The 121,210-nt window shown below is 41.2% G+C and overlaps 2 protein-coding genes across 3 annotated transcripts; one reads left to right on the forward strand and one right to left on the reverse strand.

The window, feature by feature from the left end:
- Positions 1 to 8,981: 8,981 nt before the first annotated feature.
- LOC124290764 (elongation of very long chain fatty acids protein 4-like) lies at positions 8,982 to 34,436 on the forward strand. Its single transcript, XM_046727588.1, has 8 exons — positions 8,982 to 9,146; positions 22,028 to 22,105; positions 23,118 to 23,305; positions 26,727 to 26,807; positions 28,076 to 28,132; positions 30,699 to 30,813; positions 31,401 to 31,528; positions 33,974 to 34,436. Exons 2-8 carry the CDS (start codon positions 22,042 to 22,044, stop codon positions 34,166 to 34,168), a joined length of 828 nt encoding a protein of 275 aa, XP_046583544.1. The 5' UTR covers positions 8,982 to 9,146; positions 22,028 to 22,041; the 3' UTR covers positions 34,169 to 34,436.
- A 10,657-nt stretch (positions 34,437 to 45,093) lies between these two features.
- On the reverse strand, positions 45,094 to 115,524 carry LOC124290769 (potassium voltage-gated channel subfamily C member 2-like). Of its 2 annotated transcripts, XM_046727594.1 has the most exons (4): positions 114,607 to 115,524; positions 68,543 to 68,808; positions 46,593 to 47,713; positions 45,094 to 46,419 (listed from the first exon to the last, which is right to left on the reverse strand). In XM_046727594.1, exons 1-3 carry the CDS (start codon positions 114,923 to 114,925, stop codon positions 46,640 to 46,642), a joined length of 1,659 nt encoding a protein of 552 aa, XP_046583550.1. In that variant the 5' UTR covers positions 114,926 to 115,524; the 3' UTR covers positions 45,094 to 46,419; positions 46,593 to 46,639. The 2 variants fall into 2 exon arrangements, with proteins under 2 accessions (XP_046583550.1, XP_046583548.1); XM_046727592.1 differs by having other exon boundaries at positions 45,094 to 47,713.
- Positions 115,525 to 121,210: the final 5,686 nt, after the last annotated feature.

Below are 121,210 nucleotides of genomic sequence, written 5' to 3' on the forward strand. Positions count from 1 at the left end.
ATACACGACAGATATTATCATCATATAGAACAGTTATTCCTCAGTATACACGACAGATATTATCATCATATAGAACAGTTATTCCTCAGTATACACGACAGATATTATCATCATATAGAACAGTTATTCCTCAGTATACACGACAGATATTATCATCATATAGAACAGTTATTCCTCAGTATACACGACAGATATTATCATCATATAGAACAGTTATTCCTCAGTATACACGACAGATATTATCATCATATAGAACAGTTATTCCTCAGTATACACGACAGATATTATCATCATATAGAACAGTTATTCCTCAGTATACACGACAGATATTATCATCATATAGAACAGTTATTCCTCAGTATACACGACAGATATTATCATCATATAGAACAGTTATTCCTCTCAGTATACACGACAGATATTATCATCATATAGAACAGTTATTCCTCAGTATACACGACAGATATTATCATCATATAGAACAGTTATTCCTCAGTATACACGACAGATATTATCATCATATAGAACAGTTATTCCTCAGTATACACGACAGATATTATCATCATATAGAACAGTTATTCCTCAGTATACACGACAGATATTATCATCATATAGAACAGTTATTCCTCAGTATACACGACAGATATTATCATCATATAGAACAGTTATTCCTCAGTATACACGACAGATATTATCATCATATAGAACAGTTATTCCTCAGTATACACGACAGATATTATCATCATATAGAACAGTTATTCCTCAGTATACACGACAGATATTATCATCATATAGAACAGTTATTCCTCAGTATACACGACAGATATTATCATCATATAGAACAGTTATTCCTCAGTATACACGACAGATATTATCATCATATAGAACAGTTATTCCCTCAGTATACACGACAGATATTATCATCATATAGAACAGTTATTCCTCAGTATACACGACAGATATTATCATCATATAGAACAGTTATTCCTCAGTATACACGACAGATATTATCATCATATAGAACAGTTATTCCTCAGTATACACGACAGATATTATCATCATATAGAACAGTTATTCCTCAGTATACACGACAGATATTATCATCATATAGAACAGTTATTCCTCAGTATACACGACAGATATTATCATCATATAGAACAGTTATTCCTCAGTATACACGACAGATATTATCATCATATAGAACAGTTATTCCTCAGTATACACGACAGATATTATCATCATATAGAACAGTTATTCCTCAGTATACACGACAGATATTATCATCATATAGAACAGTTATTCCTCAGTATACACGACAGATATTATCATCATATAGAACAGTTATTCCTCAGTATACACGACAGATATTATCATCATATAGAACAGTTATTCCTCAGTATACACGACAGTTATTATCATCATATAGAACAGTTATTCCTCAGTATACACGACAGATATTATCATCATATAGAACAGTTATTCCTCAGTATACACGACAGATATTATCATCATATAGAACAGTTATTCCTCAGTATACGACAGATATTATCATCATATAGAACAGTTATTCCTCAGCATACACGACAGATATTATCATCATATAGAACAGTTATTCCTCAGTATACACGACAGATATTATCATCATATAGAACAGTTATTCCTCAGTATACACGACAGATATTATCATCATATAGAACAGTTATTCCTCAGTATACACGACAGATATTATCATCATATAGAACAGTTATTCCTCAGTATACACGACAGATATTATCATCATATAGAACAGTTATTCCTAGACGACAGATATTATCATCATATAGAACAGTTATTCCTCAGTATACACGACAGATATTATCATCATATAGAACAGTTATTCCTCAGTATACACGACAGATATTATCATCATATAGAACAGTTATTCCTCAGCATACACGACAGATATTATCATCATATAGAACAGTTATTCCTCAGTATACACGACAGATATTATCATCATATAGAACAGTTATTCCTCAGTATACACGACAGATATTATCATCATATAGAACAGTTATTCCTCAGTATACACGACAGATATTATCATCATATAGAACAGTTATTCCTCAGTATACACGACAGATATTATCATCATATAGAACAGTTATTCCTCAGTATACACGACAGATATTATCATCATATAGAACAGTTATTCCTCAGTATACACGACAGATATTATCATCATTAACAGTTATTCCTCCATGTAGAACAGTTATCATCATATCAGTTATTACAGTATACAGATATTATCGTCATATAGAACAGTTATTCCTCAGTATACACGACAGATATTATCATCATATAGAACAGTTATTCCTCAGCATACACGACACATATTATCAGCATATAGAACAGTTATTCCTCAGTATACACGACAGATATTATCGGAATACAGAACAGATGCAGGTAATAGATACATCTATATGTCGCATCATATATACTACCCATCAAACGTTTAGATTCACTTACAGCACTCACTATATGTTATGCATATACCAATGGTTACAACGAAGATGAATTTCTCCACTAACTTGGGGGAACCACTGCAAACCTTATGCAAATACATGTAAATTGCACGAGGATCATGCATCAAACTGCTGAAAAGCATGTGCAAATATTGTGGGTGTAAAGTTTTGTTAAGAATTAGCCAATTTTTACTGAGTTTCTTCATTTATTGAACTCATGACAATAATCTTTTCAACGTTGCGAATTTGTTCATTTGTACAGTTTATGTGTAAACAGTGCCTTTAAACAGTATGGAATATTCTGCAAAGTCTCGTTTAGAACAGTTGACTGAGGTATGTGGCTACATTCACACTAGTGAGTCTAAACTTTTGATGGATAGTATGTAACAAATAACACCAAGTATAAAGGGCACGAATATCGCTGTATATAGGACAAATAACACCAAGTATAAAGGACATGTATGTCGCTGTATGTAGGACATATAACACCAAGTATAAAGGGCATGTATGTGGCTGTATGTAGGACATATAACACCAAGTATAAAGGGCATGTATGTCGCTGTATATAGGACATATAACGCCAAGTATAAATGGCATGTATGTCGCTGTATGTAGGACAACTAACACCAAGTATAAAGGGCACGTATGTCGCTGTATGTAGGACAACTAACACCAAGTATAAAGGGCACGTATGTCGCTGTATGTAGGACAACTAACACCAAGTATAAACGGCACGTATGTCGCTGTATGTAGGACAAATAACACCAAGTATAAAGGGCATGTATGTCGCTGTATGTAGGACAACTAACACCAAGTATAAAGGGCACGTATGTCGCTGTATGTAGGACAACTAACACCAAGTATAAAGGGCACGTATGTCGCTGTATGTAGGACAACTAACACCAAGTATAAACGGCACGTATGTCGCTGTATGTAGGACAAATAACACCAAGTATAAAGGGCACGTATGTCGCTGTAGGACAAATATCGGCAAGTATAAAGGGCATGTATGTCGCTGTATATAGGACAAATATCGGCAAGTATAAAGGGCATGTATGTCGCTGTATATAGGACCATTAACGCAAAGTATAAAGGGCATGTATGACGGTGTATATAGGACAAATATCGGCAAGTATAAAGGGCATGTATTCCGCTGTATATAGGACAAATATCGGCAAGTATAAAGGGCATGTATGTCGCTGTATATAGGACAAATATCGGCAAGTATAAAGGGCATGTATGTCGCTGTATATAGGACCATTAGCGCAAAGTATAAAGGGCATGTATGACGGTGTATATAGGACAAATATCGGCAAGTATAAAGGGCATGTATTCCGCTGTATATAGGACAAATATCGGCAAGTATAAAGGGCATGTATGTCGCTGTATATAGGACCATTAACGCAAAGTATAAAGGGCATGTATGCCGCTATATATAGGACAAATAACACCAAGTATAAAGGGCATGTATTCCGCTGTATATAGGACAAATATCGGCAAGTATAAAGGGCATGTATGTCGCTGTATATAGGACAATTAACGCAAAGTATAAAGGGCACGTATGTCGCAGTATATAGGACAAATAACGACAAGTATAAAGTGCAAATAAACCGCTTTATATAGGACAAATAACACCAAGTATAAAGGGCACGTATGTCGCTGTATGCATGTATAAGACAATTAACGCCAAGTATAAAGGGCAACTATGCCGCTGTATATAGGACAAATATCGGCAAGTATATAGGGCATGTATGCCGCTGTATATAGGACAAATATCGGCAAGTATAAAAGGCATGTATGTCGCTGTATATAGGACGATTAACGCAACTAACACAAAGTATAAAGGGCACGTATATCGCGCAGTATATGGGACAAATATCGGCAAGTATAAAGGGCATGTATGTCGCTGTATATAGGACAATTAACGACAAGTATAAAGGGCATGTATCGCTGTATATGGGACAAATAACGACAGGACAGGGCAATACCAAGTATATGGGGGGGCACGTATATGTATCGCTGTATGCATGTATAGGACAATTAACGCCAAGTATAAAGAGCATTTATGTCGCTGTATATAGTACAAATATCGGCAAGTATAAAGGGCATGTATGCCGCTGTCTATAGGACAAATATCGGCAAGTATAAAGGGCATGTATGTCGCTGTATATAGGACAAATATCGCTAAGTATAAAGGGCATGTATGTCGCTGTATATAGGACAAATATCGGCAAGTGCAAATAAACCGCTTTATATATAGGGGACAAATGCAAGTATAAAGGGCATGTATGTTGCTGTATATAGGACAAATATCGGCAAGTTTAAAGGCCATGTATGTCGCTGTATATAGGACCATTAACGCAAAGTATAAAGGGCATGTATGCCGCTATATATAGGACAAATAACACCAAGTATAAAGGGCAGGTATGTCGCTGTATATAGGACAATTAACGCAAAGTATAAAGGGCACGTATGTCGCTGTATATAGGACAATTAACGACAAGTATAAAGTGCAAATAAACCGCTTTATATAGGACAAATAACACCAAGTATAAAGGGCACGTATGTCGCTGTATGCATGTATAAGACAATTAAAGCCAAGTATAAAGGGCAACTATGCCGCTGTATATAGGACAAATGTCGGCAAGTATATAGGGCATGTATGCCGCTGTCTATAGGACAAATATCGGCAAGTATAAAGGGCATGTATGTCGCTGTATATAGGACGATTAACGCAAAGTATAAAGGGCACGTATATCGCAGTATATAGGACAAATATCGGCAAGTATAAAGGGCATGTATGTCGCTGTATATAGGACAAATATCGGCAAGTATAAAGGACATGTATGCCGCTGTATATAGGACAAATAACACCAAGTATAAAGGGCATGTATTCCGCTGTCTATAGGACAAATATCGGCAAGTATAAAGGGCATGTATGTCGCTGTATAGAGGACAATTAACGCAAAGTATAAAGAGAACGTATGTCGCAGTATATAGGACAAATAACGCCAAGTATAAAGTGCAAATATACCGCTTTATATAGGACAAATAACACCAAGTATAAAGGGCACGTATGTCGCTGTATGCATGTATAGGACAATTAACGCGAAGTATAAAGTGCAAATATGCCGCTGTATATAGGACAAATATAGCCAAGTATAAAGAGCACGTATATCGCTATATATCAAACAAATAACGCCAAGTATAAAGGACACGAATGTCGCTGTATTTAGGACAAATAATGCCAAGTATAAAGGACACGTATGTGGCAGTATATAGGACAATTAACGCCAAGTATAGAGGGTACGTATGTCGCAGTATATAGGACACGCATGTCGCAGTATATAGGATACTCATGTCGCAGTATATAGGACAAATATCGGCAAGTATAAAGGACACGTATGTGACAGTATATAGGATAATTAACGCCAAGTATAAAGGGCACGTATGTCGCAGTATATAGGACACACATGTAGTATATAGGACACACATGTCCCTGTATATAGGACAATTAATGCCAAGTATATAGGACACGCATGTCACAGTATATGAGTCACGCATGTCGCAGTATATACGACATAACGCCACAGTATATAGGACACACATGTCCCTGTATATAGGACAATTAATGCCAAGTATAAGGGGCACGTATGTCGCAGTATATAGGATAATTAATGCCAAATATAAAGGGCACGTATGTCGCAGTATATAGGACACGCATGTCACAGTATATAAGACATGCATGTCGCAGTATATAAGACACGCATGTCGCAATATGTAGGACACGTATGTCGCAGTATATAGGACACGCATGTCGCAGTTTATAGGACAAATAACGCCAAGTATAATGGACACGTATGTCGCAGTATATAGGACAATTAATGCCAAGTATAAAGGGCACGTATGTTGCAGTATATAAGACACGCATGTCGCAGTATATTGGACACGCATGTCGCAGTATTTAGGACACGTATGTCGCAGTATATAGGACACGCATGTCGCAGTATATAGGACAAATAACGCCAAGTATGATGGACACGTATGTGGCAGTATATAGAACAATTAACGCCAAGGACAAAGGGCACGTATGTTGCAGTATATAGGACAAATAACGCCAAGTATGAAGGGCACGCATGTCTCTGTATATAGGACAAATAACGCCAAGAATAAAGGACACGTATGTCGCTGTATATAGAACACATAACGCCAAGTATGAAGGGCGCGTATGTCGCTGTATATAGGACAAGTAACGCCAAGTATGTCGAAGTATGAAGGGCACGTATGTATGAAGGGCACGTATGTTGCAGTATGTTGGACCTTTGCTTAACACATTAGACAGATATGGCCTTGCGAATACTGTACGAGGTTATTGATTTAGAGTGGATCAATGCCTTTGTAAAACCAAACCCAAGAAAAAGCTGGTGCATTCTGCGCTGTAACATATGGACGATTAAGTATTGATGTCGGTTTGATTCTTTAAAGTTGTGGAAGCAAAGGCCGACAATCTACAAGTTACAGTATCATGATAAATGGGTAGGAAATACAAGAGAAATAGCATAATTATTCTAAAAGTGATTTTATTCCAGCCGTTACCAGAGAGGGACAGGAGAACAGCCGGAGAGTCATCTTTACCTTGATCATAACAGCAGTGTCATATTTACCCTCATCACAACAACAGTGTCATATTTACCCTCAACACAACAAGGGCGGTAGCCTAGTGGTTAAAGCGTTGGCTCGTCACGCCGAAGACCCCGGTTCGAATCCCCACATGGGTACAATGTGTGAAGCCCATTTCTGGTGTCCCCCGCCGTGATGTTGCTGGAATATTGCTAAAAGCAGCGTAAAACCAAATTCAGTCAGTAAGTCAGTCAAAACAACAACAGTGTCATATTTACCCTCATCACAACAACAGTGTAATATTTACCCTCATCACAACAACAGTGTCATATTTACCCTCATCACAACAACAGTGTCATATTTACCCTCATCACAACAACAGTGTCATATTTACCCTCATCACAACAACAGTGTCATATTTACACTTAACGCAACAACAGTGTCATATTCACCCTCAACACACCAACAGTGTCATATTTCCCCTCGTCACTAATACGGTGTAATATTTACCCTCATCACAACAGTGTGATATTTACCCTCATCACTAATACGGTGTAATATTTACCCTCATCACAACAACAGTGTGATATTTACCCTCATCACAACAACAGTGTCATATTTAGCTTGATCACAACAACAGTGTCATATTTACCCTAATCACAACAACAGTGTCATATTTACTCTCATCACAACAACAGTGTCATATTTACCCTCATCACAACAACAGTGTCATATTTACCCTCATTACTAATACAGTGTCATATTTACCCTCAACACATCAACAGTGTCATATTTACCCTCATCACAACAACAGTGTCATATTTACCCTCATCACAACAACCGTGTCATATTTACTCTCATCAAAACAACAGTGTCATATTTACCCTCAACACATCAACAGTGTCATATTTACCCTCATCACAACAGTGTCATATTTACCCTCATCACAACAACCGTGTCATATTTACCCTCATCAAAACAACAGTGTGATATTTACCCTCATCACAACAACAGTGTCATATTTACCCTCATCACAACAACAGTGTCATATTTACCCTCATCACAACAACGGTGTCATATTTACCCTCATCACAACAACAGTGTCATATTTACCCTCATCACAACAACCGTGTCATATTTACCCTCATCACAACAACAGTCTCATATTTACGTCATCACCACAAGTCTCATATTTACCCTCATCACTAATACGCTGTCATATTTACCCTCAACACATCAACAGTGTCAGCTTTACACCCAACACATCAACAGTGTCGTCTTTACACTTAACGCAACAACAGTGTCATATTTAACCTCAACACAACAACAGTGTCAAATTTACCCTCATTACAAACTTAGTGTCATCTTTACCCTCAAAACAACACAGTGTCCAGGGCTGAAAACCGTTCATACATCTTCACAGACAGGCAACACTTACTCTAGACTAACGCTATAAGTCTCTGAATATATATAATATATAACAAATAATCCCATTTAATTATAAATTGAAGAGAAGTCCAAGTGAGGTGGGAGATTCACAACCTACCAAAATCTAGACTTTTTGAGCTTTAGCATAACAGGGAACATAATGTGGTTCAGGGACTGTGAGACTGACTACACCTACTCCAGCAACAGAATTGTTTAGCGTGATCAGCATCGATGAACAACGCATCCCGACAGAGCGCGTCGGTCTCTCTTCGCTATTGACTAGTTAGACAGGCTGACATTCGCCAGTGGCGACACGTTGTTAGGAGCTGCGGGCGACACACACAACCAACAGCATCCTGGCCTCTGACCTCTGCCTAACCTGTCGGACTACCTCCAACCAGGTAAAACTTCATTGATTGCGACTGTAGTTTCTACGCGTGTTCGTAGTATTGATTGAAGCCAGACATGGAAGCATTTGTATCCAACGGCTACCGTCTGTAGTGAAGCATGTGCGGTATTTCCATCACGTTCATTATGCGCTAGAGATAGAAAGCGCCAGTACTGGTGTCACCACAGCTTGGAGTTCGACATCAGGTAGGCGATAGCTAGTATGGAGGATACATTGCTTAGCCGTGAAAACACAATGCGCGCCCATGTTAAATGTTCATGATATTTGTTTACCTGCTCTATGTGTTATCACCAATGTGAACAACTGAAAATGGCTGTTTTTCTAGAGGGGTGCTGTGCAAATATGTTTGTTACTAAATTTCCATTGTTTCATTGTTTGGGTTTAGTAACAGTTGTGTTTCATTGTTTGGGTTTAGTAACAGTCGTGTATTCATTGTGAACAGCCTGCAGCAGCAGTATCGTCCACAATTCACCATTAGCATCAACGTTATAAACACATAATTAGCATCATCGTCATCCTTGATTAATCATAAGTATTATAATCATCATTATTAGTACCACTATCATCGTTATCATCGATATTATTACTACTAGTATCATCATCATCATCATCATTTTCATCATCATCGCCATTTTCATCAACATATCTCCTTCAACACTTCATGTACATTGCGGCCATTTACACAGCACACTTGTGTGTTGACATCACTCAGTAACCTAGATATGTGAGTCAGTGTGCATTAACCCGTCGCTGTAGTCCGACATCAGCACAGATGTTGAGTGTCGTGCATAACGCTACGTTGTGGGGATTACGAACATATATATAGCCCACATCTCCCGTATTTGTCGGGAGAAACTAAAAATATCCCCCATGGCCTCCGGTCGCTAATTGGGCAGTAATTATCCCCCTTGACATGTGTTTGTACATTGTGTTGACCGAACCGAGCAACACACATTGCAAGAATGTGGACACGCCCCCAGATGCACCTTAATTTCTATTTCAATAAGCAATTAGTCTTTACAGAAATGTCCATGTTCTCGACGTGTTCTATGTCAGAGGTGATGGTTGACACAGAGCCCAAGATGAGGCAGTCATTGCAGAAATATCGATAATGGTATTGATATACTGTACAGCATCTCTACCGTGTCACAATTGTGTGGCGTTTATACTCAGTCTGTCATGCTTTGAACGGTGTCAGTAAGGGCTATCGAACTGCAGTTATTGATAAAACAACATGTGAAACTCAGACAGACAGACAGACAGACAGACACTTATTTATGCACGTCTCACGTCTGTACACAGAGAGTATTACACGAGCAAGTGTGTTATACGACTTATACGAAACGAGTGTGAAATTTTGTATGTACATTTGTGCAGTAAAACATGGTAAGCAAGTGTGACGGCTCTCTTCATTAATGTCGTTTAATTGTTTTATGGCACAGACAACAAAAGGCAGAAACAATGGTTGCTAAGCAAAAGTGATATGTGCACATGTGATATGTGATATATATGACACTGGTTATGTTTCACCATATAGGTAATAAAACATAATATATCATACATATAAACATAGAACATAAGTAAAAGTCCAGAACCACTCAATATGCCTTATGAGAGATAATGGTCGTTTCAAAATCTTATATCATATTTAACCGTACAAGCATATATATAAAGGAGTAAAGGCATAAAACTGGTAATAATTTATGTAATTTCTGTAAGCAGGTTTTGAAAAAATAGTAAAAAATATCAGCACTTGACACAACAAATTATTTGGTTGACTTTATCATATTTTTATTCCATTTTCATTCTGACGAGGAGTATTGTGTCATTTTGGCGAGCAGAGAAAACTGTTTGTTCGACTCATACCTTTAATGTCATTAAACGTTTACTATTACTTTACTAATGGGTTCGCATGTAGTAATTGTTGTCACGGTTATTACTTCGAGCGTCCCTCCCACTGCAATAACTCCAACACGTGGCGAACACCAAATCCACCTTCCACTCTAACCCCTATTTTGACTTCATAGGGCTGTGTGGTAGCCTAGTGGTTAAAGCGTTCGCTCGTCACCCTGAAGACCTGGGTTCGATTTCCCACATGGTGCAGTGTGTGAAGCCCATTTCTGGTGTCCCCCGCCGTGATATTGATGGAACAGCCGCGTAAAACCGAACCCAATCATTTATAGGACGGTGTGGTCCTAGTGTAAAAACGCCCGGGTTCGATACTCTAAATGGGTACAATGTGTTAAACCTGCTTCTGGTGTGCCCTGCCATGATATTACTCACCGCAGTATAAATTCACTCTCTGCTCATTTTCTATGATTTGCTCACAGTGATATTTATTTGTATATTAAAAAACGATTTGTATACAACATACGTGAAACACGACACGTCGACTAGTTGACAGTGATGTAGTGGACGGTGTCTGTAACGGAGTCACGTACGCTTGTCCATGCGTGCGGTAAACATGTCTGTGAACGAGGTACGGCGTTTCCATGGAGACGGAATACGCGAGAAACTAGATTTGAGCTCATTAGTAATTTTGCATTATAAGACATGGCGGTGACACAAGAAATAGGCGTTACATATTATACATGGAAACAAAATAGGACCGCCATCTTGACTAGCGAACGCTTGCTCCATTACACCTCTTGTCACCGGCGACCAGTACGTGATGGTGAGTGAGTAATTATGGTTTTACGCCGCTTTTAGCACTATTCCAGCCATATTCAGCCAGGGGACACCACAAATTACATGACACAAAATACAAGATGGTAGTAAACATTAAAACATGGGACGGAAAACACAAACACTGCTGTTTCCATTTTAGTGTTGTTTATAACAAGCAATCCCTGGATTGCAACTGTATCAATTGGATAGATTTATAACTAGCAATCTCTTGTTTAGCGTGGTAGATATTGGGTAGGTTTATAACTAGCAATCTCTTGTTTAGCGTGGTAGATATTGGGTAGGTTTATAACAAACAATACCTTTATAGCCATGGTAGATATTGGGTAGGTTTATAACTAGCAATCTCTTGTTTAGCGTGGTAGATATTGGGTAGGTTTATAACTAGCAATCTCTTGCTTAGCGTGGTAGATATTGGGTAGGTTTATAACAAGCAATCCCTTATTTGCATGGTAGATAAAGGTAGGTTTATTGATTGACATGGTAGATATTAGGTAGGTTTATAACAAACAATTCCTTGATTGGCATGGTGGATATTAGGTAGGTTTATAACAAACAATTCCTTGATTGGCATGGTGGATATTAGGTAGGTTTATAACAAGCAACATCTTGTTTGGCGTAGTAGATATTGGGTAGGTTTATAACAATCAATACCTTTATAGGCATGGTAGATATTGGGTAGGTTTATAACAAACAATTCCTTGATTGACATGGTAGATATTAGGTAGGTTTATAACAAACAATTCCTTGATTGTGATGGTAGATATAAGGTAGGTTATAACAAGTAATTCCTTGATTGGCATGGTAGATATTAGGTAGGTTTATAACAATCAATACCTTTATAGGCATGGTAGATATTAGGTAGGTTTATAACAAACAATTCTCTGATTGGCATGGTGGATATTAGGTAGGTTTATAACAAGCAACATCTTGTTTAGCGTGGTAGATATTGGGTAGGTTTATAACAATCAATATCTTGATTGGCGTGGTAGATATTGGGTAGGTTTATAACAAGCAATCCCTTATTGGCATGGTAGATATTAGGTAGGTTTATAACAAGGAAGTCCTTGATTGACATGGTAAATATTAGGTAGGTTTATAACAAACAAACAATTGACATGGTAAATTGGTACGTTTATAACAGGCAATTCCTCCTTGATTGGCATCGTAGATATTGGGTAGGTTTATAACAAACAATTCCTTGATTGGCATGGTAGATATTAGGTAGGTTTATAACAAACAATTCCTTGATTGGCATGGTAGATATTAGGTAGGTTTATAACAAGCAAGTCCTTGATTGGCATGGAATATTTTAGGAAGGTTTATAGCAACCAATTCCTTGATTGACATGGTAGATATTAGGTAGGTTTATAACAATCAAGTCCTTGATTGGCATGGTAGATATTAGGTAGGTTTATAACAAGCAAGTCCTTGATTGGCATGGTACATATTAGGTAGGTTTATAACAAGCAAGTCCTTGATTGGCATGGTAGATATTAGGTAGGTCTATAACAAACAATCCCTTGATTGGCATGGTAATGATTAGGTAGGTTTATAACAAGCAAGTCCTTGATTGGCATGGTAGATATTAGGTAGGTTTATAACAAACAATCCCTTGATTGGCATGGTAGATATTAGGTAGGTTTATAACAAGCAAGTCCTTGATTGGCATGGTAGATATTAGGTAGGTTTATAACAAACAATCCCTTGATTGGTATGGTAATGATTAGGTAGGTTTATAACAAGGAAGTCCTTGATTGGCATGGTAGATATTAGGTAGGTTATAACAAGCAAGTCCTTGTTTGGCATGGTAGATATTAGGTAGGTTTATATTGGCATGGTAGATATTAGGGTCGGTTTAACAAACAATTCCCTGGATTCATAGTGGATATTAGGTGGTTTTATAACAAACAACTCCTTTGATTGGCGGTAGATATTAGGTAGGTTTATAACAATCAATACCTTTATAGGCATGGTAGATGTCGGTATTTATAAGAAGCAATCCCTTCTGGCATGGTAGATATTGGTAGGTTTATAACAAGCAATTCCTTGATTGGCTTGGTAGATATTAGGTGGGTTTATAACAATCAATAAGCAAGTCCTTGATTGGCATGGTAGATATTAGGTAGGTTTATAACAAGCAAGTCCTTGATTGGCATGGTAGATATTGGGTAGGTTTATAACAAACAATCCCTTGATTGGCATGGTAGATATTAGGTAGGTTTATAACAAGCAAGTCCTTGATTGACATGGTAGATATTAGGTAGGTTTATAACAAGCAAGTCCTTGTTTGGCATGGTAGATATTAGGTAGGTTTATAACAAGCAAGTCCTTGATTGGCATGGTAGATATTGGGTAGGTTTATAACAAACAATTCCTTGATTGGCATGGTAGATATTAGGTAGGTTTATAACAAACAATCCCTTGATTGGCATGGTAGATATTAGGTAGGTTTATAACAATCAATACCTTTATAGGCATGGTAGATGTCGGGTAGGTTTATAACAAGCAATCCCTTTCTTGGCATGGTAGATATTGGGTAGGTTTATAACAAGTAATTCCTTGATTGGCTTGGTAGATATTAGGTAGGTTTATAACAATCAATATCTTTATAGGCATGGTAGATATTAGGTAGGTTTATAACAAGCAAGTCCTTGATTGGCTTGGTAGATATTAGGTAGGTTTATAACAATCAATATCTTTATAGGCATGGTAGATATTAGGTAGGTTTATAACAAGCAAGTCCTTGATTGGCATGGTAGATATTAGGTAGGTTTATAACAAGCAAGTCCTTGATTGGCATGGTAGATATTAGGTAGGTTTATAACAAGCAACATCTTGTTGGGCGTAGTAGATATTGGTAGGTATATAACAAGATATCCCTTGAGTAGCATGGTAGATATTGGTAGGTATATAACAAGATATCCCTTGAGTGACGTGATAGATATTGGTAGATATATAACAATATATCCCTTGATTGGCATGGTAGATATTGGTAGGTATGTAACAAGATATCCCTTGAATGACGTGGTAAATATATAACAAGATATCCCTTGAGTGGCATGGTAGATATTTGTAGGTATTTAACAAGATATCCCTTGAGTGGCATGGTAGATGTTTGTAGGTATATAACAAGATATCCCTTGATTGACATGGTAGATATTGGTAGGTATATAACAAGATATCCCTTGATTGGCATCGTAGATATTGGTAGGTATATAACAAGATATCCCTTGAATGACGTGGTAGATATATAACAAGATATCCCTTGAGTGGCATGGGAGATATTGGTAGGTACTAGAACAAGATATCCCTTGAGTGGCATGGTATTTGTAGGTATATAACAAGATATCCCTTGAATGGGAGATATTGGTAGGTATATAACAAGATATCCCTTGAGTGGCATGGTAGATATTTGTAGGTATATAACAAGATATCCCTTGAATGACGTGGTAGATATATAACAAGATATCCCTTGAGTGGCATGGGAGATATTGGTAGGTACTAGTATATAACAAGATATCCCTTGAGTGGCATGGTAGATATTGGTAGGTATATAACAAGATATCCCTTGATTGGCATGGCAGATTTTGGTGGGTATATAACAAGATATCCCTTGATGGGCATGGCCTATTTTGGTAGGTATATAACAATAGACCACTAGACGGGACCACTTGTTGCTCAGATAATAAAAATCACTCGGCCGTACAATTCTTGCACAAAAGGTGATTAGATTATAGTCTGTTTCAGCTATTTATAGTCCAGGACCCGGTTGTATCAAACTTTAATGAAGCATTAACGAGCCATTAAACGTTCATTAAGTAATGTGTCATTAAATACTGTTGTACTATGGTTTTAATGACGTCGTGTTGTCATTAGCGCGTCATTAACTTAATGAAGGTGATGGGGTATCATTAGAGCGTCATTAACAGAATTTCGTTTGCGCAGCACTGGATCTACCTACAGCTATGAAATTACACAGAAATGTAGAGTATTAAATGTCCTATTTCATAGTATAAACTCAGTTTGAAAAGTAGACACTGCTAAATGTTACCCCTAATTTTGTTGTGCGTTATAAACAGTAAATTCCTCTGCTTTTTATCGTGCACTGATAAAAAAGTACTGTGCTACTATATTTTCAATTAGGCATCTTTACGGAAAGTGTGAGCGAACAAAATACCCGATACCTTTAGTTTGTGTGCTTATGTTTAACGTTATACACTCAATCTTAAAAATGACTCGCAATATATGTGTTGAAAATGGATTTTCCCCTATGACGTCAAATGGCTACAAAAAGGTCATACGCTTATAAAGATAAGGGGGCATCACTCCGCTATGCTTAATACTAAGTCATTGTAACTCAGATCACTTGGAGAGAATTTCTGTGTATAAGGACACTACATGTTCGTGATGTTTTGATTACGGAAATATCGATAACAATTATGCTCAAAGTATTTGTGACAAACGCGGACCTGGCCAATGATTATACGCCATTGTTTTGTCTATAACACAACATAAACAAATTCAATGCACAAGACATATCCTTTAACAACGTGTGCATATATAAATTTCATGAAATAAATAAACAATTTTTATTTATTATGTCAAATTTACTTAGGTTTAAAATATTAAATGCTGATAGTGAAATTAGTTTCATGAAACCATATGTGAACGATACGCAAAGTATACATAATACCGAAACATGTGAAATGTAATCCGCAGGACAGTGTGTTTATTCTTATTCAACCGACCTTCACCTACAAGGAAATTGCCAACAATGTTGACGTATGACATCACTACCGATGACCGATTTCTCATAAAATGGCGGCTTTGTGGATATGGGTGCCCACGATTTTACGAGGAAACCTTTGCCCATAAATGTATGATGTAAGTAATCGAAAACATTCTGACTATCTGAGTATGGTTATTTGTTTTTATTGTTTTCATTGAAAGAGTCAGAAATGCCGATAATTGCCTATGTCGTTCTCCATGATTTTGCGTCTGGCATGGCATATCGCTGCACATGAATATATCAATTTTTTGTATTGTATCTGTTTTAAATTTTCTAGTTCTTGCTACGATACTCTTTACGTGCATATTCTAAAAGTATTGAGCTAATGCATGCTACGAATAGACAAACTGATGTCCAAAAACTTGAGAAAATGCTGCCCAGTATAAAATCTGATTTTGCTTTGTTTACATTTCTAGCAAGCGCTGTGGTATGAGCACAACGTTCCGTTTTCACACCCAATATGTTTCGGGTTTTTTCTAGACACTTGGTTTTAGTGACAAAGACCAATTGTAATTTGATTCTAAGATGTATGAGGAATTCAGCGATGCATTTTTCACAACTGAATATGAAATATACGTGATGTAACATGACCGGCCTTAGCGAAACCTGTTTTTGTAAACCCTATCCAATATGGTAGAAAGCTCACTTCGGCGTTTGTGTTCGTGTATTTTCCAAAACATCCGAACCGATTCTAGGTTTATCAGCGACGTTTCAGAATTATTTAGATGTGTTTCTCCTCAGCAGTCGAAATGTTTGTTTTTGTTCCGAGGTTTAGCTGTAAAGATGCCATTTTGACAGACGACAGAGAGTAACGCTTTTGTGTTTACGTCGCGGTGGTGGAAAATATTTAGGGGAATCCCCGAATTTAATGAAAATATTTACATTAGGACGTCATTAGATAATGATACGCTAATAAGTGTTTCATACAACCGTTTTTTAACGTTGCCATTAACTAATGATGCTTTAAGGATTTAATGTATCATTAGGCTTTAAGGTTGACATTAGTTAATGAAGCAATGATACAACCGGATCTAGGGCCTAGATTTTCGAAGCTGTCTTAGCGCTAAGATAGTCGTAACTTAATGTTAATGTATGGCACTTACGACTATCTTAGCGCTAAGAGAGCTTCAAAAATCTAGGCCCAGGCATAAGTTAGGTGAAGCTTGTAATTGAAATGCAAGCACAATACAACACTGAACATCTTGTAACAGTCGTTTCCACTCGTGAGAATTCAAGCAACTATTTCAGATTTTATTACAGAATGACATGACTGATATCACCCAGTGTTCATATTTTATTCACAAATGCAGCAGCAAGCTAATCAATATGCACATCACAACAAAACTCATTTATTATTCGTATCAGCTTATCATGTGCACACATTTTACTCTGGTACAGTAACAGGAATGGTGGAAAACACCTGTCTACATTGGCAGAACATGTCCCCAGGTGTAGAGTGGTTTCAGGACACTCGTGGCACCAACATTTTCTTTCGAACATTTTCTTTTTACGAGTACAAGCTAGTTATAGCAAGCAATCCCATGATTGACGTACGTGTACAAGCTAGTTATAGCAAGCAACCCCATGATTGACATACGTGTACAAGCTAGTTATAGCAAGCAATCCCATGATTGACATACGTGTACAAGCTAGTTATAGCAAGCAATCCCATGATTGACTTTTGTGTACAAGCTAGTTATAGCAAGCAATCCCATGACTGACATACGTGTACAAGCTAGTTATAGCAAGCAATCCCATGATTGACATACGTGTACAAGCTAGTTATAGCAAGCAATCCCATGATTGACGTACGTGTACAAGCTAGTTATAGCAAGCAATCCCATGATTGACATACGTGTACAAGCTAGTTATAGCAAGCAATCCCATGACTGACATACGCATACAAGCTAGTTATAGCAAGCAATCCCATGATTGACATACGCGTACAAGCTAGTTATAGCAAGCAATCCCATGATTGACATACGTGTACAAACTAGTTATAGCAAGTGTACAAAGTAGTTATAGCAAGCATTCCCACGATTGACATACGTGTACAAGCTAGTTATAGCAAGCAATCCCATGACTGACATACGTGTACAAGCTAGTTATAGCAAGCAATCCCATGACTGACATACACGTACAAGCTAGTTATAGCAAGCAATCCCATGATTGACGTACGTGTACAAACTAGTTATAGCAAGCAATCCCATGATTGACATACGTGTACAAACTAGTTATAGCAAGCAATCCCATGACTGGCATACGTTTACAAACTAGTTATAGCAAGTGTACAAACTAGTTATAGCAAGCAATCCCATGATTGACATACGTGTACAAGCTAGTTATAGCAAGCAATCCCATGACTGACATACGCGTACAAGTTAGTTATAGCAAGCAATCCTATGATAGACATATGTGTACAAACTAGTTATAGCAAGCAATCCCATGATTGACATACGTGTACAAGCTAGTTATAGCAAGCAATCCCATGACCGACATACGCGTACAAGGTAGTTATAGCAAGCAATCCCACGATTGACATACGTGTACAAGCTAGTTATAGCAAGCAATCCCATGACTGGCATACGTGTACAAACTAGTTATAGTAAGTGTACAAACTAGTTATAGCAAGCAATCCCATGATTGACATACGTGTACAAGCTAGTTATAGCAAGCAATCCCATGACTGACATACGCGTACAAGCTAGTTATAGCAAGCAATCCCATGATTGACATTCGTGTACAAGCTAGTTATAGCAAGCAATCCCATGATTGACGTACGTGTACAAGCTAGTTATAGCAAGCAATCCCATTATTGACATACGTGTACAAGCTAGTTATAGCAAGCAATCCCATGATTGACATACGTGTACAAGCTAGTTATAGCAAGCAATCACATGACTGACATACGTGTACAAGCTAGTTATAGCAAGCAATCCAATGATTGACATACGTGTACAAGCTAGTTATAGCAAGCAATCCCATGATTGACATACGTGTCTAAGCTATCTATAGCAAGCAATCCATTGACTGGTGTACGTGCACAAGCTAGTTATAGCAAGAATTCTCTTGACTGGCGTACGTGTACAAGCTAATTATAGCAAGCAATCCCATGATTGACGTACGGGTACTAGCTACCTAGAGCAAGCAATCCGATGATTGACTTACGTGTACTAGTTAGTTATAGCAAGCATTCCCATGATTGACGTACGTGTACTAACTAGTTAAGTCAAGTCAAGTTTAATTCTGAAGTGGGTAGGCCTTAGGCCCATGTCACTGTTACATACATGGGAGACGTCAGCATTTCATACACTGAGGATATTTTGTCTGACAAGCATTGCTTTGTATACATACATAGCTAAGTTGATCAAAATAGATTCATTATTTGTTGACATCAATGTTGCAAATTTGTGATATATAGGATGGGCAAAGTATTTTTCAGGTATAAATTTGGTTCTAATTTCTTCATAGGCACTACAAATACAAATGAAATGATATTCATCCTCAATATAAAGCTTTTTACAAACTAAACAACTACTAGCTGGTTATAGCAAGCAAGGCCTCGAATGGCGTACTTGTATTAACAAGTTATAGCAAGCAATGCCTTGATTGGTATGGTAGCTAGTTATAGCAGGCAACCTGTTGATTGGTATGGTAAATTATTGAACAGGTTTTCAACAAACAGTCTGAACATTGGCGTGATAGATATTGGGAGGTTTATAGCAAGAAACCAGTTGAAACAGGCCGATATTCTGAAATGCTAACAAGCATTGTCTTGTTAAGGGTGATAGATTATTGGTGAAATAATAACAAACAGATCCTTGGCATGACATAGTGTAAGCTGAGAACAAATTATCAGCTAAGATGAACCTGTTTCTTTATTTGCATCTCAACAACATGGAAAACCCTGAAACCTACTTCAGTTCTGGTGTTCATCCTCTGTTAACCTGGCACCCCATCAACCTCTTCAGAAAGGTCTCACTAGATCACTAGAATCGCTGTGTAAAATGGTTCCTTTTGTATATGTCGAGATGCGATTTTAAGATAAGTTATATTTAAATGCGCTTGCTGAATTATAAAGGATTGATCGCACAGAATGACCCATGTTCAAGCCCTCAACGAGTGACACCATTAAATGTTTATTATATCCGTTGACCTTGAGAGAAGGGCAGGGGTCACAGCGTGGTCCGAGCAACAGGTCCGGTTCAAACAAAGGTGTTCATTCGACTGTGAACAGTGTGGCCATCACGCTTCACTGATTCAGTGTACACGAGGCAGAATGGTTGTCAGCAACACGTTCACATATGCTGAAGAGTGTCATCGTATAATTTTATTAAATAAGTGCATAAAAGTTCAATCTAGTTCAAGATTGTATAAAATTTATATAGTGAAGCTCGTGTCATCGATTTCATTTAATTAGATTTTTATGTGACACTGCACTGCGGATATAGTCAAATATTTAGTCCTGGAACCATATTAAGCACAACCAATCAATTTTGTTTTGAAAAATAAAGCGCAGATCCTGGTGCAACAAAGGGACATAATTCTTCAAAACAATATGTCGTTCACGATTGTGTTTCACTTATGTACCACATATCATGTATTACATTGTATCCCACCTGCTAGCAGATATATTATATTGCGGAATCAATCAGCAACTGTATCTATTTTTCCGGTTGACATAGGGGCCGGGGAGGTGTAGCCTAGTGGTTAAAGCGTTCGGTCGTCACGCCGAAGACCCGGGTTAGATTCCCCACATGGGTGTGGTGTGGTGGATAGCAGTAGTTGTAAGTGCTGCAATTCATACTTCTGTTCAGGGTTGCGTCTCTAAGAAAACTGCTTCAATTCTCCCAGCTTCGCCTTAATTCTGTGCCTGTTTTGGGTGGGATTCCCCAAATGGGTACAATGTGTTAAGCCCATTTCTGGTGTCCCTCGTCGTGATATTGCTGGAATATTGCTAAAATCGGCGTAAAACTAAACTCACTCACTCATTTTAACATATATCCTAAACCCATTCGACACTCAAGCTATGTTTGGAAAATGACGTCATCACATCTATCTCCCCTATAGCTAATTTCGCACAGAATTTCTCTCGCTTGTGAGAGCAATCTGATTAGACGACGCAGGACATTCCAATCAGGCTAAAAACAAAGAACTGTTAGTAACTAGTCCAGGGGTATTTAATAATAATAATAATAACATGGAGACCTTATTCCCTGCATAACGAGGATGACTCACACTTTCAATATTGTACATTTGGAAAACAATATGTTGTTATTTATAAGTTATGGTAAAAAAACATAGTGTGTTTCACTGAACTGGTAAGATCGTGTTAATAAACGAGGTGAATAATGATATACTTACGTTCAGAAAGCAATGTCAACTGCCGTAAAGAAGTGTTTTCAAGAACGTTCAAAAAACATATTTTGCGACTCACTCACTCACTCAGGTGAAGGTTCTATATTTGTTCCCTAATATGTCACTTCCATCTTGCTTGTACTCTTTTCACGCAATATGAATATAGATAAGAATGCTTCTTCAAATGTTATTGTTGGTAAGAATTATACACTCAGCACCTGTGTTCTTCAGTGCCAAACTTCATCATGCTGGTCCAGCAGCTGCTCGAGGACGTGCAGGGATGGTACAACGACTCCATGGGCAAAGCAGGTACGTCGATGTTGTCTGGAAGCACCACGGGGACGACATAGAAGTGGTGAAGTGGGGTGAAATGCTCGATGTACAAGATACTGATAGGATAAAAACAGAAGCGTTATGGGATATTGCTGTTGTTGTTGTTGTTGTTGTGAAGCGTTATGGGATGTTGTTGTTGTTGTTGTTGTTGTTGTTGTTACGAGAATTCAGAGCTAAGATGTCTTTATACATGACGTCTTTTACATGCGTTGTGGGGTGAAATCAAAACACAATCTGGTGAGATTCTGTTCGTCTCGGTATATCGGTATAAAGACTGTCGGTCTGCCCATTAACGTATATTGAAACCTTCGCCAATTTTCAAAATTTCTGGAACCTTTCAGATTATTTTGTACAGTTATTGAAAACATTATTTGATTTCTTTAATATCATGAAAAAGATTTCTGTGCAACTGGGATACGATGACATGCAGTCAGGAACAGCGCGAAAAGCGAGATGCACGTGCGTTAACGGGTTCTCAAGAAAATTTTGAGCTGGCGAGATGACACGTACCCCAGCTGCACAGGCAGTGCGCTGTATGTACCTAGTAATTGCATACTTCCTGCCCCCATGTCATTTTCATTGTTGAAGAAATCATAGAGTTGTAAATTATAGACTTAAAATTATCATTTTCTCTCACTTTGTCAATCAGCAGTAATCATCGATCCAATCCCGTTGGTCGCCTCTTGAGACAAGCATGGGGTGCTGAAGATCAGTTCTAACCCGGAATCTTCTCGGGGAGAGAATTTTAATATATATTTTTTTTACACACTAACACGTATCTCTAACATCATTCCTAACTCTTTGAAGGATACTGATATCTCTGATATCTTTTGATATCAAATAATAAGCTAAAACTGATATAACAAAACACTATCTTTCTTTCTATACCTTTGACACAGCTATATATGGCTAAAAAGTCAGACAGGTTGCTTCGGTAATTATTAAGTCCATGATTGTAACTTAACCAGATTCTCCTTTACTCTGACAGACCCCCGGGCTGTTGATCTCCCCCTCGCCCAGACCCCCGGGCCCATCCTCTCCATCCTCCTCCTGTACATCCTGATCGTCCTCCACGGGCCTCGGATGATGGAGCAGCATAAACCTCTCCAGATAAGATGGCTCCTCGTCGGCTACAACTTCTCAATGGTGGCCTTGTCGTTCTGGATATTTGCAAAGGTAGGACTGAAAGTGAGTGAGTGAGTGAGTTGGGTTCGACGCCGCTTTTAACAATATTCTTGATGTATCGCGGCGTGTGAGGAAAGACCGATGCAGATCTTATGTTGGTTGGTTGGTTCACTGACTGTTTACAAGTTTACACTTTCAAGAAATGATTCCAAGAGCTTTTAAAGAGGAGTGTACATAATTTTCGATTGTTTGCTCTGTAACGCCGCATTCAGCAATATTCCAGGTATATGGTGGCGGTCTGTAAAGAATCGAGTCTGGACCAGACAATCCAGTGATCAACATCAAAATCTTCGTAATTGAGATGCGATGATATATGTCTACCGAGTCAGCGAGTCTGACCACCCGATCCCGTTAGTCGTTCTTACGACATGTATGGGTTACTGAAGATCAATTCTAACCCGGATCTTTAAATGGGCTTATTTGTTACTGTCAAATTTATAGTGATATATATCCAGTGGCTAAAGATTAGTCTATAGAGTGATGTGACTTATCCTAGAACTGAAACACTCTAGTGTAAAATTACCGAGGGATGAAATCACTCCTCTCTCTGGATGAGTGAGTGGTATTAACACGTAGTCGAATTATAGTTTCCTCGTATGAAATACACTGTTTTATAGTCTTGATTTTCAAAGACAACGTGCATAATTGTCGGCATCCACAACTGGAAAAACCGATTTACATAATTTTAAGAGTGAGTGAGTGAGTTTAGTTTTACACCGCATTAGGCAATATTCCAGCTATATGGCGGCGGTCTGTAAATAATCGTGTCTGGACCAGACAAACCAGAGATCAACAGCATGAGCATGGATCATGTGTCAACCAAGTCAGCGAGCCTGACCGCCCGATCCCGTTAGTCGCCTCTTACGACAAGCATGGGTTACTGAAGATCAATATTCTAACCCAGACCTTCACGGGTTCATTATTTCAAGCTAACCATTTAATGATTAATGTATGAATGGGCAAATCCATATTCAACATTCTTTGGAATTATGTTATCTATAACTCACCTGAAATAATTAGGTATTACCTAAGGGAGACAACGTTTACATTCTGTCAATACAGGTAAATAACGACTCATGCTTCTTTCGTTTTCAATCTGATGTTCACATCCAGACACTACACGGACACATACTATGGCAATCGGTTAAAGCGTTCGCTCGTCAGCCGATGTCCGAGGTTCGATTCCAGCATGGGTACAATGTGTGAAGCCCATTTCTGGTATACCCCCACGGTGATATTGCTGTAATATTGCTAAAACCGGCGTAAAACAATACTCACTCACTATGACAATCTGATATTATAGTCCGTTTGGCTCAAAAGCGGACCGATGAATTGCAATCTAACTCGAAAACTAATAAACATAAAATACTCAATGAAACGCTGATCATAATCAAAACATCAGACCAACTCTGTGAGGTTTTTGCAGAATTTTTGTCCTAAAAATAAAAAAGGTTGTTTAGCAATCTATCATTAAAATATTGACACAGTTCACTATTTGTTACGAGGGAGGAGTGCAGAGAAAGGGACAGCCAGGTGTTCGAGAAGCACGTTCACAGACAAAGTTATTTATTCATTAACCTGTGCTGTGCCGTCTCCATCCGTTCTCGAACACCTGGCTGTCCCTTTCGCTGCACTCCTCCCTCGTAACAAATAGTGAACTGTGTCAATATTTTAATGATAGTTTGTTAAACAACTTTATTATTTTTAGGACAAAAATTCTGCAAAAACCTCACAGTTGGTATGATGTTTTGATTAAGATCAGCGTTTCATTGAGTATCCTATGTTTATTAGTTTTCGAGTTGGGATGCAATTCATCGGTCCGCTTTTCAGCCAAACGGACTATAGTTTGTTGCCGTCAGTCAGCTGGAATATTGCTGTGCGGCCGACATGTGTACTATAGGCTCTGTATTCACATTATTGTCAGAGTGAACTATTAAATCTGTGTATATACAGATGCTGATGGAGGATGCTGACACAGGTATAGTATGGCCAATAACAACAGACACTAATACCGCTTGTCCTATACAGGTAGCATTGCCAGTATTAACCATCTGTGAAACGTCAATGCCAGAGACTAACCAGTCTCGATTATCCGCCATGACAAGCCCTTAAACCAGCGTCACAGCCAAAAGCGCTTACTTATCACTTCAAAATCATTGCTTCAATTATATACGCTATTTAATGCTTACACAGCAATTGAGACACATACATGTACATCGTACACAGCAGCATTGTAATCCATTTTCTAACTGCATCTCATATTCACTTACATCTCATTTTGGACCACCTAAAGCTTGTGGGTTCGAATCCCAATTCGTTCACATACGTATACTGTTTCTAGTTTTGTCTGAACAATATTCGTTCACGTGTCTTTCGCACAACAACTTTAAGGTCTATGACCGCCATAAAGTATTGTTTCATGATATACTACTAGGGGGGTAGGGTAGCCTAGTGGTTAAAGTGTTCGCTCCTAACGCTGAAGACTCGGGTTCGATTCCCCACATGGGTAGAATGTGTGAATCCCATGTCTGGTGTCCTCCGCCATGATATGTCAGGAATATTGCTAAAAGCGGCGTAAAATTAAACTCACTCACGTCTGACACTGACAGTCACCAGCCTTGTACATCAGTCTATGATTGAACATGCATATTCCACACACAATCACACCAAATATCGACCCCTGAAGATCCGGGTTAGAATTGATCTTCTTGATGCTTGTCGGAAGAGGCGACTAACGGGATCGGGTGGTCAGACACGCCGACTTGCATTTATGTTTGCACATGTCATCGTATCCCAATTGCGTAGATCGATGTTCATGCTGTTGATCACTGGAATGTCTAGTCCAGGCTCGATTCTTTACAGACCGCCGCCATAAAGCTGGAATATTGCTGAGTGTGGTGTAACACTAAACTCACTCACTCACACCACACATCAGCCAGTCAATGATGACCACTAACACCGAGTCGCCACAGGTTCATTGACATCATTTGAAACCTCGTTGACGGTTACGTTGTCAGCCATTTTGTCATGCTGTACTTGACATACACAAGTCTTGCAGTGCAGCGTCACTGTGACTTTGGGAGTATTCTGTTTCCATGGAGAACTTATTGGATGTTTAAATAAACAATTTGTTCCGTTGGCAATGGTAAAACAGTAAAACAGTAAAACTTCTTTGTAGAATAAACTGTAGATTGTTCGATGGCTTAGTAAATATATGTTTGAGGCACGCCAAAGTGAATACCGCGTTGGCAATGGTGAAAAACATAGAATAGTTTGTTTCATGGAAAACGTCACAAAATCAAAATTGTTTTGTATAAATTATAGATTGTTCGATGGTGCTTACTAATAAATGTCTTGAGGATTTTACCTTGAAAAAAACATAAACTGTTAAACATGCGTAATTATATTTCAGACACTGCAAATGGCGGTCCGAGGTCGATTTAGTTTGGTTTGCCAGCCAGTGGACTACACAGATAAACCTGATGCTGTAGAGGTGGGTGTGGTCCGACCAAATCAGGTTGGAATGACATGAAACGTAGCGTTCATTTACGTCACGATCTGCATGCAAGTGTGTATGTGCGTGTATGTATGTGTGTATGTGAGCCTCTGTGTATGTGCGTGCATGTGTCTAATTACTAGTCTGGACGAAAGCCTTTTATGTGGTACTACCCATTAAGATACGATGTCGCAGTTTAACTTTAATGACCTGCTCAGACACAGTGTGCCAACACAGGCCGTCTTTGACCCATCCTCTTTGTGCCGAGCGCCAGGCAGGGTAACAACAAATACCTTCTTTAAACGTGTGGATGTATCATACCAACGGGGATCGAACCCCCGACTTGAGAAATGGAACGGCTTGTGGGCGGTGTGTTTGTATTGACGATGAGGTACAATGACAAATACACTTCTTGCATGAACCCAACGAGCACTGCGGCACACTCCATCGTGGCCCGGCGTCAGTGGAATGGACTCTTCCTTTGCACGTGGACGTCGGCGATCCCAAAAGGAGGTGAACACCTGCGCCAGGAATGATGTTGTGTTCAAAGTCAGAATATTCATTCAAATCATTCAGTTTTACATAGGACACGTGGCACACGTCCATAATTAAGAACGTGGTTGTGATCTCCATGTCAGTTTACACTAGCTTCGCTAGCACACATCTGCATACAGATTTATTCGAATAATCTAATTCAGGTGGAGTCATTTAAAACAGTTTGCGTCATAGGCGGTGTGTGTGTGTGGGGTGTGTGTTCGAAGAACCCGCTGACACCCCCACCGACCCAACCCCCTCTGGATCCGCCGCTGTGCGTGCATGCGTGCGTGTATGCTTGCTAGGGGGATGCATAAACAAGTGACAGCGAAAGAGCACTGGTCGGAAACAGTTTTGCCAACTAAATGTCTTAGTGGGGGAAAAATACTTATTTATTTTAATTCATTTCAGATGGAATATTATATGTGGATTGTTTGTGAAATGAGGGAGGTTTGATGGTTTGGGGCGGTGCACAGAAAAATTTGTACATAACACGGTGAAATGGAAGATCAGAAAATGTGTTGTTTGGATCACTCTCACCCTCGGGTAAAATTGGACTCTTCCTCTCAAACATATTCATTGATTCAGTTGTCTGGGCTTTCTATTTGTGTCTAGACTTTTGTACCAGGAATTGCAGCCATTCTGTTCTTTCAGACTTTTCATAGACGTTTTTGTAAACACTCGTCCGATGCTGCTAAAACTACGTCTCATCCTATCAATCTTACTTTCAGGCGCTGTATACAGGATGGCTGTTTTTCTTTTCGAAGATTCTAGAACTAGCAGATACGGTAAGACAAATATATCAAGAGTGAGTGAGTGAGTTAAGATTTAAAGTCACATCGGCAATATTTGAGCCATATCGTGACTAAAATATATCAAGAGGGACCGTGGGTAGTTTAGTGGGTAAAGAGTTCGCTAATCACGCCAGAGGCCGGATTCGATTCCCCAAATGAGTACAATATTTGAAACTCGCAAACGATGCTCAATGCATAATTATGATGTTTTGTTTTGTTGGTTTGGCTTGTTGTTGTTTTGCTTTGTTGTTGTTGTTGTTGTTCGGGGGGTTGTTGTTGTTGTTGTTGTTGTGTGTGTGTGTGTAGGTTATTTCTGTTTTAATGACACACTATTCTAATCACATCAATATTCCCACTAACTGACAGCGGCAAATGTCGGTGTCAGTGTAGGCAGTTCGTGTGTGAAATTTAATTTTCAGGATCTAGATTAATCATCCATATTGTTCTATTCGGACACAGTTCATCAAATTTTCTTTACTATTTGTTTTTAAACTGAAAAACAAAAGAAACTATGTCTGTTGATTTTATCATGTATTTGATTTTCAAATATAAGTATTTTAAGTGAATGACATTACACATATAGGGGTAACTGTGCTGGTGACTGATCAGTACTCGAAACATACTTCTACATGGTTGCTAGTTTTTTAATACAATTCTATCGAAACTTCTAAATTTTCTAAAATCGCATACCAAGAAGTAATGATAAAACTGGTGTTTTCGGCACATATTTATCAGATCAATTTTCAAAAATGGTAGGTGAGGTGAGGTGAAATTGGGTTTTACGTCTTGCTTGAGAATATTCCGCTCATATGACGACGTGCATGCGTGTGTATGTGTATGTGCGGCTGTTTGTACTAGCCCAGACAAGCTGGTTTTATAGTGTTAGCCCACTGAGATACCATGCCGCAGTGAAGCATGAATACCCCACTCAGACACATTATACTAACTGCGAGCCGACCAGTCCTTGTTGTACCCATCAATGCCGAGCGCCAGGCTGGGACCAACAAGTACCATATTTTAACGTCTTTTGGTATGACGCGGTTGGGGTTCGAACCCGCGACCTTCGGCTCTCCGGGCGGACCAAAAATGGTAGGGGTTATGTGTTTGCACATTCATTTTTCCATAGTATTTTCCGAACCAATGCATTTTTTTTTCGATATTACCCTTTCGCAGATTCATATTTACAAACTGTCGAAAAAAAGATTGATGGCTGAACTAATATGAAAAACAACAACGGTTGTTTCGATCTTCAGTTGCATTAAAAGCAAGGTTCTTTCTCGCCTTACTTTATTCGTTTGTGTACATCCGGAGTAGACTAGGGTCCGGCTAATGAAATGAGTATCGGTCTAATTTTGCTGCTCATGCCGTTAACCACTGGTTTGAGTGACACGGAGTTGTTTAGTACAAGTTGGTGTTTGATATGACTGTTGCTCCTGTGGTAAATAGAAATAATATTGATTCACTCATCCATCCACAACTTTTAAAGGGGAACTATCAATTGGCATACGTGTATCAACATTTATAATTTAATCTCAACTTATATTTTGTTGTACGTATTAATCTAGAGGTTGATTTTTACCAAAATTAAACCAACACACAGTCTCATTTTGACTCAGTACACAGATTACAAAGCATTTACTCCGTCCAAAATGGTAAGAACGCATCTGAGAACATGGCCAGTCTTTAAATACATACAGTGAGAGATTAGTGGGATTTTCGCCACTTTAACGATATTCAAGAAACGGGCCGTAGAACGCCAAATATGAAATTACGGCACAATATTTAGGACAAGCGAACGCTTCAACCACTAAGCTAACCAACCTGACCTTAATTGTAATACGCCCCTATATGGCAGAAAAGTGCCTAATTTACGTTAAATTTTATTTTATTTGTAATACTTTCGTGACCATTTCATTATCAACGTTTCTTTAATCTCCGAAAGTTAATATACGAGAAACTATGGCAACAAGAATTCAGTTTCTCTTCTGTGACAGCTGTCACCGTTGTCAAAGGCGTAAAAAACGCCATTAATGCCGGTCCTTGCTCATCGACGTATAGCGAGAGCAGACCCACCTCGCCTGTTCCACCCTGACATCCAATCATACGGCGTTGGGCTACATTTCAATTGTATACATTTATGATTAATAAAACACACGTGTCGACAAGAATAGCATGTCATAGAAGCAATAATTGGAATGATATTGTGTCGCACTCGTTGCCTTAATATAGCAGACCATGCATCCTTAATGAAATATGGACTAGGTCGTTGTGTTTCGTTGTGTTGTTGTGGTTTTGATCAGTACTTTTTTCGCTTTTTTGTTAATACACATTTTTCATATCGAATACATTTGACAATAAGCCTACAAGAAACCTGATGCTCGGTAATGAAAAAAAGAAGGCCGTTTGTTTAAAAAAACTGTTTTTTAGTTTAATTTGATTTACTTGTGTAAACTATTACAAAAATGCATTTAAATATATTTCTGCAATTTACATTTTTTCATCAATCGTTTTCCTATCGCTTATGCGTATTAATTACATGTTCATGTTTTTTGCTTTACAGGTATTTTTCATTCTAAGAAAGAAAAACTCCCAGGTGTCGTTTCTACATGTGTATCATCATACAACTATAGTTGTGGTCACGTGGTCAGGGATGAAATTTGTATCAGGAGGGCAAAGTGAGTAGTTGCTTCGCGGAAAAAGACAATCATAAATTATTTATTTTGCTTCAGGGTCATAATGACGTTAGAATTTATATTCAGTGTTTTGAAAAACATTCCTTCTGGACGTCCTAAAAAGATTTAAATCTAAATCTGAAGTTTATAAAACACACTGAAGTTGAAGCTTCGGTTTAAGCCTATTTAAATACCACTACACTAATAATGGAAGATACAAACACAATAATGAGCCATAGAAATTCCATGCAAAGTAATTCATCAATGTAAATCTGGAGTAGCGAGTGGCCAATGGTAACCATGAGGCGTAAAGGTGCGGTGGGGTAGCCTAGCGGTTAAAGCGTTGGCTCGTCACGCTGAAGACCCGGGTTCGATTCCCCACATGGGTGCAATGTGTGAAGCCCATTCCCGGTTTCCGCCGCCGGAATATTGCTGGAATATTGCTAAAAGTGGCGTAAAAAAGCGGCCTCCAACATTAACACTGGCGAATGGGCCCGAGGTGTATATCCTCATAGAGTGGAGATAAAATTCCCTGCATGATCGAGGATGATGGTGTTTTTCTGTAAGTCTGTTTCACTTCTCTGTAACAGGTTTTGTGTACCCGTTGCTCAACTCGCTGGTACATGTCATAATGTACCTTTACTATGGCCTGTCAGCCATCGGGCCAGGCATGCAGAAGTACCTCTGGTGGAAACGCTACCTCACTATATTCCAGCTGGTAAGTATCACATCATCACGTGCTGCAGTCGTCACTCCTCGCCTATTCCTATTCCGCAAAGTCTTCTCAATTCGAAGATTAATCGGTCCCCCGATCTAGAGAATACCTAGAAGAATGTATAAAAACACGAAACAAGAATGATTTGTAAGAAAAAGTAAAAAACTTTATGGTCTAACTATATTCTTGGTTCCTTTTAAATCTTTTTTGATTGTTTTAGGTATATATTTTGAAATAGGATAACTTCATTTTTGGTCAAAATATCAATCTACTTGAATATTTGAATACTTTGATTCATGGCGACATTGCGACCAGCTTGAACGAACCATGAATTGTTGAGAAAATGTAAGGATTTCAGTCTTCAGTCTTTGGCCGCCTTCTTGACCTGTTGATCAAACGTATGTGGCGCAGATTTCGATGGCTTCCAAAAGTTTCTGATTCTTGGTGGATAGGATTTCAGCTTTGTCAAACTGGGATAGATGACTGGGGAATGTTTGTTGGTGGTCTGAGAGGGATGATTTGTTGTCTGCCTTGGCTGTTGAGGTTTATCTTCTTTTATTTGGTTATCTAAGAGACGGGAGATTTCACCTATAGAAGTGTCACCACATTCACAGAGTATGTTGTTGATAGCGCCTTTGTGCTTTATGGAACAATGGTTACCACTGTTATTGTTGAGGATGGTTCTGACGGATGAAGAGCCTGTGAAAAACGTTTAATTTATTTGACTCTAACAAAAAGTATCCATTCTCTAACAGTGTGTATTCAGCTGCAACAACATACATCTTATATTAAAACGGTTTGAATTGAGATGTCCTACTGAAATTACCCCCGATTCGCTCAGATTGCCTTTCCATGTATTACATTTAAATACAATGACATAAGACAAAATTATGAACTCTGATGTGTCCATACATACACAAGTCGTCACGTGTCTGTGCGTACAGTTTTCAAATCCCTTAACTATCACAAACTGCTGTAGACGAAGAAACTCAAAGCCCCTTGCTCGCCTTTATCGAAATATTGATTAATGTCCGCGCAATATCCGCTGGGAGTTGACCTTCACTTGGCAGTGGCTGAAAGTATGACACGTTTAGCATCAGTATAACCTTCCTCGTCTCGACAGGGGGGAATAACAGCAGGGTATAACAGGATTCGCCTTGAAAGGCGACTTTCGTGATCAAAGTTTCTTCACAAGTTATAAGCAAGTTTAATTAGCTCAACCTTCAGGGGGTTAACAAAAAATACACTTGATCACAGTACGACTGACTTAAGTGCATCGCTTTAACAGCGTGATGTCACGAACACTTCTTTGGTCGATTTTGAAAAGTGCGTGCCTTTAAAGAATTCTGGTAGTTTTTAATAACATTAATATTAAAAACATACGTGGTTTTGGCACTGGGAGCTGAGAAATACCATTCTTATCCATTTAAATATGGGGATGTTTCAGGAACAATTTGTTTGAGTGAGTAAGTGAGGGAATGAATACCATAAGTCGGACACTTGGTTTCGCTCGCGTTCGGGAAATATATTCTGGCACTGGTTTCGTAAAATTAGTATGACATACATGCGTGCGTAATAATTTCGTTTCTACGCCATCTTAGAAAAACATAATTTTCGAAAGACGTCAACAATCTGTAGCTAAGACGTCATATTTCGGATTTCGTCATTCGAACTCGGCGCCACAATAAGTTTCGAATGACATATGTCGTCCTGATGACGTAAACAATGCACTGGTGTGTGTTTGAGGGTGTGGTGTGTGTTTGAGGGTGTGGTGTGGTGTGGTGGGTAGCAGTAGTTGTAAGTGCTGCAATTCATACTTCTGTTCAGGGTTGCGTCTCTTAGAAAACTGGTTCAATTCTCCCAACTTCGCCTTAATTCTGTGCCTGTTTTAGGCGGGATTCCCCCAAATGGGTACAATGTGTGAAGCCTATTTCTGGTGTACCCGCCTTGAAAATAGAAGCCGTGATATTATTGGAATATTGGTAAAAGCGGCGTAAAACTATTATACTCACTCACTCGTCCTGACTATGTCTTTAGGTTTAACTGCACCAACACATGCTCTTGGATTTCACCAACGTGGTAAACGTCCAGCTTTCGTCCCATATTAAGCTTACACAGCGTGATGTAACTGAAATATTGTGCTAAATGAACAAGTTGTTCTAACTGTCGAAAACACAACCCATTCTCTTTATCGACCAGACTTGGTTACCTGTTTTAATGGGGTATCGTTGTGACACAACTGCATGGGTCGATGTCAGTCATGATGCCAGTCACGGGATTGCGTTGTCCAGATTACTGACAGAAAGACGTCATATAGCAGGGAATATTACTCAAGATGGCGTCAAACACAACCCCTCATGTAGAATTGAAAACAAATATTTCATGTATATTTTGTAAATTTTATGTAATTGTAATATGTATTTTACAGTTGTGTTTTTTCTATTCCAGACCCAGTTTGTACTCATGCTTACCCACGCAGCCGTGAACTTCTTCGTAGAATGCGACTTTCCTAAGTTGTTCGATAAGCTGCTCTTTACATATGCTGCCTCCATCATGGCGCTGTTCCTTAACTTTTACTTCAGAGCATATATACAGGGCAAAAGGCCAGCTCCCACCGTCAGTAAAACCCACAAAGACAAATAACAACGAATTCTTCATAGCAGCCATGTTGTCTGGAAATTACTGAAGAAAGTCAAGTGTTTGGGTTTTTAATTTTTTAAAATATTTTTTTCCTTTTTTTTATGCCCAGGGAACATGCAAATGTTAGTGTTATGCTCAAAAAAATATTCTTCCATGAGACAAGAACGGCGTTTTCCAGTGAGTCTTGAAGTGTTATCTCATTTGGGTTTACAGAAGAGTGAACGGAACTGTGTTCACCCTTGCGCACCACTATGTTCCACCAGTGTTACTTGATATACTCAAGCCAATAATGGTTGTCACCCCCTCCCCACCCCCAACCCCCACACACCTACCCACACCCCTCTCCAATTAAAAAAAAGAGGGGTGTGACAACCATTATTGGCATGAGTATATAACAGCAATGATATAAACGAATGACATCATTTGTCCCAGATAACGGTAACAATAACCGTAGTCAGTGAATTCCCGTTATTCTGAGCGCCGTTAATTAGATCACCGTGCCGATATTAGAACTTTGTGCCGATATTAGACCATCGTGTCCGATATCGAACTGTTATGCCGATATTGAATCATATTTGCATAAAGAAACCCAAACCGTATGAGAAAAGAAGCAATTCCTATTGTGGCATTTCGATTTGGTTGTAGAAGACATGGCGCTCAGAAATGACAGGGTGTGAAAAAATATCCAGAGCAATATGATAAGGCGACCTTATTTTTTAACATTCGGAACTGGTCGTTTAAGTTCGTTTTCAACAGACATCAGTCTGATGGTCTGAATGCTTCGATCTCTTGTACCGAAATCTCAGAAGCTTCAACGCTGGTAGGAGATAAAAAGAGAGGAATGGTTGTCATGTCAGCAGAGAATTATCCGGTATGTGTGAAAACCCTTCATGAAATGAGATTAAATTCCTTGTGACTTTTTTTCCTTTTCCAAGTGCTTGAACTGGACGGTATTAGAACGTCGTCACGCCAAAGGGGTATTTCAGGTATTCTACGGTATCTATGTAATCTGTATTAACGTTTTACATTTTAAATCTGCACAGCCTACAACTGTCGCACACAAAATACTTCTCCCTTTAAAGGACTCTCTATGTACATTGTAATGAGAATATGAACGGTGTTAAGTGTTTAGCGTCTTTAAAGACGCTTCGATCACGTATGGGTATTTTTTTTATATTTTCTCACTTTTCCTTTGTCATATTTATTGCCATCTGTGACCTTCACAAAGCTGTGTGCATGAACACAGTGAGTGTGTTGCGAGAAAGAAATCTATAACGATCACCTGTGTGTCAAAAGTCTGTATGGATGTTTCTATCAATCAGGTTGTGAATGACATATATAAGCGATATCTGCCTCGAGGCAGCCTGTATGAATGTGTATCGCCATAGTAGTGAAGATTATGTATTTATTAGCATTCGGTTGTGTATATTTATGAATAAAGATATTCCAAGTGATTCAGTTACTTTCTTTTCGAAGAAAAACCAGGTCCCACACCACAAAGGAGTTAGTGAGTTAAGTTTTACGCCACTCTCAGCAATATTCCAGCTATATACGCCGGAACGTAAATTATCGAGTCTGGACCAGAAAATCCAGTGATCAACAGCGAGAGCATCAACCTACGCTTCTGGGATACGATGACATGAGTTAACCAAGTCATCGAGCCTGTCCAACCGGTCCCGTTAGTCGCCCTTACGATAAGCACGGGTTGCTGAAGATCAGTTCCAACCCGGATCTTCACGGGTTTGATAAATTTGTACTTTAACAGATACTGTACCATACGTCGATGACCTTCATCTGTACTGAATAAAGAGTGTTAAGTTGAAACATTCCGACTGAGCCTTTTAGTCTTTATTTATGAGGGAGGTAGTGTGTTTAGTTTTTCGCCGCACTCAGCAATATTCCATCTATATGGCGGCGGTCTGTAAATAATCGAGTCTGGACCAGACAATCCAGTGATCAACAGCATGAGCATCGATCTGCGCAATTGGGAACCGATGACATGTGTCAACCAAGCCTGTGAGCCTGACCACCCGATCCTGCTAGTCACCTCTTACGACAAGCATGGGTTACTGAAGGTTCATTCTAACCCGGATCTTCACGGGTCTCTTTATTTATGACATACGTATGGTACACCTATTAATACACGAAAATATGTATACCCTAATATCATATCATTCCTTCGTTATAACTTAAACATTCTCTTGAAATTATTGAATAATATCTCTTCTTTCTAGCACAAACATGACTATTTTTAATTATGTGTATGTGATAGGTTCGGGTGATGAGGTAGCCCAGTTGTTAAAGAGGTCGCCCGTCACGCTGAATACCTGGTTCGATTCCAAATATCAATATCATTCGTGAAAGTAATTCATAGTGTAACGGCTGCGATGCTGCTGAAAGCTTACTCTGTTATCGAACATATACACGTCGATCAAATGTGCTCAGCGAACGTTTCACTATGTTCCACATGTGTGTACTGACGGCGACAACCAACAATGGCGAAAATTGGGTTTTGTTCGATTTAGTGTGTGTGCATGCATGCGTGCACTTGCATGCCAAGGTTTTATCGTAACACGTTTATTGCGATAAGCCCTTTCTGATCACTGAACTGGAACGTTCAACGATATTAAAACGCTAGTGGCGTTAAACCAGGTACTTGTGTCGTAATTCTGTGAAAACTGATGTGGAGGCGGAGGTTGAAGCAACTTTATCTTTTCTTGTGTAATGACTGGTGAGGCTCTGGGGCAGGCCTGCGGTTAAAGCCTTCGCTCTTGGCGCCATTTCCATTCATCGGTGAAGACCCAGATTCGATTCCCCACATGGACAAAACTAGACTTACAACTAGTCTCTGAAATGAACATATTTTACTGAAAAAAACGTTCATAGTAAAAACATATATATATTATGAAAAGGAGCCCTGAGACATTTTCCTGAAGCTGAGGAAATCTAGACTTGCCACGTTTTCTAGACTTGCGTGGGCTTTCTTGGATATATTTGCTTCAGGGTCTGTACGAGAGACTAGGGCATAACGTTTGAAGTTCATTTCTGTGTTTCTATTGCTAGAATTGTGCCAAGAGCGGCGTAAAACAATACCCACTAACAGGCTGTTATCTTACATCATCTTAATCATATATGGAGTGAGTGAGTAAGGTTTCACGCCGCTTTAGCAATATTCCAGCAATATCACGGCAGGGGACGCCAGAAATTGGCTTCACACATTGTACCCATTTGGGGAATCGAACCCAGGTCTTCGGCGTGGCGAGCGGACGCCTTAACCACTCGGCTACTCCACCGCCCATATATGGAGTGAGTGAGTGAGTTTAGTTTTATGCCGCTTTTAGCAATATTCAAGCAATATTACGGCGGAGGACACCAGAAATGGGCTTCACACATTGTACCTATTCGGGGAATCGAACCCGGGTCTTCGGCGTGACGATCATATATGGAGAGAGTTGAGTTTGATGCCCGGCAGCCTGTGTGTGCGGAAAGCAAGAAGTGATACCTCTCTCCGATGTGAAACAGCCACTGGTGCTGACAAACCTAGAAACACAATCGGCGGATTCGAATCCATAAATATAACATTCGGTTGCCATTAATAATCTTCACGTATTTAAATCAATAAAAATTTGTGATGTCAATTACACCTGAAATTAGATCTACCACGAACAGCAGCTGTTCTTACTGTAAAAGAGACTTGAACTCATGCGTGACCGGTGTCACCAAAACACGCTGGATCAATGACACCTGCCAGCTGGCCTACCGCCATTCTTTCCAAGACACAAAAACTTAACAGCCATAATGATTTTACCCACGTTGTTTCATCCCAATCCGGGGCGGTGGGGTAGCCTAGTGGTTAAAGCGTTGGCTCGTCACGCCGAAGACCCGGGTTCGAATCCCCAATGGGTACAATGTGTGATGCCCATTTCTGGTGTTCTGGTATTGCTAAAAGCGGCGTAAAGCCATACTCAGTCAGTCAGTCATCCCAATCCAGTCGCTCGCAATATACAACCTTGGCCTTGATCTTGTCCGGACTGAAAATAGCCAGCGATATGATATGGCTGTAAATAAAATACGGAAATAAAACTGGTGGTTATTTAGCGTGTATTTGTGCGTGATACTCGTATGTGTGTAAAATAAACAAGAAATTATGTGATAGGAGGACATTTTCAGATTCTGGCTCGGAATCGCTGTTACGTTTAAAGCTTCCCAAGGTTCAGTCACCTGACAGTGACCTGTCTCGTTTTGTAGCGTTATCTGTTGGCGTGGAATACGTGACACTGTCTAGTTTTAAAGCGGTATTAACAGTCCTAGAACGGAACGTGTGTTGACTTCGTTACATCCTCTTTCCCTTTGTATTGAGCTACGACCCCGACACTAACAACACTAGGTTATGTCCTGGCGTTATGTTGACACTACAAGCACCGGTGGTTTTGTCGTATTGTTAATTTATTTGAAGTTACCTATTTTTTACGACAATCGCTTGACATCCACGCATCTAATTAGTATCCAAACGCAATGTAATAACAATTCAAGTAGAATGTACCAGATGGTTTCTGCTCCAGGTGACAGATGATGCAGTGAAGCTGCCTCGCGAACGATGATAATGGGTTTTACGGACTTGGACCTAGTTCATGAAGCGAGTGTAAATTGTCACGGAAGTAGTATATGGGGCGAGCGTAAAAACTGTCACGGAAGTAGTGTACGGGGCGGATGTAAGCTATCACGAAAGTAGAGTATGGAGCGAGTTAACTGTTGCCGCATACAACTGATTTCATCTTCGTGTATGAAATACGTTGGGTAGAGTTAGTCTCACATATCATATGTCGTTTTGACCAAAATCTTGTATTTGCTATCTCTATTTAGTATATCTATGTCAATCATCTAAATCCCTGATCCTTATTTTTCCATTTCATGATATTACCTTACTTAACAGATGATTAATTACTAGTCCTTGGAATATTTTGGGCTTTGTTTGCTTCTTTTTTTCTTTTTTTAATTTTTTTAATTTATTTGTATTGATATTATTATTTTCATTTATCATATTTTATTTGTTTTATTTATTGTATTATTATTATTTTTTTTTGGGTGCACTATGAAATTCCAGTTATATGACGGCGTCTGTAAATAACAGACAAGCCAGTGATTGACTATAAGAGCATGGATCGGGGCAATTAGCTTGACATGCTATGTTTAGCATCAACCAGTTGAGCTAGCCCGATGCCTCCATCCAGACAGTTGCCTCTTTCAAGTATAGATTGTTAAGGACCAATTCATAGGGGATGACTGACTGACTGAGTTTGGTTTTTACGCCGCTTTTAGCAATATTCAAGCAACATCACGGCGGGGGACACCAGAAATGGGCTTCACACATTGTACCCACATAGGGAATGAAGTTCATAGTTGATCGATCTTGGTGAAGTCGATCTTTAAAATAAAAACAACACGTGGATTCATGTTTCAAAGCGTTTTCATTGCATAGCATTGTAGAGGAGCAAATAAACACCCCGCCAGACGGTAACCCATTCATGCCGGACCTCGGTAACCTTGACAACTCGTGGAGAAGTCTCACGAACAGCGGCACTTTCGAGAACGCAAGAAATTTCGTAGACATGTTTTAGTGTAGATATACTTCACAAAGATAGTCGATAAAGTGAGAAAACATCCCTGTCGGAACGAACTTTAAGTTCAACCAGCTTTGCTATACCCGTGATAAAGTGTTCAGTTATGTCGTATTTATGTTCTTCGTTTAAAACGTTGTATTTGTAAGCGAAGGGGATCATAATACAGAAGAGAAACATGTGCTGCCGTACGTGTCTCAATGGTATTTCATCAACATTTTATCTTCGACGATTCCAAGAAACTTCAAGAACGGTATGACGCTCTTGCATGACTCCCTAGACAACCATGGGAGTAGGGGTTTTTTTTGTTTTTCGTTTGTTTGTTCGTTGTTGTTGTTTTGTTTGTTTTGTTTTTGTTTTTTGTTTTGTTTGTTGTTGTTGTTTTTGTTGTTTTTTTGTTTTTTGTTGTTGTTTTGTTTTTTTGTTGTTGTTTGTTTGTTGTTGTTTTGTTTGGTGTTTTTTGGTTTTGTTTTTGTTGATGTTGTTTGTTTTTGTTTTGTTGGGGTGTGTGTGTGTGTGTGTGTGTGTGTGTGTGTGTGTGTGTTTAGAATGGTTGTAAACGTAGAATGTTCCTGACACCGCTTTAGAGCATACATCTTCCCCTGAAAGAAAAACTTTTCTTAACCATTACCGTTTTTGTATTCAGGACAGCCAACGAATATGTTTAATAAAAGAGACAAACTTTTTTAAAAATAAACGAGTAATTATATCTGAATGAACTAAGATTCCTCAGTGAGGATCTCCCGGGTTTGCTCATTTGATATGTTTCGTCATTTGTTTTCATCCGACAGAGAACTGGGTGCAGAGTTAAGAGCTGTTTGGTTTGAATCGGTAAGAACGACGAATCAGGCTAACCGAACCGTCTGGCGGGAGCGATATGTACACAATCGATGTCACCGGTCCTATCTTCAACCAGTAACATGTCAATGCTGTTATAGAGTGGAAAACTCCAAAGAAATCATAAATCAAATGACAAACAAGCGTAAATATTAAATGCGTCGTTGTGTCAAAGACCCGCCGTACACATGGCGCACGACACACCACGCAGAAGGACGTTGGCAAGGTGGACTACTTTGACGTACATGTTGCAGCCTACATCCACATCTAACACATCCTCACGACGACTCACTTACAATGCGTACATTGGCAACTGTGAAGGAGAACAATTTGGCACCATGTTGAACAAATGCATTGATGATATGCATTGAGGGGACTATCCGTGATATATACTACATCTGTATTAAACGTAATCTGTCTAATCTGAGAGACTAATCTGGCATGTCATGAATCCAGTCACTGTAGTGATATGGAAGAATCGGTTATTCGTTACGGCACTTTAGTAATATGAAGGAATCGTGTTTTCCATGATTTCTTTTGACTCTTATTCGTTTATACAACAGAGCAAAACCCGGTTATTCCGGACAGTACCTTTTCCCAGTTTAATTCCTGGATTAACGACATAATCGTGGTTATATGCAGACGGCCATAACAGTCATCGGATTAATCAGGTTTGTCGGTCCATATTATAAGAAACTCTTCGTCAGGACATATATTATATATGTAAGTGTGATTCGTAGTATGGAAGTGACCAAATGGTCTGTAGCTCACCCTGAAACTATTGCTGAATACCGAATACTTTTAACCCTGGTGTGACAAAGCTGTAGTCAATATGATGCAATATTTACAGGCAATGATACCATTTGAAATTCAGATGGACAGAAAGCCTCATTAATAAACAACATTTTCTAAAGGGCAGGCAATCAATAAACTATGATTGAAGACATATTACAAAAGGTTTCTCCGGTTAAAGGTCACAGCCGCTTGAAATGTAACCCGTATCTTAACATCTTACCAGCTGATTGCACCGACACAAACAAATAGGAAAATGTACGCAAATGTTTATCCCTATTAATATACAAATGAATTAAAATCACCAGTACATTTACAGCAAAGTTCAACATCATCATATGAATATAATCTAAACAGACCAATAAAAACATACATTATAAACACATAGTTGGGTAATTTTAAGAACACCCACAATTGGAAGGCTGAGTGTTGCAATACCAACAAGCCAGAACAGGTTAACAAGTCGTTGGGTGTTCTTTAACTTCTGAGCAGGTGGATCGTTGTAGACGATGCCAATTATATGTCAGTTGAGTAAAGTAATATATGTCAATACTTAGGGCTCAGATACTGATCACTACAGTGGGTGTTGAGGACATGAAATATGGACTAACTGACGGGCGACTTTCTTCGCCCGTATGATCAGGTGGGCCTTTATGCACAATCAAGGGATTTACACGTTTTGACCCTTGAAGTGAATCGATCACGGTCTTCGGCGTGACTACGATAACGCGGTAATCACTACGCCATGCTGGCGTATAATACGATGGTCTTGAAGAGTAGAGAAAGAACAAGCAGTAGAGGCTGTTCGTATAAGGTTAATAACATCGTTGTGCTAATGTGTCTTTGTGGGACAATTGTCAGGGGGTTATATTGTGATATTGTGTTGATATTTACACCTTATTATAGTCCTAGAGTCAAAGACGAGTACATGGATTCCACCTGATATTATTGGTACCAAAACGGCCTTTCTCATTATCTATGAAAACCGGGATATGGAATCAGTGGTCAACAAACAAAATGCTCGTTTCTACGACCATCGAATACACAACTGTAGTGAAATATCAGTACAATTCAACTATATATAAATGCACAAGAGGGAAATATGAAGTCGTTGTTTTTCATATTGACCGAACGGCTACTCCACACAAAATCATGATGTTGATGCTAAATGTTGCAATGTGTTCGTTATTCTGAAAGGTTTAAGTATCTGTTTAGGTGGTCAACGTTTGCTGACCTTATGAACTCGATGAATATCAAGCATTTGTTGGTCTAACGTTTGTTGTGATCAGAATCAGCACATCTGATTTCTGAACTTCGACAACGAAATAGAGAGACGGGTTCCGCATGTAGACTGTCGTGGGGCGGACTGAAGTCTACACCTGTCGAGTGAAATAGAAAGGAATTTTCGTTCTGTGTACGATATATTTCACAAATCAAAATTTCCGAATCGATGTGATGAGGTAATGGAGCCTAATCATTTAGAAAGCTGAGATCTGATTGGCTCAAAGAACTGACGCATCCCGTACTTTGATTGGCTGGTCAAAGTTCACCAAGGGTTCACCCGACGTGACCTCACATGGAAGACCCATTAGCCCTTCGCGAAGACAGGTATCGGATTATAGATCTGCCTCGAAGCACTACAATCATCACATAAAATGTTGTTACAGATCAGTATTTCTTCCACAGGTAAGCCTGAAAAGTAAAAATGTGAAAAATACGAGAAGGTATTTGTAACTTGATATGGAGTGGTAAATAGATACCTCTGTCACCTCTGATCCCAAGAACAATTGTGATAATACAGACTTATGTGTCTCAAGAGAAAATACCTTTCACGTTGGACACACTGTCACGTGAAGGGTCTGATCGGCCGGGATATATAGCGTGTGGGATATTTACAGTGTTGGTTCAAGCTGTGATACATAGCCTGAGGGTACAAGGTGGATAAATAGCAAGTGGCTTTAAACTGGGATATATAATGCGAGGGTTTAAGCTGAGATATGTAGTTTGCAGGTTCAACATTAGATATACAGCGTGAATGAGCTTACCTTAGTGAAATACTGGATGTTACAAAGTGGTAATAGAATCCGGGTGTGTTGCACGGAGTACAGAGTAGCACAACCATCGGGGTGTCAATGCCGGTGCTGTTTAGTGCAGCAGTAATCATACAAGTCGCGAGTCTGTAACAAACATACACCTCACCCCCATCCCGTCCGCTTCATCGGCCCGATCCCCACCCCAACATCGCCACAACCACATTACCCCAGCCCGCAGTCAGCACCCATCTCGCCCTCACGCCTGATTTCATGCATTCGTTGACGAACAGTTTCATTAAAGGAATGAGGAACAGAAAAAACTACGTCATTGATTAAAATGACGCAGGTGTAATATAATACGCAAACACCACACCACAACACTGAGATCAAAAGCGCTGTGAGTAAAAATGAGGTTGTACATGGGAAACAAAGGCGCATTCATGCACTAGTGGTTCATAACGGACCTTTCATTAATGTACGCTCCGTTATTATGATGATTATGATGGCGATTCAAATATGACACGAGTATTGGTTCATTATATCACAATGTCAAAAGTTGCCGACTGATTGTGATGGATAAAACAAAGGGAGACAACCAGGATAGATCTGTAACCGCTCTCTTGGTTGGATGTTTCCAGCAGTAACTTAACGTGACCAACCGGTTTTAATGCACACGAGTGGTCACGCACTTTTAGTGCACAGGTTTTAGTGGATTTAAATAACCTGTAAATAATCACGGAGAAAGGGGAAACGACCGAACGGGGTTTTTGTCTGTGTTTTTTTAGAGGGGTATGAATTGGCATGCTTGTAGAATATAAATAAAACAATAAAATAAATTATGTACATGTATCACAATACTTAAACAAAAATACAGCTGTTTCCGTTTCCAAACTACTTTTGTTACTTATAAAAGCTGACACTTATCACGTTACATGAAACGTATTTTTTTTTGTTAATTTAAAAAGAATATTTTTAAGCGAACAGATCCGATGCAAAAGGACATTACTGACAACGACCGAAAAAGTTTTTACCTTTGGTAGTAGTAGTAGTAGTAGTAGTAGTAGTAGTAGTAGTAGTAGTAGTAGTAGTAGTAGTAGTAGTAGTAGTAGTAGTAGTAGGAGAGGAAGAGGAGTAGTGGTTGTGGTAGTACATTTATAGAAGACTTTGAGATTGAGCATTACAGTTCAGAGTTATCTCCCTTCGTCTATCACGCTTCATTCGGGAACATAGTAACTGTGATTGGGCGATCCGTACTATTTCATGTGTTCTTTGGTTATAGTTGGAAATGAGAAACTCTCATTTCCAACTAAAACCAGTTAGAAAGTGGGAGGGGAAAACCTAAACATGATTTTGTTTACAACGATAACGACACTCAACTGACGTGTGCTATATTGTTATCATTCGAAATATCAGTAAGTTCATAAAATGTTTAAATGGGTACAACAAGGACTGGTCGGCTCGGAGTCAGTATAATGTGTCTGAGTAGGGTATTCATGCTTCACTGCGGCATGGTATCTCAGTGGGCTAGCACTATAAAACCAGCTTCAGTCTGGGCTAGTACAAGCAGCCGCACATACACATACACGCGCATGCACGTCGTCATATGAGCGAAATATTCTCAAGCACGACGTTAAACCCAATTTCACCTCACCTCACCTCATAAAATGTTTACCACGAAGCGCCATTAAAGTGCCTATTCTGTATTTTGTCAAACCAGTAAGACATGTGACCATATCACAAATTATTTAACATATTTGCGAAAAATTGAGATATTACAAATTTGATTGTAAATATAGGGCACAACTATTTTAAAATATCAGTAACTCTGTTGATATCACAAAATCTAGGTTTTCACAGTCTTAATTATAATATCCCAACATCTAAGGTGAAAACTTCTTTAGATTTATAAGAACCATTCATTCATATATAATGAGTTAATGATAACGGGGATTTTACACTAAAACGGCGTCAAATAGTCTAAAGAATTGTAAATAATTCTGTGGTTTATGGTGCTCTGGGTTTCGCTTTAATCAAGTTATTTCTAAACGTTAACTCCAGTGTTATTGCTAAACTGGTGCTGACTGGGTGTATCTGCTGGACTGTTATTGCTTAGGGGCTGTATTAAGGAAAGCGCCTTTCATGAAAAATGTTGCATCAGATCGGTCTAATCTGAGGAATGAGTAGTGAGGGAACGAGTTATCTGAGAACATGAACACGCCCATCACGGGTTTGTTTGCACTGCTTCCTCCAGCACCACTGAAGGTGTAAAGTCGCTGTGGGGATCAAATTCTATTTTTAACCAACCAATCAAGTAACCCCTTTCAGTGAAAGGAAAGCCAGCGTACGCCAGGCCAATCAGCGTTCAGCTCATGAAGGCAATATTTGATTTCCAATGTGCACTATGGCCTTGCAACCTCTGCTCTGTTCAATATCAGGCAGCGTTAGGGTTTAAAGAAAGGTCATGAACAGAGTTGTGCTCATTTCTTGTCATTTCTTGTCAAGTGTCATTTTATTACCCATTCAAAATTAGAAGCACGTTGCAAGGGAAAATACTGCCTATGTAATCCGAGCGCTCATTGGCGTGAACTCTCAACAGCACATGGTTCACTGGAACCAAGCTTTTCCTTGATTGGCTGTTAAAAAAAATACAGTCTACATTCACGGGTGTTGGAGGAAGGCAGTTAATGCTAACCCATGAAGTAGTATCGATGGAAGATACGGAAATATCCCGTACTGAGACAGCTCTGTACAGCCAACTAGCTTTTGCCTTCCGCCCTGCAGAAAGCATCAAATTCACATATAAATCACAGAAGAAAAGTGGAAAAAGTAGGCAACAGTGTTTGTTGTCACACAGCTGCCGGAATGTGGACAATTCTCAGCGTTGTTCCTACAGGCTTGAGCACTAGGTTGAGATGCCACTATGAATAGGGAAACGGTTTTCTTACTTCTCCATATCACAAGAATTCCAACCAGCGTCACTGGTGACACACCAGCGCGTCACAGCTGACACACAGGGTGTCACGGCTGACACACCATCGCGTCACGGCTGACACACGAGGGCGTCACGGCTGACATACCTGCACGTCACGGCTGACACACCTGCGCGTCACGGCTGACACACCAGCGCGTCACGGCTGACACACAAGGGCGTCACGGCTGACACACAAGGGCGTCACGGCTGACGTACAAGCGCGTCATACGTGCGTCTCCCCTTGACACGATCCTCCGTCGTCTGAGCGTGTTTTCATGGAACCATTCTGATGTAGGCTATACGAGGAATCTATATTCTTCATAATCACGTCGCTGATGGACCCGTTTTGTGACATTCTGGAGACAAGAATCGGGCTTGTCTTATCACTGTCTTTGTCTCGAGCGTGACCGTTCATGTACGGCTCTACCACAGTTGACGCTACCGAAGGGGGACGATCAGTTGCAGAATAGTTAGGCATCTGTGTAAGGGGTATAAGTGGGTCCTTAGATTCTGCTTCCACGCGTCTTGGTGCTTGCGATCGGGACCTGACGTGAGTATAAAACAGACTGAAGTTATTGGAAATTACTGGAAAGGTCAAGGCCACAAGCAGTACACCACAAACAGAGCAGGCTGTTCCAACAATGTATCCGATTGGAGTCCGTGGATAGATATCGCCGTATCCTACTGTTGTCATGGTGATGATGGCCCACCAGAAGCCGACGGGAATTGTGTTGAAGGTGTCACTGGGGTTCGTGGCGTCTTTCCTCTCTGTGTAGTAGATCATGGTGGCGAACACAAGCATCCCGATCATGAGGAAGATGAAGAGCATCATCAACTCCTGGAGACTCGCCTTCAGTGCATACACCAGCACCTTCAGCGCCTGGTAATGCTTCACAAGATGGAAGATGCGGAACATCCGGATGATCCTGAGGATGAACATAATCTCAATCACAAGTCTTTCGTTGAGGTAACAGGCTTTTTGATCCGATTTTTCGAATATAATCTGAACGTAGAGAGGAATCAAAGCCAGAAGGTCAATTATGTTCATTGGCGAACGTACGAAGTTCAGTTTATTCGGGGCTACCGTAAATCTTAATATCAGCTCCAGTGTAAAGAAGACGGTACAGATCAAGTCGATGATGTTGAGAGCCTCGTGTGAGGTGACGACGCTGGATATGCGGTCAACGCCGTCACATTTGGTCGTCACGTTGTTCGCTTTCCTCAACGACGGCAACGTCTCCAAACAAAAGCCGGCGATGGACAGAACAACGAACAGGAAGGACGTGATGCCGTACATCTGAAACAGAAGAAGAGAGTGAGAACGCGGTAAGTGGCGGCGGTCTGTAAATAATCGAGTCTGGACCAGACAATTCAGTGATCAACATCATGAGCACCAATCTACACAATCGGGATGCGATGACGTGTCAACCAAGTGAGTGAGTGAGTGAGGGTGGGAGGGTGGGTGGGTGGGTGGATGGGTGGATGGTAGGGTAGATGAGGGAAGGGGGAGGAAGGGAGTTTTTCTGCTGTATTTAGTTATAGCTAAGCTACATAACACTCAACTCTAAAAATATGCTTCTCTTCCAGTTGAAGAACCAACCCTGGTCGGACAGTAATCTACCCTACGCCTCAAGCCATTAGAACCTTGACGTTTAGCATACATTTCACCGGGGCTGGATCATTCCCACTGAGTTATGATTACAATTGACGCTTTGTATACTCGTAAGCATCACGAGTTTCCGGTTTAACAGAGTACGGAATAGTGAAGGACTCAATAAACAAAGCTAGAAAACGCAGCCTGTGAAGTTTCAAATGAAATCCGGCTTATGCTTAAAACATAATCAATCTTTAAATATTATTAAATCCAATATTATTTAAAAGTGTAGCATCTCAATTCGATGTAAAGGGCTGGTTTGTTCTCATTTAGGCGTGTCAGCAACAACCTGTGTAGTGGGTTGGAGCAACGTACTAACCGTTCAAGACTTGTGTCACTCCGGGATTCCCTCCCACATGAAGCAGACACGTCGTAATATAGCTGATATACTTGCAAAACCCACACTACAGAGTACATCTGAGTATATATATATTATAATATACTTGATTTAGTATGTTTGCACTTATAAATTTGACCAATAACAATACAAACGTTATTCAAGCACCACATATATTACCTTCAAATAACTATTTGTTTCATTTCAACAATCATCAAAAAAAGATTTATACTTTATTTTGCCTGCATCTGAACTATGCACCTGTAAACTGGCAAAATGTGTACTGATCGGTTTGACTGGGTACTATCTGAGAGCGGATAACTGATCAATACGAGCAGAGGTTACAGGTACAGGGAACCAGTCAAATCAATGTGATCACCTAAACTTTCTTCACTCACACCCTAGACGCCCTGACCCAGTGTAAAATAACGGGGAGGGTGTAGCTGATCACGCCGGACTCTCGGCTTCATTACAACCTCATCACCAGATATCTCCTCCATGAGCTTCCAAGGTCCATTTGAAGTCCTAGTCAGATGAGCCTTAGTCATGCACGAACACTGAAATTGGCAGGCTCGGTGATTGCCTCCCATAGCCGCCAGTCCAGATGTAAGTCGGGCTAATCTTGTAGAATGACTGACTGACTGACTGAGTTTGGTTTTACGCCGCTTTTAGTAATATTCCAGCAACATCACGGCGGGGGGACACCAGAAATGGGCTTCACACTTGTAGAATGAAAGGATAGAATAAGAGCTGATGAGGCTGGTGATAGCGGGCAGAACGAACCGCTAGAATGAAGATTACATTTATATGATAAACAACAGTACAGAAAAGGTTCTAACTATTAGTACTTATATTATACAGTAATATTCAGTTGTGAAAGAACTGAAGGTATTTATGAACATTGACGGAGTATTCTCTCCCAACTGCGGACAGAGAAACTAATCATTACCATCAGTTCTGACCAAACATTATAGTCCAATACATCTTTACAGTGGTCAGGTATACCCCCGAGGAGGAATGACAGGAATACATCATCGTTTTCCATCCACATTTTAACAAAAAATGTCTATGTCAAGAATATCACAGATTCTTTCAAATAGAGAATTCCTTTCTACTAGGTTTCTCCTGGCATGACATAAAACATGTTTCATAATGTCGTGAGCAACTAGACATAGACATTCCTTTGATTCTATTGGAGTTGCACCAAGCCTTATAATTCTCGCAATGTCAGTGAAGTTCTGAGGTCGTTCTAAAGCGAGTATCCATAGTCTATGTTCTCGTCCTGAACTTATTGTTAGATATCTGGAGAGAGACAACCTTGTCTGCAGTACATTTACCAACTGCATTTGATCATATGTAATTACCTCATCTTTGACTAGTTGCGACCAAGCATTTTTCTTCATAAACTTAGAATCACAAATGTAGTTACGGATTTCACTAAGCAGATTGTATTTGGAAACAAGCCGTAACATGTTAAAAACAGGTGATTTCATATCAAACTTATTCTTGTATATCAGTGATTCTTTACAGTGGTATTGGCTAAGGCGGGCTAGAAACATTCGTTTAAAGCTGCATCTTGTGTTGGCATTACAGAGTTTACCAAGGAGTAAGAGGCTTTGTTGATCTATATATCCTTGTAGGGATGTTATCCCGATTGAATCTCTTACAATTTCATTTGGCATGTACTTATTAAAGCCTTGGACTTTCTTACAGAAGTAGCGCTGGATGATTTCTAGCATTTCATATTCTTTAAGGGACAATTTGCCCCAAACTGTACATCCATACAAACCACAAGGTAGAATCACTTACTTGTTATGCTTACTGCCGACCTATATCTTGCGAAGGGCGCGGGTCGCCCAGTTGTCTAAAACACCGCAAGTCGCGGTGGAATCTTAGATTTGCCGTGATTATGTGTCTCGGTTTGATGGCACCAACTTCGGGTCTAGTGTTAAAGGTCTCTGAACGGCATCGCTTCTGATTTCCTTCCTTATCAATGATTGTTAGTATGTCAACATCCAGCGAAGATAGGGTTCAGTATGGTCTTCAGTAACCTATGCTTGTAGTAAAAGGCGCCTAACGGGATCGGGTAGTGAGGCTCGATGACTTGGTTCGCCACATGTCATCGTATCGCAATGGCGTAGATTGATGAGTCCAAACTCGATTATTTTCAGACCGCCACTAAATGCCGGAATATTGCTGAGTGCGGCGTTAAACAACAAACAAACAACAACATGTCAACATCGACTCGACGAATTTTAACGAATCATTATTCTGATAGTTAGTGCTGCGCAATATAACCGGTTTACCGGTATTTACCGGTTCAGACATGAAAACGATACGTATTGCGATACGCTGATCGAAAACCGGTATTTTGACATGAATTCGGAAAACTTCGTAACACTCGGAAATCTTCGGATATTTCCGTTTTTGAAGTTGTTCCTTTCCTATTTTTATTTGTGCCAAATATTATTTACATTTGTTTTTTGTCATGATTAAAAGTTTTTATTAAATCTTAATCAAGCATTGTGATTTTGTTGTGTTTTTGCTTTATAAATCAAGCATTAACTCGATTATACGTAGTTTTTTGTTGAAAAAAAACTTCTTGCAATATATTGCAATGCATATCGCAATATACGCTTTTGCATCGCAATATATCGCAATATGAAAATTCTCTGCAATACCCACCCCTACTGATAGCCCACATGACCAAATCTCTGCACACACAACAGGAATCGCCATACCGCCACAACTGGACAACCATAAGGAACTCGGTAAAACATGACAGCCCCAGATTTCACGGGGAATTGAATTATCAAATGAAACACCTCAGTTTCTACGAGAACCCAGGGATAATCTACGTCTTCTATTATCCCTGAAAAAACTAACTCAGTGCCCTCCGGAACCCTACAGAATCACCACCAGTTCTCCGAAGAATGACTATAGAATCTCCGAAAATGTTCCGAGAAATTTCTGCGGAATATGGAATTTGGAAAATTCTACGCCTTCATGAAGTAGCTGGATTTCGGGAAATGACAACAAAAGAAACGAATTATTTCTGATGTAGAATAATCAAACCACGCAGATCACACATCTCGGTAGAACACATATCGATCAGAAATATCTGAAATTAACATTGTTTAAATGTAATCGATGCAGCATTAAGCCAAACGAAACATCCCATTGACGTCACCGACAGCACGCGGCCGGGCGTTAGGATACTGATGAGTCAATGTATGATGCTTTAACTGTACTGAAACAAGATCGTCCGCACTTGCATTATTGGATCATTTAGAGCCGGGACCGTGACGAGATGATATCAACGTCACACAAGCACGATAACACCCATAAAAATCATCCCTTCATCAAACATCAAACCCCATTGAGAGCCCATGATGGCCATTTCCGAACAAAAGAAAACAAAAACGGTATCCCGCAAATCTAATATTCCGCTCCTTAGTCATACTGTTTCGTTCGTGCGTCGACTCCCCAATGCCCAGTTCGCTGCTAAAGTCTCGCGAGAGCTGCGATCATAATTTAAGTCTCGCGAGATCTGCGATCATAATTTAGACACCAGGGGTCTCTGTGCTGAAACCCAAGATGGCTTCTCTGAAATTGGTTTTAGCTGTTACGGCTTCCTGTGACTATCGGCGAAGCTGTGTGGTTCTAGGTTTTTTATCGGGGGAATAAAAACACGGTGTTTTGTTTTACTGTCAGTCCGTAGAACAGGGCGGGGGAGTAAAGTGAATCTTGCGCTACCACTTACTATCATGCTGTCTTAAAGAGATACACCTGGCGAATGTAAGGGAATTCTAATTTTATGACTTCTTGTCCCCTTAGCGAGAATGCGAGGCTGGAGCCGAACTTTCATGACATCAGTGGGACGGCAGGTGGAAATAATGCCCGCCCTCGACTTCTGTGACAAGTACCTCTGGCAGTAATTTTCATGAATGACTGGACCATCGAACCTTAACTTAGTACTCGAATATCCGTGGGTTCAAGCGACAGCTCCTAAACAATGACTTAAAAACTAGAAAATTTGAATATATTTATATTGCTTTTGTCATATTGCGTTTTATATACGAATATTACCAAGGACTCGGATACAGGCGGAAGTATTGACAGTAAAATTCTCACTGAAGATATTTTTGGTCGTTAATGATTGGCAACTTAGTTCAGGATGTTCGGCCGTTGTTATTGTTTGTCTAAGGAACGTGGTGTTATCTGAAGGTTTCGTCGTTAATAATTGAAAAGTACTTGATCAGCTGAACATGAAAAATTGTGTATGACGTCTTGCTGTTGATGCGCAAGAAACGCACATTACCTACATGTCCTCAAAAAAAGAATATTGATGATTTCAGGAAAACCCTTCTTGCAACTTTTTAAAGTATTATCTGTCAATTGTAAAATAATTTAATTAAAATAGACACTTTCTTCACAAAGCTGGGACCTTTAATGAAACGTTATTCAATCGGGGCAAGTTATCCGCATTTCTTCATAATTCGTAGGTTACTCTGTAATCTCATACAAATGAAGCAATCTTGCAGTGAGTGTGGTTTTACGCCGCTTTTAGCAATATCCCTGCAATATCACAGCAGAAATGGAGAATCGAACCCGGGTCTTCAGCGTGAAGAGCAGACGTTTCAACCGTTAGGCTATCCCACCGCCCCATCAACCTTAAGGAATATAATTAACTTTAGTCTTAATAATGCGCTTCATGAACAGATGATATATCAATATTCAATTAAAACATTACACAATTGCACAACAGCTAAGTGATAAAAGGACACAGGAGTTGTAGCAACAAATAGAGCCAAACATGTTGCTGCAAAGTCAAACCGAGTATTAGTTTCCTGTGCTAAAGAATAACAAACAATATGTCATATACTTTGGACACAGGTACGTACATTATTACAAAACAACGTAATTTATTGAACCTAGCTTTGCAACAACTGAAGTGGGTGAGTTGAGTTTAATGACGCTTTATAAATCTTTTTTTCGATTGTTAATTGGATTGTCAATATAGTGTCAGAGAATATTAACATGGAAAGAGACCATTGTATTTTCACGAAATTGTGGTGGAACTCAAGAATCAAAATTTGTGCGGATCGGAGATTCAAACCGGCGATAATTCTACCCTGATACGGCTAGGGGAGCGATGCCTGAAGCAACTGGACTACCGTTGGCCACTGCAGTCATAACCGGAATGTCTTTAGAAAGGGTGCGTTGTTCTCAGCCTGTGCCAGTAAGGTTCACAAACCACCCACAACACCGAGACAATGATCAATCAAGGGAGATAATCAGGGTGTATCCGAGATTCCAACTCATGATCAGCTGATCTGACAGCATAGCAATGTTTTCGGACAAGTCGCAGGGACGCCCGAAGGGTAGGATCTGAATGTACTCAAGGGGTATGTCTTGCATCAAACGAGTGAGTAGGTTTTATACCCCTTTCAGCAATATTCCTGCAATATCACGCGGGGGCACCAGAAATGGGCTTCACAAAAGGTTACCAGAAGGGGAATCGAATCCGGGACTTCAACGTGACGAGCAGACGCTTTGACCATCTTTGCCCGCGAGCAAATGGGGTCGATGGATAAGTAAGTAGCATGAGCGTATATCATATACCTTGTTCTAACCCATATTTTTCCTCAAATGGTTCAGAGCAAATTTCCTAACAAAATACATTCAGTACAGCCAGGGCGTTAAAGTGAATGGGTGCATCACAGACCATCAGCATTTCCATGTTGAATTATTCACTATGTCAAGGTCTAAAGAAGTAACGTGGTACTAATGCTTCCTCGCTCCCTACTCTTTGAGGAACAAAGGAGACTAACTTCAAAGCGAATCCCGTCGGCTTTGTTGTAACAATAAGCCAATTGTTATACATGCCTTTTTGCTATTAACCTCCTTGCTACCAACATTATGTTCAATACCCATGACAAAAACGGCACATGAAACAAACAGGTAAAAATATCCACCAGCAAGACACAACTTAGAGAAAAACACGCGACTGAAGCTGAAGTGATCGTTTTGTAAGAAATTCTGACCATGTAACATGCATGTATGCTCCGCATTCGGCCGACCACTAAAGAACCAGTTATGTATTTTGAAGAAGTCTATTGACTATGCAACCCTACAAATGGGACCATCAATCCTCAGGATAACTCATGATTGGACATGATGAATGCGTCGCAATCTAGCGTTCACGCAGCTCCTAAAAAGACCAGTCGTAACATACAAATTAAGCCATTATGCAAAAAACAACGCGCAGCAGATTTCCAATTTCTATGGTGATTTCATGAGTGTTTAGGGAGCGGTGTTTTCGACCTGTCAATTCGACTCATTTGCTTCATATGCGTCAGGCCATTCTCCTAACTGCCGGTTGACGGAAGCATTTAGAATAAAACATCTCATCAAGCTCTCATAAATAATTTATGGTTAACACGTCTTTGATTTTCGGGAAAGTTCTACCCAACATGGCCTGGCAACACATTAAACAAGACGTCATACCCTTGGGGAGGGCAGGGGAAATTATTAACTTTTTTCTGTTAATGTCGAGAGAATGCGGCACATAATTTATTAACAAGAACTTCTATTCTCTCAACAGGCAATTTTCTACTGCATAACACGACACTCATGTTCTCGACTGACGAGAAGCTTTGACTTTTGTTTGTTTGTTCAACGCTGCACTCAGCAATATTCAAGCTATATGGCGGCAGTCTGGAAATAAATGGGTCTGGACTAGACAATCTAGTGATCAACAGCATGAGCATCGATAGTGTCAACCGCGTCAGCGAGCCTGACTACCCGATCCCGTTAGTCGCCTCTTACGACAAGCACTGGATGCTAAAGATCAATTCTAACCCGGATCTTTCACGGGTGGGTGCGTTGGCAGTTTCAGGAATACCGAGCACGATGTCGTTTCATATCTGCGTAATCGACAGCCGTTGTAGTAGTTGATGTTGTCGCGGTAAGGATGCTGTTTGCGTGGTCGTTTCAAACAGACTGCGATGGTAATACGCCAAGATGTCGCGGAACACCGCCCACGATGGTGGATCAAGTCCGCAATAACACATGATGTGTCTGATTGTGTCTGTTGCTCTTTTTCCCCAGTCAGACGAATGAGACACTTAGTTTGAAAATTGCCATCTGTAAACTGTCGTTAAGATAGAAATAAATACGTCAGTGTTGTAAATACATTACGTTGTGTAATTGGCAATAAAACGGCAACACACTGAACATGAAGACCGACGTTGATGAAGCCGGTCGAAGGTGATTAAACGCGAACATGCTCACAGTCTTCATGTATAAATATGAGTATCATTACCGGCAATCCATCTTTGTCTCTGAAACACAATTGATTCACTTCCTCCACCGCCACGGACTCTCTGACATGCCAACATCATCAACAGCACTAACTTTCTCCTTCCTGCACGCACACACATGTACGTACACACAGACGTGCTCCATGAATCATTAACCAATGTTAGTCGTTTTATCTCAAAATTAGTAATATATTTTGTTTTCTATTATTTCATAAACAAATCAATAACTTCTCAAAAACATGGATTCTTATAAAATTCATTATTTTGAAACAAATGAATAGTCATGCATAAATTCATGGACGGAGTCGGTGTGTCCGCATGGTAGTTCAACATTCACCATACTGCTTGAATAGCCATGCATTAGTGCATGGAAGGCGTCGTTGGGTGTGCACAGCAGTTCAACATTTACCATACTGCTTGAAAAACCATGCATTGATGCATAGAAGGCGTCGTTGGGTGTGCACAGCACTTCAACATTCACCATACTGCTTGAATAGTTATGCATTAATACATAGAAGGCGTCGTTGGGTGTGCACAGCAGTTCAACATTCACCATACTGCTTGAATAGCCATGCATTAGTGCATGGAAGGCGTCGTTGGGTGTGCACAGCAGTTCAACAGTCAGCATACTGCTTGAATATTCATGCATTAATACATAGAAGGCGTCGTTGGGTGTGCACAGCAGTTCAACATTCACCATACTGCTTGAATAGTCATGCATTAATGCATAGAAGGCGTCGTTGGGTGTGCACAGCAGTTCAACAGTCACCATACTGCTTGAATAATCATGCTTTAATACATAGAAGGCGTCGTTGGGTGTGCATCGCAGTTCAACATTCACCATACTGCTTGAATAGCCATGCATTAATACATGGAATCCGTCGTTGGGTGTGCACAGCAGTTCAACATTCACCATACTGCTTCAATAATCATGCATTAATACATAGAAGGCGTCGTTGGGTGTGCACAGCAGTTCAACATTCACTATACTGCTTGAATAGCCATGCATTGATACATAGAAGGCGTCGTTGGGTGTGCACAGCAGTTCAACATTCACCATACTGCTTGAAAAACCATGCATTGATACATAGAAGGCGTCGTTGGGTGTGCATCGCAGCTCCACATTCACCATACTGCTTGAATAGCCATGCATTAATACATAGAAGGCGTCGTTGGGTGTGCACAGCAGTTCAATAGTCACCATACTGCTTGAATAGTTATGCATTGATGCATAGAAGGCGTCGTTGGGTGTGCACAGCAGTTCAATATTTACCATACTGCTTGAATAGTTATGCATTAATGCATGGAAGGCGTCATTGGGTGTGCACAGCAGTTCAACATTCACCATACTGCTTGAAAAACCATGCATTGGTGCATAGACGGCGTCGTTGGGTGTGCACAGCAGTTCAATATTTACCATACTGCTTGAATAGCCATGCATTAGTGCATGGAAGGCGTCGTTGGGTGTGCACAGCACTTCAACATTCACCATACTGCTTGAATAGCCATGCATTAATGCATAGAAGGCGTCGTTGGGTGTGCACAGCAGTTCAACATTCACCATACTGCTTGAATAATCATGCATTAATACATAGAAGGCGTCGTTGGGTGTGCACAGCAGTTCAACAGTCAGCATACTGCTTGAATAGCCATGCATTAATACATAGAAGGCGTCGTTGGGTGTGCACAGCAGTTCAACATTCACCATACTGCTTGAATAGCCATGCATTAATGCATAGAAGGCAGAAGGCGTCGTTGGGTGCACAGCAGTTCAACATTCACATTCACCCATACTGCTTGAATAATCATGCATTAATACATAGAAGGCGTCGTTGGGTGTGCACAGCAGTTCAACATTCACCATACTGCTTGAATAGCCATGCATTAATGCATAGAAGGCGTCGTTGGGTGTGCACAGCAGTTCAACATTCACCATACTGCTTTGAATAATCATGCATTAATACATAGAAGGCGTCATTGGGTGTGCACAGCAGTTCAACATTCACCATACTGCTTGAATAGCCATGCATTAATGCATAGAAGGCGTCGTTGGGTGTGCACAGCAGTTCAACATTCACCATACTGCTTGAAAAACCATGCATTGATGCATAGAAGGCGTCGTTGGGTGTGCATCGCAGTTCCACATTCACCATACTGCTTGAATAGCCATGCATTAATGCATAGAAGGCGTCGTTGGGTGTGCACAGCAGTTCAATATTCACCATACTGCTTGAATAGTTATGCATTGATGCATAGAAGGCGTCGTTGGGTGTGCACAGCAGTTCAATATTTACCATACTGCTTGAATAGTTATGCATTAATGCATGGAAGGCGTCATTGGGTGTGCACAGCAGTTCAACATTCACCATACTGCTTGAAAACCATGCATTGGTGCATAGAAGGCGTCGTTGGGTGTGCACAGCAGTTCAAGCATTCACCATACTGCTTGAATAGCCATGCATTAGTGCATGGAAGGCGTCGTTGGGTGTGCACAGCACTTCAACATTCACCATACTGCTTGAATAGCCATGCATTAATGCATAGAAGGCGTCGTTGGGTGTGCACAGCAGTTCAACATTCACCATACTGCTTGAATAATCATGCATTAATACATAGAAGGCGTCGTTGGGTGTGCACAGCAGTTCAACAGTCAGCATACTGCTTGAAAAACCATGCATTGATGCATAGAAGGCGTCGTTGGGTGTGCACAGCAGTTCAATATTCACCATACTGCTTGAATAGCCATGCATTAATGCATAGAAGGCGTCGTTGGGTGTGCACAGCAGTTCAACATTCACCATACTGCTTGAATAGTTATGCATTAATGCATAGAAGTCGTCGTTGGGTGTGCACAGCAGTTCAACATTCACCATACTGCTTGAATAGTTATGCATTAATGCATAGAAGTCGTCGTTGGGTGAGCACAGCAGTTCAACATTCACTGTCACTGTTACAAACATTAATGTTATTCCCACACAGTTGTTATGGTCTACTCTGGGTTTATCGCCAATGCTTCCCAAACACCTAAAGATTCAGGTTGGACTTATATACAGCAACCATTGCTTGTCGAAGTAACGGGTCGGGTGGTCAGACTCGGCGATTTGTTTGGTGCATATTGCATTGAGTAAATCCATGCCTGTGGTCCCAGTGACTGGATTGTCTGGTTTGGGCTCGGAATTTTACAGACCGCTGTCATATAGCCGGAATGGATACTGTATAAACAACCGTACGTGGTGTTGTGTGGTCCTTTGCACAGAACTCAGGTCACAAATCAGTTGAAGTTAAGTAAAGTTGGGCGCGGAGAGTCTTTGGATGGGTAACAGTGTGTAGCAGCTTGACCCCTGAGAATTTCTAGGACTTCAGTCTTGCCCTACAACGAAGAATATGTAATACATGTGGTCTCACCTTAGGCAAGTGTGTTTGTTCAAAATTGCTTTTGTTCACCAAGCAGTAAATGGGTACCCGATGGGATATGTCATGTGACTATAACCTACTAGCGCCTCACAAGCAGCTTGGGTTATCTGGGGTAATAATAGTGTAAATATTCTGTAGCGCTTAGAGCATACTGTAGGGTGTGGAATAGGCGAACTATAAATATGCATCTGTTATCATTAACTTTTCTACCCGTGAAGATCCGGGTTAGAATATTGATCTTCAGTAACCCATGCTTGTCGTAAGAGGCGACTAACGGGATCGGGTGGTCAGGCTCGCTGATTTGGTTGACATATGTCATCGGTTCCCAACTGCGCAGATCGATGCTCATGCTGTTGATCACTGGATTGTCTGGTCCATACTCGATTATTTACAGACTGCCGCCATATAGCTGGAGTATTGCTGAGTGCGGCGTAAAACTAAACTCACTCACTCACTCACTCATTAACCTTTCTCCATAGTGGAGGTCTTCCTATATACTAGACTTCCTACAGATCTTTACACACGTCCGGGGACACTATAACTTTTCCGCCAGGTCTTGATTGGAACTGTACAAGTTCTTTACTGAAGTCTGGCTACAAATCGCGATTCATTCAAACACGATTGATCGCAATCAAAGTTTCAATCTGAATCAATTTTCGAAATCATTCCTCTATTTTGGGAGCAATCAATCGATTTGCTGCCAATCACCCTCCCGATTCTCCTCTTCCCCTTCATCCGGGCACCTATTTCAGACGACACCATGACAGGCACGTCTCCCTGAACAGAGAGAGTTATTCACAAGCTGGCAAGTTGTTCACAAGGGTATAATCCCATCTTGTAATATGCCATTCACTCCTGTCTGTAGTCATGTTTGACCAACCCATATCCACAATATATAATCAAGCAGTCATCTAATAGGGACAGATCAAGTCCTTTAGTGAAATAAATAATTTGGACAAAATGGCTGATTAATATTTTGATGAATGCATGATCCATGTTCATGCGACGTTAAACCCATTTCACGTCATGTGACCTCGCTCCCCATTGTTTGCTGACCAGACGGCTGACCAGTGATCTGTCTTCCAAAACATAATAACAATATTTTGTAGCCGACTGCTTAGTGTGATCTCGAAAAACTCAATACATTTACCTACAAATTCAATATTAAGGCGACAGAAAAATTACTACAAATATTTTTTAAACCGGCCAAAACCTGGATACCATGCTAACATTACTAAACAAATAAAATATCAGCACTCAAAAACGATCTAACTTAGAATCCGTGTCACTGATTCATCTTACTGTGCCAACCCCGGTGTAATTCCAGTGCTATATTGATTTAAACCTGTTTATGTAATAACGAAGCATGGCCTGTCACTGAATCCAGCGATCAATTTTACCTGGATTCCCAAACAACGCGAGATCACGTAGGTACTGCACGAGATGTCCTCGTTACTAAACGTACTGTGTATATAGCTGCCCCGTGCAGGAGGGGATTCGGAAATACTCGGCTTTTGTCGGCAGTGATGAAAATATGGATCAAAATTATGCTCCGATGTGTAGAAAGCAATGTGTTGTCGAATGCAGGGTCATTACATACCCACTATGGGCGGTGGGGTAGTGTGAAGCCCATTTCTGGTGTCCCCCGCGCGATATTGCGGAAAGACTGCTAAAAGCGGCGTAAAACCATACTCACTCACATACCCACAATGGCCGATTCATGGTCAGTTGTGTACTTTCAGCGACAATATGATATGAAACAACAAACATGAAACTTTGTTAACCACAAACATGAAACTTTGTTAACCACAAACATGAAACTTCGCTAACAACAATAATAAAACTAGAAACATGAAACCAAGTTTACCAAAAACGTAAAACCTAGCTAACCACAATCATGAAACTTCGTTAGCTACGAACATGAAACCTCTTTAACCATAAAACCCAGCTGGCAAAAAATATGCAACCTTGCTTTCCTCAAATTTCACGACCGCCTCCGTGGTGTAGTGGTTAGAGCGTCCGCCCGGAGAGTGGAAGGTCGCGGGTTCGATCCCCGACCGCGTCATACCAAAAGACGTTAAAATATGGTACTTGTTGGTCCCTGCCTGGCGCTCGGCACTAATGGGTACAACAAGGACTGGTCGGCTTGGAGTCAGTATAATGTGTCTGAGCGGGGTATTCATGCTTCACTGCGGCATGGTATCTCAGTGGGCTAGCACTATAAAACCAGCTTAAGTCTGGGCTAGTACAAGCAGCCGCAAATACACACACATACACACGCATGCACGTCGTCATATGATCGAAATATTCGCAAGCACGAAGTTAAACCCAATTTCACCTCACCTCACCTCAAATTTCACAGAACCACCAAAACATATGATCTATTCGAGGAAAGCTTCATATCTCCTTAAATCTGTCGACTTTACATGATTCAATGTTACTGTGTATTGAAATAATCCAGCTATGTGGCATCGACCATGTCGTCACTAAATATCTATTTGGTATCCAATGAACAGATCTATTTTCTAGCATAATGACTTAATATTCACTAACCTTGTATGAAGAGTTAGCCTTTATCCTGCAGTTTGCGCAATCGGAACATGCCCAATGAATAGTAATGCCTCGGATTGTATTTTTCTTTTACAGTTTTCCGAAATAATGTTACACAATACGGGTTCTATTCAACATGCAATTACTTTTATTCTTTAGGGCATATTGGTTATCCGAGACTCTGACTACAAATAGTTATCAAACAATTGTTCGATTTGTTTCTCAAATACATTAACTCCACCCAGTGAGTTCTTCATTTTATGCGGATGTCGATTTTAGCCGCCGAGTAGTTTTATTCATATACATTATCCTTAAAATCATGAACACACATAATGATTGCTTTTCATCCCGCAGAAATCAATTTAACGTGGAGGAGGAATGCATGTCACGATTCCACCAGAGAGACGGGATTGATTCTGGAAGAAATGGCGCTGTCTACGCCTGTATTGATGAATATACTTCACCAAGGCCTCATACACTTCACCAAGCCGGCATGAACTTCACCAAGGTATCATGAACTTCACCAAGGTATCATGAACTTCACCAAGGTTTTATGTACTTCACCAAGGTATCATACACTTCACCAAGGTATCATGAACTTCACCAAGGTATCATGAACTTCACCAAGGTTTTATGTACTTCACCAAGGTATCATACACTTCACCAAGGTTTTATGTACTTCACCAAGGTATCATACACTTCACCAAGGTATCATGAACTTCACCAAGGTATCATGAACTTCACCAAGGTTTTATGTACTTCACCAAGGTATCATACACTTCACCAAGGTATCATGAACTTCACCAAGGTATCATGAACTTCACCAAGGTTTTATGTACTTCACCGAGGTATCATACACTTCACCAAGGTTTTATGTACTTCACCAAGGTTTTATGTACTTCACCAAGGTTTTATGTACTTCACCAAGGTTTTATGTACTTCACCGAGGTATCATGAACTTCACCAAGGTTTTATGTACTTCACCAAGGTATCATGAACTTCACCAAGGTTTTATGTACTTCACCAAGGTATCATGAACCAAGACCAAGGTTTTATGTACTTCACCAAGGTATCATACAACTTCACCAAGGTTTTATGTACTTCACCAAGGTATCATGAACTTCACCAAGGTATCATGAACTTCACCAAGGTTTTATGTACTTCACCGAGGTATCATACACTTCACCAAGGTTTTATGTACTTCACCAAGGTATCATGAACTTCACCAAGGTATCATGAACTTCACCAAGGTATCATGAACTTCACCAAGGTTTTATGTACTTCACCAAGGTATCATACACTTCACCAAGCCGGCATGAACTTCACCAAGGTATCATGAACTTCACCAAGGTATCATGAACTTCACCAAGGTATCATGAACTTCACCAAGGTTTTATGTACTTCACCAAGGCCTCATAAACTTCATCAAGGCTTCACACACTTCACAAAGGCCTCACACATTTCACCAAGGCCGCATAAAAATCACCAAGGTATCATGCACTTCACCAAGCCCTCATGCACTTCACCAAGGCCGCCTGCACTTCACCAAGGTGTAACACACTTCACCAAGGTGTTACACACTTCACCAAGGTTACACACTTCACCAAGGCCGCCTGCACTTCACCAAGGTGTTACACACTTCACCAAGGGGTTACACACTTCACCAAGGGGTTACACACTTCACCAAGGGGTTACACACTTCACCAAGACTGCATGAACTTAACCAAGGTATCAGAAGATACACCAAGCTATCATAAACTTCAACAAGACCGCATGAACTTGACCAAGGTATCCTGTGCTCCACCAAGCCTGCATGAACTTAACCAAGGCTTCACACACTTCACCAAGGCCACATGAACTTCACCAAGGTATCATGAACTTACCAACGCAACGCATGTACCTCACCGAGCCTCGCCGATCTGCCAACTCGCTATGCAACCACGTGAACGTCAACGATTTTAGCATCACTGAATACACAAATTCCCAGAACACGAGTTTCCTGATTCCTCACGTGGGGATAGATCCGACTCGTTGATAAACGCGACCGTTCCCCGGGGCAGGCAAGTTATGGAAACAGCTGATGTAATGAGCAAATAATCCACACGAATAGTATTTAATATTTATGTAATATAAGATAATCAGTGAAATTATATTGATATTTATCAGGAGCCTGGGAAGAACAAATAGCCTCACGAAATAACGCATATGTCGCACAGAAAGGTCTAGCAGGACGAGCTGCTGACAAGGATTGATGTGATTCTATCGGAGATCGCGTATTAAACTGATATCGCGTTGGATTTGAATACGATGTAGATACATCCGGCACTCGTTAAACCGATGTCATAGGTGCGGTCGGGGCTTTACATTTGAAGCATTTGGTGACTGTTTTCAGCCTTGTAACATTTCGATAATATCTCGTTCAGTCAAATCTAATTTTAAAGCGTGTATTTGTTCTATCTAACGGTATGGTTACAACCATCTCTCGAAACCTAGCATGAGTTGGATTGAAGACGAAATAGATGTAACCATATTTCTAAATCAGCATCAATTTGGGTAAAACAATACAAATGACTCCCTTAATCAAGAACGCCGGAAAAACTGCCCCTGTTTTAATCTATCACTTGTTGAAATATAGCTCGTACACAGGAGAGAACTATCTAAAACGTAGGTTATAAGGTTGTAAAACTATTTTTCAGGTGTCAAATACTGACCAGTTTACCTGTCTCATCCAATTAATACCTTCCTATTATATTGGCCTATAGTGTATGGCTGTCGAACTGGACCCGTGTTAACGCATGACACGCTACAACTGGCCTCTGAACCTTAAACCAACTTGATCAGAAAAGCCACCACAACAGAACAGCACGAACTGCAAACACTGTTGTCGGTGTAATGCATTAATCCCTTAAACAGCCAAGACACCGCTATCACTCACAGACTCATAAATAAAACCTGTGAATTAATCATAGCCTTGAAGTGCAGCTTATTGATCAATAAAACATCTGCATCTTTTAGAGCGCTGCCATGTAACTCATCAATCCATCTAAATGTCGGTGAGGCATCTTGGCACTATCTGGTACTTGTAGAGAAATAATGGTATCCAGAGGGACATAGTCTGGATTAGTATGGCAACCTCAGTTGGTTAGGATGGTGACCAGGCCGGATTTAAATCTTGATTAGGTGAGTGAGTAAATATGCTTTTACGCCGGTTTTAGCAATATTACGGCGGGGCACCAGAAATGGGCTTCACACATTGTGCCCATGTGGGGAATCGAACCCTGTCTTCGGCGTGACGAGCGAACGCTTTAACCACTAGGCTACCCCACCGCCCCTATTGATTAGGTATTGGTTAGCGTGGTAAAGCATGCTGGTTCGTTTCACGACTTCGGCTAGATTAGTAACGGATTAGTAGCTGCATAGAAGTGGTCTACCTCTGATTAGTATGGGAATCTAGGCTGGATTAATATGACGAGTAGGTAAGATAAGTATGATGACCCAGGATAAACAGTTGTGGTGATCCAGAGCTGGACCATTATGACCAGGGTTGGATTAGTGTGGCGATCAGGGCAGGATTAGTATGTTGTCCTATCCTGTTGTGTTGCCTCGTGCTTGGTTAGTACGCTGACCAGGTTTGGATTAGTGAATAGTATAGTGGTTCAGACTGAATTATTATGGTGGCTTAGGCTGGATATATATCGTTGTTTCGGCTAGATTAATATGAACTGATTCAATACATACATTTGGTAAATCCCTGCTGCTGTGTGGCAAATTAGGTACATATCAGGTACAATACGGTCTAATCAGTAATTACGTGAATTACTGTGTCTTTTCAATGCACAGAAATAAATTAAGTTTTAGTTTTGTCATACTGATTTAATTTTGTTTCATACAAAGAATCAAGTCGCTAAACTTAAGACCCGTAAATCAAATCACATGACAAAGTTATTGGAAATTAATTGTCCCACAGTTACACCATAAATCCATTTATCCTAGATAATTACGCCTCAAACTATAGTCAGTGTTGCAAAAAAACGTAGAAAATTTCAAATCTTTTACGGCAAATTCTAAAAGCACCGGAGATTTTGCTATGCCTTTAACATAGTGTATTCAAGTATATAATGATCTTAATTCAACGGTATGCAACGAACATTCAAGTCCTTAGGTCATAAGGAGGCCAGTGCCTAACAAAGATGTTTTCATAAGCGACAGACGAGTGTATTGCCAGATTTAGAAAACGTAAATGGCCGCTAGCGGCAGCCATATTGAAAATGTGATCACAATAATAAACACCAGGTGCGCTGTTGTCATCAAAGACCGAGATGACAACTTGCTTGAGATTAGTTTCCGGGAAAACAGATATGTAATTAGACGAAACCACACGAGAAGGGCGAAGCTCGCGAGACTTCAGATCAGCTAAACTGAAAATTGATTTACATATTCATAGGCTCGTTGGTGAGCTGCGAGTATACACTCTCAAGCGTTAATGTCAACCCAAGACGAACCTCTAGATCCTCACCGCAGACTTCCGCGTCAGACAGTGTAACAGTATTGATAAGGCAAGGTGATTGGGTTTAGTCTTATGTAAATGCATGGCGATACAATTTTGTAATTATCGTCTATACACGTACTGGGTTCTTTTCACAAGGCTGGGCTTAATGAAAGCACTGTGTTACAGCCTTGAAGCTCGACAACCTGACCTTACCATGAGCTTAATATGGATCGGGATACGTTCAGCATATTGGGCGACATGCTACTTAATTGAAGCAAGCATGAAGAGCGAGCAACTACTGCCGTGTAACATGCTTCGTCTGTGAAGGTCACGTCTACATCGGCATGGCGTGTCAAGGGGTGACCTCCATGGATCAGACTTAGGAGTGAGTGAGTTTAGTTTTACGCCGCAGTATTCCAGCAATATCACGGCGGGGGACGCCATAAATGGGCTTCACACGTTGTACCCATGTGGGGAATCGAACCCGGGTCTTCGGCGTGAGGGGCGAACGCTTTAACCACTAGGCTACCTCACCGCCCCTTAGACTTAGGAAATATTGAGTTAGTCCCATCACATCACGTTGCTGGTGCAGGAGTGAGTGAGTTTGGGTCTATGATGCTGTGAGGAGCAGTCCATTATATCCGTTTGTGTGTCCTATGCTGGTATGAGGATGCGTAATAGACTCGTCTTATGGTATGTGCTAGACTGGTATTAGGGTATGTGTGATACTGATAAACCATTTTATTATCTACGGGGGCGAAATTATCGGGGTTCATATTTTTCATAGGGCAAAATATCACTTTGCCATGGTGACGTGACGTCATGAACAATGCAATGACGTCACGTTTCTTCTGTGACGTTGCGTTCTACATGCGGCGACGGCGGGTAGACAGCCTATGTTTGAAAGTAGATTTGGGTTATTTTCCTCAATTTGACGACTTCGGTAATAAACAGAATATTATATTCGTGCCCATATCATACTATGTTTACGACACTCGTGCCTAATACGCTCTCGCTCTCGCTCGGGAAATACCAACAAATAGGCACTCGTGTCGTAAACATAGTATGACATCGGCACTCATATAATATCCTCTATAAACGCCATGGTGGTAATAGCTGGACTGGTATGATGCTACCTGCTTGACTGGACTGGAATGAAGATATGTGCTGATGTCCTCATGTGACTGGAGACCAACAGTCGGGAATAACTACACTTACCATGGCCAGACGGGATGTCCTAAGGTGATCGAGGACCAACATTCGGGAATAGCTACACTTACCATGGACAGACGGGATGTCCTAAGGTGATCGAAGACCAACAGTCGGGAATAGCTACACTTACCTTGGCCAGAGGGGATGTCCTAAGGTGATCGAAGACCAACAGTCGGGAATAGCTACACTTACCTTGGCCAGACGGGATGTCCTGAGGTGATCGAAGACCAACAGTCGGGAATAGCTACACTTACCATGGTCAGACGGGATGTCCTGAGGTGATCGAGGACCAACAGTCGGGAATAGCTACACTTACCATGACCAGACGGGATGTCCTAGGTGATCGAGGACCAACAGTCGGGAATAGCTACACTTACCATGACCAGACGGGATGTCCTAGGTGATCGAGGACCAACAGTCGGGAATAGCTACACTTACCATGACCAGACGGGATGTCCTAGGTGATCGAGGACCAACAGTCGGGAATAGCTACACTTACCACATCCTCGATAATCTCCAGGGCATACATTACGATAACTCTACACTATACCCTGGACGCATCTACGGCTTGGCCCGATAATTTTATTACCTCCCTTGGCTGGCTCCGCATTCTCACAGTAGCCAATCAGCTAAGCCGCCGTTACAACCGCGCTTGCCAGTGTCAACAAAGATAGCGCTCGCTGCCGCGAAGTTTGTTCGCAGTGTGACTCAGATTTTTGGGGAAATCATACAGAAAAATTTACAGGTCTGAAACTTTAAAAAAATATATGCAAGAACTCCTTCAACCTCTTTCAGAGTACCTCTGCAACAATTGTGTTGCCAAGTTTAATCGGTTAGATAATTTAAGAAGCGAAAGTGAGTTGTGATTGGTCCGCTCAACTTCCCAGCGTAGACACCTGAGTGGATAAAAAGCCAGCCAAGGGAGGTAATAAAATTATCCGGCGGAACTGTAGATGCGTCCTGGGTATAGTGGAGAGTGATCGTAACGTATACCCTGGAGATTATCGAGGATGCACTTACCATGGACAGACGGTGATGTCCTAAGGTGATCGAGCACCAACAGTCGGGAATAGCTACACTTACCTTGGACAGACGGGATGTACTCGGGTGATTGAGGACCAGCTGTCGGTAATAGCTGAACTTACCATTGCCAGACGGGAGGTCCTCGGGTGGTCCAGAATCAGCCAGATCTTGGTCTGCCAATACTTCCATCCTGACAATAGATCCAGGTCGACAGTGAAGCTTTCCTTCTGGAGCGAGGTGTCAAACGAGTCAAGGATCCGCTGGTTCTCTATGTAGGAGCGGTAATGGCGCCAACAGCAGGCTTTGATTTCATGTTCGTTCATCTGCCAGAAGTCCAGCTCGCGCTTCACCACAGCTCCACACACCTCCAGGGGCACGTGCAGCTCACCTGCAAAAAGGATTGGCAAAATGAATGCAACACGAAGCAGGGTAGAAATGTTTACAATTATTTTGAGTGTAGTTAATTTGTGGTGAGGACCTTGGTACAGACATATCTCCGGGACAGAGCCAAGTCAGATTTAGAACTACTGCTTCTGGTCATGACATTTCCATGGAGATTCCGATATAGGACTGGTTCTCAGATATCTATTTCTGGCGTAAGATTCCACCTATACATTGTACACATTTTTACGTGAATTGTTTGTTGGCATTTATTGTAACTTGTTCATCGTTCCTGATTTGTACCCTTGGGGTTTTTGTGTTGTTGGACGCTACGCCTATACGGCGGTACAGAATCACGTCTGGACCAAGCAATCGTGTGACAGAGCGGTATTGGGGTATAATGACGTGATGCATCAACCACGGTACCGAGCCTGGCAACCTTAACCCTGAGTCACCTCTCACTTCAAGAACATTCGTCACCATAACCAGGTTGCTGGGACCAATTCTAACCCTGATCTTGACAGGTTCTTCTCGATGTCGTGGCATTTCTTATCATCTTCGCACATAAACAGGACGGTATTATAATATTCCAATCCGTGAAGTATCTGTTATATTAATGATGGGGAGAAAAAGAACCAAATGATTTTATATATCATCTATATTTTCTATATACAGATACGTCACACATGTATCTCCCAACGTTTTATGAATTTGATTCGTTAATGTCTCCTTGTAATGAAAAGGTAATTAGAACATGCTATGTGCATTTATCATACCATCTACTCCAGGTTATAATAAAACTATATTCTGTGTATCTTTAATTTTATATATGAAGCACGCTTTTGCTGTGCATAGTTGGACCAATTGTGTACCGTGAATTAAGAAATCAATTTTCTCCTATTCTACTTATCGTCTTGATATGCACGTCATATATATCGACGTAATAAGCAAACAAAAATCTTATTAAATTAAATGATTTTGCTTATGGTATCATTTGAGTTTTTTTAAAACTGCACACATCACGTGGTGTTTTGAAAAGACGTCTTTATCAGATTACATTACGATACAAGTATATAACCGGTATTGCCTTCATGTCATATAACTCAACTTTCCTTCCACAGACATCAAGCCTGGTCGGTTTACAAGCCCAATAACGGCTAATGTAGCGAACATGAGGAGAAGAAGACTTAGTAAGGAAGATATTAAAAGCCAGAAGGAAAATCAAATATCAACCATTCTCCAATGACGATACACACACAGTGGCATTAGTCCCTTTGTGCTATTACACGTTCAAAGCTTGCTACTGCAGACTGTGTGGTGGAGGCGGAATGGTTGTAAGGAGAATTGGCAGGACTACTGATGTTGGCTGTCTGTAAAGTCAGATTGTTACAGGGGAATGACGTCATCAGATGGATTACATGGCCTCATAACACGTAGCGTTCTCTTGTATGTCCCCAAGCTGTCGTGAACCCGAACCAAATACATCCGAGAAGCCCGGACTTTAATTTCAAAATGATATATTACGTGTGAGGTGAGGTGGTAATGGCGCTTCGTGGTAAACATTTTATGAGGTGAGGTGAAATTGGGTTTTACGTCGTGCTTGAGAATATTTCGCTCATATGACGACGTGCATGCGTGTGTATGTGTATGTGCGGCTGCTTGTACTAGCACAGACTGAAGCTGGTTTTATAGTGCTAGCCCACTGAGATACCATGCCGCAGTGAAGCATCAATACCCCACTCAGACTCCGAGCCGACCAGTCCTTGTTGTACCCATTAATGGCGAGCGCCAGGCAGGGACCAACAAGTACCATATTTTAACGTCTTTTGGCTTGACGTGGTCGGGGATCGAACCCGCGACCTTCTGCTCTCCGGGCGGACGCTCTAACCACTACACCACGGAGGCGGTCATATTACGTGTGTATAACTGGGGTACTTTGTTACAATTCAGTTTAACTGCCGGGGGAATGTTAGGACACCATTACTCCTGTCCGTATGCCAAGGATCTCAATATACTAAAGGAGGCAGTGGGGTAGCCTTGTGGTAAAAGCGTTCGATCGTCACGCCGAATGCCTGGGTTCGATTCCCCACATGGGTACATTGTATGAAGCCCATTTCTGGTGTCCCCCGCCGTGATATTGCTGGAATATTGCTAAAAGCGGCGTAAAACCCAACTCACTCACTTACTCACTCAATATGCCAAATGCTGTCCGGAATTTTCAACAAATACATAATATATTTTTTCCGACACATGTGCTGTATACCCCCTATCAAAGTCACAGAATAAAAGGTCTTGTTTACAAGACACATCTTTATTCTACTCGCCATACGCCCATGAGAAGTCCAATCTTGTACAACATGAGCTGTAATCGATTCTCATCAATCATGTTTTCTTTTGGGCCTCCTCGTTTTTATTTTCACTGATCTCCCAAATGTAACAGTCTGTCTTTTTCATGAGTCTCATTGACTCTGATACAATGTAACTATGTGTGCCCATTTCACGTGCACCGACTCGTCTTTATAGAACAGACATTGTATCATCTCCAGTCTCATGGAAACAGGAATTTTAGAATCTGATATCGACTAGAAAGGAACCAGTGGAAAGTAAAATAACATTTCTTCTCATGAGTGAGTGAGTGAGTTCAGTTTTACACCGCACTCAGCAATATTCCAGCTATATGGCGGCGGTCTGTAAAGAATCGAGTCTGGACCAGACAATCCAGTGATCAACAGCATGAGCATAGATCTCCGCAATTAGGAACCGATGACATCCATCAACCAAGCCATCGAGCCTGACCACCCGATCCCGTTAGTCGCCTCTTACGACAAGCATGGGTTACTGAAGGTTCATTTTAACCCGGACCTTCGCGGGTTCCGCTCATGAAGTAAAACTTCAACTCATATAAAGATATGTGTGTATCAAGTCAACAGACAGTGACATCACTGCTAGGGCAGGTGGTGGGCATGTGAGAGTGGTACCACGATATGTGTGTATCAAGTCAACAGACAGTGACATCACAGCTAGGGCAGGTAGTGGGCATGTGAGAGTGGTACCACGATATGTGTGTATCAAGTCAACAGGCAGTGACATCACAGCTAGGGCAGGTAGTGGGCATGTGAGAGTGGTACCACGATATGTGTGTATCAAGTCAACAGACAGTAACATCACGGCTAGGGCAGGTGGTGGGCATGTGAGAGTGGTACCACGATATGTGTGTATCAAGTCAACAGACAGTGACATCACGGCTAGGGCAGGTGGTGGGCATGTGAGAGTGGTATCACGATATGTGTGTATCAAGTCAACAGACAGTAACATCACGGCTAGGGCAGGTGGTGGGCATGTGAGAGTGGTACCACGATATGTGTGTATCAAGTCAACAGACAGTAACATCACGGCTAGGGCAGGTGGTGGGCATGTGAGAGTGGTACCACGATATGTGTGTATCACGTCAACAGACAGTAACATCACGGCTAGGGCAGGTGGTGGTCATGTGAGAGTAGTACCACGATATGTGAGTATCAAGTCAACAGACAGTAACATCACGGCTAGGGAAGGTGGTGGGCATGTGAGAGTGGTACCATGATATGTGTGTATCAAGTCAACAGACAGTAACATCACGGCTAGGGCAGGTGGTGGGCATGTGAGAGTGATACCATGATATGTGTTTATCAAGTCAACAGACAGTAACATTGCCGCTAGGGCAGGTGGTGGGCATGTGAGAGTGGTACCACGATATGTGTGTATCAAGTCTACAGACAGTAACATCACGGCTAGGGCAGGTGGTGGGCATGTGAGAGTGGTACCACGATATGTGTGTATGAAGTCAACAGACAGTGACATCACTGCTAGGGCAGGTGATGGTCATGTGAGAGTGGTACCACAATATGTGTGTATCAAGTCAACAGACAGTAACATCACGGCTAGGGCAGGTGTCGGGCATGTGAGACTGGTACCACGATGTGTGTGTATGAAGTCAACAGACAGTGACATCACTGCTAGGGCAGGTGGTGGGCATGTGAGAGTGGTACCACGATATGTGTGTATCAAGTCAACAGACAGTAACATCACGGCTAGGGCAGGTGTCGGGCATGTGAGAGTGGTACCACGATATGTGTGTATCAAGTCTACAGACAGTAACATCACGGCTAGGGCAGGTGGTGGGCATGTGAGAGTGGTACCACGATATGTGTGTATGAAGTCAACAGACAGTGACATCACGGCTAGGGCGGTTAGTGGGCATGTGAGAGTGGTACCACGATATGTGTGTATCAAGTCAACAGACAGTAACATCACTGCTAGGGCAGGTGGTGGGCATGTGAGAGTGATACAACGATATGTGTGTATCAAGTCAACAGACAGTGACATCACGGCTAGGGCAGGTGGTGGGCATGTGAGAGTGATACAACGATATCGGAGTATCAAGTCAACAGACAGTAACATCACGGCTAGGGCAGGTGGTGGGCATGTGAGAGTGGTACCACGATATGTGTGTATCAAGTCAACAGACAGTGACATCACGGCTAGGGCAGGTGGTGGGCATGTGAGAGTGATACAACGATATGTGAGTATCAAGTCAACAGACAGTAACATCACTGCTAGGGCAGGTGGTGGGCATGTGAGAGTGATCCCGGTATTGAGGTGCCAGGTTACCGGGAGTGACCTATATAAACTTTCAAAACTTTTTTTCAAATGCCTTCCTATTATGATCGTGGCATTATATGAGGGACGACTAAGAGACGAGTTTAACTACGATGGAGGGTGCTGATGTAGCTGGTTGCAAATTATTTTTCAACACAGATCTCATCCGATTTTTTTAATCCCACAAACAAGAAGCCATCACCTAGCCAAATGAAGGAAGAGACTTTGCCTTCTTCTTCGGATTGGTTTGTTTGTTTGTTTGTTTGTTTGTTTAACGCCGCACCCAGTCTGGACCGGACAATCCAGTGATCAATATCATAAGCATCCGTCTACGCAATTGGGATACAATGACATGTGTCAAACAAGTCGGCGAGTGTGACCACCCGATCCGAAATAGTCGCCCATTACAACAAGCACCTTCTTCTTCGGAGATTCTTTGTCATACGTTGACTGTTGTTGTTTAGTCTCTGACTGATAGTGGTGAATCCAGGGCTCATCCTGACAAATCGTGTAACAAGATCAGCTGCGTCTGCTACAACACGACATAAATTCTCACAGGAGATGTTGAACCTGGGCCGTTTCTGACCAGCAGACAGAATTCCTGGAACCATCTTGCTGAAACTTTGTTATGCCTGGTCCATTCATCAAAATGGTCTTCACTCTTCCGTGAGGTGCCTCCTGTACTGACTCTGTGTCTCGTGGATCACCCGTAATCACATCAACTTGCTTAAACATTTTCCTTAATGGTGGCAGATGGTAGTCACAATGATCTTGGATCGTCTACGAGACTCCCATCCAAGCTGCAAGCTTCTCAACATTGGCAAAGGATCATCAACCCTACAGTTGACACCTGCGGAGTTATGCTGTCGAGATGGTGTATTTGATTCAGATATAGAATGTTAGCATGGAAAATATTGTATTAATACGCGCAAACATTTCAGGGGAGAGGTTGACGAAGACAAAGAATTTTACCACCTTCACATTTCTACTTTTTATGTTAAAAATGAGCACCATGATTGATGGTTCATGAAGCGTATGATTGATAAACGGAACCGAAGAGTTATCCTTCGTCCAGTACAATTTGGAATAATTATGCTTTTGTAAAGTCTTTGACTTTAGACATATCATCTATCCTGTCACTGTTCGCAAATATTAATGCATGTTTCAGTGGACGGTTTTACAAACATCAGTATCGCGGACCTTTTGCTTAAATTATCCATCACTGGATTGCCAAGTCCAGAGTCGCTTATTTATTCTTCAAATAGCTGGAGTTTTGCCACCTGCGACGCGAAACCGCAAACGAAAGATGAACAGAGCAAACTAAAAAAATTGTGTTGTAATAATACAGCCAAATTGAATTAACAGTAGTCAGGCCGCGTTAGTCCGGACCCCGATAATCCGAATCCCGCAGCTAGCTGTCACTTATCTTGTTTACCATGTAAGCTCATTAACTGTTGATTCATTAATCCGGTGCTTCACACTCCGGATCCGGAAGTTAATTAGCGGTAACGGATTAGCTAATTACACTTGGTTTTGCTTCATTAATCCGGCGGTACATCAAAAAAGGTTCCGATAATCCCCATACCTCGTGAGCACCATTGATTAGCGCTGATCTTTACTGGTTATTATGCTTATAAGGAAACAGTTCAAGCTTGAAATAGCACAACCTGTTTTGTCGTTTCATTATATTGTGTACTAGGAGATAAACTTGATGTACTTAATACCCAATAATCTATTAACGAACGTATAAATAATGATCGGAATTGCCAGCAGCTCTCGCAGACACGCATCTCAGGATGATTAAATAACACCGATAAGATTGGAGGCAATCACCACGGCCTTAGACAACTTCTCTGGTTCGGTTGGAAATGTAAAGATTCGAGTCGTGGAATTACTGGCAGTGAATCATGCGCCACCCAGGCTCGCGAGCTGCTCAATTCATCGTGGTGGAAAAAGCACCAGAGTCCCGTGCAGCACGTGATCAATACATACACACGTGCGGCCCGTGCAGATGATCAACTGAGGGTCTTAACACACATTTCCCTCTTCAGTGTGAGAGACGGGAGCCAAACTGGAAATCTGGGTTGAGGGTTATAGCATAATACGATTATGATGATGATAAAATTGGTGTTACGTTGTAACGAGCTCATAACGTGTCGTGTACATTAGAATAGAAAGTACGTATAGTTGTTGAACAGAAATTTTATTGAATTATAATTCAACTTTATTGGTTGGCGTTCTTGATTCGATGTCTGATATTTTGCCCGATTCTGGTCGATTAGATTTTTTTTCTCAGATTCCATTTCACATAAACCCCAATCAGCGTGTTAGATTTCACGCCGTCAGGGACGTCGTTTACGATGCTGAAGTTAGATATCAGACATTGCAGGTAGTGTTTCCTGCTTCAGGCGTGGGCGGAACACGATAAAACACACGCCATAATTTCAGGAAAATTAGTTATATTTCTAGACGCTGGTAATTGATCTTCTGTGGCCTTCCCTGAAGGAAATAAGGCACACATCAGTCAACCGGGATCAACTACCTGTGTATAGTCTTACGAAACCTTTCAGCACTATTCAGACATTTTTGTAGCGAGCAAGTATGGTTTTATGCCGCTTTAGCATTATTCTAACCATATTACAGCGGGCTGCAAACATTGAACCCACATGTGGAATCATACCCACGTCTTCAACATGGCGAGCTTTAACCCCACTGCCTCTATTTTACCCCAAGAGCACAAGGAATTGGAACTGTTCTCTCCATGTAATGTCCGTAGGTTCAAGAGCAAAATCTGTTCCTAATGTCCGACGCATTTCTAGTCCAGAAATATTCCAAATGCATCAAAAAAGAGTGCTCAGATACCTGCTCTAACAGATTCCTATCAAGCCTTAAAACAGTAATTTGAATATCAACCGCACGGGACTACGGAGATATAATAACGTCTTGACTACACTCATTTGTTAAGAATCACACCTTTGATTAAAGACGACTATTTAATCCTTAGCTAATTTTGAGTAATATGAATAAACATTATCCGTTTTATAAACGTGAATAAAGCTGTATCTTTAGAACATGGAAGAAACAGCACCAGGTGTTACGTTGTACAATGCTGCCCAAATCCTTAATGCTTTTAACTGTGGTTGGCTCAACTCGTTAACTATAAAAGAACGTAGCCTGTTTCAGGAGATAATTGAGTCTAGTTGTTCTTTGTCCTTGACGATTAATATTTTCGCAGCTGACCTATCCACTCCATATGTTTATACAGATACAGTTAGAATCAACTGAGGAATAGACCGAAACATGACATCAAATAAGGCCGACGAGCCGCCATGTTTAAGTGAGAGAGTGGGCGAGTACGACTGTAACTACGATTGTACGCCGTTTTGGACAATATCACCAGAAACGGGCTTCACACTTTGTAACCTAAAGGGGAATAAAACCCGTGTCTTGGGTGTGACGAGTGTACGCTTCATCCACAAGGCTACATCTATCGTTCCTGGCATGTTTTAAATCCTATCATCTTTTCAGAGGAAATCAACACAGTTTGATTTGATTTTGATGAAGGAGTATCCTTAGAAATTCCGATGGCCAGTTTACATCAAGTGAGTTAGTGAGTTTAGTTTTACGCCGCACGGAATGTAAATAATCGAGATTAGGCGTACCAGAAACTTAAAAAAAAAACATCTTGGCTCTGAAATGAACATGTTTTGCAGAAAAAACAGTTCTTAAATTATTCTGATCAAATAAAATAATAATAAGGAGTTCGATGACTAAACTGGTCACATCTTATGGACTTGGATATTATTCTTTTTGGGTATGTATGAAAGACAAGCCCAGAAACCTAAGAGATATGTTCGGTATGTCTGTGGACATTGTCGCTGATTTTCGAGCATTTGGATGAAATACCTCCATCTGGCTCTCAACCAATATCCAACAATGCGATATGACTGATACATTTTTTCATGTGTTGACAAGCATAACTCACTCACTTTTGATATTGATATTGGTTTAGACTTAATTTTCTCAATCTTGATCATCTGTGAGCCAGATGTTCCAGTTGGCACGAGTTGTCGTTCTTGGTCTTCACCGTGGCTCAGCTTCAAATGATTTCTTCGAGTCGATACCGGCGTCTGGATGAAGGTAATTCCATTTGCTCTGGTTCTACCAATGGCCAAACAAGGTGTTAATGATGCGACTACGCCGATGTAAGAAGGACGACGTCCACATCGACCCTGCAGTTCATGTCTTCACACCTCTGGCGATGGAAAGTAGAGACGGAGTATTTAGCAAACAAAATCGTAAAGTGGCTGGGCAGTTTGTGGCTTACAGAAGACAATTAATTTGTTCTGACAGAATTAGACATTGTTTCCTCTCATGCTGAACGGAATGATTCTGTTATCTCACTGTCATATCCTCACTCATTTCCCTCACTCATTGGAACACCCTGTGTTTAAATTGTTCGCGCTATACGCCGAAAGTCCGCGTTCGATTCACCATATGAACTCTTGTTAGCGCCCTCGTTGTGCTAAAGTGTTCTTTTTGTAGGGTTTACGCCATGAAAGCACCAATCATAGCTTTGTAAACAACGATTATTCCTTCGTTATACAGAATTAAACATGAAACGTCGATGGAAGAGATCAACAGCTCTCGATTAAAGCAAAATAGCATTGAAAATTGTATAAATGGAAAATCAGTGATGACACCAGGTGTTTGCGAAAAAAGTAGCACTCGCCACTTACACAATTTGCAAACAAATTGCAGGTTGCTTGCACCACACGCAGAGCTCCTGCAATGCGACTTCGCCATGTGAACAAATCAGACAATCAAGTGATGAACAGAAGCCCAGCCACACGATAGCCCACTTAATGATTTGGCTGGCACTAATAACGGTGTGTATATTTTGAATTATTCTTCTGTGAAAAAATGCTGATATTCGGCTACTCACAAATGAAGAAGAAATGAGGATGTTTTACAGTCTCGGTAATAAACATGTCTGCTTAACGCCACTGAAACTAGAGGACGACGTCGGTCCACCAGCAGAAACATCGACTCAGTCCAATTAAATATGAAAGGTCAACGCCAGAGAATAACCAGTCTCGAAACAGACTCAAAATGTAGACGAGACGAAGTGACAGTTATTTGAATGGATCACTAAGACGTCTGGGTTGGTGCTCGGACCTGGGTGGTCGGCGTGATAAGCAAACGCTTAACCACTGGGCTATCCCAGCGCCCCTCCTCTTTCAACTGACTCCTTCCGTCTTCCCCTACACTCAGATCCTCTCGTCTGGTCTCACATCCTCATTCTATTTTTCCTTTTCTTGATTTTTTTCGTCTAATTGATTCAGGTTTGTTTCATCTTCCCACGCCATCCTTATTTCTCCCTTTCCCTCACCCTCTTCTTTGTCTCGTCTTCTTGCTTACCTAGTGCAAAGTTCATGCAGGGCTAGATTTAGTGCTTTGTTACTTGCACTGGTTCAACTCAATATCACAAAGTGCAACCTAGTTATTAGTCAAAAGTGCACCGTGTGCAAGTCAAGTTTTGAGAAATAAATCAATAACAAATCTAAGTATGTCCGTTCATTTTTCTTCTAAACTTTGAATAGCTATGGCACCGAAACATTGCCATTTATAGACACTTCTCGGCTATGACAGCTCTTGTAAACAGGGATCAGCTGTGTATCTGTGTTGCTATGATTTCATGGGTACTACGTCACGGAAATATGTTTATGTGCACCAAAACCTCTGACGTTTTAGCACGCTACATTGCAACTGGAATTTGGCTTGTGCAACTAGGTTTTTATCTTAGGTTGCACCTGGTGCAAGTAGGTTAACATCCCTTAAATCGAGCCCTGTCATATATAGTATGGCCAGAAATTATTGAGAATTTTAGGAATATGATTAATTGGATTTCTAGTATAAACAACCTTGACCAGCTATCAAGAGTTTGGCTTCATTCAAGAGAGACAACTCCGTTAATCCTTTTTCATTAGTTTGTGAAGAGTTATCCCCCTTTGTTTACTTGCTAGCAGACGGCATTTTCAGTGATACTCAGTATGGATGATTTAGAGAAGAGGAAGTTGATTTTAGAGCATTATAACAAGGACATCAGATCAGCTAAAGTGATTTCAAGTAGAACAGGCATCCCTTTGTCCACTGTTTATCGTGTTTTGAAAGATATTGCAAATGGATATGGCATTGAGCACCTGGGAAGCGCAGGTAGGCCCAGAAAATTGACTGTCGGTGACAGGAGGCGGCTGGGTATTCTTGTTTCTAAAAACAAACGAAGGAGTTTAGAAAACTTCAGGCAGGATATGATTGATAGAGGAACTGTGGCTGTCTGTAAGGAGACAATTCGAACTGAGCTGCATGCAATGGGTTGGCAGAGAAGTCGAGGAATTCCATCACCGATCATGAAACCTGAACAAAAGGAGCTAAAGTTGAACTGGTGCTTACAGCATAGAAATTTTAACTGGGACAATGTGATTTTCTCAGATGAAAGTTCTGTGTGGCTGTTTCCTAATACACTGACATTCTGGACCAAACAAACTGAAAAACCTTTGTATCAGTGCCCAGAGTACAATCCGAAATTTAACGTGTGGGGTGGCATATCTGTTAGGGGCAACGCCCCTCTGTGTATTTGAAGGGAATATGAATAGTGACCGGTACACAGATATTCTCGAGAGACATTTACTTCCATCTGCTCACGTGTTCTATGGACATTTTTGGATTTTCCAGCAGGACAATGACCCAAAACATCGTTCAAAGCATTCACAGGCCTGGCTTCAGACCCCAAATATGACATTATTAGATTGGCCAAGCTATAGCCCTGACCTAAGTCCAATAGAAAATGTTTGGGGGAGTTATGAAGGAAAGTGTCAATAATAAAATCTGACAAATATTACTGAAATGAAAGAAGAGGTGGTCCGATATTGGGACAGCATGGACCACGACTTTCTAACTTCTTTGATCAGTAGTATGCCCCGCCGCATTGAAGCCTGTATTGCTGCCCATGGTGACGTGACAAAATACTAACTGTTCACCTGTCTTTGAATCTGGACTTTTATTCTGCTAATATTCACATTTAATACGTGAGTAATGAGTGATTTTTTTTTTTTAAATTACAATCTTTAAATTCTCAATAATTTCTGGTTGTACTGTATTTGTACTTCAAGTAATTGGAAGCTCTTCAGCTTCTGAACACCGCTGATCCACTCCTAATTCAACCCATGACTTGTGCTGACAAAACAAACCACCTATCGCCCTAGCATGACGAGCCAGGGTCGTGTCTCTTGCGAACAAGACATCTAACACGACTGGCAAGGAACCGCATCAAGGACACACAATCTGGATACTTTCTATTGATTATTTCCAGAAAAACCTTGGGTTTTCATAATGAGTGAGCTTACACTGACAGGCTAGACGTTTTTGCCCACAATATCTGGCGCTCGACCAGGGAGCATCCCTCCATCTCGCCCCGCGGCTCCCTGCTTGATTTATGGGCAAACTGCTCAATCAAATTTGTACAGCATAATTGAATTCTAACGACACGTGTCAAATAAACCAATCAGCAGATGGTTAGAGGAAAAACCTCCTTCAAATATTGCACAGGGAGTGAAGATGATATCGACTCATAAGTGTCAACTTTGACGTATAATGCATGGATATATGACGTTTTAACGACCATGCAGCGTGTCGTATTTTTCCAGTTTTCTTGATCTTAGTGGCATAAAAATGTACAGTCTAACATCAATGTGTCGAAGTTCAAGAGACCCATGTAAATACCTCGAGTTATAAGAAGTTTGACACAGCCTGAAATAACGAAAGAAAGAACACAAATGAAAACACATGTACCAAGCTCTTACTTCGAGACAACGTAGGTTGGACACGTCATATTCGACACAACCGTGTTTATCCCCTAAATAACATGTTTCTCTTTGGTAGCTGCTTTCTTCTTTCGGGGATGCTACAAACAAACAGAGACACCGACAGAGAAAATTAGTGTTATGAACATGATCAATGCAGCTGACCAATAAGTCCGACAACCAAGGACCCAGACGTTATGGGTCAAGTTCACAAAGCAATCCATTAATATCAGTTTCCCTTCACCAGCCAAACCTAAGACATCGACTCCATCAGACGTGGATGGCTAAATATGAGTGCCTTCTATGTGATTGCTGTTACAATGTCAGTGACCCTGAAACCTGGGTCACATTTCCCAACGGAGGTGGTCAGATGACCTATCAGGAATCAAATGAATGGTCCAGCTTCTCGTGGCTATTTTAGTCTGAGCCTACGATCTGACCACTGTTTGATGTGTCTTTATCTGATCAGACTCAGGACAACAACACTGCTAATTCGTCTGATGGACAAATCAGACGAACAAACACTACTTCAGAGGATCATGTCTGCCAGACAGCCGTGGCACACTATTGTCCTAGTCTATTGCTTACGTTAAAGCTCGGCCGACATAATGGAGGACAATAAGACACACGTGAGTATCCGTCGAAAGCTGATCTGGTTTGAGGTCAGTCGGTACAGTTATGATGGACTTTGGGAGTGGACTATGGCCTGGACAGATAACTGTTCCAAAACATACATCTTCCCTTGAAAGGAGGAACCGAACAAAACAATTTCACAAAACATTTTTTCAGGACATCAGACTCTTGCCCCCAAAATAATTCCATCAACATTACAAAAGGAAAAAAAGCTTAGAAAAACTTTACACAGGTTTCATGGTTACCATGTAGAGATTGTATCATCAACATGGAATTGTACCATGTACAATTGTATGATCCCCAGGGAGATGAGATTGATAATAAGATGTGCCGTTGAGATCCAATGATCGAGGGGGAAAATACCAGCGCCTTGAGCATGCACTAGTGCGTGGATATGTGCGCTATATAAAATATCCTATAATAGAGATCATTTCCAAATTCGATGATCCAGTGACAAACCTGATCTCTAATAAATGTTTTCTTCCGTGACTTATTTACTAGCCTTTGCATGTATTTGTGGCAATTGTCAATGGAGGGGCAGGGTAGGCTTACTATTTCGCTAACACCTGGTATAGATACAATTAATTAATGACTCACAGACACTCATGATGTAGTCTGAATCCTACAAGGAGTTTGGTTTTATGAGACTTCCTGTGATTTTGGAAATGTTTCTGAAGCTTTTGTTCACTCATCTTTTTGTATCTATGATTTAGGTCATAGCCCCCTTCTTTAACCATAGTTTACACGTCAAATGGATCAGGAATATGTTAACTTTGATCACTAAGTCCATAATTAAATGCTTGAGAAAAGGTTCTGAAACTGTTGATGTAGGCCACTGCGTGGGAAATGGCCCCGTGTGAACACTGCTACAAGCACATGCCGGGATTAAGCTTTGAATAAAACACCTAACAACAGTCCTCGGTTCTTTGTTATTTCCGGTATCATGGGATTCTCAAGATGACGTCTTGTTTCAATGTCAAGTTTCTCACCACAGCTAAAAAATGTAATGAGATTTCATTTGTAACAACAGAGCTTTGGGTGTTGTGTGCAGCTATGTGATTGGCTAATGAACCATCATGTAAAACCCCTCAAGCTGGTCTGTTGGCATGTATTGATATTGCGATATTTTATATTACATTACACATTAAATAATAAACATGCCTCATTGTGTGAGCCAGCATGTGTTGTTGTTAAATATGCCCTGTACGTGAGTCACCTAGTGCATGTGTACTAAGTACACCAAGTGCATATATTGAATTTAACACCAAGGATTAATGCCGAGAGCATCCTTGTCATCGAGGATTAATGCCAAGTGCTTTCTCGTACACCAAGGATTAATTCCGAGTGCTTCCTTGTCATCGAGGATTAATACCGAGTGCTTACTCGTACACCAGGATTAATGCCGAGAGCATCCTTGTCATCGAGGATTAATGCCGAGTGCTTCCTCGTACATCAAGGATTAATTCCGAGTGCTTCCTTGTACACTAAAGATTAATGCCGAGTGTTCCTCATACACCAAGGATTAATTCCAAGTGCTTCCTTTTACACCAAGGATTAATGCCGAGTGCTTCCTCGTACACCAAGGATTAATTCCGAGTGCTTCTTCGTACACCAAGAATTAATGCCGAGTGCTTCTTCGTACACCAAGGATTAATTCCGAGTGCTTCCTTGTACACCAAGAATTAATGCCGAGTGCTTCCTTGTACACCAAGAATTAATGCCGAGTAAGTCCTCTTACACCAAGGATTAATGCTGAGTGCATCCGTGCACGGGCGCCCAAGGTTTTCCGTCGTGTTCCTCCAAGGGTTAATGTTTACTGCCTCCATTAATGCTTCATCAAGGGTCCATGTTAACTGCCTTCTTGTTATGTCAACAAGACTTCGAATTCAATGCTTCCTTGTACGAGCTGCCAAGGGTAAAGTTGAATGCCAGCTGGCATGGGTCAACAGGGGTTAATGTAAATTGACTTCTAGTATGGGCTACCAAGGGTTAATGCTGAATGCCCACCTGTCCGTATCACCCTTTGTGGTCGTGACGAGGAAGATGATCGGGGTATCCAGTTTGCAAATCTGAACTGTCTTCAAGTGTAAATAATATCCAGGCCGTACTGTCAGGATATGGCGTTTTACAACGTTGTTATGCTACCGTGATTAAATATCGATTTCTGACTGAAAGTGTTATTTCATCTACGGTACTTTCTTGTGCACGGGGCAATTAATCAGTTGTTGATCTGCTGTACATGAAACTCTACTCTGAATCATATACAATCACTACTGTTGTTGATACACGCTGTGTCGCCCTTATAAACATCGGGTTGTGTAGTACAACACAAACTATTCTGCTTGTCAAAAAAAATTGATTATTTGAAATATAATATTCTCCCTAAAACAGATGTTGCGTCATGAAAAGGGACACAGTGCATTTGGTTACATAGTGTTGTGTTTTCTGTGTGGCAATAATTACAGTGTTGAAACAAACACAAGAATATGAATGATATTTACTAGCTGACCCGATGTATATAATCACTTGGTGATTTGATGTGATGATGAAAAATAATAATATTTCAGACAAATACAACAAAATATCATTCGTGTCCCAGCACGACAAGCGAGATGCAACCTGTCACATTCTGACATGACAAAGCTTCAAAACAACATTAGACGCAGAACACAGTGAAATACTTGTAGATAGATTAGGAACTGCTAAACCACCACCACCATCCACCCACCCCCGTCTCCCTCTCCCCGTTGTCTAGCATTGTCCGATGACAGAAAACATTAAAACAAAATAAGTTGTCACAATACCAGTACCAGAAGTCATGAGACTCTCTTCAGTTAGTACACGAGGGCGTGTCACTGTGACATTTGCTGGAGACAGAGTATTGTTAACTTCACTTCTCGGTTTAAAATAATCTGATAATTTTATTTGTAGTGGCACCGAGTGGCACTTACCGTTATTGTTACCTGTACGTTAACCAATGGCCGGGAATCACGTTATGAGAACACAGTGTCAAACATTAATGTCCCAGCATTGTCACAGAACAAGGAACTATTTAACTGTCATCCATCAAATAGAACTCCGTGAAATATTAACAGCTTTCGTTTAGGATTCTCTTTCAACCAATCACACATACAGAACCTAAGTGCGAGTGCACTTATAATAGCACCGGCATAGTGAACTGGGTCAGCATGGATGTACATCTCTTTACAAGCTGTAGATGAGAAACTTGTCTCCCTCGGTCACGGTAATCGGAAGTGTTCGGAATTTCCGAATGGGATAACAGCCACGAGAGACAATGTCTGTCAGGGTCACGGGCCAAACGGCAAAACTTGTTCTGGAATAATTACAGATACACCCCCCGTTTTGTCAGGATGCGAACAGGCAGTTCTTCTGCAACTAAAATCATCTCTGTATTGTAGCTACAGCGCTGATAAGACATTGGCCCGGGAATTTTAACTGTCTTCCCCTGATGACGATCATTACGGTTTCTGCATCAGATACAGGAAGCATTTAGGGAGGATAGTGGTCTGGCTGGGACGACTGAGGAACTGGTCGGTAAATTGGATGATTAATTACCACGGGATGACGTCATTAGGTTTGCTGGTACTGAGAGAATCTGGGTCACAGCTCTCTTGTAGTATTGGATGCACATTGTCGGATGGGATGTCATATGGTATGGATTAGGAAGACAGGCCTTGGTTAAGGATGCGATTGTTCCCCAAACACTTATCAATTTGCATTAATGTCATCGATCACGGTATACACTACCTTTAGTTATCTTGGTGGCCATCGGGTTCATGTGAGAAAACTGGACGAGACGAAGAGAGACATACAGACAGAAATAGGGAAGGATAAAAGCTAAATACAGGAACGTTAATCTTTTTTAGAAAATACATGATGTACATTATTGCATGCGTGGCTGTCTGCATCTCACAGGTCGTCGTGAGATCTGACCTGGACTATTGTATAACGGCGTTCTGTATGGGTTTCAAAAATCCAGATCACAAATATTCGGCATGTCCAAAATATGGTTGCCAGACTGGTGCCCCGTCCTGGAAAGTAGGATCACATTTCACTTTTTCTCATGCAACTACACTTGCTGTTGATCGTGAAACGCATCAAGTATACAATATGTTTTTTCTGTTGTTTAACGCCACACTCAGCAATGTTTCAGTGTGACGATGGTCTGTAGATAGTCGAGTCTGGACCAGACAATCCAGTACCTGACATCATGAACATCGATCTTCACTGACCACCTAATCAGCATTGTACAACACCATCGTCCATTGGTCACTCACTGACCACCTAATCAGCACTGTACAACACCATCATCCATTGGTCACTCACTGACCACCTAATCAGCACTGTACAACACCATCATCCATTGGTCACTCACTGACCACTTAATCAGCACTGTACAACACCATCACCCATTGGTCACTCGCTGACCACCTAATCAGCACTGTACAACACCATCATCCATTGGTCACTCACTGACCACCTCATCAGCACTGTACAACACCATCATCCATTGGTCACTCACTGACCACTTAATCAGCACTGTACAACACCATCACCCATTGGTCACTCGCTGACCACCTAATCAGCACTGTACAACACCATCATCCATTGGTCACTCACTGACCACCTAATCAGCACTGTACAACACCATCATCTATTGGTCACTCACTGACAACCTAATCAGCACTGTACAACACCATCACCCATTGGTCACTCGCTGACCACCTAATCAGCACTGTACAACACCACCATCCATTGGTCACTCACTGACCACCAAATCAGCACTGTACAACACCATCATCTATTGGTCACTCACTGACCACCTTATCAGCACTGTACAACACCATCACCCATTGGTCACTCGCTGACCACCTAATCAGCACTGTACAACACCATCATCCATTGGTCACTCGCTGACCACCTAATCAGCACTGTACAACACCATCATCCATTGGTCACTCACTGACCACTTAATCAGCACTGTACAACACCATCACCCATTGGTCACTCGCTGACCACCTAATCAGCACTGTACAACACCATCATCCATTGGTCACTCACTGACCTCCTAATCAGCACTGTACAACACCATCATCCATTGGTCACTCACTTACAACCCAATCAGCACTGTACAACACCATCATCCATTGGTCACTCACTGACCACCTAATCAGCACTGTACAACATCATCATCTATTGGTCACTCACTTACGACCCAATCAGCACTGTACAACACCATCACCCATTGGTCACTCAATGATCACCTAATCAGCACTGTACAACACCATCATCTATTGGTCACTCACTTACGACCCAATCAGCACTGTACAACACCATCATCCATTGGTCACTCACTGACCATCTAATCAGCACTGTACAACACCACCATCCATTGGTCACTCACTGACCACCTAATCAGCACTGTACAACACCATCACCCATTGGTCACTCACTGATCACCTAATCAGCTCTGTACAACACCATCATCCATTGGTCACTCACTGACCACCTAATCAGCACTGTACAACACCATCACCCATTGGTCACTCACTTACGACCCAATCAGCACTGTACAACACCATCATCCATTGGTCACTCGCTGACCACCCAATCAGCACTGTACAACACCATCACCCATTGGTCACTCACTGATCACCTAATCAGCTCTGTACAACACCATCATCCATTGGTCACTCACTGACCACCTAATCAGCACTGTACAACACCATCACCCATTGGTCACTCACTGACCACCTAATCAGCACTGTACAACACCATCATCCATTGGTCACTCACTGACCACCTAATCAGCACTGTACAACACCATCACCCATTGGTCACTCGCTGACCACCTAATCAGCACTGTACAACACCATCATCCATTGGTCACTCGCTGACCACCTAATCAGCACTGTACAACACCATCATCCATTGGTCACTCACTGACCACTTAATCAGCACTGTACAACACCATCACCCATTGGTCACTCGCTGACCACCTAATCAGCACTGTACAACACCATCATCCATTGGTCACTCACTGACCTCCTAATCAGCACTGTACAACACCATCATCCATTGGTCACTCACTTACAACCCAATCAGCACTGTACAACACCATCATCCATTGGTCACTCACTGACCACCTAATCAGCACTGTACAACACCATCATCTATTGGTCACTCACTTACGACCCAATCAGCACTGTACAACACCATCACCCATTGGTCACTCAATGATCACCCAATCAGCACTGTACAACACCATCACCCATTGGTCACTCACTGACCATCTAATCAGCACTGTACAACACCACCATCCATTGGTCACTCACTGACCACCTAATCAGCACTGTACAACACCATCACCCATTGGTCACTCACTGATCACCTAATCAGCTCTGTACAACACCATCATCCATTGGTCACTCACTGACCACCTAATCAGCACTGTACAACACCATCACCCATTGGTCACTCACTTACGACCCAATCAGCACTGTACAACACCATCATCCATTGGTCACTCGCTGACCACCCAATCAGCACTGTACAACACCATCATCCATTGGTCACTCACTGACCATCTAATCAGCACTGTACAACACCACCATCCATTGGTCACTCAGTGACCACCTAATCAGCACTGTACAACACCATCACCCATTGGTCACTCACTGACCACCTAATCAGCACTGTACAACACCATCATCCATTGGTCACTCACTGACCACCTAATCAGCACTGTACAACACCATCACCCATTGGTCACTCAATGATCACCTAATCAGCACTGTACAACACCATCATCCATTGGTCACTCACTTACGACCCAATCAGCACTGTACAACACCATCACCCATTGGTCACTCACTGACCATCTAATCAGCACTGTACAACACCACCATCCATTGGTCACTCACTGACCACCTAATCAGCACTGTACAACACCATCACCCATTGGTCACTCGCTGACCACCTAATCAGCACTGTACAACACCCTCACCCATTGGTCACTCGCTGACCACCTAATCAGCACTGTACAACACCATCACCCATTGGTCACTCGCTGACCACCTAATCAGCACTAGGAACAAGAACACAATCAACTGCTCATTTACACTCATACATATTGACATCCAGGGAACCGCTGTTAGCAGAAGACGTTCATTATAGTCTGTGTTACATGCGCCATTCAGATCAGAAATAAGGGTTATTGAGTCATTGCAGGGAGACAGGTCATCGATGAATGACATCAAAATTGTTTACAATCACACACATGTCTTGTAGCCATCGAATATTGTCTGCTCGAAGGACTGCACAGTCGTTTGTGAAAGACAACGCAAAGATCAGGAGCTCAACGTATCGTCAAAACATCGAACGTATCTAGAGTCTGACCACGTTGATCCAGCTTAGGGTTAATTCCTGTCTTGCCGATCTCGTTGTAGCTGGACGCAATACGTGGGTTTTTGGCTTATAATAGCGGAGAAGGCGCCATGGTATGTTTGCCAGAGGGTCTGGGGATCTGTAGGTGGCTTTGAGATTAAACATTCGCCACAGAGATAGTATATATACACAATCATGCCAGACAATCAGCATTAGACCAGAAAAGAACCATCGACTGAAATCTTGTTAAAAGAAGATCTCATTTGCGTGCTCAGAACTGTTACGTAAGAAAGATGGATCTTCGCGGGTTTTCTGGGTGACACAAGGACTAGAAAGGCAGTCGAAGTACAATATAGGGAATGTAGAAGAATATTCATTGACCCTGTGGAGAACAACAGAGATCTGATGTTTCAGTAAATAGATTTAGAACATTAAAATCAAGGATGGACGTGGCCAGAATCTTCTTCAACACTATCCATGGCACCTGCTGCTGGTGGGGTAAGGTGAGGATGTCTTCACACAGTCAATATCCGAACCATTAATCCGTTTAAGAGTATTTCTGCTTAAAAGCTTCTCGTCTATCGATTTCATCTAATGCAGTTTAAAAAGAGCTTTGTGTGACCGAGCATACCATTTAGTGCTGCACATCGGCCATGACCAGCCATAACGGTTCTCAATAGGCACAATCAGTGGAAGCCATCCGCAAGGTTGTCCACATTTCTGGCCGAAAGGGTGAAGTTCCTGTGAAGTGCTAAAACATTTAAAAGTACGTCTAAGATGTTGCTGACAGTTCGTGCCTCACACCTATTTCAGAGAGACGTGAAATACACTGGCTGATTGATTGCGAGAATTTCAACGTTCACCTTTTGTGGAATGTAGATTGTGAGTTATTGGACTACCAGTTAGATGGGGGCTGTGGGGTAGCCTAGTGGTTAAAGCGTCCGCTCGTCACGCCGAATCACGCCTGCGTTCGATTCCCCACATGGGTACAATGTGTGAAGCCCATTTCTGGTGTCCCCCGCCGTGATAATGCTGGAATATTGTTAAAAGCGGCGTAAAACCATACTCACTCACTCACTCACCAGTTGAGAAATGAGAAATGCAACACTTAACTACGGATCACAAGCTTGCTGCGGTGGATTGAATTATCACGTTGGTCATTCTGTGAAAGCGAAATCCTTTGAAAACTTAATCCTACTTGAATAATCAAAAAAAGGCAGTTTTGCCCGCCAACGGCAGATATATTTAGTGTAATATATATGTCATGAATATCTGAATATGTCAAAGCCGACAGAAGAAGGAGTTATGCCCCTTTGGGTTGAATCGTTGCTCATATTATCAACCTCCGGTTTCCCTGGTCCAGACCCGATTATGAGCCACTGTCATTTAGCTGGAGTGTTGCTGCGTACTGTGATGAAGCTCATTTGCACAAAGGTGCCACACGACAATTGTAATTCCTTATCAAGGCATATTAAGCTTTCGGTAGTTTTGTGCCGAAGATTTGTGACGAAATTATTACGTAACTAATATTTCGTCTACATGACAAGGGAGACACTCCTTTGTCACAGTGAAACTTTGTTAATCCGGACTCTAGCTTTCCGTTGAAATCGCCTGGATTTAACAAATGTCCAGATACATGAACCTTGAATACGGAGTGACATTACCAAGCCGTTTGTATCCGGAAGGTTGGTCTTTCGGATTAACAGTGTTCTGATTACGGAGGTTTCGCTTTATCTGAAAAATTATCATTCCGGCTTTGAGTGAGATAAAAAATACTCTGCGCTAATTGACACCTTGTATCAGGAAAAAGTGTACTACTGATAGACTGGCAGTGGTAGCTGACTTACGTGTTGCTTAAAGTTTGCCCACCATAGCCTAACTGCCAGTAGCGAGGGTGTCCAAACACAACACAGTAATTTAACCTCAGTTCAGACAATGAATATGTTTACCGCTATAATTGTGGTATCGCTGGAGATGACAGTTCCTGAGTAAACACACAGGGCAGCTCTATCCACCGTGAAATATTGCTATTAGATGTTTGGGTTATCTGCCTCATGAACTCATCGCCGTATTAGAAGATGTATTGACTCCCAAGACGAACAGGGGATCGATTTTCTTGTTCATGGATGTAACAACTATACATCTCAAGAAGAGAATAAAAGAACCTTGCTATACCAGACAATCTGACTTCCACCGACAAGATTATCGGATTCCTTGAGATAAAACGTTTCAGATTGAGGAGGCCCGAGCTGACATTAAATCTTAAAATGTTCTTAAATAACATAGCCCATAACAACTGCACTGTATTAGCAATTACGAAATGGAAGATTTTCCTAGGAATTGAGACAAAGAACTGTCTAAAACAATTATACTGACTTCACTGGCAAGAACCATTTGACATTGACCATATTATAACCAATCTATCGACTTAACCAAGTAGGCCTAAAAACTAACAAATTAAGATGCGACAAGGGAAGATTGAAGTCATTAATAGAGTCTGCGGCGGAGCGGAGATTGTGTCGTAATGGAGGAAAGCACCCAATCGATCCTCTAACTCGGTGCAGCGAAATACACAGGAAGTAGAGGACTAATGCTTTGCAATAGGTCACGTGGGTGATTGATCAGACGGGCTTCATCTCAAAAACAGACAAAATCTCCACACTGTAACTTTGGCGATCACGATGATAAAGACGCATTTAGGGTTTAATAGGATCCTAGTGCTAAGGTTTAGAGCCCACAAATCAAACTCCCACCGACCCTGCCCTCTGATAGTTCAAAGCCTCTATTCTCAGTGCTGGTTTAAAATATTTACTGTATATATTCATAACAGGCACAGTCGCAGATGTATTGATCCTTCAATTAGACTCGGTACAGGACATTAGGGAAGATGTTGATCTCGATAATACTTCTGCGCTGGAGCAGGATGGGCTCTGAAGCTACCCTCATTGCCGCGTATCTGTGTATCTCTTGTGTGCCGACATCTTTATTCATGATGGCGCCTTACGTCCGTCACTGTTGACGGGATCCAGTAAGACCAAACCGGCAGGGAATGTGCAGACGTCAAGTCTTGGGTTTACTCCCTTGGGGAACCTGACACATATTGCATTGCAAACTTCTCACACCACATGCCACAAAAACTCCTAACAGCTGTGTCGGGAGCAGACGACCGGAAGTGATGTCTCAATGGTATTGGTGACTGTAAACAGACATTCAAATATCTACTTGCTTACTCCACCTTTTCAAGAATCGCATGCTAACAATGTTAGACGTTTAATGATTACCTGTCGTTCCATTGCGTGGATAATATACCGCAAATGACTTTCAAATGTCAACTTGGCTTATTTAAGTCTTACAAAAAAAGATTAATGTGAATTTTCAATTGATTACTTGTCGTTAAGTGCTATACAGTTTCCTCTCGTTGATTAAGTCTTTTCTATCACAGTCTCGACATCAAGCAGACATCGATATGACTCCAGTGCATCCGCACTTATTCACCTATGCTTCTCTCTTTAAATAATTCCCACACAGGTGTTTCTTTCAACCAAGCGATAAGGAGTCTCTCAATAACCAGTGTCGACAACAGTAAAGACATTGTATTTCACAAGAATTAGAATCATTATGGCCAGTGTTATACGTCTTTCCCAAAATACCGCTGTTATGTCCCAGTTGTATGGACTGGCCAGGCAAATGGTAATCCGATATAACTTGAGGTGTTACAAGATAGTAAGCAAATGATATTTTACGCCGCAGCAATAGTACACTTTAACAAGGGCCTCCGGTGAAGTGTAATCTGATAAATGTGTGATGACGTCATTCGCTGTGGAGGGATTATGTTGCACAGTCAGAAGATGCTGTTTGAGGTCGGGGCGGTGTGGTAGCCTAGTGGTCAAAGCGTTCGTCCGCCACGCCGAAGACCCGGGTTTGATTTCCCAAATGGGTACAATGTGTGAAGCCCATTTCTGGTGTCCCCCGCCCTGCTATTGCTGGAATATTGCAAAATGCTGCGTAAACCCAAACTCAATCACTGTTTGGAGTGCTTCAGGACATCGGTCACAAATGTCACATTCTGATCACCTTCTCTACCGAATTAATGTCCCTTAAGGGGCTGTGGACACAAATGACGTTCACGAGGTTTGACGGAAACCTTTCTGTGTAGTTAACATCACTGACTCGGTTGCCGGAAACCTTTCTGTGTAGTTAACATCACTGACTTGGTTGCCGGAAACCTTTCTGTGTAGTTAACATCACTGACTAGGTTGCCGGAAACCTTTCTGTGTAGTTAACATCACTGACTCGGTTGCATCCAGTCATTAGTTAAATGTCAGAATTTCAAAATTCACAGTAAAACGTAACACGAGTCATTTATCATCCACATACGTATTGACAATACAAATATAAAATTATGTGTTGGTGTACTGATCCTGCAACGTTTAAATGTGACGTAATTTGATCAAAAACGGACGGGCAAAATGCCACTTGAGCTGATTGCTGTGCATTCATTTAATAATTTGTCAAAACATTTGGAATGATACCGATTAACATGAAATGTGCCTCTGTTGTTGATTAATTAAATACGGAAGAGTCGATATATAGGTAAGCAGCCATTAATTAACCTTGACCCTCGTGTTGTATACCCAGAGCGTTATTTTGTTGACGCGAAGGAGCGGGCCAGGTCTCTGCTGGATGGGTGCATAGCTACGAGTGTGCCGTTTCCAGCATTGGCAGCTGGCAGGACGCTGCACATTTATTGATTAGAAATTCCACCAAAATGGCACCATGAAGAACTGCGCTAAAAAAACTTCATTCTTTCTGTGGGTCGCGCGTGACAAGGGACGATTGTCAGTTTCTTCAAATGAGGCAATACTATCTGAGGCCGAGCTCGCCTGGCGGCTTCCAATCGCTATCACACGGTAGAAAATTCATTACCCACACAAGCACCTCTCAGAGCAAATTAACACTGCCCTTCGTTGTGAAGTCGAATTCGACCCTGCTACCATGAGCTGAGGAAAGGAGGAATAACGTGGTTAAGCTGCATTCGGGTTAAACACTGGTGAAAATAAAACATCTTAGCACATACATGTATATAATGGCGGGTTTGCCACTGCCAGATTATCAATATACGCGAAAAGTCTTTTATTCCTAGACTAAACTTTGATATTCTTTGGCTGTTTCTGGTATGATATGTGTTAGTGCTTGTGTGTGTGTGTGTGTGTGTGGTGGGGGGGGGGGGGGGTGTGTGTGTGGGTGTGTTAACGTCGGTCGATTGTTTAAATCTCAATATGGTACACACGAAATACTGGTTTACTACCCGCACCATGGGAATAGTGAGTGAGTTTGGTTTTACGCCGCTTTTAGCAATATTCCAATTGCTGGACTACCAGAAATGGGCTTCACACATTGTACCCATGTGGGAAATCGAACCCGGGTCTTCGTCGTGACGAGCTAACGCTTTAACCACTAGGTTACCCCACCGCCCCACCATGGGAATAAATTCACGTCAGTTTCTAAACATATCTGTCAACTTATTCCCCCATTCCACTGGAGTGATGGATAGCTTGGTGGTTACGGTCAGCACGTTCATTCGGGGTTCGATTCCCTGCATGGCACACTACGTGAAGGTTTCATCTCACGTACTTCAATATTGCTGAAAGATGTGTCCCTGGAATAATGCCAAAACGACGGACTCACTCACTCATTGTAACGTTGGTCATTGGTCAGTTTGGCACGGTTGTAATTGATTTGTTTGCTGCTTACGTTACAGTCAGGCACATTCCAGATCAATCACTGCCGCAACAGATCAGATCAGACAATCCAGTGATCGATGATGTTAGACACCATCGGTCATTATTTCCAAAGATCGTGGCTCCAGCACGTCAGTTTCTAAACATATCTGTCAACTTATTCCCCCATTCCACTGGAGTGATGGATAGCTTGGTGGTTACGGTCAGCACGTTCATTCGGGGTTCGATTCCCTGCATGGCACACTACGTGAAGGTTTCATCTCACGTACTTCAATATTGCTGAAAGATGTGTCCCTGGAATAATGCCAAAACGACGGACTCACTCACTCATTGTAACGTTGGTCATTGGTCAGTTTGGCACGGTTGTAATTGATTTGTTTGCTGCTTACGTTACAGTCAGGCACATTCCAGATCAATCACTGCCGCAACAGATCAGATCAGACAATCCAGTGATCGATGATGTTAGACACCATCGGTCATTATTTCCAAAGATCGTGGCTGCCTCAACGATTGAATCGCCTCGTACCATATGTATTATCAAATATTATAATTACAATAAACATACATGACATTATATTCTATTTTTCATTCTGATAACTATAAAATGAATTTTTTGTCATGGATATATTACAGCTAGACAACAAAGCCTGTTACAATTCACCACAGGCGGAATAATAGCCCGCAACGACTGCCGCTATGAAATATGAATGGCATCATGAAGATTCCCCTGGCCGAACTAACGGTATAATTGTTAATTTTACTTGTGGAACCCAGTACTTTGAATTGACGTCCCCGCTCCAACGAGACGATTGTGCCAACACATTTTCCATTATTTAACAGAGTAAATGGAGTCGCAGCAATTGCGGTCCTTGACGCAACTGTTTGTCCCTGGAGCTGTTGGCGTTGATAGATTCCACGAGGAGGAACAGCATCCATTCTGTAGTATACGCTATGTACAATCAATCTAGAGATGCCTCAACACGCTGGCGGGATAATTCTTCAATGACGACAGCAACACATTACCTTGCTACTCCGGTTTGTATTACACTACTTAACTAGATTGCTTAGGTAATAGAGAATCGTTGTTTTGGTAAAGTATGGATGTAAAATATTGATCCATGAGGGATTTTTTTACCCCATATAATGTAAGAGAGAATCTATCGTATTTGTCTTATCTTGGCACGGATACGTTTTTTTCTGAAAAACAGTGAAGAAGTGATGATATGTAAAAAAACTAAGCATTGCTTATTTAACTATCACATCAAAACACCGTGAACGTTCTAAATACCATCTTTTTCTCAAGTAAAGTGACCATTGATCACACGCAGAGAGAGGGGGGTATGGGGGGGGGGGGGAGAGAGAAGGGCCTGCGGTTGGACATTTTACCCTCACATGATGGACAACCGATTCACTCAATAACTGCTTCCTGGAAAGGCATTTTCCACAGTTTTTACAACTGGAAACTAACCTCTTTGTTTGTTTTTTAATGCCTCCGTGGTGTAGTGGTTAGAGCGTCCGCCCGGAGAGCGGAAGGTCGCGGGTTCGATCCCCGACCGCGTCATACCAAAAGACGTTAAAATATGGTACTTGTTGGTCCCTGCCTGGCGCTCGGCATTAATGGGTACAACAAGGACTGGTCGGCTCGGAGTCAGTATGATGTGTCTGAGTGGGGTATTCATGCTTCACTGCGGCGTGGTATCTCAGTGGGCTAGCACTATAAAACCAACTTAAGTCTGGCCTAGTACAAGCAGCCGTACATGCACATACACACGCATGCACGTCGTCATATGAGCGAAATATTCTCAAGCACGACGTTAAACCCAATTTCACCTCACCTCACCTCCAGCTATATGACTATATGAGTCTGCACCACACAATCCTGTGATTAACGCAATGGGGATAGGACAACATACATGTCTTCTATATCAGCGGGAAGGCTCACCCGATCCCGTTAGTCACCTTTTTACAGCGAGCATGGGTTGCGGAAGATCAATTCTAACCTGATCTTCATGGGTCATTTCGAACTGTAGTGAAAATAGCCACATACGACCATTAAGCAACCTGTGTTATTGACGTCACTAACACATCTCACGTTCAAAGGAGATGCTACCAAGCAGGATGAAGACTGAAGGAGAACACAGAGGAAGATGAAAACATCATCAAGAGCCATCAGTCCTTCCGTGGTATATATAGCCCAGTAATACTCTTGATGCCATGCAGCATCGTCCTCGCCATAATCACTCACGCAGTGGTTGGGGTGTAAATATAATACTACGCGCTGGAGAATACTCAGTCTTGCGGTAACGTACATGTCACTGTTAAATAGTGGGGAAAATGAAACGCATGGCGCTGAAAATCTGTGTTGACACCGGGTGTTCAGAATTGAAACTACCACGGTGTTCTTGGCGGCCATTAATAATGAATGTGAATGAGTGAGTTGGTTTTAACACCGTTTGTGACACGATTCAAGTTGCATCAGGCCGTGGCAGCTTCATGTTGGAGGACGGCCCGAAGTGGTGCAGGCCGTAGACGTACCCACAGACACGCACGGTGTGAAAACAAGAAACATTTCTGGGACATCCCGGGGCTCGAACCCACGATCATAGGTTCCTGGCGTGCATAAGGGAAGCAACTCTACTCAGGCAGACCTAAGACGATTGAAACATCCGTGTTCTTTCCAGTGGGAGAACTTTTGGCATACATTGTGTTATGGGAATGATCGGGTTCTTTGTCATTTCAGTGAGCTGGAAGCCTTGTCTAGATCTCTATTCAATTTCTTTCCCGATAACAGCGCAAATGATGGCTCGACAAAAGGTGAAATCGATTGGCTACATCCACAAAGGAGGACTTTCGTGACGAGAACAAAACTATAGTCAGAATGCATCTGAAAACATGTCAGAGGGTTATTATGTAAGTAAGAATAGTCATTTCTGAAACCACCGTACACGGTGGCCATGTCGGTAACAATGGCGTGCACAGGAAACAACGTCGTTAATGATTTAAAGGGAGACTAGGCTCTGGTTAAATGGCATTCCCAGCAAGTTTGAGGCAAACAGAAGCGAATACAAACACTTCGTAAGAAATCCCTACCTAACTCAGTGTCCATTGTACATTATCAAAATATGTGACTGTGATCCCTATGTTACTATAACGTGTCGCTTTTGTGATGAGGTCTCCCATCGGTGTCTCCTTTCACAAACAAGTAACTTACATTATACAACTCAACAGACGCCCAAAACACCCGATTCTTTCATGTTTCTGTGACAGTGCACAATTTATCGTTATATTCTTTATATTTGTATATTTTTCTGTATGTATATAATTTGTATATATTTGCCACAAATTTCACTTTCATTCTGAAGAGTTATTGACATTGAAATATTATTTTAATTATGCCTTGGCTCAAGCTGATGTAATACACCCTGCAAAGATAATTAACATAAACCATATACCATCAAAATGTGTATATAAGATTATTGTTTGAAGATCTTTTATGTATATGTATTTATGTATAACACACTTGACCTCACAACAAATATTAAAACATCTCATTGACTCATACCATGATGATTGCACCTCCCCATGAGTCTCTTTCCATAACACATTGGTCTGAGTAACGCTGGCCACGTCGTCGCCATATTCTTGTTCTGCCATTTACAGTTGATACGCAGTACCGACTCTCATCTGTGAACAGAACAGTTCTCCATTGCCTGTATCGTTAGTTTCGGTGTTGTAGGGCAAACTGTAGACGTTCACACCGATGACGAGGGGTGAGGATAGGTCCACGGTAAGGTCTACGGCAATGGAGGTTCCCGCTGTTAAGACGTCGGCGTACTGTATCAGTACTGATTGGTCTTCCGTGTGTTCCCACTGTCTGGCGTGCTGTTTCGGATGCCTGTATGAAGGGATTCTGTAAATGCTGTCGCACAACTTGGCAGTCTTGTCGTCTTGTGGTCACCCTTGGTCTGCCAGTACGGGGGCGATCATTTGTGCTGTTGGTGGCCCGGAAACGTTGCTGCAGCCTGTAGATGGTCCGAACGTTGATCTGGAAGTGATTGGCAACGGCTTGTGCAGTGTGGCCAGCTTCAAGTCTTCCTAGCGCCTGGTCCCTCTAAGCTGTCGTGAGTCGCGGCATCCTGCTGACGTTGTAATGTAAATGTTTCAACCAGGTTTGGGGGTGCATTTTATAGGGCTGGCCTTTGTGAACAGCACGTACAGCATGAGTTGCATGAAAAACATGGAGAACACCGTACCATCTCCGAGATCAGGTTGCGTTTTTGAGACCATATCCTGGGTTCCATTCTGAGTTTGGGAAGAAATGTCTTTGCTCAGGTACAGATGGAGATGTTGTCAAAAATATACAACCAAAACATTAAATGAGTTTACAGTTATCCGTTTCTGCGACGGAAAATTCAAAACTGACGTTTCTTTTCCGCTTAGTATATTTGAACGGTTAACGGAAAATCAGTAATGACAACAGTGGTTGTGAAAAATGGAAGGCATGTCTTATCTCATTAGTAACACTCGCCACTTACACAGTCTACATGAGAAAGTAAGTGTTTGTTATCTGACTCCTGCTATGTGTCTACGCTGTCAGTCAACTTAATTTCATTACACGCGTCAACATAGCAGTTAAAGACTACCGTAAGTACACACAGACAGTGGTTCAACTCAAGGCAACAAACGACACATCCAGACCAGCTTGAAAACAGATGACGGACTATAGATCACAGTGCCCCTTTAAAACACGAACAAATTATGTGCATGAATAAATACGGTAATGTGCGTAATATGTAATGATATGTTGAGTAGCATGTGAATGTATAGTTCATGGGTTCAATAGGTATGCAATATTCGTAGCAGTGTGTGACAGCTGTCTATGTGTAGGAACCGTGATGGTTTGGCCTTTACGTGTAATACACTTTGCTTATATCAGGATCATTGTGTTGGCAATATGTGTAATATAGCATGCTTGTACAAGAGTGAGTGAGTAAATTCAGTTTTGCACCGCTTTTATCAATATTCCAGCAATATCAGGGCGGGGAACATCAGAAATGGGCTTCACACATTGTACCCATTTGGGGAATCGAACCCGGGTCTTCGGCGTGACGCAGACGCTTTAACCACTAGGCTACCCCACCGCCCTGCTTGTACAAGAAACATGTATTTCTAATATACCAATATTTGGCAACAGTGCACAAAATACAACGATAATTTAACCAATACATTTTATTAGATTTTGCTTGATTTGTTGTTTAATGCCGCACTCAGGCTGCGGTCTGTAAATAATCGAGTGTGGACCAGACAATCCGGTGCTCAGCAGCATGAACATCGATCTACGCAAATGGGATACGTTAACCAATAAATAAAAACACGGACTGGTTGTTCGCTGGTATGGTAACTTCAACTTTGATTAAACATGCCACGTGTACATGTGAGAAACTTAAAAAAAGCGTGCAACTCATATTGTTTTATTATTGTTTGGATGTAACTATGTTCCAATATCATTCACAGTAATTAAGCCGCCATGAACGCAGGTATCGTTGACACAGCTGTAGACATCCAACACTGACCCGACCAACAACTTCCGTCCCACAAAATATACTGAGCCATTAAATACATTAATAATATCCTGCTGTTGTTTGAACAAACTGAATATGGCAGTGTGTAAATGTTAGTGGAAATCACAGAGGTGATGGTAAACGTTGTGAGTTGTGTGTGTGTCAACACCCCCGCGTCATCCCGCGTGCAGCAACATTTGTCTGGGAGTGAAGTGTTTACATCAGCCGAGTCTCAAGATGGATGCCAGTCGTGTGCTGACGAGACGCTAATAACATTCATGTATAGTCTGTCGGTGCCCGGCTCCACAAAGCGGTCTTAATGCTAAGCCAATCCTACCTCACATTGACTCTTGTCTTGGTGAAAACGAGGGTCAGTTCCACAAATTAAGATTTCGTGAGTGAAATGGTTTTATGCCTTTTTAAGAAACAGTACAGTAAAATCACGGGGACACTTCTGGCGTCACTAGTGAATGCTTATCCACCAGGGTACCACAATGTCCAACTTTAGTACTGACAGCCACGGCTGGGGACACCTCTGGCGTCACTAGTGAATGCTAGCCACTAGGGTACCACACTGTCCAACTTTAGTACTGACGGCCACGGCTGGAACTGGGTGTGACGTGGGTTGGTGACGTCATTATTTAATACGGAAGACATTACCTCAAAGTGGGTGAGTTTGGTTTTACGCCGCTTTTAGCAAAATTCCAGCAATATCACGGCGGGGACACCAGAAATGGGCTTCACACATCGTACCCATTACCTCAAAGCAACCCAAATATTATAAGTTGGTACGCTGTTCCAAAAACGATATGGAATCGACTCATTTTATTTTCATTCATAACACACCAGGGACGATGGAAAATAACATTTTGAATTTCTTTAATCAATTTAAACCCTACAAGGTGTGCTTTCTGTCTCGATTGGACCGTGTGTGTCCATGTAGTCTACAGGTTACACAACATCAAATGTTTTCCCATAGACTTCTATAGTGTCCTTTTATTTTATTTTAAATTATCCAGGCTATCAACAGCCATTCCAGGTACACATGGGTACAGTCAGGCCTTTAAGCTACAATAAAACACAATTTCTGGCCAAAATGTCCGGCTCATTTTCCCAGCACAGGAAGCGGAACACATCAACCCCAGTTCCGCACCAAATGTCACCTCATGGAAAATATCTGTACACACAATAAGCATAAGTGATGGTGATAAAAATGACAGCACTAAATACTTAAAATTGTGGTCACTTTTAATTACTGGATGGATGTGCTTTTAAAAAGCATAAACATCTCACACTATCTCATCCAATCACAGCTGTCACATGTCTCTGTCTCTTCAGTTGTTTACATACGGCTCTCGCTCAGGGAGCATGTGATTCTGATTTAGTGTAGTGGAACCTATCTTGAACGAAACAAGCCAATGTAACATGTAATCCTCGTAATTGGATGACTTATCACTCCAGAATGCTTTATCTGTTTGTATATGACTTAAACTATGTCATAAATATTAAGTAATATACCATATAATACTATTCACATAACTGCTGTGGTTGTGATTAATTCCTCCTCTTCTTCGAATTCCTCCTGTTCCTCCAACACCATACTCATCACAGCTATGGCCGCCATCTAACGCATGTTCAAAACGCATATTCACGCATATAGTGTAAGAGCAAAAACGCAACGCATAACGCATGCGTTAAAAAACGGACGTAATGTAAGCCCTGCCTTACTGGAGCAATGTTTTATGAAACTATGCTTCAATATGTCAAGACATGACCGAAAACGAGTTGATGGTTGAAATACATATTCTTCGCATGTAATATTGTAACAAACAGACACAAAAAAAACAGATTCGCTACTGGCAGGCTCCACTGGGAATAAATCAATCGATGTCTTGTTATCAGGAAATTCAGTCATGTGGTAAACCTCTAAGCGAGATAGCTGTTTGTGTTCTCTTGAAAGGATAATGATTATTTAAAGCATGTTCTGCATAGGCGCAATGATATCGAGTTGTGAAGGTTCATGGCATGAAAAAAGATGACAGCAACATGAGGCTGTGATGGTGTAGGCTGAACCACAATGTGAGGTGACGGCAAAACGAGACTTTACATGTGAAAAACGTGAATCAGTCGCTGCCACAAGTGCAAAGAATAATTACAATAAATCAGAATCAAGAACATTATTCGGATAATTTTGTCTTATTAATTTAGTTTTTTAGTTTTTTCCCCCGACCGACCGACCACTGATCAGAATTCGGTGGCTACTTCAAACACATAAAAACTTATGCCCATATTAACTCTAATGGATAAAGAGAGGAATATCGAGTGCAAACTGTTAGATGACTGAGTGCATGTCATGGTATCCTGATGGTGTTAGACCAGTGAAGATCCAGGTTAGAATTGATCTTCAGCAACTCATTCTTGTCGTAAGAGGCGACTAACGGGATCGGGTGGCCAGGCTCGCTAGCTTGGTTGACACATCCTTAATACGGGCCCCGTGAAGATCCGGGGTAGAATAGGTCTTCAGCAACCCATGCTTGCCGTACAAGGAGACTATGCTTGTCGTAAGAGGCGACTAACGGGATCGGGTGGTCATGCTCGCTGACTTGGTTGACACATGTCATCGGTTCCCAATTGCGCAGATCGATGCTCATGCTGTTGATCCCTGGATTGTGTGGTCCAGACTCGATTATTTACAGACCGCCGCCATATAGCTGGAATATTGTTGAGTTGAGTGCGGCGTAAAACTAAACTCACTCACTCGCTTAATACGGACGTCGATGCTCATGCTGTTGATCACTGGATTGTCTGGTCCAGACTCAATTATTTACAGACCACCGCCATGTTGCAGGAATATTGCTGAGTGCGGCGTAAAACAACAAACAAACAAAAATATCAACTGATGATGTAGACACCTGCCCTTGCCTGATCCTGAGAGCAGCATCAATGCCGGAATATATTTATAGTTTGGAATGTGTGGTTCAACGTCAACGTCAACGTTTTTCCGCTACGTCAGCCACCATGCAACTACAAACTTCATACGTCTCGTGACCTCAGGTTGATGTTGAAAATATTACAGTTTCAGACTCATGGGTTCCATTCAGATGCAATCACTTTGGTGACCGGCTCACCAGGTGAGCTAAAATACCAAACACGTTTAGGTGAGATAAAACAGTTGAGTTAACGTGAGCTAAAATCAATCACATGCAGGTGAGCTAAAAACAAACACGTACAGGTGAAGCAAAACCAATCAGGGTTCCATGCATCACACAACGTTTCGGTAGAAAGATACTCGAAATGGTTAGCATAGCTTCTAAGGGACCGTTCATAATTTATGGCTTTTTTCTTTTTTTTTTCTTTTTTTTTTTTTTTTTGGGGAAAGAATGATGTTTTTTTTAAGGGGGGTCACCCATTTTGTTTGGGGAGCTGGGGGGTCATCAAATCAATTTTGTTCTAGGGGATGTCAGCAATTTTGTACAAAACAGTATTTTAAAATTATGCTTAGAAATAATGGGAGGGGGGTCATTGATTTTGTACATGACATGCAGGGAGGACAGTTATTTTGTACATAAACTCCTTTTTGGGGGGCGGGGGGTTTGTGGTGTCATTCACATTGTACATGCTTCTCCATGAAAATCATCATCACCCCCTAGCCATAAATTATTAACGGTCCCTAAGGAGATGTCGACGAAGTAACTTTTCGCGACGGGTGGACGACCAAGGCATTGATAATGTCCCATACAGATGCGACACTTCAGTCAAGGTGAACTAAAAATCAATCGCTACAAAACAACGTAAGCGCAAGTGCTCATTTCACATGGTTTAATTAGGTCTTTATGCACTGCAGGAAAGAACAGCGGCAACTAATCGGTGAGAAATTAGTGCATGTCGTCTATTCATTACGCCCACTTTGGAAACATATTGCCAGTATGGAAACAATAAATGACTGTAATCGGATATATTTGGAACAATGTAAATGCAGGAACCGATTTATCTCGAAATGAAACTGACATTTTAAGCCGTACATGAAACCCGGGTTAGTTTTGTAGTGAGTTAGTGTGGCTCGGTTTTCACCATCCGATTACCCAGCCAAGTGACGATTGGCTTGTCCGGAATTTACCTGTCTTGGGGGGGGAAAGGGTTTCGCCACATTTATTGAACAGCCCTATTGAGGGTATTCAGAAATCCGGTCTCATTGTGCCCAAATTATTAACTAGTCTGACAACAACGTTATTGTCACGTATGTTGTAGACGTGATGACTTCCGGTAATGAATAAGTCATGCTGTCTGTCGTGTTGCGTCACTCTTGTCAAAGTTGTCATGCACAGGGCCAGAGATAGCTGCTCGTTTGGCCTTCATCTTCAGAGGTTTGGGCAGTGTATATCTATAAAGCGTGTTCTAATCTCACTGGGGAGAGGACTATTTTAAAAGATGGCAGGTGTGCAGCCATCTTGGATCCTGCGTCTGTTGATGGTCGGTATTCTGTAGGTCTTCACCTGTTTAATTGTAAAATAGTACCTGAGGGTTTTTTTATTTCATCGCCTTAATTAGTTTTGTGGCTTTCATGGTGGAGTTTTAAGTGTTATATTCTTGGTTGGTTAATTATATATTTTTCTGTTTTGTGTATTTGACTGCCGTGTGTGTGTGTGTGTGTGTGTGTGTGTGTGTGTGTGTGTGTGTGTGTGTGCGTGCGTGCGTGTGTGCGTGCGTGTGCGTGTGCGTGTGCGTGCGTGTCTTCAGAAACACAGAGAGAGATACATTTCTTTGCTTTAATTACATATTTATTTGATTGTATTATTAATGTCATGGTAAAATGCGAGAAGGTACAATATAAACATTTGTTTTGGAAAAGGATTCTTTTGATTAAAGCTTCTATTAATCATCGCAATGCTGAACATTAATTCTGTAACTGAGATGCGCTCCGTTAATCACTGAGCCCAAGCTGAGCATCCCTCGACGTAATAGCTCACAGAGGATTCTCCAAGAGGCGACAGATGGCAGCAGTAGACATGCAACAATACTGGCAACACGGAGACTTGGACATGTTTCATTGTAACCCTAGTGCATTGAATACACAGAACAGTATAGTGTTCAAATAAAGTTGACATGTTGGTTTACTCGCTAACCACAGAGAAATAAAAGTAACATTACCGCAAAATTACTATAGGCGTTCTAATATCAACTCATTTTTGTGTCTCATCTTTTGACTCCATAAAGAAGATTTGAAATATAAGGAATCGTTCTTTGAGATGGCTTACGAACGATTGAAGGAACAGATCAAAATTACGCAAGAATTTTGTATGGTTTTCAAACAGTCACCAATACAAAAAGGAAAGAGTCGCGAGGCAAGTTTACCTTTAAAAGATAAGTCAAAGACCCAATTCAGTTCCAACGTGCGCATGCCTTCTGTTACAGTTCCGATGGCTGTTCATCGTGGATCCATAATGGTGAAAATATCTTCCTTCAGTACTTCATAATGTTAAACTTTAGACAAACCCGTGATAGATATTATGAACATCGAATTTCGCACGCAGCCATCTCACAACGTAATTAGCCGAACCATTAAGTCTCCATGTTGTTCCAGCATTGATTTCATTACCGAATCCCCTCAGGGTTTATGGGTAATTAAACACGACTTAGGCGTAAAGGGTAAACGTACTTCCGAGACTGTTGTACTTCCAATGTCATTAAAGGGACATCTCAACATAACTATTTGGACACAAACAATTCATCCAAGTATATACCGTTTGTATGCCGCAGACTAAACCATTTGTGTTTTTTCAAACATATCGATATTGATTAATAACGTTTTTTCAGTGGACAGTTGTTATGGTTTAATGTTTTAAGGGATTTAATTAAACGTTGATCAAATATTGAAAACAAGCCTACGTTGGCATTAAATCAACAACAAACAATGACAACATCACCAAGCATACATATTGCCCATTTCCATTGTTTTACATTGAATATTACCCTAAATCCCATTTCACACCTCGCTGTCATCACGTTAATTAGATTAGAAACTGACGAGATTTCCGGTAAAATAACTCCTAATACTTTTGCGGGAGTCGGTGAGCTCAGTCTCACACCATGGATGATAATAATAATAAAATATATCTGCTACAATGAAATCGCTGGAACAGTTTAGTTTTCAAATCCGAGTCACATAATCGTGTAATCGAACAACTCTCATGAGCTACCAACGTCACTCCCGGAATGAATCTCCTGCTTCGCATGCATCTCGGACATTCATTAAAGTAAAAAATAAATATTTTCTTCTTTGATATTTTACATTTTAGTTTCATACAAAAAGTATGCATGGAGTAGTTTTTACACTTAGTGTACACTAATATATATAAGTGTTCATACAACGTTTCTAAATAACAGATGTAAGAGGTGAGGTGAGGTGGGGTGAGGTGAGGTGAAATTGGGTTTAACGTCGTGCTTGAGAATATTTCGCTCATATGACGACGTGCATGCGTGCGTATGTGTATGTGCGGCTGCTTGTACTAGCCCAGACTAAAGCTGGTTTTATATACTAGCCCACTGAGATACCATGCCACAGTGAAGCATGAATACCCCACTCAGACACATTATACTGACTCCGAGCCGACCAGTCCTTGTTGTACCCATTAATGCCGAGCGCCAGGCAGGGACCAACAAGTACCATATTTTAACGTCTTTTGGTATGACGCGGTTGGGGATCGAACCCGCGACCTTCCGCTCTCCGGGCGGGCGCTCTAACCACTACACCACGGAGGCGGTCACAGTTGTAAGAAAGAGCAAAGAATAGTGATCATACAGGACTGTATCCTCACTCTGTTAGGCGAATGTTACAGTCGTCAATGAACCACTTTGGAAAACACATTACCACATGCCTTGTACCGACAGACCAAGAGTCATAAGCATAATATACACAGAATCAGCAGATCCTGGCGCGCTGGGACACAACGCTACTGAACGGGACTTGTCTGTTAACATATACTCGGCAACCCGAAATAATCCAAGATAACCATTAAAAACAAGAGAACAAGCTTCAAGGAAAATTCTTAATATACTATTCACACTTTGCTAAGGATCAAATCATGGATTCAACAGAAAACTATGATGTGGGGTCAAATTTGGTTTTAATATCTAAGCTTATTGTAAATATGGATCCTAAGTTTCAGGTTGTCATTTAGTCTTGTGGATCCCATACCTGCTATTGACAGGTATTGTGTACTTGTCAATGACTTGTTCTACGATTTGCAGAATGGTTGAATGAAGCCATGAAAACCACTTTTATGGTTACTCGTGTATCAAGTGCATAAGGTTAGATTAAAGTGAGTGTTTGCCAAAGGAGGGGCTACCATATTATTTATCCAGTTTTAAATGGATACAATTTCACCATCTGACAGATATAAATCCAAAAACGTCTTCAATCGATAACATATTGTGAAATAGCAAAACGTTCCATTGCTTCTTAATCTCTTTAAATCTTAATGTTTGTATTTTAGGTACCCAACTCGCGTGACATCCGAGTGTGAGAAAATCGACCATTACACAACATCGAAATTGAGACAAAGAATACTGCCATTACACTCGAAATGTTCGTGTTATACAATACTTTCGTCTTCTAATCACAGAAGAAAAGGAATATTTCAAATAGCAATATCATGGTGACATTTACCTAGTTATTATTCAATCGCATCAGTCAATTTCTGTGTCGCCCAATTCCTGATATGTGTTTGGTGTGCAAACCTGAAGATTCGTAGGCAATAACAGCGAGATGGAATGGTCTCGTTTAAGTAATATTACTGAGTCAGCTGCGAAATATAAATGTATTCTGACGTCTGTCTAGCATTAATGAAGCGAGGGAAAGATTTAACAACCGTGTGGCTCAACATCGCTGCTGCAAGAAGGGCAATTTCAGCTACAGTGTACAGTAATGGCACCGCGCTGTAGTGATAACATGTTATGGAAAACGCATGCCCTGATCGTCCAACGTATAACCGTTAAAATATCTCCATCGATTGTAAAATCAGACTCAGAGGACATATTTCAGATACAAGCAACGTACGTAGGAATGAAGATGGATTATTGGTTAATTTTTAAACATCGTTTATGATGTCAAACACAAGCATGAGGGAAACCATATATGCTGTTGTATAGATCATCTTGACATCCACACTGTGCTTCGTCAGATCCTATTTACTGTTCTATAAATTATCTTGAAATCCACACTGTGCTTCGTCAGATCATATCTATTGTTGTATAGATCATCTTGACACCCACACTGTCCTTCGTCAAACCATATCTACTGTTGTATAGATTATCTTGACATCCACACTGTCCTTCGTCAAACCATATCTACTGTTGTATAGATCATTTTGAAATCCACACTGTCCTTCGTCAAACCATATCTACTGTTGTATAGATCATCTTGACACCCACTCCGTCTTCGTCAAACCATATCTACTGTTGTATAGATCATCTTCACATCCACGCCGTCCTTCGTCAAACCATATCTACTGTTGTATAGATCATCTTGACACCAACACTGTCCTTCGTCAAACCATATCTACTGTTGTATAGATCATCTTGACATCCACACTGTCCTTCGTCAAACCATATCTACTGTTGTATAGATCATCTTGACACCCACTCCGTCCTTCGTCAAACCATATCTACTGTTGTATAGATCATCTTGACATCCACGCCGTCCTTCGTCAAAACCATATCTACTGTTGTATAGATCATCTTGACACCCACTCCGTCCTTCGTCAAACCATATGTACTGTTGTATAGATCATCTTGACATCCACACTGTGCTTCGTCAAACCATATCTACTGTTGTATAGATCATCTTGACATCCACTCCGTCCTTCGTCAAACAATATCTACTGTTGTGTGGATCATATTGACACCCACACTGTGCTTCGTCAAACCATATCTACTGTTGTATAGATCATCTTGACACCAACACTGTCCTTCGTCAAACCATATCATGTTGACATAGATCATCTTGACACACTCCGTCCTTCGTCAAACAATATCTACTGTTGTGTGGATCATATTGACACCCACACTGTGCTTCGTCAAACCATATCTACTGTTGTATAGATCATCTTGACACCAACACTGTCCTTCGTCAAACCATATCTACTGTTGTATAGATCATCTTGACACCCACTCCGTCCTTCGTCAAACCATATCTACTGTTGTATAGATCATCTTGACATCTACGCCGTCCTTCGTCATACCATATCTACTGTTGTATAGATCATCTTGACATCAACACTGTGCTTCGTCATACCATATCTACTGTTGTATAGATCATCTTGACCATCAACATCTTGACATCAACACTCCTTCGTCATACCATATCTACTGTTGTATAGATCATCTTGACATCAACACTGTGCTTCGTCATACCATATCTACTGTTGTATAGATCATCTTGACATCAACACTGTGCTTCGTCATACCATATCTACTGTTGTATAGATCATCTTGACATCAACACTGTGCTTCGTCATACCATATCTACTGTTGTATAGATCATCTTGACATCAACACTGTGCTTCGTCATACCATATCTACTGTTGTATAGATCATCTTGACATCAACACTGTGCTTCGTCAAACCATATCTACTGTTGTATAGATCATCTTGACATCAACACTGTGCTTCGTCAAACCATATCTACTGTTGTATAGATCATCTTGACACCAACACTGTCCTTCGTCAAACCATATCTACTGTTGTATAGATCATCTTGACACCAACACTGTCCTTCGTCAAACCATATCTACTGTTGTATAGATCATCTTGACATCCACGCCGTTCTTCGTCAAACCATATCTACTGTTGTATAGATCATCTTGACATCCACGCCGTTCTTCGTCAAACCATATCTACTGTTGTATAGATCATCTTGACATCAACACTGTCCTTCGTCAAACCATATCTACTGTTGTATAGATCATCTTGACATCAACACTGTGCTTCGTCATACCATATCTACTGTTGTATAGATCATCTTGACACCCACACTGTCCTTCGTCAAACCATATCTACTGTTGTATAGATCATCTTGACACCAACACTGTCCTTCGTCAAATCATATCTACTGTTGTATAGATCATCTTGACATCCACACTGTGCTTCGTCAAACCATATCTACTGTTGTATAGATCATCTTGACATCCACGCCGTTCTTCGTCAAACCATATCTACTGTTGTATAGATCATCTTGACATCCACGCCGTTCTTCGTCAAACCATATCTACTGTTGTATAGATCATCTTGACATCCACGCCGTTCTTCGTCAAACCATATCTACTGTTGTATAGATCATCTTGACACCCACTCCGTCCTTCGTCAAACCATATCTACTGTTGTATAGATCATCTTGACATCTACGCCGTCCTTCGTCATACCATATCTACTGTTGTATAGATCATCTTGACATCAACACTGTGCTTCGTCATACCATATCTACTGTTGTATAGATCATCTTGACACCAACAACTGTCCTTCGTCAAACCATATCTACTGTTGTATAGATCATCTTGACATCAACACTGTGCTTCGTCATACCATATCTACTGTTGTATAGATCATCTTGACATCAACACTGTGCTTCGTCATACCATATCTACTGTTGTATAGATCATCTTGACATCAACACTGTGCTTCGTCATACCATATCTACTGTTGTATAGATCATCTTGACATCAACACTGTGCTTCGTCATACCATATCTACTGTTGTATAGATCATCTTGACATCAACACTGTGCTTCGTCATACCATATCTACTGTTGTATAGATCATCTTGACATCAACACTGTGCTTCGTCAAAGCATATCTACTGTTGTATAGATCATCTTGACATCAACACTGTGCTTCGTCATACCATATCTACTGTTGTATAGATCATCTTGACACCCACACTGTCCTTCGTCAAACCATATCTACTGTTGTATAGATCATCTTGACACCAACACTGTCCTTCGTCAAATCATATCTACTGTTGTATAGATCATCTTGACATCCACACTGTGCTTCGTCAAACCATATCTACTGTTGTATAGATCATCTTGACATCCACGCCGTTCTTCGTCAAACCATATCTACTGTTGTATAGATCATCTTGACATCAACACTGTCCTTCGTCAAACCATATCTACTGTTGTATAGATCATCTTGACATCAACACTGTGCTTCGTCATACCATATCTACTGTTGTATAGATCATCTTGACACCCACACTGTCCTTCGTCAAACCATATCTACTGTTGTATAGATCATCTTGACACCAACACTGTCCTTCGTCAAATCATATCTACTGTTGTATAGATCATCTTGACATCCACACTGTGCTTCGTCAAACCATATCTACTGTTGTATAGATCATCTTGACATCCACGCCGTTCTTCGTCAAACCATATCTACTGTTGTATAGATCATCTTGACATCCACGCCGTTCTTCGTCAAACCATATCTACTGTTGTATAGATCATCTTGACATCCACGCCGTTCTTCGTCAAACCATATCTACTGTTGTATAGATCATCTTGACACCAACAACTGTCCTTCGTCAAATCATATCTACTGTTGTATAGATCATCTTGACATCCACACTGTGCTTCGTCAAACCATATCTACTGTTGTTTGGATCATCTTGACACCCACACTGTCCTTCGTCAAACCATATCTACTGTTGTATAGATCATCTTGACATCCACGCCGTCCTTCGTCAAACCATATCTACTGTTGTATAGGTCATCTTGACATCCACACTGTCCTTCGTCAAACCATATCTACTGTTGTATAGATCATCTTGACATCCACGCCGTCCTTCGTCAAACCATATCTACTGTTGTATAGATCATCTTGACACCAACATTGTCCTTCGTCAGAATATATCTATTGTTGTATAGGTCATCTTGACATCCACACTGTATCTGTCAAACCATATCTACTGTTATATTCATAACATAATCGATAACATCATTGCCTTCGTCATGTTGGCTTAATGAAAATGCATTTAATTATGTACGGTTGAATAATTACCAGGAAAATATATCCATTCATTTAGTCCAAAAGGTTTCAAAAGTAATTAACCATGTTGTCCAAGCAATACGTTGCGGAACACAATGGGCATCAATGTTAAAAAGGCATAGTCATTTAACCCCAATTCTAATTATTAGTAGCATCCTGTCCTTACACAAAAACACTTCCGAATATTTGCACCCCAAAAGGACAATAGCAGGAACAGTGAGACAGCACTCTACAGTTCTTTTTCTTTGACGTTTAACGTCATACTCTGAGATATTCCACATGACGCCGGTCTGTGGATAGAATAGTCTGGACCAGACAACAAACCAGGAGTGTGTGATATCAACAGCAAGTGCCCCGAAAACAGGATTTACGGACAAACAAGGTGTCATTGTTTTTCCATTGATCACCGTCCATTCCCTTTCAAGACAAACTGTGGCATGTCCAACCACATACCGCGAAATCCATGTGTGTCCGTCAAGCGGCGAACATTTTCTGTAGAAAAATAGGTAAGGAAACCCATGTTTCGAGTACCTGGAATTATGTTAATCGATTCATTTGGGAACTGCTTTAACGATGGTTTGCCATACAACTAACAGCTGAACAATGTTCTATCATCCATTTCGTAACACAATCACTCCTGATAAAACCATCAGGGAGTTTGGGGCAGAAATTTCTTTGATTTGATTGTCAAGCATGGAACCAATCAATACTTCCTTGCACAGTTCTTGTACAAGCAACAAAGAGACAGGATTCCAACGATATCTCCATGTCATACAAGTACCTCGGTACCAATAACCGCCAAAGCGCACGTGAAGGGCCCAAGAGGACCTACTGCCCCTCTCGTCACAGATAGTCGAAACCATTGTGTATCACATACAAGGTGACGTGCAACAGAGAGATCCATGCAGTTGTAAGTCCGCCACACTTGAACACCGTAAACGGTAATGTTGGCCGCCATTAAAAAAAGGGAGGATAACATTAAACGTGTGGAGTTTACCTAGGACATTTACAAAGCGATTAAATTGGGTTGATAAAGCAATTAGTAAGGTCTGTGGAAGCGGGATTAGATGATATCAACAGTCAATAATTGCCTAACCACGAACAGATCAGTGCAATATTTAAAGAAAACCCAATTGAAAACCCACAACAGGGCGTCGTTCTCGAGACAAGGTCATGTGACAAGGTTGTGGGTCTCAAACACGTGTCCCTCTCTCCATCAGAAGATTCACGACGAGATTAGGTCGGGACACAGACATATCCAGCCAACCTCGCATTAGCTCGCTATCATTGCCTGATTACAGGTACAGTGTCTGTCTACCTGGGCGTTATTGCGTGATGATGTACAATAAACACGAAGATATCACATCTCCAAACTCCCATTGTAATGATGGCAAACATGGTGGACATGTGAAGAAATACCTGCTTCATATTGACATCGTCAGTGTAAATACATATGATAATCATTAACGATTACTGAATAAAACAGGGCTATAACCCAGTGTTCCACCAGCTGTGGGCATGTGAAGAAAAACAATGGTATGTTTCGCAATGGCGTTCACGCCATTGTGCATAATCAAAATGTTTTCGAAAACTACCTCGACAACCATTGGCAACAAGTGTACATTTTAACCAATTTTCAGAACCAAGAGTACACATATATATACATGTTCATATACCAACAAACACGATATGATTAGAAGCGTCCGTTACGATCTTTGACATGGAGTCCGGAAGAGTGTATATGAGTATATATACCCTGTAAAGAGATGAAGGGTCATGGCATAAAAGAGTCTTACTTCTGACCTGTATCCTGGATACGGGGGTGGGTGGGGGGTTACAGCGTAGGGGTGGGTAGAGCGTAGGGGTGCGTAGAGTGTAGGGGTGGATGCGAGCCCTAAAACAACATCACTGTCACCTACCTGTCCTGTAGAAGTCGATGATAGAATTAAACACGGCGGGGTGGCGGTCAAAGAAGTATTCCTCCTTCCCGTCACCCAACAGGTGGTTCTCCGCCAGACGTGACAGGCGCGTGTTGGGCACGGTCTGCAGGGTGGACGCGTGCGTTTCGTGCCGCACGCCCCCCACGTTAAGAACAATCTCCTCGTCATCAGTCAACGACTGTCTGCGGACTTTGAGAGGGGTGTTCCCGACATCGTCCTCGTCCACTATGAAACGCTGAATATCCTTGCCTCCTCGAACATACGCACTCATGATTAAAGTTGCATGGGTGATTATCATACTTTGCCATAAGGGCTTTCAACTTTCTCCTCCCCTCTGCATCTTTGGTAGCCCCACGCCATCTCTGGAGCTACTGATCCCCAAACAGAACTTGAAGTAGAGTCGTCTGCTTCTGCTCAAGTCGTCTGCTACTGCCATACAAGTAGCGGCATTCCATTCATTGACAACGGCTACAAGAAAGGCTGTCTTACATGCTCAACCTGTATGGTTGCGGCTTTTAATAAAACATAACTGTTCCCACCATCACGGCCAATGGGATCCGCGGGTTATCCAGAGGTCACGTATTGCATGATACACAAACCCAAGAAATATTCATCCTGGTTTTTAAACACCACTTCACTTGGTGGCGTAAGACAAAGACACAACTCCGCGTGTGGGTAGCTCGGCATTGTAAAGCATGACGCTCAATCTGCCACAGCCTGCCGCCCGACCCTCCGTTTCTGAACACAACTCTTCGATCGGAGAGCTACCGTCTGAGCGAGATGAGACGATACCGTGTTGCATCGTTGTCGTGATCAAGCGTGGTGTGTGGAGAAACATTGAAAATTTTACTAAATCGTCACCATGGCTACCGCCTGTTCTTGCAGACGAACATATCACACGGCCATAACTATTACCTCACAGAACCGATCAGTAAAAAATATTCTTACAGCCAGGAACGTCGACATCGATGAAGGCTAATTATAACTAAGTCATGACTTCCTCTGGCGGCAGCAATGTACATGCTGCAGGCGACAAAGGACGCCTAGACTTGGTGCTCTTCCCACTTGACAACAACAGCGTAACGTCAAGACCTATTTGGACCATTATGCCGTTTGCCTCTCGCCTCCTTTCCATGACATTTGGTGTTGTACCTAAAGAAGAACATCCTCGTTGTGTCAGGCTGTAGGACACGATGAGCTGGATGATTTAGCTTGCTTCTTTAGTTCGTGCTCATCAGTTTGTTTAATTAATATACTTTCACATATTTGGCTGCACTCTTTGTCTGTGCTGAGGTCTGTCTTTCACTGACCCCTTGCTTACCGGGGTTGAATTTGTCCCCAGGATCTCATTGCAAGTCGGAAGAGTGAATAGGGACCACGTGATAAATACGGGTTCGGATTTAGTACTGAGCAGTCGTTAGTGGTCGTAAGAGGCGACTGAGTGGATCGAGTGGCCAGTCTCGTTGACTTTGTTGATGACGTGGCAACGGACCTAGACTGTACGGACCCTTGCTCATTAAACTAAACTGTCTGGTTCGGTCTCGAAATTTACTGGCCGCCGTCGTTTAGAGAGAATATTTTTGAGTGTGACGTTGAACTACACGCTCGCGCACTCGCGCACATATGCACGGAAAGACACAAAAACTTTAGTCTATCCTGTTCTATGCGGTAAGATTTCACTTTAAATGGGTAGTGGAAGCGACAACAATTGGATTAACATCGACAAACGTTTAAGTTATATCTTGATTGACACTTTTATATTATGTAAAATATGACAGAATGGTTTAGTATATATTGTCATTCTCAGATACTTTTTTAAAAGAACATAAAACATAAATACCGCATGTGCACCATTACTTTCAATGTTTGTGAGTATGTAGACGAAAGGGTAGCAATGTTTGTTTGCAAATCCATTAATAGCTGGTACTTGCTTTCACAAAAAATTCCAGTTCAATAAAGAATATATTGGTGACGATGTCACCGTTGCAGCCTCAGCCAAAGATGTTTCTTCCATTTCAAGGTTAGATTGACCTTGAGCTGTTTCTTGATTCTGACAGATGAGTTTTTCGCATGTGAAGGCCAAACTGATTTTCTTACGATATTTACAAATCCATATCATACGTCAAGATTGACATCGTCCTCTTATATAATGCAGGCGATTGGCACGATACATATAACAAGAGCCTTTGAACATAAGTGGCTTCAAGGACGGATTAAAGAGTTGTCAGTGAAGGGACATTTTCTGCAGTTGGTTGTCTATATATATTCATGTGGTTTGTTCAACAGTCACAATGCAGGTTCTCTTGACCTCCAGGATAATCACTCACATAATGAGATTGATAATTCGCCGAAGGTAGACATTTTACTGCCTCTTCGCCCAGTTTGCCACGTTTGGTTTCACCCACTTTTCCACGTTTGGTTTCACCCAGTTCACCCACTTTTCACCCGTGAAGGTCAGCGTTAGAATATTGATCTTCAGTAACCCATGCTTGTCGTAAGAAGCGACTAACGGGATCGGGTGGTCAGGCTCGCTGACTTGATTGACACATATCATCGGTTCCCAATTGCGTAGATCGATTGGATCAATCACTGGATTGTCTGGTCCAGACTCGATTATTTACAGACCGCCGCCATATAGCTGGAATATTGCCGACTGCGGCGTAAAACTAGTCACTCACCCACTTTTCCACGTTTCGTTTCACCCACCTTTTCATGTTTTGTTTCACCCACTTTTCCAAGTTTTGTAAGCCGCTGTAAGCAACCGTCGTTGTTCAAATTCGTGATTGTTCACAACCGTTGTGTCACAGATGATCCGTTTATGTAACATTGGAGTACAACCAGCCATTAAGTATAAAGTTATTGTGTTTGGCAACAGATCTAAACAACCGGTATAACCTGCATTTATATATCGACATGAATACAACCACTACAGGAACAAATCATTTGTCCTAGTGGTTACAGCGTTCGCTCGTCACGCCGAAGACACGGGTTCGATTCCCCACATGGGTACAATGTGTCAAGCCCATTTCTGGTTTCTCCCGCCGTGATATTACTGGAATATTGCTAAAAGAGGCGTAAAACTAAACTCACTCACCCACTGTATTCATACAACAGATGAATACAACCGTTCATTAAACAGAGTCTGATTAAATACGAATACAACAGCAACTGTTCACGGGTAGAATGGTAAAGAATTATTATACAACCATGTTGGCAACATACCATCGCGAATCCAATCCCCCAAAATACTCTTCCCCTCTTCACACACACACACACACACACACACACACACACACACACACACACACACACACACACACACACACACACACACACACACACACACACACACACACACACACACACACACACACACACACACACACACACACACACACTGTCATACACTGTCCAAATACGTAAGGGATCGGGAATATGTTTTGGAATATATCATATCCCCAAACATTCATCATTCCTATATTTTTTGTGCGTTGTAGTTTTGTATTTATCTTCGCTGTATCAACATGGCGTCAGCCATCCTTGTCGAGACAGGAAACCAGTCCATCTCTCTATAATCAACCCTCGACAATTGGCAGTATGCTCGGAATACGAGAACATAATTACTGCAATCTATAACAGACGGAGCTCAGTCATAATCATAACTTCTACATGCAACGTAAAAACACACCGTGTAATTTGTAATACGTTGATACTTCTTACACAGACATTCATTGATTCCGATGGAAATCAAGGCGTCTGACAGCCTTTAAGAAACATTCTCAAGATTTTATGTTCTTCACATGAATTTTTGATGAATGCTGTATTTTGCGAACATTAAACTCTGTGCTGTTCATGTTTGTGGGAGTAAAAAACCTAGTTTAATATTACGAAGGAAATGCATATAATTTAGAACCGTCTCGAGGCCTCTTCTCTGAATAAATAAAGTGCTTCTTATGTCAAAGCAATTTCTGCTGCGCTAAAACAAAATATTGTGACTGCTTCGCTATCGATCGGACATGCCTGGAGATCTCGGTTTTATATCAAGCCCAATTCTGTTTACTCTAATCATTATGTGAACACGACGTATACGTGACAGGCATAGAAATACACAGGGACCGTGTCACAAGTGTTGATCCATTTAATCCAAGTGCACTGCGTCTTTGAGACTGGAAATACACCGCCGTGACGCATTGTGATCAGATTAATGCCGTTCGGAAACACTATAAATCTAGGAAAATATTAATAAGCATCAGTTCTACAAGGAGTCACTTTTTTGAAGTTGGCTCTTATTCAATTTGCTCAGATCTATTGTCCATAATTGTTGTATCGATCTAGCGATAAAGAGGCCTGTATATGTATTTCTGAGATCTTCTTCCAATAGGGACAGGGAATTTCATTTGCATTGTCTCAATTTCCGTATTATTTTCTGTCTTACGTTTCAGAATCATGGCTTTGATACTTTATTACAATCAGACAAGAACTACCGGGGATATTTTCAAATAACTGCATCTGATGGGCATCCACCCTTCTTAATGTCACACTGTTGAAGAAATTAACCGTAACAGTGATGAGCGATGCTGATCAAATAAGGCCTAGCGACACCAAGCGATTTTGACAGAATCATCTATGAAAACAAGTTGTAACTCGGAAACTAGGCAAAGCAGGAGACAAAATTAAATGACAGTAGATTGTGAGAACATATAGCTTTCTATTTTCACAACAGTTGTCACGATTCCAGGTTTATACAAACCTGTAAACAAGATAATTAACCCCCTGAAATGTACATGAATTCTGCATCGGCCCTCATATCTATTCCTCATATGACGTCACAGAGACGCGCCGCTCTGATTGGTTGAAATTTCGTTCGCGGGTGAGAATTGTGCACTGTTGACAAAAAGGTCGATTTAAGTTAATTAAAGATCGAAATGAGTATTTTTAATGACGGCGTTTCATTTATAACGATACCAATTAGTGATTTATGTATTTGTACCCCCCTAGAGTATATGTGATCTTTAAGGAATTCTAGGTGAAGTATATTGGTCGTCTTCAATTTTAGGGTTGTTTTAAGATTTAGAGTGAATTAGTGGTTTACTCTCCAGTACTATTCTCAAGTCAATAAATAATCTGTTCTGATCCAGTCGACTAAGGAGTCGCCATCTGCTTGACTTACGTCCCTTGGGCCTCACTTTATGTTTCTAGGATTGTCAGAAGCATATCCACGCTCGTGGGTTTCACAAAATGGTAAGACCTGTATTAACAGTAAACGCGCTGTCTTGTCACGGGATTGTCTGGTCAAGAACAGATTGTTAAGTGGCAGGGTACAAAAGTGGTAAAGGTCTAAGGCCTGCATCCCCCTGAGCTTTCCTCCCCACAAACTGTGCCAAGCAGCGTTAAACAGACCCACTCACTGTCTCGGACCAGGTTGATGACATGAACAAACCTTCAGGCAGGTCGAGGTTCGATGGAGCAATGCAAGGCAACACATCGTGACCACCAAGTCCAATTTTATTCGTTTACGATATGCATTTTGAGTACTGAGCATCTGTTCGGGCGAAGCCTATGAGGAAACTGATGTTGCCCAGCGAGGATTCCGTGGTCAGTACCTCACCAGTAGTTTAAGCAGGTCATACGAGGAGAGTTAATGGATCGGTAGTCAGGTTCAGTTGCTTCGTCGATGGCGTGATATTGTACAGGGTCTTTGCTCACAGTATCAGTCTTTCAATCGTTCTGAATGTGTTCGATTACGATCCTAGGTAAATCAACATCCTACCCGTGTTCGTGTATTTCACTAAAAACAGTACAAGTTTGGTCTTTATCATCTTTCCCTAACTGAAATGTCGTTCAAAAACGCTTTAAATCTTAGGTCACAATGTCATTGAAAGGAAGCCATCGATCGATACGCAAATTCCTGAAGTAACATGTGACGTAAATACATCGCGGAAGAACTCCTCATCTGCAGAGAACCACCACTGTTGATAAAAACATGCGCCCAAAACGGAACGAAATATTAAGATAAAGCAATGCTTGGGATGGACACTCGATAGCTGCCTCGGAGACTTCAGGTCATTGCTTGTTTCGATTATTATGTTCCCTCAATCCTCCTTTTATATTCGTCAATGGGAAGGAACATATTGGTTTTTAAAACCCGACAACGCGTCGTGGCAACACAGGCGCCATCCGGTCTGTATGTCGATGCTTCAGTGCGTCGACAAATAGGACATTCAAGAAAGGTCAGAAATAATTTAATAATTAGTCACAATGAATTGATCACAGTGTCCATTCATCCCATTTAAATGTTGACCATATGACCCAGCTATTATTGCAGCAACACAATCGACGATGATAAAATCAATTAATCTTTCCAGAGCTGCCATGAAGAGAGATGTCTGTCTGAAAGGCCAGATTGTAACGATATATATTTGCTGTCTGAGCGTCTTTAATGGAAATATCTCAACCGATCTCCGTCAAAAGTTAATGTGGAACAGCTATTTCTCCATTTATTCAGATATGACATATGGTGACCCGAAAAGCGAAATACGACCTGTCTTGTCAAAGAAGTAAAGTCTATGTTTACAAAATTGGT

This window comes from Haliotis rubra, unplaced genomic scaffold, assembly GCF_003918875.1.
Source record: "Haliotis rubra isolate DU_JTF1 unplaced genomic scaffold, ASM391887v1 Scf473, whole genome shotgun sequence".
NCBI classification, from domain to species: domain Eukaryota; kingdom Metazoa; phylum Mollusca; class Gastropoda; order Lepetellida; family Haliotidae; genus Haliotis; species Haliotis rubra.

What these genes read in the sequence shown, in the direction of transcription:
- LOC124290764 (XM_046727588.1), top strand. Translation starts at nt 22,042, where the DNA reads ATGCTGGTCCAGCAGCTGCTCGAGGACGTGCAGGGATGGTACAACGAC. An exon ending in CGTTCTGGATATTTGCAAAG is followed by an intron (nt 23,306 to 26,726) that starts GTAGGACTGAAA and finishes ATTATATTTCAG; the next exon opens with ACACTGCAAATGGCGGTCCG. An exon ending in ACCTCACTATATTCCAGCTG is followed by an intron (nt 31,529 to 33,973) that starts GTAAGTATCACA and finishes TTTCTATTCCAG; the next exon opens with ACCCAGTTTGTACTCATGCT.
- LOC124290769 (XM_046727594.1), bottom strand. Translation starts at nt 114,925, where the DNA reads ATGATAATCACCCATGCAACTTTAATCATGAGTGCGTATGTTCGAGGA. An exon ending in CATCGACTTCTACAGGACAG is followed by an intron (nt 68,809 to 114,606) that starts GTAGGTGACAGT and finishes TCCTTTTTGCAG; the next exon opens with GTGAGCTGCACGTGCCCCTG. An exon ending in GGACCTCCCGTCTGGCAATG is followed by an intron (nt 47,714 to 68,542) that starts GTAAGTTCAGCT and finishes CTTCTGTTTCAG; the next exon opens with ATGTACGGCATCACGTCCTT.